The sequence below is a fragment of the Megalopta genalis genome, unplaced genomic scaffold, assembly GCF_051020955.1.
Source record: "Megalopta genalis isolate 19385.01 unplaced genomic scaffold, iyMegGena1_principal scaffold0203, whole genome shotgun sequence".
Lineage (NCBI taxonomy): Eukaryota > Metazoa > Arthropoda > Insecta > Hymenoptera > Halictidae > Megalopta > Megalopta genalis.
Window position 1 is genome coordinate 91,984 of NW_027476272.1, and position 144,179 is coordinate 236,162.

At 36.0% G+C, this 144,179-nt stretch overlaps 4 protein-coding genes across 4 annotated transcripts; 3 read left to right on the forward strand and 1 right to left on the reverse strand.

Annotated features, from left to right (window-relative positions):
• Positions 1–30,330: 30,330 nt before the first annotated feature.
• Positions 30,331–33,623, forward strand: LOC143262723 (uncharacterized). The gene is made up of 3 exons (XM_076528253.1): positions 30,331–30,657; positions 31,470–32,026; positions 33,482–33,623. The coding sequence occupies exons 1-2, from the start codon at positions 30,346–30,348 to the stop codon at positions 32,022–32,024; spliced, it is 867 nt and encodes a 288-aa protein (XP_076384368.1). The 5' UTR covers positions 30,331–30,345; the 3' UTR covers positions 32,025–32,026; positions 33,482–33,623.
• Positions 33,624–45,361: 11,738 nt separating this feature from the next.
• Positions 45,362–51,790, forward strand: LOC143262724 (uncharacterized). Its single transcript, XM_076528254.1, has 3 exons — positions 45,362–45,476; positions 46,407–46,813; positions 51,765–51,790. The coding sequence occupies exons 1-3, from the start codon at positions 45,469–45,471 to the stop codon at positions 51,788–51,790; spliced, it is 441 nt and encodes a 146-aa protein (XP_076384369.1). The 5' UTR covers positions 45,362–45,468.
• A 5,555-nt stretch (positions 51,791–57,345) lies between these two features.
• Positions 57,346–72,385, forward strand: LOC143262726 (uncharacterized). The gene is made up of 3 exons (XM_076528255.1): positions 57,346–57,441; positions 58,549–59,241; positions 72,322–72,385. Exons 1-3 carry the CDS (start codon positions 57,434–57,436, stop codon positions 72,383–72,385), a joined length of 765 nt encoding a protein of 254 aa, XP_076384370.1. The 5' UTR covers positions 57,346–57,433.
• A 118-nt stretch (positions 72,386–72,503) lies between these two features.
• On the reverse strand, positions 72,504–90,974 carry LOC143262727 (uncharacterized). The gene is made up of 3 exons (XM_076528256.1): positions 90,879–90,974; positions 89,079–89,771; positions 72,504–72,639 (listed from the first exon to the last, which is right to left on the reverse strand). Exons 1-3 carry the CDS (start codon positions 90,884–90,886, stop codon positions 72,504–72,506), a joined length of 837 nt encoding a protein of 278 aa, XP_076384371.1. The 5' UTR covers positions 90,887–90,974.
• Positions 90,975–144,179: the final 53,205 nt, after the last annotated feature.

Consider the following 144,179-nt stretch of genomic DNA (forward strand, 5'->3'; position numbering starts at 1 on the left):
GTAGGTCTACGTTGCTACAGTATGCTTTTACGACGTTTAATTATTTTTACATTATCTAACGTTGCTTTACTTTATTTCTACGTTGTTTTACGTTGTTTTACGTTGTTTTACCTTGCTTTACGTTGTTTTACGTTGTCTCAAGATGTTGTTTAAAACAGTATTACGTTGTTCTATCATTGCTTTACGTTGTTTTATTTTGTTTTACATAGCTTTACGTTGTGTGACGTTGTTTTACTTTGTTTCGCATATATGATTTATGTTTTTCACGTCGTTCTACCTTGTTTTTCTTTTTTTCGCGTTAATGATTATCATTTTCTACATTGTTTTGCTTGTTTTTCTTTGTTTCGCTATAATGATTTACGTTGTTTTACTTTGTTTTTACGTTGTAGTACATTATTTTACCTTCCTTTACGTTTATTTACGCTTTCTCACGTTGTTGATTAAACAACCTCGATCATTACGTAAAACAAGTTAAAACAACATAAAAACGTCGTAAAAACAAAATAAAACAACGTAAAACAACATAAATTATCAATGCAAAACAAAGAAAAACTTAGTAAAACAACGTAGAGCAATGTAAAACAATATAAAATAACGTAAAAACAATGTATAGAAACGTAAAACAACCTAATACTCTTTTAAACAACTACGTGAGACAACGGGAAACAACGTAAATCAAGGTAAAACAACACAAAACAACGTAAAAACAAAGTAGTGCAACGTACAACAACGTAATGCGAAACATACGATTAAGAAACAACCCACGTGATCAAACGATCTAGTTTCAAATCTATGCGAATTAGAATATTTATCTACAAATTTACGCAGAACACGTGATTTAGCTACAAATCAATGCGAAATATATGATGTAGCTTCAAATGCATACCAGACAAACGAATTTAACTTCAAATTGATGCGAAACACGTGATTTAGATTCAAATTCATGCAAAACACATGATTTAGCTTCAAATTCATGCGAAACCTGAAGATTTATCTTCAAATCTATGGAAAGAAACGATTAAGCTACAAATCCATGCGAAATAAACGATTTATCTACAAATCCATACGGACCAAACGATTAGCTTCAAATGCATGCGAAATAGAAGATTTATCTTCAAATTCATCCGAATAAACGATTTAGCTTCAAATGCATACAATATAAATGATATAGGTTCAAATCCATGCGAAACAAACGATCTAGGGTCAAATCTATGCGACATAGATATCTTCGCTTCAAACTCAGGCGACATACACGATTTAGCTTCAAATCTATGCAAAATAGAAAATTTTGCTTCAAATCTATGCGAAATAAAAGATTTCTCTTCAAATTGATGCGACACAAACGATTTAGTTTCAAATTCATGCGGAACATACGATTTAGCTACAAATCCATGCGAAATAGAAGATTTAGCTTCCAATCCATGCGAATCAAAAGATTAAGATTCAATTCCACGCAAAACACACGATATAGTTTCAAATTCATGCGAAACATACGATTTAGCTTCAAATCCATGCGAAACACATGATTTAGCTTAAAATCCATGCGAAGTACATGATGTAGCTTCAAATGCATACCAAACAAACGATTTAACTTCAAATTGATACGAAACACGTGATTTAGATTCAAATTTGAACGAAACACATGTATGTCAAAACGACCCCGGTTGCAATTAACTCTTTGAACGCTGCATTTATATACTTTTGAAAGACGGCTGGCGAATTACATAACCCAAACGGAACCTTTAAAAATTCATAATGACCGGTGGGAGTTACGGGGGCGGTATATTTTCTGCTATTCTCATTAATGGGAACATAAAAAGATCCATTTCTGAGATCCAACGTACTAAATACTTTCGCGCCTTCTAATAAATCCTATTGATCCTCTATCAAAGGTAGGGGATATCTATCTTTTACCATTTTTTTTATTAAGCTGTGTGTAGCCAATACAAATTCTAGTTGTGCCATCCTTCTTCTTTACTAGTACAATTGGACTTGCGTAATCTGAACAAGACTCTCGAATTATTTCATCTTTCAACCATGACGTTATTTGTTTATCAACTTCAGATTTATCCCCGGGAGACAATCTTCGCGGTCTCTCGTACACTGGGATCTCGTCTTGCAGTATCAAGCTCATTTTAATCCCTACTTCTTTCGTTTTAGATGGTTTATAACTTGCAACACAATCTTCAATAAGTTTTCTATGTTCAGGAACCGCAATGTGTGATAAATTTACATTGTCAACTATAGCCTCGACATTGACATTAAATATTTCCGGCAAATCTATTTTTTTAATAAAAATTTCTCCTCCTTTCGTACTTAGTTCTACGGAATCTAAAAATTCTGTACCGATTATTAAACTATGGGACGACAAGGTATTGGGTAGAACGTGTATATTTATTCGATATGTTATCTGATCTATTGCAATAGTTGTTGAAAATTCCCCTAATGTGTGGTTGCTCTCTGCTCCGACACCACAATATTGCAAAATCTTATTATTCAATCTAGGAGCACCAATTTTAACATAATAATCCGCTCGCATCAAATTCAGTTCGCTTCCAGAATCTATTAACGCTGTCAACTTACAATTTCCAACTTGCACCTCTTTAACTCGCTTCTTTCTCGACGCTTCAGACACACTTGGGTCCTCTTTCTTTCGTCGGGCAGTTTGCAGCCGTATGGTATCGGTTTCCACACAAAAAACATCGCCGTAATTCTTGCCGTGCCACTTGCTGTGATTCACCTTGTGACGATGTTCCATGGACGGTCGTCTTCTTCTTCTCCTCAGGTCGCCTGTTTTTCGTTCTTGATTTTTCCTTCATGTCTTCGTAAATTTCGAATGTTTCTTTCAACTCACGTATATTTCTAGCACCGTACAATATCGTTTTGTTTGTTTCGAAATCCTGAACTCCGTCAATAATATACTTAATAACTGTTGAGACTTCCATGTCTGCTTGCTTCGCAATCTCCAACATTTGATAAATGTATTCTTGATACGACTCGTTCGATCTTTTAATATTACGTGACAACTCTTTATGTATCTCGTACGTATCTGCAGTTTTACCAAATTCGGACTCCAATGCTCGCTTCATCTCGACCCATTTGCGACAACATTTTTCACAGTCGACGAACAATCTCGCCGATGCACGCAATAACCGCTTCGCATAAACAACATTTTGTACTTCACTCCATTCACATAGCTCTAGCAAACTCTTCGCTAAATATACGCATGGACTCCTCAACATCCCTGAATGTTAACGCCTGCATCCGTCGCACGCATCGTCTCACATCGCTTCCTTCTTCTTCGTCTTCACTGCCATCAATATCATCTTCCTCTTCGGCATGTTCGATTTGCAACATTATGGCTGCTTTAAGCCGATCTTGTAGTTGCTTTTTATTTCCCGACGTCCTCAGCTTGCTACTCTTCAATTCTTCCTTTAAACCGGTTAACTTCATTGTTAGAATTTCCTCTAATTTGTCAGCAGATAGGCTTGCTTGTGATACTTCGACAACGGTATCGTTTCCTTCAGACATCTTAAAAGGCTTTTCAATGCACAACACAACAACTAAAGTTCAACTCTCAACTCCTACAGTCACAATATCATTGTTATCATTCAACGCTACCTTTTCCTCAAATCCCGGCTGAGCCCTCAAAATTATGTAGAAATTGTCTAATATTTAAACAATATAGAATCTGTATCGATTAGGAAAGGACTAAACGTGGTGAAGACAGAAAATATCGCGTACCGTACCTTCAACTAGGATTACAACTACTTCACTTAATTTTACAACTTGCAACACTCCTCACTCGACGACTCTCGTACACTCTCTGTCCACTCCAAACACGCTCCTCCGACACAATGCCTGCCTTTTCTAAAAACGTGCCAATCGCATCCGCCGGCTCTCCGTCGCCAAGGGATTTTTTTCATCTGACCCGGCCTTCACCAAAGTTTCTCTTCTATTGCCTACCATAAATACAAAGACTTAAAACTACGGTCTCCTATGCCTAACACTCCTCCTCGTCCTAAACGTACCCACTAAATTACGATACTACAATAGTATAGAATTGTATAAAATAGTACAGAATTCGTTAAAAATCATTAAAATATCTTACAGTATATATCATCATTTACCCGCCGGAGCGGGAGGCGGTCGAGTGCTTCGAGCTCCAGGCCCGGGGATTAGCGCTCGCCAGATGGCATGCGGAGCTTTGCTCCCATGCCTCCGAGCGCGTCCCCGGGGCTCTCCTGCCGCACTTCACCTCGTGGCGGGAGAGGCGGTTTGGCAGGCTCTCCTACCGTGCGGCGCAGGTATTCACCGGGCATGGCTGCTTCGGTGTCTACCTGTGTCGCATCGGTCGGGAAGCGACGACGGTGTGCCACCACTGTGGCGCGGAGGAGGACTCGGCGCAGCATACACTGGAGGTGTGCCCCGCCTTTTCAGTGCTGCGCCGAGTCCTAAGTAGGGAAGTTGGTCGCGACCTCGCTCTCTCCAGCTTAGTTGGGGCCATGCTGGAGAGCCCGACAAAATGGGCGGCAGCCATAGCCTTCTGCGAACAGGTAATGTTGCAGAAGGAGGCTGCCGAGCGGGGTCGCCGCGAGCGGGGGGTGCGGCGTGTGCGCCCACGCCTAGAGCCCCCCCCCGAGCAGCTGATAATAGGCGGGCGGCGGGTGTACCAGATCATGCTGGTTTAATTACCCGCCGCCCGCCAACCGAGGATGTCCTATCAGGAGTGGGGGCGACGACAACTTGTCGTCGCCCCCGACGGCCGCCGGTGCGGCCGTCGTGACGAGGCGGTGTGGGGTGCGGTCCCCCGCACCGCCGAATCAAGATGATTTATGGGGGGAGGATTAATCTCCCCCCGGGACGCGGCCGGCCACCGCCGTTCCATCCTGGTGGTCGGCCAGGCGAGGGGGAGCCGCGGTTGTGTTCTTTGAGAGTTCCCGTGGCTCCCCCGCTACTCGCCAGCGCCCTAGGCCGCCGTGGGGGTTTTAGCGGGTCGAACCCCGATCTACCCCCGCCCCGCCCTTCGGGCGGGACGGGGGTGTCTGACCAGCAGATTTCCCCCACGTTAAACAAAAAAAAAAGTATTATAAACATGAATAAATACCAATTCAAGCTACGAGATCTTTTATTACTGAGGACAATAGTAACACTATTGCAGATATGGACAAATATCGAGTGAAAATAGAAACTTCTGTGGCGGCTACCTCCAGACCCGCCAGCAGAGGGCTCTTCTTCCCGCTAGTAACCAAGCCGCCTCGATCCCTATATATACAGAGACTTCGTCCTACCCCCACGTCTAAGGCAAGGGCACGCTAGGATAGCCTTACTGATGAGTCCTCTAGCGGGCCCCGGACGAAACGTCTCCCCTCTCCTTTTCTCGATCAAACACACACAACGACCGTCGCCAAACTTCTTTATTAAATAATTTAATCATATCGCTAAAATGTCGCAAGTTAATAAATATTATAAATAATATCACATTATTATACATATTTTTAGCACACGTACTGCCGAATCAGCTACGACATTGTTACAAATATAAATAAGTAAAAATGAAAACTAGACAATTCATTATTAAACAATTAAATCAAGTGTCTACAACGTTGCAAATTAATTTGCTATTCAGCTGACGAGCTAAATGAACCAATTCGTAGGAAACGCGTCAGAAGATCGTTCCCGGATCAACGATTCCAAGAAAATTAAGTTTCAAACGAAAATGTCCGATGGATGCCGCGGTCGAGCGCGGAAATTCAAAAGCTGCCGGCGATGAGATTCGAATTCAAACCACTGGCAGAGAGCAGTTTACATATTTAATGGCGTGTGATTAAAGAAACCGCGCACAGTGAAAATAAATGCGTAAAGCTTCCGGAAACTCGACGGTTCCCGTGGGATGGCGGCTGATTAGGCGAACAGCGTTGCTCGGCACTGCGTCGGAACTCTCGTACAACGTAATGGCGGTTAATATCTCTATCGATTGGAATTGAAAACGGCGAAATTTCTGATATCCGAGATCGCCGACGAGCATTTGTATAAATTCGTTATTAAAATGAAAATACTCCGGGCCGCCGTTTCGGTTTTACGTTCTCGCTCCGCCATGACCGGGAAGGTTCAAAGGATGATATTTCAGCTGCGCGAGAAATGAACTCGCGAGCTGCGGTCTCCGTTGCATTTTTTCGACAAACTGCAAAATTTTTTTTTGAAATTTTTGACGGCAAAAGTTATGTATATACACAAAAAATTGTGTAACAATATGATTATATACAAATTATGTTTCGTTGTTAAAATATTTTATATTTTTTAAAAAGTCCGGAATGGGGATTGCGACAGGTTGCATGAATAAAAAGAAAGAAAAACATTTTTTTTTATTGTGTAAAAAATAAAAGACCGAGTAAGTAATACATAGTTACTATAAGCTCTACATTACATATTTATGTATGGTATTTAATTATAATATAAAATCCGAACCAAAAATGTCATGCTTCAAATATGATAATTTTGTCATGTTCAACTTATTATTATACGATTATAATATTGTTGCAAAGTACACAATTTCTCTCGCGTCGCGGCATTTTATTTACAATAAAGGATATTAACTATAACACAATTCGATACAATAACAATTCAGATCTTTTAGAAGTAGGATGTTGAGTTGTCCTTTCAGAATCCTTGTCGTAGACAGCGAGCGGTGCCATGGCGAACAACGCTGTCATTGTTTTTGCTCTTCTATAGAAGCACGTTCGTTAATAGAACGATCTTCCATTTAATGGGCAAAAATGTCGGATTACGGAAGCAGGTGAAGTCGTATTTTTAAGTTAAAAAGCAAACCGGTCGCCGAAGCGCGCACAAAGTTTTTGTAATCTCGTTGTTCTTCCAGCGAGAGCGAGGGGGGGGGGGAGACTTAACGCCGTGTTTTCTTTCGATCTTGATCCTGATTTATCTGAACTTTGACGCTCCCATTTGTCCTTCTTTACGCCGCCAACACGCGGTTCCGGCTTCTTAAGCCGGTGGTCGCGTTTCCGGCGTTGTCGTCCACGGTTACCATGTCGTGCGATCGATCTTCATTCAGCTGCAGTTGGTCAGGGGCTTCGGTAATTAATTCGCTGAATCCGGTCGCTACTTGCTTCCATTTCAGCAGGTCAGCTGGCTGCAATGGTAGACGATCGATCAATCCCCGGGAAAATCTATGTAATTTAGACCACGATTTGTTCTCCTTCGATTCGAGGAATCAGTCTTGCGAGCCCGTTAAATCGTGAGCGTTTCTACAACCCGACAAAGTATAATCCTCCCGGTCTCGAATATTAATTAACAAGAGCCCGGACTGATCGAATTCGGCAGCGATAAATGAAAATAGAATCTGCCCGACCTACATCCGTTCATTAACTTGCCCCGGAGAGCAACGCTCTGGGCCAGATGACATCAGCGAAAGAAATAGATCTGTTTCGTACAGTTTTGGTATGAAATCCCGAGATTTCCATTCGGATTTCACCGTTGGGCAATTTTTGTCTTTGGCTCTTTAACGACAAGAGAAAATTCAGTAGGAAATTCGTTAGGAATTTTGCTAGAAAAAATAACTTGGTTGTATTTTACGTACAAATATCTAACAATTTTAATATGTTTTAGAATCTTCGGTATTAAGTACACCAGAAAATTGACTAGGAATATCACTAGAAAAAATTATTTGTTATGTTCAGATTTATGTATTTTATGTATAATTTTCCATCGATGTTTCCGTATTTTTTAAATTTTCGATATAAAGTTCTGTAGAAAAATCATGAGAAACTAACTAGGAGATATACTAAGAAATTTACTACATATGATTACTAGGTCTATTAAGATTTATGTATTTTATGTATAAATTTCCATCAATGCTTAATCAGTTGAAAATCTTTGACGGATGATTTTTCTAGAAACTTCACTGGGAAAGTCACTAGAAAACTCGCTAGTAAATTCGCTAAGAAAAATTACATTTTTATACAGATTTTTATATGTAATTTTTATATTTAAATGTCCATTAATGTCGATATATTTTAAAATCGTAATAATACTGACGCGATAAATGTTTTTATTTAATAGTAATATCTTGAATATTAGTAATTGTATGCAAGAGAACATTTGTGTATGTTTTATGCAAATTTCAGCTGAATGCTCACACATGTTATTAGACCAACTGGACTAACTCACTAACTGGACAATTCACTAAAAGGTACCGATCGAAAAGATATAGCGATGTTTTTGGAACCTCGTGTAGCACCTAGTCTGGAGTGATTAATGGATTCAGGTTGGTTACCTCGCTAGCGGACGACGAAAATAAGAAATTCCATTAACACTTAACCTGAATCGACCAAGCAGGGCTCCTGGGTTAAAAGAACAGATTCTTATAAAAAAGAGGATCCAGTAAAAGGGTTTCTTACTGGCTTAATTTAAAATGGCCTCTAGAAAGTCATACTGATAATAATAGAAGAATCTTCTGCAGTACCAAGACTGGAGTGATTAATGATGTTATACATAACCTAAACTCATTCACTAGAAATTTAGAAATAACAAAGACATTATTTATAGAAGAAGGCTGTATACAAACTAAGATTTGTACATCTCACTAGAAGGAAAAGGTCACTAGAATGTGAGTAGAATAATCCTAATTCTAACCTAAACTCATTCAATAAAAATTTAGAAATAACGAAGAAATTATTTATAGAAGAGAGTTATATACTAAAGAACTAGATACAAATTAAGGTTTGTATATCTTACTAGAAGATAAAGGCCATTAGAAACTTAGCAGAAAGTCATATCATAGTAAATATTTGGAACCCTACAGGCATGCCAAAATTAAACTATTGAAGCCCTAGGAGAAGCAGTGTAAAATTAAAGAATAACACAATCTGAAAATTTAGCTCAACCCCATCTGGGGGTAAGATAATTTCGAAGCAACGTGTAACCTCCGTGGCCGTATTTCTGGGATTCTACGTCATCTGCTAGTTAAGTGAGTCAAAACTCAAATATTAAAGCCGTAGGGGGCTATTATAATGTGCTAGAATTAGGAAATAGCCCGAACAGAGTCGGTGGTACCGCGATCCAAATATTAAATCCTTAGTGGGACTATTGTATCGCAGAATTAGAGGATTCCGCAAGTGCAGAATTTACATGAAAAGGAAGATGATATAAAGCAATCTTTAACCTTTATGGTTATATTTCTGGGATACTACCTCGTTCGCTGGTCAGGTACCATACCCCAAATGTTAAGCCCTTGGGGAGACCATTATATCATAGAAGTAGAGTATTCCACAAGTGCAGAATTTATACTAAAAGGAAGATAATTTAAAGCAACCTTTAACCTTTACGGTTATATTTCTGGGATTCTAGATCGTTTGTGCTAGAGAGGGCTATTAAACCTGAAATATTAAATTCCCAGGGACGATATTATATCATAGAATTATTTATAGCTCAAATCGGGAGAAAATGATTTAAAGCAATCTAATCTGGATTCATAAATATAGGGAACAAAACTCTAATGTGGTAATGCAGTATCAATGGTACCAATATACGCACTGCCAAATTCTAGGATGTTAAAACCTAGAGTAATAAAATTTAGGATGACAAAGTCTATGCCCCTTAAAGCTAGTGTACCGACGCATTGAAACTAAGATCTAGGGGTGTTAAAGCTTAAGCTAGTATTCTAGAGTATTCTTTGGAAGTATATGTTTTCCTGGGGATTCACAAAAGAGAGACCCAAAATGTGGGATGTCACCTCATCTAAGGCCCCTAAATCTGGGATGCTACCATCTAGGGTCCCTAAAACTGGAATGTCACTATCCAGGATCCCTAAAAATGAGATGTTACCGTCTAGGATGCTTAAAAACTGGGATGATATCGTCTAGGGTCTTTAAAACTGAGCTACCACCATCTACGGCCCCTAGATCTATGTTACTATGATGCAATGTTCAACAATCTATGTTACTATAATCTAGTGTTCCAAAATCTATGTTGCTATGATCTACTGTTCCATAATCTATGTTACTATGATCTAGTGCTCCAAAATCTATGTTGCTATAATCTAGTGTTCTGTAATCCATGTTACTATGATCTAGTATTCCAAAATCTATGTTACTATGATCCAGTGTTCCAAAATATATGTAACTATAGTCTAGTGTTCTGTAATCCATGTTACTATGATCAAGTATTCCAAAATCTATGTTAGTATGATTCAGTGTTCCAAAATCTATGTTACTATAATCAAGTGTTCCAAAAATGTTGCTATGATCTAGTGTTCCGTAATCTATGTTATTATGATCTAGTGTTCCAAAATCTATGTTGCTATGATCTAGTGTTCCGAAATCTATGTTACCATGATCTAGTGCTCCTAAATCTATGTTATTATGATCTAGTATTCTGTAATCCATGTTACTATGATCCAGTGTTCCAAAATCTATGTTTCCTAGTTGATCGTGCTAAACGCTATTGAGGTTAGGTTAGTGGAACTTATCCGTTGTCGATGGTGATGATGTTCCGAGCTAATAAGGGGAACTTTGACTTTGGAACGACTCGATATACAATTGCGACCGTTAGTGCAACATGGCGGATGGTTGGGTTATGGTGCCAATGTCTAGTTATTTTTTGGTGATTTAACTAGTAGCGTTAGTTTTTGATTGTTCTGTTTAGAACGTTTTTGTAAATGCCTGTAGAAAATTGTATTTATGCAATTGTTTCGATGTAACATTGTTCTTTGAAATTGTTATTGCTATAGAATTGTTTGAAAAGCTGTTAAAGAACGCTTTGGAGGTTAGGTGTGTGACACTTGTCCGTTCTTGATGATTTTGTAAGTCAATAAGGGAAATTTGACTTTGGAACTATTCGATATTCAGTTTTCTGACGACTGCTGACTCAATTGGGACCGTTTGTGCAACATGGCGGACAGTTAGGTTATGGTGCCAATGTCTAGTTATTTTTTGGAGATTTAATTAGTAGTGTTTCAATATGGAATTATTTTTTAACTTTGTTGTTGCTGTAGGATTATTTAAACAATGGTTAAAGTGGAGAACTTTCTACATGAAAATAAGAAATGCTGAAATATTATTGCTTAAAGCGATTTTTCAAATAAAATTGTTTTGTAGGCAGAAATGAAATGTAAAATCTGAAAAACTTGGTTTTTGTTCGATTTAAAGGGTGCAATTTTTTCTGAGCAGATATAATGTAGGAGAATTTGCAAAAAAACAATCGAAAGGAAGGTACACCATGCGTCGAATTGGAAATTATTGGGTCTCAGCGTTCATTGATTCGAGTTTATAAATGACAAAAACGAGGAAATGCTACTTTATTTATGGAAGTCGATATTTATATTGCAGATAGGGACAGGCAGCGTAAAACGATTAATTAGCTGCGACGGAAATTGATGACTTACGTTAACAAATAACGGTACAAATGTGCGAAAGTTTCTGTGAACGACTGCTGTTCGTTTACTTTCCTCGACCAGTGCTATCAACAAATTAAAAAACCAAATTCCCAATCCTGTCCAGTTCGAGGACTGGATGCTTTCGTGATGAATATGGAGTGCCAGAAATAAGTAAATTGACAAATTAGTAAATTAAGAAGTTGAATAAACAAAATCAGGAATGATGAAATAAATAAATTAGGAAGTCAAAGATATGTGAAATAAGGGAGATAGGACATGACAGAATAAACGAAATAAGAGATGGCAAAATAAATAAATAAATGAAGAGAAACAAGAAATTGGTGGAAACCAGAATGAACAATTGAAGAAACACATAAATTAACAAATTACAAGCATTGAACAAACAAAGTCTGGAATGAGGATACAAAACAATTCAGAAATTGATGAAATGATGAATTAAATAAATTAAGAAATAATGGCAAAAAAAATTAAATGATTCACAAACTGACGAAAACAAAAATTAACCTATTAAGAAATGAAAAACTGGAGAAACGACGTGATAAATGAAGCAACGAAGAAACAAACAAATTAAGGAATACGGAAATTAACTGAAATTACTATAATACTTTCTGAAGCAACATTGAGAATGGCGTTTGAAAAATGTCGCAAAATCGATCTCGGGTGCGTGAATTTGATTCAAAAGTACCAATGCAGCGTCGGACCCTATTTTAATTACTCTTCGTTAGCATGGAGCTTGCAAGGATTTTTTCCAAAAGCGGTGCGCATCAAAGAACACGTCGAAGTACGAAAATGAAATTTTACAAACTGTCTGACACAGCGTGACCCCTTTTAATTATCGGGCACCGTTTCGAATCAACGATTGAGCAACATGGCGGAATTATTGCTTAACTCAGCGTTCGTCGTTTACTTGTTCATTTCATCAGCGTGCGCGTGCAATCGAAAAGAATGCGTTGTTATCCTCGCGAACGACCGAATTAAAAACACGTTAACACTTTTCCGGCAACCTCGCGTTGTTCCGCGTTCCCGTCAACTTTGATTCGCCATTCAGTTAAATGCGCAGACTTGCAGCAATGAATTTCTTTAGTCGTTGCGAATTCATTCGATTCAAATCTTGTTAAACAAAATATAAAAACGAAGATTTGTATATGTCTTTATATATTTATATTATATATTTTATATTTTATACTTTTTTATATTATAAATTTTATATTTTATACTTTTTTATATTATATATTTTATATTTTATACTTTTTTATATTATATATTTTATATTTTATACGTTTTTATATTATACATTTCATATTTTATACTTTTTTATATTATACGCTTTGATAATAAACGCAGGCCATTTTCTATCGAATCGAATTTCTATCAAAAGGTGAAAAATTCATTTCGACAAAGTGAAATGTTGCAGAAGAAAATTAGGGGAGGGGTGCATATATTATTTAAATTATGCATATTGACTGTGTGTGTATTGACTGTATTTTATTATACTTTATAATAATATTATCGATAAGAATTCTCGAAACATTTTTCTCAAAAATATATGTACATATACGATTTAACAAATGCAATAAAATTAATATTTTTCCTTAAACATGTATTTGCAACCAGTGCAAGTGAAATAATGTGTACGCGTGTACATACAGGGTGCTCCATATAAAAGAAACCTTAAACTTATCTCCTTCATTCTATTTTTTTACCATAATAGTATGACCATTAAAGCATCTTTAGTTATATTGTTTTTCATTAGCATGAAGCGTATATTGGATAAAATTTAATGTTCCAGAAATATTTCTTACATGGCAGCTAGGAAGGTTAATAGAATGGTCTGTTTTAGGTGCGACAATAATAATATTATTCTTGTGAATAATGAACTACATTCTTCTGAGAAATATATGTGAAATTATTAAGAATAATATTGTTAGTATTAGCAATATTGGAATATATAAATAAAGAAATAGAAACAAATACTAAAAATTGCTAATTAGAAAATGAAATTGAAAGTAACAAATAGGACAAAAAATACCGTAATTAGCATAATATTATGAAAAATAACTTATACGTGCCATTAAAATTAATAATATTAGAAAATGAAAATACCAAATGGAAACTAGACATAAATATTGCCTATTAAAAAATAAAAATGAACGTAGCAAGTGATAAACAAAAATATAAATTGCTACCTAGAAAATAGAAATGAAAAATATCAAATGATAATTAAAACAAAAGATTGTTAATTTGAAAGTAAAAATAAAAGTATGAAGCAGTAAATAAAATAAGAACAAAATAAAAAGTGACTAATTAGAAAATAAAAATGAAAGTAATAACTAGAAGCTGAAATGAAAAATTGCTGAACAGAGTATAAAAATCGAAACTGATAGTAAATACCAAATTGAAAAATTACCAAATGAAAAAATAAAAATTGGAATAACAAATACAACATAATATACAAAACTGTCTACCAGAAAATAGAAATGAAAGTTCTGAGTAAAAACTGAAATTAAAAATTGCCAAATAGATTATAGAAATTAAAACTCCGAGTGGAAGCTTACATAAAAAATTGCCAAACAGATAGCAGAAATTGAAATGCCAAATATTATAGAAAATGAAAGTAAAAATTGTCAATTAGAAAATATAAAAATGAAAGTACTGATTTGGAAACTGAAATTAAAAATTGTCAAATAGAATACAGACATTAAAACATCTAGTGGAATCTAACATGAAAAATTGCCAAATAGATACTACAAATTAAAATATCAAATAAGAAATAAAAGTAAAAATTGCCAATTAAAAAATAAAAATGGAAGTACTGGTGCGTGTGTGTGTGTAGAAACGGAAATTAAATATTGCCAAATAAAATATAAAAATGGAAACTGATAAATTACAGTAACACGAACTGAAATGAAGAAATGCCGAATGGAAAATAGAAATAAAAACTTTCGTTAGTATTTGCACAAAGTAGAGAACTGATTCTGAGAATTGTCAACTAAAAAATATAAATGAGAGCACCAAAGGTGAACAGAGAATATGACTCAAGATATGAAACGAAATAACAATTGCCAATTAGGGAGGAAAATTGAAAGTAGAGAAGGTAGGAAATAAAAATGGCGGACTTAGCATAAAATAATAATCTGTCTGTTCTGACCCACAACTTTTTTGCTATTTCATTAACATTGGATAGCGAAATCTAAACTTGTATTTTAAAAAATTGGAGTTTGAATAGTTTTCTAATTGTGGTTTAAGATGGAGACCTAACTTCCGGTTACTTTAGAATTTACCAAATCTAGCTTAAACCCTAGAAAACGCCATTTATATTTTCTAGTCGGATCTTCCTTCGGATACTTAATTTTGAAAATAAATTACAAAAGGACTGTGGAAAATGCCTCCCTCTCTTTAAGAATTATTTAAACATGTTTAAATGTTCGTAATATTGTAAAACAGTGTATCGTCGTAATCAGGAGAATCTGTAGAATTATTCTACGCAAATATCATGCGTGTGGCATTCACGGTTAAAGAAAAATGAAAAATTTTCAATTAAGAAGCTAAAAGAAGTTGTAGTCGACAGTTTGACGTTTCGTTTTAAAATGAATTTTTATAATCTAAAACAAATTTTAGATTATAATGATTTCTAAATTTGTGGTAAAATCGTAAAAATCGTTACGTACGCTCCTTGAGGAAGATTATGGTCTCCCTGACCGACTGCAGCGATTTCTTCGATATTATATCGTCGTCTGCGTCCTGTCTGCCAAGAAACATATCAGAAACTGAATTTCACAAAATTACAAAATTTTTTGATTTTTGATAGCCAAACATTACAATGACCTTTGAAAAAATATGTGTAAATATGCACAAAATAGCGATGATCTTCAATACTTGGAAGAAAATGATCTCGAAAGAAAAGAAGAACATCAATCGTAATATTCTTGGCTCTGAACTAAAGAAAGTTGGCACATATTTTTGATATCAGCAAAAATACGAAAATATTTTATTATACAGGGTAAAATAAAATAAACTAACTAAAATAACGAAATATTTAATTTCTCACTGATTTTAACCAAATAAATCGTACAACAATAAACCTAAATACATTTGACGATTTCTTTGAGTTTTATTAATTAGTCTATTTGGACATAAATACAAGTGATATTTGTTAGAATTTTATAAAATAACAAGAAATCCAGTAAAATCGAATGTAGTACTTCAGAACAGTCAATAATTTCATTCAACCGATCACAATAAATTTCATCGGGGAGCACATAATTATAAAATTCCAATGAAACTAATACAATAAATTTCATTAAAGTCCGCGTGTCCGCGATCAAATGAGGAACCCGGCGGAAGCTGAGAACCGGGTAGATCCGTGGCCATAAATAACGCAAAATAATATTCAGCCGGGTTAATTAAAAATAATATTTCATTGTGGACGCGGTGCGCGGCGCGGATCTCCATTATCCTCCGCCATTTTTAAAAACGCGATAGGACCGACCGACTCGTTTCCATTCCGAATTCCGTCAGGTAGTTTATTAAAAAGAAAAAATGAAACGCATAAAACAACGGAAAGAAATCAAAGCGTTCGGGCTAAGAAAAAACAATCAAGAGCGTGTTCGTGTCACGTTCGCTTTAACTGATTCATGCTAGCGATAATTAAACGCAAGCTCGGCCGCGTCGGCCGACTTGTTAGTCCCGAGATAATTATTGTTCGGCAGGCAATTATAATTCTTACTTTACTGTGTTGCCGGGCGTGTGATCGCCGATCTTAATGATCCTAATTGCACCGATAACCTTTCGCAGCGTGTTGATTTTGTAATTAAATCCGCGCAGATCGACGAGCTAGTCGCGAGCCATTTTTATCCGCTGATAAAACCGGAATACATTTATGAAATGTTACAGAATTATTTCTTCATTTATGAGGTTCTTGAGAATTAATTTATGAGAATTCGTGGATCGTATCGAGCAAAAATTTTAATAAAATAAATGATAGTACGTAATATGTAGTAAGAAGATTATGTTAGCAAACAAACTAATTTATTCAATAGATTTTAAACAATTTTAGATCAGTCTTCCATTTTAAACAATTTTAAATTAGCCTTTGATCACAAACAATATTAAATCAGTTTTCCATTTTAAGGAATTTTAAATTAGCCTTTGATCATAAACAATTTTAAGTCAGTCTGCGATTTTAGACAATTTTAAATCAGTCTTCAATTTTAAACGATTTTACACATTTTGTAGTCAAAATTTAATCATCCATTTTTTTTTATTTTGTACATCAATTAAGAATAAAATATTAATGGTGCTTTATTTAGAATTTGTAGTCTTTTTTGTGAAAATCATATTGTTCTAGTTAAGGGATAAAGGTGTGAAAGTGAACAATTCACGGAGTAAAAAAGTCCATTTCTGATCTAGGGACTTCGGTGATGTTCTATTTGATATATAGGAATTTTTATGATATTCTATTAAACATATAGGAACTTTGATGATGCATTGTTTGTGATCGAGTGATTTCTATTATTTTCTGTATGAGGACTAGAGACTTTGATTCTTCTTCATTTGTAATTTAGGGGCTTCCATGATATGATTACAATGTTCTATTTGACATGTAGGGACTTTGATGATGCCTTGTTTTCGGTCTAGAAATTTTTGTTATTTTCTGTTTGAGGACTTTGATTTTGCTCCATTTGTGATCTAGGGACTTTAAAGATATTCCGTTGGATGATACATAGATTTTTACGCTAATTTTCTTTAGATTTAGAGACTTTGATGATATTTCGTTTGCATACTAGAGACTTTTTTATATACCGTTTAAAAAGCATAATTATAGCTGTAATCTAGGGACTTTCATGATGTTCCCTTTGAATATGGGAAATCTTGTCTGCGATCTAGGAATTTACATTATTTTCTGTATGAGAGATCTAGACACTTTGATGATGTTCAATTTAAGGTATAGGGATTATTATAATATCTATATTTGAGATGCAATGATTTCGATGATTCTTGCTTGCAATCTAGGGATTTTCGTTATATCCCGTTTCAGGTTTACTGTTTTTCATTACACATCGATCGAGATCTAGGCACCTCGTTCCGTTTTGAAATCTAGGAACTTTTTGATTTCGTTTCAGGGTCTCGTTGCCATTCTCAAGGGTTGCACGTCACGATGATGCAGAATCTACACTATGGTACAGCGGCAAAGGACGGTCCCAGCAACCCAAATACCGCACCAACCCCTTATCAGTCAATTCCTATAATCCATATTACGGAGCCGCTCGAGGCAGAGGTGGCGCAGAAATCGGCAGGGCCTGAGGCGCCGGCGGACGCGAGGTATCCCGCGCTCTCCAGTCCTGGGACATCTATCCTGACCTGGCTCCTGCTCCAGCCTCCCCTTTTAGCAATATAAAAATGTCGAAACCACCTGTAGCGCCGTTTCAACCCCTTGACCCAGACTCCAAAAGACTATTTCAACTCCTTGGCCCAGGCTCCTATGCACCATTTCAACCCTTTGGCCCTGGCTCCAACGCACCGTTTCAACTACTTGGCACAGATTCCAGTGCACCATTTCAACCCCTTGGCCCAGGCTACAATGCACCATTTCAACCCCTTGGCCCTGGCTCCAATGCACCGTTTCAACTCCTTGATCCAGATTCCAGTGCACCATTTCAACCCCTTGGCCCAGGCTCCAAAGGACTATTTCAACTCCTTAGCCCAGGCTCCAAAGGAATATTTCAACTCCTTAGCCCTGCTCCAATGCACCATTTCAACTCCTAGGCCCAGGCTCCAAAGGACTATTTCAATCCCTTGGCCCTGGCTCCAACGCACCGTTTCAACTCCTTGGCCCAGATTCCAGTGCATCATTTCAACCTCTTGTCCCAGGCTCCAAAGGACTATTTCAATCCCTTAGCCTAGGCTCCAAAGGACTATTTCAACTCCTTGGCTCAGGCTTCAAAGGACCATTTCAACCCCTTGGCTCAGGCTCCAATGGACCGTTTCAATTCTTTGGCCCAGGCTCCAATGGACAATTTCAACCCCTTGGTCCAGGTTCCAATGGACCGTTTCAACCCCTTCGCCCAGGCTCCAATGGAATGTTTCAACCCCTTGACCCAGGCCTCAATGGACCGTTTCAACCCCTTGACCCAGGCAACAATGGACCATTTCAACCCCTTCGCTCAGGCTCCAGTGGACCATTTCAACCCCTTGACCTAGGCTCCAAGGCTCAATTGAGGAAGCTCGACCTCTTCGATCCGGCAGAGCCTAATTTCACATCGGTGAATCGTGGATTCCTCAACTATGATCTATCTGATCCATCGAAATCAATTTTCGAGGACTTTAATACGGGAACATCGATGGTCCTCCGAGCTGACAAATACGACGACGACTCCAGTGAGGAGGATCCTGTTCCTCTTTACCACTCGGACTATCCCAGAAAACAGTTTGATTCGAGGACAGACGTTTTCGATCTTAGGAGACCAGCAGTACAGTTGAATAGAACCGAGTTGATCGATCCAAGGAATCCAGGATTACCGATAGACCAAGCGAACCCAGAAAAGTCAACATCTTGGGGCTGTGTTGAGCCAGGGACTTGTCGAGTTGCTGGAAGATCAGTCTAGGGACCTCAGAGTCGGTAAACCTCAGAAAGATCAAACTCGGGACAGCAGAATGGCGCAGAGACTTAGCGTATTGCCAGGGAACCAGTCCAGGGAGTCGAGGATGGCGCAAAACCATAATCAACTTCAGGACCCTAGAATGACTCACGAGCTTGTACATGTCCAAGGGAATCAACTTAGGGACTCTAAGATGGCTGGTAGGTTCCGGCAGCATCAAGATGCTCAGCCCAAGGACTTCAAGATGGCTAACAGGTTCGGCCAAGGCGATCAGTTTAGGAACATGAGGTTGGCTGACAAATTGATGACGAGGCTAAGGAGAAGAAGGATACCGTGGATGAAAAAAATGTTCCAATGAACGCGAACGACGGGATATTCCTAAGTCATATCGATTATGATCTGCCGGAGGAAATGACCACACAAACTCTGGAGATCGATATCATGCCTGTTACTCGACAGTCCGAAGACTACAATAGAAAGAGTCTAGTGAATTATTTTCACAGAGTTGGTGGTTTTTGCTTTTAATGGGAATAATGGGGATTACTTTTAGTAATTGTTACTTTAAAATAGTGGATATTATTTTTAGTGGATTGGCAATTGTGTTTTATAGTGGATATTATTTTTATTATGTAAGTTAGTTACTTTACTAGTTACTTTCAATGTTGGGAATTATTTTTAAAGGATTGGCAACTGTTACTTTCAACATTAGGAATTATTTTGACTAGATTAGAAATTGTCTCTTTCAATATTGGGAATTATTTTGACTAGATTGGAAATTGTCGCTTTCAATATTGGGAATTATTTTTAATAGATTGGCAATTTATACTTTCAATACTGGGAATTATTTTTAATAGATTGGCAACTGTTATTTTCAATAGTGAAGATTACATTTAATAGATTGGCAATTACTGTTTTCAATAGTGGGGATTATTTTGACTAGATTGGCAATTATCACTTTCAATATTGGGAATTATTTTTAATACTTTGGCAATTGTCACTTTCAATAATGGGGATTATATTTAACAGATTGGCAATTTCAATTCTTAGTAGTCGGGATTAGATTCATTAGTTTGGCAATTGTCACTTTCAATAATGAGAATTATTTTTCACCGGTGAAATAATGATGGCTGCTTTTTGTAATATGAAATTTGGAGGCTAAAAACGTATCGATGACAATTCTTGTGCATTTAGCTTCGAATTTAAGAGAATTATAGTTCTTAATTAATTTGTTATAAATTGTTAATCAGTTGATTGTTAAATTGTTAAATTGTTAATGATTAAATTGTTAATCAGCATGACCAGTTTTTATTGTATTGTACAAAGACCTTAATAATAGAAACGATTATTTCTAGCAGAAATCCCTAAAAAATCATTTTATTAATGGGGAATCGAACGACGTGCAATCGACAAAAGGTCACTCATTAGGCTTTCAATTTCGTAGAGCCATAGCCTTCTTTAGTGCTGTTTATTCACGTTTTCCCGATAAGATCGAACAGTGAACTGTTAGATCTACGGAGGTCGTAAGTCTCCGATTCAATCGTGTATGACACCGAGTCTGCGCGATTCCCTATGACTCTTTCGAGTGATACGGATAGTAGATTGATAAAGAATGGTTTTAACACTGACTGATATCAATAACACTATGTTTTAACATAACATAACAATTTTTAACGCTAGGGTGACTAACTGTACTTGGCTTAGAATGAATTGAGTTGATGGTGAGACTATCGATGTAATCTTGACCGAAGTCTTTACGCGTTGATGTCTGGTTATTATCTGTCCGTTCGTTGTCTGTTTTGTTTTTTAAGAAGAATCGTTAGCGGTGTGAAGTTTTTAATGAGACACTCGGATTCAATGTTTTTTCAAGTTATCCGGATCTAGAATGATCGGTTAAAAAATTGTGAACAAGGGAAAAAGTGACCACCCCGAACTAATAGTCACTTGCAGGTATGAATCGTACGTGCGAGTGAATCTCGCAAAGAATCCGCCTGTCTCGAAGGTTGATCGTCGTAGGTAATAAGACTGGGGAAAAAGATATTGCCTTGGGTAATCGGAGTTGTGGAGAAGGTAACGGGAATACGTGACGGTGAGAGAATTTTGGCGACCAGATGTAGGCAGCGTTGAAGGAAATATTACAGGCAGGAAATAACGGCTTTTCGGTATAATTAGATACTATTATTACGGTCGCTTATTTGTTTGTGGAAAGACGCTTGCAGTACAGATAGAGTCGTTTGGTAATTTTCGGAATCTATTGTATGGTAGGGACGGTGTTGGGTCGAGCGGTCGAGCCACGTATGCTTTATTACTATAGGTAGCTTCTATATACTTTTAACGCGGAACAAAAAGTCTTAGTGGACATGAGGCGAAAAAAGATAGAATTACAATTGGCTTATGTGCAAATGCGTTAGGCACACATAAGATTATGCCTACTGTAATTTATAAATATAAAAACCTAAGAGCTTTGAAACATGTACTTTCATTACCTTACAGGCAGGAAATAACGGCTTTTCGGATAATTAGATACTATCGTTACGGTCGCTTATTTGTGTGTGGAAAGACGCTTGCAGTACAGATGGTGTCGTTTGGTAATTTTCGGAATCTTTTGTATGCTTATGCCCCGACGGTATTGGGTCAAGCGGTCGAGCCGCGTATGCTTTATTAATATAGATAGCTTCTATAATACTTTTAACGCGGAACAATTGCAGTTTCTAAGTTTATGATTTTTTCGAGCCGTCTTCTTTCCGGCAATAAAGTCATTTCTGCATTTTCGAGTAAAGCACGCCTCATCGGCAGCATTTTTTATAACAGGGTCGTTAGCACGCACCGCTTCGGTCGCCCGTCCAGTGTTTCTTGCTACCTGCGGCACTGCGTGCTACGTCACTTTTACATCCCCTTTCATCGCGTCACTGGTCAATCAATTTCTAGTCTTCTGTCCACGAAACGGTATAAAAGCTCGAAACCGATTCTTCTCTTTGTCATTGGTCATGAATTATGAGTCATTGTGTCATTAGTCATCGGCCATTGGTGTCTTGTGTCTTGTTCGCTCAGTAAGTGTCAGTTAAAATAAAACAGCTGTTCATCTTTAATTAGACGAACAGCGATACTAATTAATTCCGTCGCTCAGCGTAATTGGCCTTACAACCCGAGAGATTTTGTAATCGCGGAGTTTTAGTATTGGGTATACTCGACGTGCACCCTACAAACAATGATAACTATTTTTACTAACATCATATTTAAAGGTTAATAATGTATAGCTGGTAATCCTGATATATTAAAATTTGAATTTAAAAGAATTACAACAGAATAATGAATTCTTATCTACTTTAAATAGAATAGTAATTACTGTTTCCATGTATTTTTATCGTCAGTTATGAATACTGTAATAGTCGTTAAATTTGATTAAATATTATTGTTATTATGCAAATAGAATACAGATTCATTTACAATAACTGTTATCGTATACGAATTAATTTTATATGCTTTTAGAGATTACTGATTATTGAAACATTAGACAAGTCCAATTAATAATATTACAATTAGAGCGATTGAAAGTGACACAAAATTTAATGTAAATAAAATCAAAATAATTTTTCTAATAATGCGGGACTTGAAAAAATAGTTGTGCCCTGTTATGATTTATGCAACAAACTGTTACAAAATTGACACAATTGAGAACAAAATAATTTATTCCAATAATGTAGAAGTTGCAATGTTTAAAAATATCTACAAAATTAAAGAAACTACAAAAAACTTATTGAAACAGGAAATGACTCTTGCAACAATGTTGACGTTAAAACAAGGACTGTGTTCCACTATAATTTATGCAACAAACTAGTCTACGTCAAAATGAAAAACCAGAAACATTAAAAAACACCGTAAAAGTTTAAATTTGGTACAAGTTAAAACAAAATAATTCTTGCAACTATTAATCAACGAAGTGAAAAACAACGAAAAAGGTTGACACGATTAAGAACAATGCGATTTGTTTTTCAAATATCATAAATATTAAAAATCCACTCAAAATAAAAAAACTCGCATTTTGTAAAGACAAAATAATTGTTCCAGCAATGTCGAAGTTAAAATATGAGCTCTGTCTCGCTACGGTTTATGCAATAAATTAATCTACTTCGAAGTAAAGAACGGCAAGAAAACTAGACATGATTAGGAACAATGCGATTTAATTTAAAAAAATCGTGAATATTAAAAATCTGCTTAATAATAGGAAAACTCACACAAATAAAGACAAGACAACAATATCGATGTTAAAAAATGAGCTGTGTCTCGCTACGGTTTACGCAACAAATTAAACTACTCTGAAATTAAAAACAACGAAAAAATTGACATGATTGAGAACAATGCGATTTGTTCTGTAAAAATCATAAATATTAAAAATCTGTTGAAAAATAAAAAAGACTCACACGAGTAAATGCGAGATCGTTTTCCCAACAATATGAACGGCGAAAATGTAGCTGTTCCTTTTGGATAGACAACTGGATAAGTCCCCTTAATAGAAACGATCTGACACGTGCTACGTCGCAGCTGTTCTCTCCGTTCCGACGGCGTAGTTCCAATCAAAACCCGGCGGAGATAAGAAAAGTTCATGGTTTCCGATGAAAGGAAGAACCCGAGATTGAGACTTAGTTTTACAGACACACAGAGGGTGGAGAAAGTATCCGTACGTTGCGGATGAAAGAAATAATCCCTGCGCGGAATCGCAGAACAGCTTAAGGTGAACGGAAACGACCGACGAAACCAACTTCTGCCCGGTCAGCTGTGGCTCGATCTACGGTGTATTGAAATCTCTCAACAGTTTGTTGATCAAACGAACACCGTCCTCGCTTCTCCAGATCCAAGAATCAATTTTTTTTCCGCGTCCGAACGCTGAACGTCGACGTTGAAAAATGTTTAATTGGTGTTTTTGATCAATTTCTTGTTCTAATAATTGTAACGTCGACGCGGCAAAACCGACAACCATAATGGCGTACGACATTGTTTAAAAGTCTATTTTATTTGGATAATTATTTTGTACAGTAGAACTTCGGTTATGCGAATTAATTATAACAACGTGGACGTTTGCATAATGGAACAATTACTTAGTATTAGTTATACAAGCAGTATAATTAGTATTACTTATACAGCAGATTTTGGGGTACCCTGTAGTGTTCAGCAGCATCGTTATTGTATTTTTCAGATATAGTAATCAGTGTTTATTGATTTGTGTAATAAATAAGATTATATTCAGTATTAATAATAATAACAATAATAATAATAATTTTATTTCAATCCATACTTTCGCATTGAAGTTTCGAGTGTTTTTACAGTTACTTAAATTTTTTTATTACACTGTTTTGTATTCAATAATACAGATATAGTATATAATTATACTACATCTGTACTATTGAACACAATAGTATGTCGTATAAAGCTTGATTTAGACTGTGACACCAGTTCGTATAATAAAGGCTGCCAATAACAGTTAATTTTTTAAATTTAATGTCGTTAAAAAAATTGTAGCATATTTAATTTCCTAATCAATGTTTCGTTAAATATTTTATCTGGACGAATGTCTTAAAATATTTCCTAAAACAGGCCTGTTATATAATATTGCATAAATACCTGCTCACGATCTAATTTCCAATTGCAATGACTCGAACAGTATTCCATTGATACCATTCTTTTAATGTTAACCGTTTAATTTCATTAATCTCTCATTTCTGTTCCCACGTGACTGAATAAAACACTTAATAATACATTACATAATTACAATATTCATGGAAATTCTCGTCCTCGTACATCATATTACAAAAATTAAAATTGGAGAATTTCCTTTATCATCGAAAAGATTTTTCATTATAAAAATAAAATAAAAACGCTGTTAATCCTTTGTTAATTTATATGTTTTCTTGAATTTAGGAACCAGCACTAATAATAAATGAGTAACTAAATGAATAATAAGTAAATCTGTCGAATTTTATAATTAGACATATCTAATTAGATATGTTTTATAATTGTAATGTTATTATAATACGATTAGACTAAATAATTATATTATAATGTTATAATAGAATTGTTTACGAATGATATTCTATAAATACGACGATTATCAAATATATAATTTTGTATATAAAATTTTTTATGATTTTTGTGAAATGCGTTTATAATTTTGGTAAGATGTTTTTATAATCTTTATTAAATGTTTTGTTAGGGATATCTTCGTATCCCTTAGTGCCTCATCCTGGCCGCCCCGAGGTCGTCGCCGACGCGTCACCGGCGCGTCCACCGCGTACCACTCTGCTTGTTTCTTATGGTCACAGTCTGTGGGACCCATGTGCACGCTAGCCACGTTTTGTACTAATGTTTATTAAACCACGTTGTGTTAAGTAATTAACCTGTGTCTCTCACTTCCATACCTCTTATCATGTTTCTATCATTTTTAGAAAATGTTTCCTCGATTAATAAAATGTAGTTATAATTCTTACAAAATGTAGTTGTAATTCTTACAAAATGTAGTTATAATTCTTAGAAAATGTTTCTATAATTCTTATAAAATGTTTAAATAACTTTTATAAAATGAATGATGAGAAGTTTGATACAAAATTTGCAAGCTTTCCGTGAGATTAGGGTTATCCAGAAGTTCTGGAAAAATATTAATCCTTCGCTCCTGCGTTGTCATATTTTCGTTTCGTTATCGGATATAAATGATTCAGCTAGAGCCGATAATCGAATGCTTTTTTCGAATACAAAAGTGAGTTTGGTTTTTATTTCCTGTGGATTGAGATTCTCTTCGCTCTGCGTGAATACATTGGCATGCATATCATACTAACTGTTGTTGCTGCAGACTGCATTGATTTTAATCGCGCAAATTTTCTCATATATTACCATCGAAATCTAACATGAGTATTTCAACGAGATTTAATGTGCAGTAATATTAGATTAAAAATTACAAAATTTAAATTTGTTGCATTCAATTCATTTATTTTGTGTATAATAATCTAGTTTTATTTTGAGTTTATTCAATATTTATAGTTTATATACATAATTATTTATAGTTCATTTAGAACTCTTTTTACATGTACACAATTATTTATATCTTTTATACGATTTATTCTATATACACATACGTAATTATTTATATTTTATTCAGGGTATATTTTATACGATATATTTTATACAATTATTCATATTTTATTTCTAATTTACTCTATATGTACATAATTATTAATGTCTTCTCGAAAATATACATATCTACATGTAATTTTAGTGACGCCTTATTTCAAATTCATTTTGTATAAACATAATTGTTTATGCTTTATTTATTTGTTCTATATACGCATCATTACATATGCTTTAATTAAATGCTGTCTTAATTGTTATACTTTAAAATTGATTTTATGCGTAACTATTCAAATTTGACTTAAATTTTTCGACAAGATATATTAACGCAACAAACATTCCAAAAATAAAATTGACATTCGCGTAAACGATTCTTGAAAGTATTTCTATTTTAATAAATCAAATACTTGCTCGCCTCGAAATGCAATCAGCCATTTTGCATACAAACATTTGAGCGGAACACTGAATTGACATCCGCAAACTTAGAACTTCGAGTAACAAAACAACGGCTCCATTTCTTGATAAAAATCAAATTTCCCTTTCCAGCTTTATCCATTTCTTTTACCGTACTGTTTTAGAATTTTTCATATATTCCACGCCGGGGAACCGCTACACTCCAGCAGATTAACAATCTTTTTGTTTCTCCTCTCGTTCGGAGAACAAAGCAGGTTGATTTTATGGCCGCCATGCAATCTTTCGAGAGCGCGTTGCAAGAAGCAGTATAATTTCCGACAGAACCATTCCTCTGGCGTGGAAAGAATTTTACAGACTATTCCGGCTTCAGCTAATCTGTCCACAAAGTTTTAAGTCCATGATCTTATTACTCTCGTTTCGAAAAATGACCGAAGATCAATTTCTGTTTTGGTTGTTCCGATTTTTAGAAAAACACTTCTATATAAAAGAATATTCGTACGTTCGTATAATTTTTCCTAAATAAACAGCGAGAATGGGATACTTTTAGATCATTTAAAAGTTATTCATTAATAATATTATTAATATTAATATTATTCATATATTAACAATTTTATTATTAATACTAAAACATTTCAAAATTTCATATATTTGATTAATCATTTAATTGATTAATCAATTAAATTAAACTTGCAAAGCAAAGTAATATGACATCGATTACTATTTCAACATTCTTATCTATTGCAAATCTTAATAGAATTAAGAAACTTTTATGGATGAGCATAGAAATTAGATTTTAAATAATTTTGTCACTCGCATACAGGTGACGTAGTCAAAGTGTTAATGATGCAATTAATATAATTTAATAGTTTCACTTAAGTTGGATACGTTAGAATTAACAGTTAATTTTTGTATAAATAATTTCGAAAATGAATATCTTATCGGTGTTTGGGTCAAAATAATTGGTACAAGTAGCTTTTTCAAGTGTCGGTAATTGGGACATCTGCATTATTTTTATTCTTCATTAATTTCACATCAAATTTATGCTTTCTACAAGTATTTATATATATGCAACAGATGAACAAAAAATCATGCTTAATGTGTCGGTAATTGGGACCCTTACCCTACAGTGCACGTTACAGTGCATTCTTCTAGAGCACATTGAGCGTTACAAAATAATGTACATCCTCGTCCAAAAGTATTGGGACTATATTTATTTAGCATAAATTATAATATTAAAAATAAACAAACATGGAAAATAAAGAAGAAATAAAGAAGAAGTAAATTTAAGAATAAGTTAAAATATTTCAGGCAATTTCCTATCGAATTTTCTGCAAGCCTTCTGATACTTTTGTAGGGGGGTGTACGAAGCACCCGGACACCGAGCGACTGCGATCTCTTTAAAAATCGAACGAGAATCAACGTTCTTGGAGAAAAAGCGCTCGTTTACGATTTGGTCCAGCAATTAATAATTAGTTTATTGGGTTGTTGGCGGTGAAACGTGCTCGACGTGCGGAACGCTTTAATTGAAATTGGAGCAGAAGCGGCTCCGTGGTCAATATTCCATGAATATTTTGCACTTGCGAAAGAACTCCATGAATGCCACCTCCTCTGCCGGCATTATTAAATCGCCGGCGTCTACCGTAATGTATTGTGCGTTACGTATTGTCGGTGTATGAAAACAAGCGCGAACGGCGCCGCGCCGCGCCGGGATAAAGGGAACGCAACCATAATATGCTGACGATAATGAAAGTGTGTTGCCGGCAAGAACGGTCAAAAGTGCCCTAAATTCGGCTCGCCGCGATGTCGAAATACGATGAAGCTACAAATAACTTGTGCCAGCAGAAACCACCGCCTGCCGAAATATGGCTTTGCAATCGTTATTTGCAACGTTGTTTGTTAAATACGGGCCTTGAAACGCGACGCGGGCGACCTTTACCGCGATTCCGTGCCAATTCCCGTGATTCCGTATTTAATTGTTGAGAAAATATTATTAGCAACGTTATAAGCAATTATTATTATTTTTATTATTTAAATTGGTTTCTTTCATGAATTCGGACGTATTTTGAACGAAGACTTTGTGGAAATTGTGGAAGCTTTCATTGGACGGATGTTTTTTTAAACATTGTTTATACCGGCCTTTATTGGCAAATTTTTGACAATGGATTCGTTGATAAATTTTGTCAGTATCTGATTTATTATACTTGTTTCTTATTTTTGGAATTGTAACTCAATTGTGATTATAAATGTTAATTGAAAATTCGATATTATTTCACTTTATATATAAGTACGATTGTAATATTCAATCTTACTAACTTGGGCACACTTACAATGAAAATCATATAAAAGACTATGACTTTTCTTTTTGGCTTCTTTAATATTATAACTTTTAACAGCAACTTTCATTGTAAGTTAATTGTGATTTAATATCATTGATATTTCAATCAATTAATTTCAATCAGAACTTTGATTTCAATTATCGATATTTATTAAAAATTTGCGGTAACCTCAATGTTATTATTACTGTAATTTTCAAGTTACTTTGGGCACGATTTCAATAAAAATTGTGTAGGAACTGTATTTGAATGATCTTAATTCTTTTCCTTCATTTGATGTTGCAACTTTTAATAGCACATTTAATTGTATCTCTTATAATTTACTACCATTATCTTCAGAACAAAAATTGTAATTTAATTATGATTTACAATAAATACAAGTATCCAATACATTCGAATATACTGTAATTCGAATATACCGTGTCGAATATACTGAATATACTGTAATTATCAGACTGCAGACTTTTATGCATTTATGGCAAAAATGTGTCACACTGTTTTCGACTTATCAAAACTATTCCAAGAAACAATTTATTTTTACACAATGTAGATATTTCTTACAACCGTGTTGGAAAATTGATATTTTGCATAAAGATCCGCAGTTTAATAATTACAATTATATGAAAACTCGATAAAAATTATAATAACTCCTTGACAAGATAATTTAAGAGGCTTGTCTTAAATAGAACACCCTGTATAACTAGCGTTGACATTTCCAAAATATCACCGTAAACATTAACATGTTCAACTTTCTGAACAAACCCTCCTCAGGCCGTCGTAAAGAAGCAAGCTAACAATAAGTAAATAAAACCGCAGCGTTCATTCGACAGAAAAGTGTACTTTGCAAGTGCAGGGACGTACTCCTTGGAAAAAAGATCACACTCCCCGACGTTTGAGCTTGACACACAATGTAAAATTACCTTGTTCAACTTTCTCCTATTTACTACAGAAACAGCGGCTCTCTCGAAATACCATCGTTCCGACTATTGTACATACAATTTCATTCTCAGCCTCAGTCTAAGTCTCAGTCTAAGTCTCAGTCTCATTCTTAGCCCCATTCTCAGACTCACTCCCATTCACAGTCTTACACTCAGTCTTAATCTGAGTCCCATTCTCGGTTTCAGACCCATTCTCAGACCCATTCTCAGACCTATTCTCAATCCCATTCTCAGCCTCATTTTCAGCCCCATTCTCAGTCCCATTTTCAGTCTCATTCTCAGATTCATTCTTATTCTTATTCTCGCCCTCATCCTCATTTCCCGAAGCCAGTCCCCGCCCGTGCTGCTCTACGTCGGAATTCAGCACGCTCAGCACTATTGCGTTCCGGAAAAAAGTGCGTGAGCGGTGTCGTCACACCGAAAAATCGGTTTAAAAGCCAGCCAAATCGTCCAAGCATTCAGTTCGCTACGATTGTTCAACCGATTCTACATCGATGAATTCGTTAACAGCATGTCTGTGCGGTTTGTTGGTAGCTGCGATGGCAGTGCAAGCAATGCCAGCTGGCAAACTGGAGACCAAGATGGCCGAATCCTCGGCGATCAGTCCCAAGGATTTCCATTTGGAGGATGCGGGTGCTGAGAAGGACAGGCTGAAGAAGCAGGCGTCCTTCTGCGTGGAGATCCGTCCAGGTGCTCAAAATGGACAGCAGGTGTCTCAGGATGGGTCGCAGATGAAAATGCAGGGCCTGAGCGTGGTGCAACAATCGCAGGTGGCGCCAAAGATGCAGAGTTACAGCTTCCAGCAGGCCCCGCAGCCTGTGCAGTCTCTGGGAGTCTTCCAGGCTCCTCAGGTAGCAATTGCGTCGTGCTTTCTAATTTACCATGCTTCTCTCGACGCATAAATTCACTATGATCTGCATGTATCTTGATTTTGTGTTATTTCTTGAGAATCGTGAGAGATTTAAAGTTTTCGACAAAAGTTGTTCGTTTTTCGTAAGAGCTCTCATTTAGTAAATAATTCATCGATTGTTAATTTCGATCGATGATAATGTACACGTAATTCTCCATTTTGTGTCATAAGTCTTTGTAATTATTTGTATAATTTAAAGGGAGAACTTATGCGTTCGAAGTTTTTTTTATCGCTTATGGTTACAGTAACACTTAATTTCTCGGTGATTCGAAGAATTTATTCGAAAAATTGATTCAAAGGATGTCTTCGAAACGTTATTCGAGAATTTATTCGAATCATTATTTGAATGTAACATAATTCGAATAAAACTTTACTCGAATCATTATTTGAAAGAAACTTTATTCGCGAATCATTATTTGAATAAAACTTTATTCAAATCATTATTTGAATTCGTTATTTGAATAAAGTTATATTTGAATAATTTATTCGAAAGATTAGTCGAATAAAATTTTATCCGTAAAATTTATTTTCAAACTGTACGAAAAAATATTCATAAAATTTATTCGAATTGTTCAAATGAAATTCTACTTGTATAATGTCCAACTCTGCTATTCCGCCATATCGTTGATTTCATCGCCACTGTGAATTCTGTTGGCGTAGTACCGATCTCCAAACTTCAACGCTAATTGATAGTTCTTAAAAATTCGTACCGACGGAGCTTGTGTGTGTTATGAAATAGTTTTCCATCCTCAGGCATACGTGGTGCCCCAGCAGTCGTTCGTGGTTCCCCAGCAGGTGGTGCCCCAACAGGTGGTTCCCCAGCAGATGATGCACCAGCAGGTGGTCCCTTCGGTGCAGACTCTGCAGATCATCCAGCCATCTCAACCTTGCCCTCAGGAGTCGAAGGTGCAGATCGTAGAAAGGAGAGTCGAGGTCCCAGCACCGACTCCAGTCCCCGAAGTGGTCACTGTAAAGCCCCAGCCCCAGCCCGAGAGGATCGTGGAACCGCAGACTCAGGTGATCGAGACCATTAAGCTGGTCCCAGTGCCCCCAGTTTGCAAGGATAAACTGGTTGTCGTGCCCTCCAAGCCCATGGTGGTCGTTCCTGAGCCAACTATCGTCAAGGTGCCTCATTGCACTCATCAAAGCGAAGGGATGACCTGCAACTGCAATCAACAGGCGATAAGGGCTGCCGCCGTAGGACCTGTTGATCACATGCATCACATGCACATGAGGGCTCATACTCATCCCATGCACCTTGGCAAGATGATGACTGACTTTCGTTTCCTCAAGGACCCAAAAGCTTAGAGGTAGGTGAGGAAATGTGTTAAATGAGCATTATTTAGGGACTTCGGAGTGTTAACCAACGCGGGGGTGCTATTGAAATATGAATTCAGGCAATTTTATGAATCTAGGGAATTTCGGTTTCATGAATCGGTGGCTATCTTTCGGGGATTCACAGTAAAACAGATTAGGGAAGTTTTTGTTTATTTGTTAACCTGGTTTTACGAGATTCACAATGTTGAATTCTGGGGGAAATTCTGTTTTATAATTGCATCAATGCAGAACAGAATTATTTGGAACTTAATTCAAATGGACGGGTTGACTTTTTTAGATCCAAGTTCAGGAAATGTGTGGTTATGTTTGTCAGTTTCCGGCACTCTGCATCGAGATTCCTTCAAGTTAGATGCTTGAGTAAATTGATAGTTCGTAGGGTTGAGAAGGAAAAATTTTCAATTCTGAGTCTAGCAGTTTGGGGAATTCTTGTTTTATGAATTGGTGGCTATCCACAGGGATTCGCAAAGTGGCAAACTAGAGAATTATTGGATTATAAATTCATAACAGTGCAGGTTACTTACGATATTAAATTCTAGGGGATTTTTTACTATGTAGAGCAGAATTGTTTGGACCCATATTCAAATGAAAAGTTGATTTCCTTTTTAGCTTCAGGTGTAAAAAATGTGAGGTTATGTTTAACAGTTTCAGACATTATAATATTGGGATTCCTTCGTGACAGAAGCTTAAGTAAATTAATGGTTTTTCAGCTTGAGATTTTTCAGTTTTTCAGTCCAGGAAATTTTGTGTTTCATAAATTGCTGGCTTGTCTCTGGATATTCAGTGTGTGGCAAGCTATAGATTTGATTTATAAATAGAATGTTTGGGGACAGAGTGGTGGTCTAGTGAAAATGTTATTTTTATAAGTCCATCTATACAGTAAATATCTATTTTAATCTTTATTCAAACGAAAAGTTGATTTTTTAGCTCTGAATCTAGTAAATGTGAGGTTACGTTTGGATACTTTTGCAGCACGACGTATTTCTTACACTACAAAATTAAAATTTCTTCTCTTCTTCTATAAGATGTTTAATTAAACGCATGATTCATGGGGCTCGAGCAAAATCAAAAAATATTAAACGACCTTTCACGAATCCGTGGCAGTTTAAGGCTAGGGAATTATTGGTTTATGTGCTGGCAACAGCGCCTAGGGGATTCAAAATGTGGACTTTTAGCAATTCATGTGAAACAAAATAATTCAAAACTTTATTTCATTAATCCTGAGTGATTTTTATTGAAGTTTCTGGGATTATTAAATAATAATTATTAAGGATATTAAATAGACGGGGACATTAAAAGAGGGAATTAAATTAACATTGCAAAAATTCGTTATCCGATGCGAGAATAATAATTCCAACAATGTGTAGATTTATTTCAGCGAGCCTGGTGAAACTGCGAAATTTAATTTCGGCACATTCTCTGTATCGCAGATGAGCAATACACGTTGGATTTTCTGATGACTCTACAGCGAACGCGATGACGATCGATCTGTAGGACTCTAAAAGTAGATTCCGATGTAATGCTTCTGTACGCTCTGCGAGATCAAATAAAATGAAAAATTTGATGATACAATCACGTTGTTCAGCCGGCTAATTAGCCAACAACTCCCTGTAATAAATTTCCTACGAGCTAATTTAATTCCCCATCGGAAGTTTCCTCACCAATATTTAAATCTTCGGTCCCTCTATTTATTTTAAATTACGCTTTTCGGTTCGGCGGCTTTTCACGTGAAATAATTACACGCCGTTTAATTTATCTCATTACGTTCATACTTGCTACCATTACGTCATTGATTAAACAACGAACAGCCGTACTTTTAATAATGACTCGAACATTTGATACGATTTTAACACACTTCCCGGCCATTAATTCTTTTCAGTTTCTATTCTCATCGTTGTTTAAATAATTTATTAAATGGAAGGTATCGCTATTACGAAATATTTAAACAATTTCGCAAAATTAAGCTAAAAAAGGTAGTAGGCTCCTATATATTTTGTGACTTTTATATAAATTAATTTCGAGCGATGGATAAGCATATAATTTTATAAATTTGGCATACTTTGGGCAGACTTGGCATACTTTTACACTGTCCGACACGATTTTTGGGTTCCTATAGCCACTATGAAATTCTTGTAGAGCTTCACTCCCTGAACAAGAATCCGTAAACCGAATTACTCCATCACCCTCAGTTTTTTAAATAAACGAACTTTTGTAAAAACCCAAAATTTTCGACAAAAATGAGGTATTGCAAGAGAAAAGTAAAAACGTTAGAAAGTTCTAATTGGTGTTGAAAGATAGAGGAGTTACCAACTCCAAATACTCTGGTGTGATTTTTTGTGTGAAATATAACACAGTTTGGTGATTATTATCCACAGAAATATGTAAAAAAAAACAGAACATTGAAGTACTAAACAAAGTTCAAATATTATTTACGAAAAGTGGATGCCCCATTGGATCTCTCCATCGGTGTCGATTACGCGTAGTTTCGGCCCTGTCAGACAGAGAGAAGCGAGCAGCGAAGCTCATGGCGGCAAAACGTCGTGTACATGTTGCCGTCGAACATTTTCTCGATCTACTCGAAATGTATATCGTTCCGACGCTTTTACCGGGCCGTTTCTTCTTCAGAAATGTCTACAGAATCCGATCCTGGGTAGAGTTTTCGTGCCGAACAAAAAACTTTTCGTAAAAATACAAAAATATTGCGCAGAAACTGCTCACGTCGACACTTTTTTAAATTTTCACATTAATTTATTGTTATTTAGGACCAAAAACAATTAATAAATTGCATGCCATTATATTCGGGAAACTCTCCTCTATCTTTTAACACTAATTAGAACTTTCTAACGTTTTTACTTTTCATGCAATACCTCATTTTCGTCGAAAATTTTGGGTTCTTACAAAAGTTCGTTTATTTAAAAAACTGAGGGTGATGGAGCAATTCGGTTTTCGGATTCTTGTTCAGGGAGTGTCACAATCTTGTCGGACAGTGTAATTAGTGATATATAAATTGTGACAATTAATATCGTTTTTTAAAATCGTTTTACACTCTAAATTACATACACATAGCTTTACTATTAATATTATGGCATCGACATAAAAATATACGTCATTAAACGTGCAGCAACGCTTTTACGCTTTGAAAGATCTTCGAGAAACAGGTCTGTCAATTAAAAATATTGGAAAAAATTATGGCATTGGCATTAGAACAATTCAACGCATTCACATGATGCTACAAAAATGAATGCGCTTGGAAACAAAAATAAACGCGAACTTCAGCGAAGAAAAATAGTAAAGCTACATTATTACGATATACTAAATAAAAAATTATTATCATGGTTCGTACAAAGAGGGATACTAGGAGACCGTATAACCGATGCTCTTATATTAGACAAGGTGGCGGAATTAAGAGAAAATTTTCCGTCATATTCGGGATTTAAAGCGAGTCATGGGTGGTTAACAAGATTAAGAGACAACATGGCATACGCTTATCAAACATAGACAGGGAGAAAGCTAGTGTTGATCAGGATGCATCAAATGCTATTATAATCGATTTTGAAAAGATGGTAGAGGAAGAAAATATAAGTTTGGAAAATGTTTACAATATGGACGAAGGTGGACTTGTATGGAAAGCACTTCCAACAAGAATACTGGCTAGAGAAGAACGTTCCCGGCGAGGTCGAACAGTGAACTGTTAGATCTACGGAGGTCGTAAGTCTCCGATTAAATCGTGTATGACACCGAGTCTGCGCGATTTCCTATGACTCTTTCGAGTGATACGGATGGTAAGTTGATAAAGAATGGTTTTAACATTGGCTGATATCAATAACACTATATTTTAACATAACATAACAATTTTTAACGCTAGGGTGACTAACTGTACTTGGCTTAGAATGAATTGAGTTGATGGTGAGACCATCGACGGAGTCTTAACCAAATTTTTTACGCGTTGATGTCTGGTTAGTATTTATCCGTTCGTTGTCTGTTTTGTTTTTTAAGAAGATTCGTTAGGGGCGTGAAGTTTTCAATGAGACACTCGGATTCAATGTTTTTTCAAGTTTTCCGGATCTAGAAAGAGAGGCAGTCGTTTTGATATATTTATATTATATATTTATATATTTATCACCTAATACAGTATCTGATCTGGAACCAATGGATCAAGGGATCATAGGAAAAACAAAAAGGTGACCGCCCCGAAGTAACAGTCACTTGCAGGTATGAATCGTACCTGCGAGTGAATCTCACGAAGAATCCGCGCGTCTCGAAGGTTGACCGTGGCGCAGGTAATAAGACTGGGGAAAAAGTGGGTAATTGGGTAATTGGTGTTGTGCAGAAGGTAAGGGGAATACGTGACGGTGAGAGAATTTTGGCGACCAGATGTAGGCAGCGTTGAAGGAAATATTACAGGCAGGAAATAACGGCTTTTCGGTATAATTAGATACTATTATTACGGTCGCTTATTTGTTTGTGGAAAGACGCTTGCAGTACAGATGGAGTCGTTTGATAATTTTCGGAATCTATTGTATGGTAGGGACGGTGTTGGGTCGAGCGTTCGAGCCGCGTATGCTTTATTACTATCGATAGCTTCTATATACTTTTAACGCGGAACAACAAGTCTTAATGGACATGAGGCGAAAAAAGATAGAATTACAATTGGCTTATGTGCAAATGCGTTAGGCACACATAAGATTATGCCTATTGTAATTTATAAATATAAAAACCTAAGAGCTTTGAAACATGTACTTTCATTACCTTACAGGCAGGAAATAACGGCTTTTCGGATAATTAGATACTATTGTTAATTTTACTATTGGTAATTTTCGGAATCTATTGTATGCTTATGTCCCGACGGTGTTGGGTCGATCGGTCGAGTCGCGTATGCTTTATTAATATAGATAGCTTCTGTAATACTTTTAACGCGGAACAATTGTAGTTTCTAAGTTGATGATTTTTTCGAGCCGTCTTCTTTCCGGCAATAAAGTCATTTCTGCATTTTCGAGTAATGCACGCCTCATCGGCAGCATTTTTTATAATAGGGTCATTAGCACGCACCGCTTCGGTCGCCCGTCCAGGCTTTCTTGCTACCTGCGGCACTGCGTGCTACGTCACTTTTACATCCCCTTTCATCGCGTCACTGATCAATCAATTTCTATTCTTCGTTTCTTGTGTCATTGTGTCATTCAACAAAAAGTCTTAGTGGACATGGGGCGAAGAAAGATAGAATTACAATTGGCGTATGTGCAAATGCGTTAGGCACACATAGCATTATGCCTATTGTAATTTATAAATATAAAAAGCTAAGAGCTTTGAAACATGTACTTTCATTACCTGTAATTTTTAAATCGCAGTCAAATGCACGGATGGGTAGAACGTTATTTTCAGATTGATTTGAAAACCATTTCAAACCATCAGTAAAACAATATCAGGAGGAAAAACAAATATCGGAGAAAGTAAAATGATGTTAAATGATTGCGAAGCCTACAAAATTTCGCTACAAGAAGAGGAAGATTTTAAAATTATATATTTACCATCTAATACAGCATTTGTCCTGGAACCAATGGATCAAGGGATCATAGGAAAAATAAAAAGAATTTTCCGGCACAAGCTTTTGCGACTTGTTTTAACATATGATCAAGGAATAAATGAATTTTATGACGATTACACATTAAAAACCTGTATTGACATTTTATCGGATTCGTGGTTCAAAGTTACAACAAAGAACATAAAAAATGCATGGAATAAACTGCTACATAATAATAATCCTGCTGGCCCTTCAATTCAATCACACATGGGAGAGTTTGAACCTGATTGGCCAGAGATAATGAGTGCAATTACAGGAGAGCAATGCACCCTGATACATGCCACACAATTTTTATTAGACTGTGAGGAGGAAGAAAGAAGGAACGAAAACGAAAAAACAGAACTGCAAAATGAACCAAACAACCACAATAAATTACATGCGGCCCTTAAGTTATTGACATCTTACAGTAAAAGAGAACCACCTTACATACAACACCTTATGGAGGCATTAAAATTATATCTTTTGAGCAAGGATAAATTAAATAAGTAAGTACATACGTATTCATATACAATGGTAAAAATTTGCAGCCAATTTGAATATGAATTATTTACAAATTAATGTTTTTTTTTTACATTATTTGTTATTAGAAAATAGAGGAAAAACACCACCTTGTTATAACGACGTATTTTATTTATTACGTAATTTACTAAAATAAAATGAATTACAGATTAAGTATCAAGTAAATAAATGTTGTTCAGTCTCATTGCAAGGCTGGAAATCTGTTTCGGTTTCCTTCCGTATTCAGGAAGAAGATCCGAAAGAACGAAATTATTTTATTGTGAAAAGGTGAAAGTTTTAGTATTTTAGGTGTACCCGGTGACTACGCGACGCATCCCGATTGCCATAGCCAGGGTGGTACCAGCGATCGCGAACTCTCTGACCACCCTTCGTACCTGCGAAAACTGTGACAGCAGCGCACCAATTTGCATCTGATCGATTGTACCAAACCATCGGAAAATAGCATTTAAAGCGACAAATTTGAATTTTTTGGGAGAATCAAATAAACATCATTGCCTAAACTTTTCACCATCGCACACCACGTGCATCTTGGCAGCGCATTACGCGCAACGTCTATCGTCTTTGATTCTATTGGCAACAGAAATATCTGTCCAAACTATATCACGTTTGGTCTCATTTGAATCAGAAATCCATCAGCAATATGTTAAAAAAAAATCAGTATTAAAATGTTAAAATTAAAAAAAATCTATGTCATTGTATTATGAGCTGTCTTCCGGGAATTCGAGTCAAAGGAGCCGGGGCGCGTGCCGCAGCACACGTGTTCACCGACTCGCATAGCGAGAAAATCGATAAATTACAGGGTCGCGCAATATCTCGGTGTCAGAAGTGGCATACTTAAGTCGCGCCAGGAAGAGAGACACTACTATACATGTATATACGGTCTAAGGACGTAACGCCCACGCGACACAATCTCTCAATAAGAGCGCGGTCCCTAGATCGAGATGTTCGATCTCAATCCATAAAACCGCGGTGTCACCAGTCTGGCTCATAACGCGTCACGGCTGTCTGGCCTCGGAAAGCGAGGGAGAGGCTCTTCGGAATCGAGCAGATAGCACCGTAGGACCGCTGTCAGCCGGCAAAGACCGAGCACCCGGCGATCTATCATCCGCGATCCTCTCCCGGGAACGATTGTTAAAGAGTTTCGAATGACGGCCGGCCATTTGCGATCGATGGCCCATCCACGCGCGAGCGCGATATCGGTTTTTCCACCTAGAATTAGTATCTGGCTACGTTCAACCCCCCGTTTGACTCGGCAGCCGTTCCTCCCCCCCTCTCCATAAGAGACGAGAAGAATCCCGGGGGTTATAGGAAGAGGATTCTCGAGGTTCTAATCTCCTGATGGTCGGTCAGCTTAGCTTTTTACGGGGGCCGTATGAAAAATCTATCAGGGTTAAAGCGTCGCTGAATCATTGATCGCTTATGCACACCGGCGCGGCTTTATCGGATGGATTCTCCTGTGAGGAACCGTTTCCGAGCGGCGCGCCGATTTGAAAAATTCAGCCGCGTACCGGGCACTAATAGAGGACTTTTTGCAAGTTGACGAGCCATCCGAACCGGGTGCGCCCGTTAATTATTTTATGACGCGACGTCCACGGGATTCGCGGCGATGCTGGGGGAGGACTTAGGCTGTCTTCCCACTTGGAACCGTTTTATAGCCAATTTCAATCGACCGATTTCAATGAAATTTTCAGCGTGTACAGGGTGTTCCACGTAACCTTTGCCACGATTTTTTCCAGCATCTCCGGCGGTCTAACAAATAAACGTTTCGAACAAATGTTACTCGGTTTTTAGCCGGCTACGGATTGCGATATAAAAAGCTTCGGAAAGAAATATTTTACGTAAAGAAATCAAGGTCACTTTCATTTTTTTTTAAGTTGCACAAGACGAATTCGATGACCTGTTATACCACGACCTTCGGATGACCTTGACGTAACACAGTTTTCAATGACAACATATCACTTCGTTGATCGCATTTTTTGTGCGTCAAGGTTGTCCGTAGGACATGATGTAACATATCGTTGGATTCGTCTTGGCACAAGCTACAATGATATGAAGTAAAAGATATAAGATGCAATTTAAGAAAATGAAGGTGACCTTAATTTTTTGGAATAAAACACTTATTTCTGAAACTTTTTATACCGCATTATTCCGACTATTTTTTATTCAAATTAACATTAGATTTACGGAACCCGTTAAAATGGCGTGTCACCAATTTTTTAATTTACGATTACGGCAAATGTTACAATAACACTTGTTGAGAATCAGAATAAACGTCTTATTGTTACTTTTATAAACTCATTTAAAACAGCTGTTTTTTGTCTAAAAATCTAGTATTAAATAAATATTCCAAAATGTATAATCTTATCTACAAACATCAATTCATCGAACAGTAGTATAAATATTCAACAATAACATTTTTAATCGTCGTAAAATCGATGATAATATTATACCCTCTGAAAAGCGTTCCGTAATAGGTACAGTAAATTCTCCTTAATTGATGCTCAGCTTAGAAACAAAAATGGACAATTTGGGAAGAAGAGATACAATTATTCGAGCTTTGCGGCTCGTTTTTATAGTTAACGATCGTCACCAGCTATAAAAGCGAGCCGCAAGGACACGAAAGCATTCTTTTTGGAAGAAAATTGCTGCTATATTTTTAGACATAATCATTTCAAATTCATATTTATTTATATGTAAAATAAAATTTGTATTCTAAAGATTTCTATGGAATTTTCAATGAAATAATCATCAATTATTAATGAATTGAAAATGAAATAAAAATTGAGACCATCTTCAACGAAAAATTTTAATTCTGACCAACGATGCCCCAAAATATTGGTAGCGGTACGGTAAATTTTGTTGGCGCCTCGGAGTCGCCATTCGAGTGCAAAGGGTTAGTTTTTATAATCAATCGTACGTCAGCGGTGTCTGGCATTCTTCGAGCGTCATTTAAAAATGTTTATTGCTCCATGATATAGTAAAAAAATATACGGTTACGATCGCGAGAGTCTACAGAATCGTTCTACGAAAAATTCGTGCCTCTAGCGTCACAAGTTACACCGGGAAAAATTCTCAAACGCGATAATTTGTCTGCTGAAAAAGAAACTCATCTCCCAGCAATTCGAGTTTCAAACTGAAATCTTCGAAGAACCGACAACGAGATCGAGAAAAGATCGTCTCGCGACGTGTAAATGAAATCGGAATCTACGAGATAAAATTCATCGTCGGTTATCATCACGGCCGGAAGCGTGACCGCGGCCTAATAAGTGTCCTCGAGCGGGTGGTTTCGCTCACCTCTTGGAGCTCTGCGCGCCCATCGCGGCGATCACGGCCGATTGGCGGGAAATTCGAACGGGGTTCCAGCGCGTCCGCGGTGCGGCAACAGCAATCAACCGAATAATTTAAGGGTCCATCGAGATAACGGTAGGTTACGACGCGGGTCGCGTCTGTATTTCCGGCATCGATGCGAACCTATTCGCTTAACGACGAGATTTCCCACGATGCGCAGCACGCACGCGTGCACAAATCGAGAGGACCGTTCGATACAGTCTTTTGTCCCACTGTCGCTGTTAAAATAACGTGATTCCGCGAAAGACACCGGGACAGGAGCGTAATAGAAACACTGATACCGAACCGGCCGCGGCCGGCCGATCGTCACCGATTTTACGATTTCCCGCTAGCTCCCATGGACCCCCGTGGACCCCCATGAAACCAATATGGCCGCCGGGAAATAATGGGACAGTAGGGCAGCTCTCTCGCGATACCCTGTGCGCATTTTATGCGAAATCAACTTTAAATTCATCGCGCCCCGCCAGCCGAGAATCATTCTCCCCGACGTGAAACAATTCGCTCGATTCCATTCGAAACGAGATTAGTTTTTTGGTTGATGCGCGCACCGGGACGAACATGAATTCTTCTGGAAATTTGGCGGTACGTCATGCGGCCAGAATATGCCGTGAAATATGATCGCCACGTATCTTTCTTTTAGAAAATTTTAACGTTTTCGTAGAATTTTTAGTCCGTTCTTCGATTTCCCAGGTTTTATTCGTCGATTGTTGTTTATGTATTTAATGTTGTTTTTATGTTGTATGGTTTTTAGTACGGTTTTTTGATGCAGCAATGGCTCGACGAGCATCACGGGTGATCAATTTTATAATTGTATGAAGTGATTGTTTAAACAATTTTTTATCTGGAGCGAGCGTATTTTTACGTTTGCAAGAAAATATTAATATTTCTTGTCCACGACAACATTGAGCTTAATACTAATTTTTAAGCAATTTTTAAGAATTTTTTGGAAAAAAACACGAGACTCTGACCTTTTTTTATAGAAAAATTTTTCGAGTTGGAGTAACTTACTAAAAATTGTTCCGGGTATTCAATTTTATAATCATTAATATCTGATGTTTGTTTAAACTGTTTAATTCTAGGAAAATACGTAGCAAAATATATTTAATGATAATAACAACCTTGAGGAAAACACTAATTTTTTAAAAATTTTCGAAACAACATGAGAAGTTGACGATTTTTTAAATTAGCAACTAAAGCATTCGAATAATTTTCTTTAATTAAATGATTTAATTTTCAATAATAATAATAATTATATAACTATAAACAATTTTCGTTAATTTAATTCAATAATTTTGTTAAATACAATTTAATTTTGTCCAATAAGTGTTAATAAATTATTTAAAAAATGGCATTTTAGAAATCGTTTTCGGTAAAATTATTATATTATTATATTTCATTTTATTATAAATTCCATTTTATTATTATAATTAACTTAACGTCCGACTTTGTTTCACGGGCCTGTCAAAGGGGAAATTTAGAAAATTTTTAAGATTTTGTGAAATATGTTCGAAGTCGCTAGAAGCTACAACGTAGTCACATTTAAACAAAATCCGAAACAGTACTCCGAACGGTGTCCGTTTTCGCGTGAGTAGACCCGAATTTATGGTTGCGTCTGATCGTTACATCGAAAATATCTGCGGATGCCAAGGATTAACCGTAGCAGGTAATAAATCAGAAAAGCGTTTTGTCTCGTAGGAAGCAGAAAGAAATGAGGGACTCGACGAAAACTCGCCACCGACTCTACTTTTGGCAAACGACTGCGGGCGATATATAATACTGTAAAATACTAAAATGTATAAGGGAGAATAACGTTTTCACGAAAATACTGCTTCCCACGGATAGATCGATATTGTCTACAATTCATCATCGAGAGGACAAGCGCAATACAAATTGAATCATTCGGAAATCTTAATCGTTTCTCAATGGTTAATTTTGAAAATAGTGTTTTTTTTATTTTGAAAAATTTAATTTATTATTTATATAACATTAATAATTATAATTATACATTTATTATTTAGATAATGATAAGTAATGTACATGTTAAAAATTTCACTGAAATCGGTTGACCTTCGTACGAGCTGTAAATAATTAATGATCGCAAAAATCGCAGTTTTGTTCCGACCTTTTACACTTTTGATCAATAAGTATGAGAAATTTGCAATTTTTACAATCTTTTAACGCTTGTAACTTACCATTGCGTTAAACGATTTCAATGAAATTTTCAGCATGCGTATAACTTACCGAGATCTACAAGACGCATTTTTTACATTTTCGTTAGATTTCATAATATAAACATCCTTTTTTATTATTAAATAATTAAATTTCATATTTCAAAAGAATTATTCGAAATTTATAGATTTTGTCATTATTAATAAATATAATTAACTAATGATATATATTGAAATTATTAATAAATATTTTATTAAACAATCATTAATTAAATATCTCGAAGTTCGAAAAATCGGCAAAATTAGCCCAAAAGTGATCAAAAATAGCTTCCTCAGATAAGAAAGTTAAACAACGAGAGTTTTTTACTTCGTTTTGTCATTCCAAGTATGTAATAGCAAAATTGTAACATTATCTATTATACAGGTCCCTCTATGATCTAAAAAAAAATTCAAATCGTCTACTCTAATTTTAAAAAAGTTAAAATAGCACCTTGAAAAGTGTTCGAATATCAGTGGGAGTCACTGTATACATATAGCTGATGGCCGGCCTCGGCGACCAAGGGTTGTATTCGCGAGGCATTTTCATGCCCGGCATCTTTTTCGCCGGCATTGTTCGTCCTTGACGAATACGAGGTTCTCTGTTCTTCAGCAAGGGCGAAATGAACAGTCCTCTGAAGCATTGGCGGATTAATGCGTACTGGTGCCCGAGGCGCGATACAAAATTGAGATCCCCAATACGCTATGACACGCTATGACAAATAGAGCGATTATTAAAAAAAGTTTTATTTGAAAATAAAAACTTTATTTATGGCATTGAGAAATTAATTTCAATAACAGCTTTTCGGGACTTTTGCTAGTGCACAGTCGAATGCATGTGTAGATTTCAGCTAGCGACTTGCGTTCATTTGTCGCATATGCATTGCATTTATATCATTTTACCACATGAAATAATATCACGTCGTTCGTTTCAACAGACAGCTGTTATATTATGTACAAAAAAAACAAAATACTACTAATTTATCAATATGTAATTTAATCAAAATAATACATGTTTGCTGGCTTTAAATGGACTTACATCATTTTCATAATTAGTCAATTGTAATAATCATTTAATTTCAGTTATGAAATTTTAAATATCATTTGAAATATATTTTCTATTAATCCATATAATTTTGTTTATTAATAATAACAATAAATAAAATAGGAGTCTCGTTTCTTATTTTGAACGTCAAACATATTTATACATTGTTAAACTTAAAATAAGATATTGTTTTATTTATTTACCGTAAATAACCAGACCCTGTTTAGTCCCGGTAGGTTCTGCTTTCCCTTGCAAATCATAATTTTCATCAAGGCTCGGTGCGAGCCTGTTTACAATGGTTCCTTCATTGACTCATTTGCACTGGCTCGGCCTAATCCGCCGCTTCTCTTTTTTTTTTTAATTTAACCGAACGAGCCAATCCTTGCAAAATCCGTATGACACGACCGGTCATCGCAGGTACATGTGCTTACCTGATAGCCGGCAGCGGTGGCTAATGGTTTTCCACGGGAGACGTTTTCATACCTGGCGCATCTTTTCCGGTAGTATCCTTTTGTCATTGTTCGTCCTTGCTGATTAGGACGTTCTGTCCTTTAGCAAGGACAGTATAAATAGCCTGCCGATGTCAACGGAAACACTCATTCTGTGATCAGTGCAGCAACAATCAGCAATCAGCAAACAGCAGTGATCAGTGCGAAGACTTCGGCGAATTTTCTCAGTTAATTTTCCCAGTGAAGCATAGTGACAATTTCTTAGTGAACTAAAATGGCATGGTACGTACATTTTTGCTATATTTTTCCGCGAACATTCTTCAGTCACTTGTTTTGACTAATGTTTTCCGTGTGTCGGGTATAAGAAAGACAATTTATTTTTACGAATTTAAATATTTATAAATAAAATATATTTTTCATCGAGACACGAATCAACCTCTAGTTTGGCCGGATACGGAGAATTCTCCCTAATTGATGCTCGGATAGTGCACGAAGATGGACAAGTCGGGAAGAGGAGATACGATTATTCAAATTTTTGTAAATTGAAATCTTGAAAATTATAACATTTAAATACTAGATAATTTAAAAAATGTACATTTAGAAATCGAAGAACTTAAAAATCGTGAATTTGTAAATCAAAGAATTTAGAGATTGAAATCTTAAAAATTAGATCATATAGAAATCAGCTAACTTCGAAATTGTAAATTTATAAATCAGAGAATTTAAAAATCGTCAATTTGAAAATCGGACGATTCAGACATTGGAATCTTAAAAATCAGAAAGTACAGAAACCAGATAATTTCGAAATTATGAATTTAGAAGTATGCGCATTGAAACATCGTGCCATTCGAAACGGTTGGATCGAGAAATTGCAAGTTTCTCGGAACGGAAAAATGTGTTTAATCCTGGCGTATAAATATTTCCAATTTATTCGCTTATAAAAACGAGTCGTCTACAAAGTTGTCGATTCACCGATAACTATAAAAACGAGCCGCGAGGCTCGAGTAATCGTGTCTCCTCTTCCGAGATTGTCCATTTCTGTGCGTAATCCGAGCGTCAGTTAGGGAGACATTACTGTATCTCCAAACGTTTCTGCAAACTTGATTCGATTAAAGCTTCCGTCGTTTAATATACCGTTTAATATTACTATACCACACGCCATCAGAAGCTGCAAGATACGTGCATACTAATTAATAGTTTCTTTTCGTTCAGTTCCAGAACTACAACTGAATCCTGCATTCAGTGGGGCTCCATAAATGGTGGAGAAATCGAGTTCGAGTCTCTGACGGAGAATACTTTGGAGGGAGCATTAGAAGTAATAAGGAAAAGCTTTTTCCCCAACGAGAGCATCTGCAAAGGCATAAATCTGTTATCGGATCCTTGTAGCGTCAAAGCGCTCGAGGAGGTGTGTTTGGCAGTTACTAGAGACGGTGTCAGCCTTGTCGCAATCGAAGTCAAGACTCAGAAAGTTGTTGGTGTCGTTCTCAATAAAATTAAGAAAATAAAAAGAGATGAAATTGACCCGCGGTGGTTGTGGGGGCAACCACCGTACGATCGACTTCCCCCGATCATCAGGCATCCTCCTGAAATGACTTGGCTTGAGAGCTTCAGAGAAGATTGTGAACATCACACGGCCAATGCCTACCTAGATTTGATGATTGCTATAAACGACCAGATAAATTTATTCGAATATTATGATGTTGATTGTATTATGGAGTGTATGTTCCTGGCTACGCTGCCGGAGATGCAGCAGCAAAATATTGGCGAGAGCTTAGTGTGCTTGTCCGTGGATGTTGCCAATGCGCTGGGTAGTGGAGAAGATGTGAAAGTACCATTAGCCGATACTGGAGGTGATAGTATAATCCGTCATTACCTGGGCGTACCGAAGTTAGTGACTGCCGTCATGACTTGCAATTACGCGCAGATCATCGCGAGGAGGTGCCGCTTTAAGGTCTTTAAAAGGATCAATTACAGGAACTTTGGCTGGGATAACGTACCGTTCCGCGAGAGAATCGGGGATGAGCATCGTGACTTCACTGTAGTAGTCAAGAAAATAAAGAACTTGTACGATTCTTAAAGAAGATATCGCGATATCAAGAAAATTATATTTTATTTAGTATTTACGTGTGTTTAGCACGATTACGATAATATAATTTTGACCGAAGTTGTCAATTATTATCCTCGAAATTATCTTTGGAATTATTAATTTTGAACTTATCATCTTCGAAATTGTTATCTTCGACATTGTGATCATCTTCGACATTATTATCTTCGAAATTATTATCTTCGAAGTGATCCTAGAAATAATTATCTTTGAAATTGTTATCCTAGAAATTATTATCTTTGAAATTGTTATTCTATAAAGTGTTATCTCCGAAATTGTTATCTTTGGAAATATAGATCTCGAAATTATTATCCTTGAAATTATTATCCTTGAAATTATTATCCTTCAAATTATTATCTTTAGAATTATCATCGAAATGATTAAAATAACACCAATTGACCAAAATATATTCGCTATGCATTGCTATTGGAATCTCGTCGATTTATCAATCGACTTATCAATGAAAAGTGTAGAAATAAAACAATGAAATTTATACTTTTCTGCCTGGTTACTCGTCGTTTAAGCCACTTCATGAAGGAACGGAGATCAGGCACTCGCGCATTTGCATCAACATTTGCATTGTTGCGGCGCAACGCCGACGTAAAATAAATAAAGCAAATCGCCGAGAATTCCGGAATTCATAAAGTTCGCACGGAATCGCAGTTATTCTTTTCTGATTATTATTCATGGTCGTGATGAATAAGTCGCGTCCGTTCCTTCGGAACCAACATCTTTTTCTGTGAAATATCAGCGGAACGATGCCGCCGTAGAAACAAATTGGAAATATTTATACGCCGGGATTAAACACATTCTTCCTTTCCGAGAAACTTGCAGTTTCTCGATCCAGCCGTTTTGAAAGGTACGATGTTTCAATGCGCATACTTCTAAATTCACAATTTCGAAATTATCTGGTTTCTGTAGTTTCCGATTTTTAAGATTTCAATTTCTGAATTGTCCGATTTATAAATTCACGATTTTTAAGTCTTCTGATATCTAAATTAACAACTTTGAAATCATTTGGTTTCTAAATTTCCTGATTTTTAAGATTTCAATTTATAAATTCTTCGATTTTTATGTTATTTGATTTTTAAAATTGCAATTTATAAATTCTTTGATTTTTAAATTCACGATTTTTATGTCATTTGATTTTTAAATTTAGAATTTTGAAGTCATCTGATTCCTAAATGTTTTAATTTTTGAGATTCCGATTTCTAAATTCTTCGATTTTCGAATTTGTAATTTTTAATTTTTCAGATTATGGTACCTAAATGTTTCGATTTTTGAAATGCGATATCTTGATTGTTATTTCGGAACAGTTTGTATTCCAATCGGCGATCTATGGATTATTGTAGAGTGGTTTAAACGACGCCGTTATTAACACTGTCCGGAGGTTTGTCGTTTTCACGTTCGAACTAGCCAGCGGTTAATCGAACCTTGGTAATGTCCCGCGTACACGCGGAATTAGAAACGTATAATTCCAATCCAATTCGCCTGCCACGTTGAATTTCATTTACACCGGCGCGACGGCGGTTTTGGTGCGTCCGATTTGATTAGCAGTAACAATTCGGTTGACTGCAGTTTGTTTAGACGATTTAGATTCAATGGATTCAATCCGCGAAGCCGCTCCAAAGGGAAACCGAACGGTTCGCACGATTAGCACTTTTCTTTTCGTTATTAGCTATTGTTATTATCTTGTGTTATTATCCACAGCTTGGTTGTGTTAAATACAAATTGTCTACGTCGATCGCGACATACAAATACAATACTCTATAATATGACCGAATTTGGCTTCCGATGATTCCACCATTTTGCATTTGAATAATGATGTTTCGTCATAAATTTATAAAATTCTATTGCCATTATTAACAATTGATCTTACTTTTCGTAGATTATTATTAAAAGAACAGGATTTGGAACGACTTTATCGCCTAATAAATGCTCTGTGACGAAAGCTAACCCAAAATCGACAATTACTGTTTAGCAACGTACGCTTTCAAAATATGCAAATATCATAATTATACAAAGTTCTCGCTATTAATAATTGTGGCTTGTTAACAATTGTTGTTGTGATAAAATTGTTCGTAATTCATTGTAAATATATTGTCAACAATTGTTGCTGTAATAAAATTGTTCATAATTCATTGTAAATATAATGTTAATAATTTGTATCATTTGTCGTAGACAAATGTATACAAATTCTTGAGCAATTAATAAATTCTCAGTCTGCTTCATTGATAACAAATTTTGCAGTATGTTTTCAATTTCTTTAAAAATAAATATTGACGCAACGATAAAGAAATGTTCAGAATTTTATGAATATAATACGATGATAAATAAAAAGGGAAGTTTGTAAATACGGATATGTAGTTACAATAGAGGAATAATCAAAGTGGTGCACACATCCGATTGACTGCTGCGTTCTCACTGTAATTTCCGATCCGCGTCGCGATCTAGTGGATTAACAGAAGCTTGCGGTCTCGTGTTAAAACGGATATTAACAGACTGCAACTAAAATAATCAATTAAACCCCTTTAACAGAATTGCATGCAGACGTGAATCCTATTAGCGGCTTTGCTCAGCCTCTAATACATTCGTTATGTAACAGAGTTGCAATCATTGTAGAGAGGATAGCGAATTACATGTTTTTGAAAATCCATTGCTTGAATTTTGAATAATTTCCGTACACAGAAAATGGCATCAAATGGTATAAAATAGCATAAAATTGCCTAAAATTGCATAAAATGGGATAAAGTAGCATAAAATGGTGTAAAATGGCAGAAAATGGCAAGGAAAGCTAGTAGATCACTGTTTTTGGTCCCAATGGAAAGAGGAGACTTCATTCTATCAGATCATAGTCATTTCAATCGCTATGAAAAGTTTAAATTATGAGAGAAATGTGAATTTGAAAATAACCAAAAAATTACCATCTCTACTTAGAATGGGGGGTCTTAAAGATACAAAGGCACTAATACTGAATAATCCAAACGGCGCGAAAGCTAAGATTTCACCCTTTGAAATGTATCTAAGGACACCATTTTATAGTTTTTTTTGTTAACAAAGTTACGATATTTTGAATTTCAGGATTTCATTCGGAAGAGAATCCAAGGTGCTATACGATGGCAAACAAAAATCATAGATCAATATTTTCGGGCTCATTCGAAAGGGGAGACTTCGTTCGTTAAAATAATTGTGAACTAAACAATTTTTTGAACCACTCAGACGTATGCGAATATGAGAAATCGACAAGACGGAAACATTTGTATTTACAGTGCAGGGTATTAACGAAATAAAATTTATTAAACAGAAGAATTAAGATGCTACGAAACTGGAAACTTGGACTTTTAAAATGAGTCGAAGAACACCACCCTAAAAAATGTTCGCCTAGAATTCCACGACCTCAGAAATCACACTAACCTTGGACACTTTTTTTCAAAACTGCCATGAATTGGCAACAAAATATCGCAGATCAATGTTCTTGGACTCGTTGGAAAGGGAATACTTCGTTTCACAGAATCACGGTGATTTCGTACGCCGGAGAAACGTTTCGAACATATTAGAAGCACGCGAATTTGAAAAACGACCAACAATGTTCCATTTTCGCTTATCGCTCGAGTTCCATCGAACCATTTTTCGTTCCGTGCGATTTATGGTGTAGTGCCGGCAGTGCACAGAGCCAAAAATATTCGCGCCGAATCGGAAATGTGATTATCATGTTCGCGCGACCCCCAGCCGCCGAAATTCAATTGGTCCAGCAAGTTTCGGTTGATCCAGCAAATTAGAACTTGGTGAAATATCGTTGGCGCACTTGTAACAATGACACGGAGTCACTAGAGCTTCAGATGATCGCGATTAGGGCAAATTTCGCGGGAGTTAGACGATTACGCTAGTTCTGGCTCGTCGTCGACGGATAATAAGACGGATAATAAGAGCACGCTTCGCGACGGATAATTTACGATTTTTCGATGATTTTTAGCGGTGGTTGACGAGAATCGCCGGTACGAATGTCGGACAATTTTATTTCATACTTTTAATTGCTCCTGAACAAAATTTTCATCTCCTTTTTATTTTCTGCACAGTGAAACTGCCCCTTTAACAACGACATCCTGATGTTATTCCATTTTCTTGTATATTCAGCAAATTTATCAAATATTAAAATAATGTGTATAATAAAATTTGTACTTTTTATCCCCTTTTCCTATTTTTTTTTAGAGCGGAATAGCCCGTTTTTAATTGCGATATGTATATTTTACTCTATTTCTTTATGTGTTTTCAAAATTGTTTTGACATTAAAAAAATGTTTATAACAAAAATTAAATTTTTCACGCCATTCTTACCTTTTTCAGGGTGAAACTACCCCCTTAATAACGATGTCTAGACATTACCATATCTCCATGTTTATTTCTGAAATTTAACCGTATATTAACAAAATATTTGCAGTGAAAATTAAATGTTTTTATTTTTCGTAGTACGAAACTACCTCCTGAATAAATAAGGTATCTTGTAGGTGTTTCCCTCTCTGCATAAATATTTCTACAATTTTATTGGATATTAAGAAATTACTTCCAGCGAAAATTAGATTTTGCACCCCTTTTTATTTTCTTTGAGATAGAACTTCCATATTTTTAAAATTGCACCAGATATTAAAAAAATTTAAGATAAAAATTTAAAGATATTAAAAAATTAAATTTCTTTCCTTCGTTTATATTTTTAAGGGTGAAACTATCCCCTCCTTGCTCGAATGATATATATTCGATATGTACTAAATGTTCAAAAATATGTTACAATAAAAATTGAATATGTTGTCATTTAAAACAATGCAGTCATATAATGTAACAAATATAAATTTTCTGTCTCGTGTAGAGTATGCTAATCAACATGACAATGAAAGAAATCGTATTGTAAGGGGTTAATTACGTCGGAGAATCTGTAAAATTTTTTCTCCGAGAAATTTATAAATAGCCCGAGGCTATAGGAAAATTAAAAACTTTATAATGAAGGGATCGAAATAGTTAAATTTTGTGGAAGGGTAATTATTCCTCAGTCGAAGTTTGGTTGTTGACAGGAACAGTGATTCTTCGAACGAAATTTCAATTCTTCACGAACTTTTGAATATCCTGTATGTTTTCTAATGTGCAACAACCATTAGAATCACAGTGTTTACATAGATACATATATCGATTTTCCAGTGAAATTCGTGATATTTAAAATAAGAATTGAAATATCATAAGCATTTTTAGAGTTGTTAATTATATTGTTCAATATTGTTGATAATCATATTTTATCGATTTATAATAGTAAATAATATAAATTATAGCAGTAGTAAATTCTAGCCAGACTACATAACATATGTTAATTTTATAGCAATTACAATTTGAATGCCACCAGTTAATGTTAGATTAATACGAATTTTGATTTCAGCAATGCTAATGCGAAAATTTACAGCAATTTGAATTTCGGTGATATTAAATAATATGTTACTAAGGAATTTTCAAAAAATGCAAAATGTCGAAGAAATTTCAGAATTGTTGTGTACTGTTGATAATCAAATTTCATCAATTTATATTGTCAATTGATTCTACAAAAAATTAAAATATACACGCGAATATTTACGCTAATTTCACGCACAAAATTCTCGACATATGTAAATAACAATTTCAATCGCCTCTCACTTCTCATGCAGCATCCGATCATTGAATACATTGATTTTCACTGCTCACGCATCATTCGATTCCGCAGTTATACCAATTATACAATTTTAATAAAAATAACCCCGAAAATATTAAATAACTAATTAAAAATTATTTCAATTACTTTTTTCATTCTTGATACATTAAATACATAACTTTCTTATTATTAAATAAATGAATTTCCTTATATATCAAGTATGGAATTGTTATGTGTACAGTAAATTTTCCCTAATTGATGCTCAGCTTAGAAACAAAAATGGACAATTTGGGAAGAGGAGATACAATTATTCGAGCTTTGCGGCTCGTTTTTATAGTTAACGATCGTCAACAACTACAAAAACGAGCCGCAAGGCCACGAAAGCATTCTTTTTGATAGGAAATTGCTGCTATATTTTTAGACATAATCATTTCAAATTTATATTTATTTATATGTAAAATAAAATTGGTATTCCAAAGATTTCTATGGAATTTCCATTGAAATAATCATCAATTATTAATAAATTGAAAATGAAATAAAATTTGAGACCATCTTCAACGAAAAATTTTAATTCTGACCAACGATGCCCTAAAATATTGGTAGCAAAATATATTTCCTAATATTAGCCATAATTTTTATTTATTTGCATTTAAAAAAAAGCAGCTTCAGTAACGTAAAAATTACTTGAAATTATAGTGCGGTAAATTTTGTTGGCACCTCAGAGTCGCCATTAGAGTGCAAAGGGTTAGCTTTTAAAATCAATCGGACGGCGGTCCCCATTAAAAAGGTACGTCAGCGGTGTCTGGCATTTTTCGAGCGTCATTTAAAAATGTTTATTGCTCCATGATATAGTAAAAAAATATACGGTTACGATCGCGAGAGTCTACAGAATCGTTCTACGAAAAATTCGTGCGAAAAATTCGTCACAAGTTACACCGGGAAAAATTCTCAAACGCGATAATTTGTCTGCTGAGAAAGAAACTCATCTCCCACCAATTCGAGTTTCAAACTGAAATCTTCGAAGAACCGACAACGAGATCGAGAAAAGATCGTCTCGCGACGTGTAAATGAGATCGGAATCTACGAGATAAAATTCGTCGTCGGTTATCATCACGGCCGGAAGCGTGACCGCGGCCTAATAAGTGTCCTCGAGCGGGTGGTTTCGCTCACCTCTTGGAGCTCTGCGCGCCCATCGCGGCGATCACGGCCGATTGGCGGGAAATTCGAACGGGGTTCCAGCGCGTCCGCGGTGCGGCAACAGCAATCAACCGAATAATTTAAGGGTCCATCGAGATAACGGTAGGTTACGACGCGGATCGCGACTATATTTCCGTCATCGACGCGAACCTATCCGCTTAACGACCAGATTTCCCACGATGCGCAGCACGCACGCGTGCACAAATCGAGAGGACCGTTCGATACAGTCTTTTGTTCCACTGTCGCTATTAAAATAACGTGATTCCGCGAACGGCACCGAGACAGGAGCGTAATAGAAACACCGATACCGAACCGGCCGCGGCCGGCCGATCGTCACCGATTTTTCGATTTCCCCCTAGCTCCCGTGGACCCCCGTGGACCCCCATGAAACCAATATGGCTGCCGCGAAATAATGGGACTGTAGCCGAGATACGGGCGGCTCTCGCGATACCCTGTACGCGTTTTATGCGAAATCAACTTTAAATTCGTCGCGCCCTGCCAGCCGAGAATCATTCTCCCCGACGTGAAACAATTCGCTCGATTCCATTCGAAACGAGATTAGTTTTTTGGTTGATGCGCGCACCGGGACGAACATGAATTCTTCTGGAAATTTGGCGGTACGTCATGCGGCCAGAATATGCCGTGAAATATGATCGCCACGTATCTTTCTTTTGGTAAATTCTAACGTTTTCGTAGAATTTTTAGTCCGTTCTTTTCTATTTACCAGGTTTTATTCGTCGATTGTTATTTATGTATTTAACGTTGTTTTTATGTTGTATGGATTTTAGTACGGTTATTTGATGCAGCAATGGCTCGAATGATTCTCAAAGCTAATTTAATAAATAATAATCGTGTTAAAGGACGTGAGGGATATGTTTGTCAGAGAAATATGAAGAATATTATCAATAAGATACTCACCCATTTAGTTGTAAAATCCACTTTATGCACGGAAATGTGTGGGGGATAGTGCATTGACCACATTTACGTACTTTGTTAATCTTCACTGTACACCACATGTTTAAAAATTTCATACGTTACAGACAAGGTGTCATGCACACTAGAAAATTAAAACGGCCGTCACGGTTAAATTACTTACTATTTCGGGTCCGAAAAATTAGTAAATATTCTTCAGACGTTCTAAAGTAAAGGTGAACAGCGTTTTTCATAAAAATATCACTGTAAAAAAAAATCCGGAAAGTTCTCGCTTCGTGATTTGTTCAATACTTCGAACGCGGCTCGAGTCCGTCCCGACCATCTGTCAAAGCCTCTTTCTGCGGGCTCTCGAACTTCGCGCCGTCACCTCCCATTGGTCAGTGATTTCCGTTAATAAATCGTAAACAAAGACGCAGATTGCATTTTCGCAAAGGAAAAAGTTACTTCAAATGACCTCAGCTACCCCTCATTTTCGGCTGTTAGAATAATTTGTGGAACACCCTGTATATTTAAATCATTTATATATATTTTATTGAACATTTATTAGTTAGATATCTCGAAGTTCGAAAAATCGGCAAAATTAGCCCAAAAGTGATCAAAAGTAGCTCCCTCAGATAAGAAAGTTAAACAACGAAAGTTTTTTACTTCGTTTTGTCATTCCAAGTATGTAATAGCAAAATTGTAACATTATCTATTATACAGGTCCCTCTATGATCTAAAAAAAAATTCAAATCGTCTACTCTAATTTTAAAAAAGTTAAAATAGCACCTTGAAAAGTGTTCGAATATCAGTGGGAGTCACTGTATACATATAGCTGATGGCCGGTCTCGGCGACCAAGGGTTGTATTCGCGAGGCATTTTCACGCCCGGCATCTTTTTCGCCGGCATTGTTCGTCCTTGACGAATACGAGTTCTCTGTTCTTCAGCAAGGGCGAAATAAAGAGCCCTCCCAAGCATTGGCGGATTAATGCGTACTGGTGCCCGAGGCGCGATACAAAATTGAAATCCCTAATACGCTATGACACGCTATGACAAATAGAGCGATTATTAAAAAAAGTTTTATTTGAAAATAAAAACTTTATTTATGGCATTGAGAAATTAATTTCAATAACAGCTTTTCTGGACTTTTGCTAGTGCACAGTCGAATGCATGTGTAGATTTCAGCTAGCGACTTGCGTTCATTTGTCGCATATGCATTGCATTTATATCATTTTACTACATGAAATAATATCACGTTGTTCGTTTCAACAGACAGCTGTTAAATTATGTATAAAAAAATAAAATACTACTAATTTATCAATATGTAATTTAATCAAAGTAATACATGTTTGCTGGCTTTAAATGGACTTACATCATTTTCATAATTAATCAATTGTAATAATCATTTAATTTCAATTATGAAATTTTAAATATCATTCGAAATATATTTTCTATTAATCCATATAATTTTGTTTATTAATAATTACAATAAATAAAATAGGAGTCTCGTTTCTTATTTTGAACGTTAAATATATTTATATATTGTTAAACTTAAAATAAGATATTGTTATTATTTATTTACTCTCTTTATGTGGCGGTGTTTTGAAATAGTCATGATGCACAGGCGTTACATAATGTAATAACTGTTTCATATCCTTATATTTTTCGTATGTAACAGATCTCTCGGCATCGCTATACAAAGATGACATTTGAAAACATTAATTCCACTTGGATATCTCCCGCATCACTATACCTGCAGGAAAATTCTTCATACCATCGAATGCCCCCTTTCATGCTAAACAACTTTTGTAGGAACATGTTTTCGATAACTTCACCCTGTAAATATATCCAATAACAAAGGTACTGTAAATAACCAGGCCCTAATTAGTCCCCGTAGGTTCTGCTTTCCCTTGCAAATCATAATTTTCATCAAGGCTCGGTGCGAGCCTGTTTACGATGGTTCCTTCAATTGACTCATTTCCACTAGCTCGGCCTAATCCGCCGCTGTTCTTTTTCTTTTAATTTAACCGAACGAACCGATCCTTGTAAAATCCGTATGACACGACCGGTCATCGCAGGTACACGTGCTTACCTGATAGCCGGCCGCGGTGGCTAATGATTTTCCACGGGAGACGTTTTCATACCTGGCGCATTTTTTTTCGGGTAGTATCCTTTTGTCATTGTTCGTCTTTGCTGATTAGGACGTTCTGTCCTTTAGCAAGGACAGTATAAATACCCTGCCGATGTCAACGGAAACACTCATTCTGTGATCAGTGCAGCAGTGATCAGTGCGAAGACCTCGGCGAATTTTCTCAGTTAATTTTCCCAGTGAAGTATAGTGAGAATTTCTTAGTGAACTAAAATGGAATGGTACGTACATTTTTGCTATATTCTTCCGCGAACATTCTTCAGTCACTTGTTTTGACTAATGTTTTCCGTGTGTCGGGTATAAGAAAGACAATTTATTTTTACGAATTTAAATATTTATAAATAAAATATATTTTTCATCGAGATATGAGTCAACCTCTATTTTGGCCGGATACGGAGAATTCTCCCTAATTGACGCTCGGATAGTGCACGAAGATGGACTAGTTGGGAAGAGGAGATACGATTATTCAAATTTGTAAATTGAAATCTTGAAAATTAGAAAATTTAAATACTAGATAATTTAAAAAATGTACATTTATATATATAGAAATCGGAGAACTTAAAAATCGTGAATTTGTAAATCAAAGAATTTAGAAATTAAAATGATAAGATTTAGAAAATTTGGGAAGCAGATGATTTAAAAATTTGTAAATTTAAGAGTCGGAAATCTTAAAAAGCGTAAATGCAGAAATCAAACAATTCAGAAATTGAAACGGTAAGAACTAGAACATTTAGAAACCAGTTGATAACAATTAAAATTTCAGAAAACTGAAAAATCGTGAATTTATAAATCAAAGAATTTAGAAATTGAAATCTTAAAAATTTGATCATATAGAAATCAGCTGACTTCGAAATTGTAAATTTATAAATCAGAGAATTTAAAAACCGTCAATTTGATTTGAATTGGAATTGGAATCTTAAAAATCAGAAACTACAGAAACCAGATAATTTCGAAATTATGAATTTAGAAGTATGCGCATTGAAACATCGTACCATTCGAAACGGATGGATCGAGAAATTGCAAGTTTTTCGGCACGGAAAAATGTGTTTAATCCTGGCGTATAGATATTTCCAATCTATTCGCTTATAAAAACGAGTCGTCTACAAAGTTGTCGATTCACCGATAACTATAAAAACGAGCCGCGAGGCTCGAGTAATCGTGTCTCCTCTTCCCAGATTGTCCATTTCTGTGCGTAATCCGAGCTTCAGTTAGGAAGACATTACTGTATCACCAAACGTTTCTGGAAACTTGATTCGATTAAAGCTTCCGTCGTTTAATATACCGTTTAATATTACGTGCATACTAATTAATTGTTTCTTTTCGTTCAGTTCCAGAACTAATACTGAATCCTGCATTGAGTGGGGCTCCATAGAAGGTGGAGAAATCGAGTTCGAGTCTCTGACGGAGGATACTTTGGAGGGAGCATTACAAGTAATAAGGAAAAGCTTTTTCCCCAACGAGAGCATCTGCAAAGCCGTAAATCTGATATCGGCGCCTTGTAGCGTCAGAGCGCTCGAGGAGCTCTGTGTGGAAATTGCTAAAGACGGTGTCAGCATTGTTGCAGTCGACGTCAAGACTGGGGAAGTTGTTGGTGTTGTTCTCAATAAAATTAAGATATTGAGAGATCATCCGATGCCGAGAGATCCTGTAACTAACCCGCGACGTCCGTGTGGGCGCCCACCGTTTCGTCGACATCGCCCGGTCCTCTGGCGACCTTGCCAAAAGAGTTGGCTTGAAAGATTCAAGGATAATTGCGTACATCACCGGGCCAGGGGCTACGTAGATTTTCTGATTGCTATACACAGCAAGATAAATTTATTCAAATATTATAATATTGATTGTATTATGGAGTTGATGTTCCTGGCTACGCTGCCGGAGATGCAGCAGCGAAAAATTGGCGAGGGCTTAGTGTCCGTGTCCGTGGAGGTTGCCAATGCGCTGAATAATGGACAGCAAGTGAAAGTACCGATATCTGACACTGGAATTAATAGCGTGATCCATAATTTTCTGAGCATACCGAAGTTAGTGACTGCAATCATGACTTCCAATTACGCGCAGATCATCGCGAGGAGGTGCCGCTTAAAGGTCTTGGAAAGGATTAATTACAGGGGCTTTCGTTATAGTGACGTATCGTTCCGCAAGAGAATAGGGAAGGAGCATCGTGACTTCACTGTTGTAGCCAAGAAAATAAAGAACTAATCGACGGTTCAGAAGATATCGCAATGTCAAGAAAATTATATTTTATTTAGTATTTGCTTGTATTTAACAGGATTTCTATAATTTCGACCGAAATTGTCAATTATTATCTTCGAAATTATCATCTTTGAAATTATTAATTCTGAAATTATCATTTTCGAAATTGTTATCTTCAAAATTGTTATCTTCGACATTGATATCTTCGAAATCATTATCTTCGAAATTACTATCTTCGAAATTATTACCTTCGAAATTATCCCAGAAATTATTCTAGAAATTATTATTTTTGAAATTGTTATCCTAGAAATTACTATCTTTGTAATTGTTATTCTAGAAAGTGTTGTCTCCGAAATTGTTGTCTTTGGAAATATAATTCTCGAAATTATTATCTTTGAAATTATTATCCTTGAAATTATTGTCATTAAAATTATCATCGAAATGATTGAAATAACACCAATTGGCTAAAATATATTCGCTATGCAATCTCGTCGATGTAACACTTATCAATGAAAAGTGTAGAAACAAAACAATGAAATTTATACTTTTCTGCCAGGTTTCTCGTCGTTTCAGCCACTTCATGAAGGAACGGAGATCAGGCACTCGCGATCGGGCACTAATACTAAATAATCCAAACGGCGCGAAAGCGAAGATTTCACCCTTTGAAATGTATCTAAGAACACCATTCTACAGTTTTTTTTGTTAACAAAGTTACGGTATTTTGAATTTCAGAATTTCATTCGGAAGAGAATCCAAGGTGCTATACGATGGCAAACAAAAATCATAGATCAATACTTTCGGGCTCATTCGAAAGGGGAGACTTCGTTCGTTAAAATAATTGTGATTGCGTTTGCCAAACAATTTTTTGAACCACTCAGATCTATGCGAATATGAGAAATCGACAGGACGGAACCATTTTTATTTACAGTGCAGGGTATTAACGAAATAAAATTTATAAAACAGGAGAATTAAGATGCTACGAAACTGGGAAATTGGACTTCTAAAATGAGTAGAAAAACACCACCCTACGATATTTTTTAACGAAGTTATGGTATTCTGAATTTCGAAAAATGTTCGCCTAGAATTCCACGACCTCAGAAATCACATTAATCTTGTATACTTTTTTTCAAAACTGCTATAAATTTGCAACAAAGTATCGCAGATCAACGTTCTTGGATTCGTTGGAAAGGGAATACTTCGTTCCACAGAATCACGGTGATTTCATACGCCGGAGAAACGTTTCGAACTTATCAGAAGCACGCGAATTTGAAAAATGACCAACAAAGTTTCATTTTCGCTTATCGCTCGAGTTCCATCGAACCATTTTTCGTTTCGTGCGATTTATGGTATAGTGCCGGCCGTGCGTAGAGCCAAAAATATTCGCGCTGAGTCGGAAATGTGATTATCATGTTCGCGCGACCTTTACGAAGGCGGCTGGCCACCCCCGGCCGCCGAAATTCAATTGGTCCAGCAAGTTTCGGTTGATCCAGCGAATCAGAATTTGGTGAAATATCGTTGGCGCACTTGTAACAATGACACGGAGTCACTACAGCTTCAGATGATCGCGATTAGGGCAAATTTCGCAGGAGTTAAACGATTACGCTGATTCTGGCTCGTGAGCACGCGTCGCGACGGATAATTTACGATTTTTCGATGATTTTTATGTCGAAATTATGAATGTCGGACAATTTTATTTCATAATTTTAATTGCTCCTGAACAAAAAATTTTCATCCCCTTTTTATTTTATGCACGGTGAAACTGCCCCTTTAACAACGACATCCTGATGTTACCCCTTTTTCTTGTATATTTTGCAAATTTATCAGGTATTAAAATAATGCGTATAATAAAATTTGAACTTTTTATCCCCTTTACCTATTTTCTTTTAGAGCGGAACAGCCCCTTTTTAATTGCGATATGTAGATGTTACCCTATTTTTGTATATGTTATCAAAATTCTCATGACATTAAAAAGCTGTTTATAACATAAATTAAATTTTTCATGCCTTCCTTACTTTCTTCAGGGTGAAACTACCGCCTTAATAACGATGTCTAGATATTACCTATCTCCATGTTTATTTCTAAAATTTTACCGTATATTAATAAAATATTTGCAGTGAAAATTAAATGTTTCATCCCTTTTTATTTTTCGTAGTACGAAACTACCCCCTGAATGAATGTGGTATCTTGTAGATGTTTCCCTCTCTGCATAATTATTTCTACAATTTTATTGGATATTAAGAAATTACTTCCAGCGAAAATTAGATTTTGCACCCCTTTTTATTTTCTTTGAGATAGAACTTCCATATTTTTAAAATTGCACCAGATATTAAAAAAATTTAAGATAAAAATTTAAAGATATTAAAAAATTGAATTTCTTTCCTTCGTTTATATTTTTAAGGGTAAAACTATCCCCTCCTTGCTCGAATGATATATATTCGATATGTACTAAATATTCAAAAATATGTTACAATAAAAATTGAATATGTTGTCATTTAAAACAATGCAGTCATATAATGTAACAAATATAAATTTTCTGTCTCGTGTAGAATTTATTAACGACAGAGTATGCTAATCAACATGACAATGAAAGAAATCGTATTTCAAGGGGTTAATTACGTCGGAGAATCTGTAAAATTTTTTCTCCGAGGAATTTATAAATAGCCCGAGGCTATACGAATATTAAAAACTTTATAATGAAGGGATCGGAATAGTTGAATTTTGTGGAAGGGTAATTATTCCTCAGACGAAGTTTGGTTGTTGACAGGAACAGCGATTCTTCGAACGAAATTTAAAATAAAAATTGAAATATCATAAGAATTTTATATTGTTCAACATTGTTGATAATCATATTTTATCAATTTATAATGGTAAATAATATAAATTATAACAATAGTAAGTTCTAGCCAGACCACATAGCTTATGTTAATTTTATAGCAATTACAATTTGAACGACACCAGTTAATGTTAGATTAATACGAATTTTAATTTCAGCAATGCTAATGCGAAAATTTACAGCAATTTGAATTTCGATGATATTAAATGATATGTTATTAAGGAATTTCAATAAAAGCAAAATGTCGAAGAATTTTCAGAGTTGTTGTATACTGTTGATAATCAAATTTCATCAATTTATATTGTCAATTGATTGTACAAAAAATTAAAATATACACGCGAATATTTACGCTAATTTCACGCACTATATTCTCGACATATGTAAATAACAATCTCAATCGCCTCTCACTTCTCAATCATCAGCCGATCATTGAATACATTGATTTTCACTTCTCTCGCATCATTCGATTCCGCAGTTATATCAATTATACAATTTTAATAAAAATAATCCCGAAAATATTATATAACTAATTAAAAATTGTTTCAATTATTGTTTTCATTCGTGATACACTAAATACGTAGCTTTCTCGTTATTAAATAAATGAATTTCCTTGTATATCAATTATGGAATTTATATACATCCATATTTCGGTTTCGTGAAATACTAAATAGAATTGATTCTCATATTATACAATAATTGAATTTTCGAACGTGATAATTATGGCATGGAACTCTTCGGAATTATAGCTGTGTTTGATTATTGAAGCACATTAGCGAGCCGAGAGATGACCAAGCAATATTAATTATGATTTCGAAAGTTTTCTTTTCGAAAGAAAATTACTGCTATATTTTTAGACACAATTTTTTTAACTTTATATTTATGTATATATGTACAAGAAAACTTTAATTCTGAAGATTTCTACTTAATTACCAATGAAATAATTATCAATTATGAATGATTTGAAAATTAAATAAACATTGAGACAATCTTTAACAAAAATGTACGTGTACATATCCATTTATTACTAATGATTTTATTCTCCACGATCTTCATGAAACTTCTTTGAAAATAGGTTTTAATAATTATTTCATATAAGTTCGTAACTAAAATAAATATTATAATTAAAATAAATATATTTATTTATGGAAAATGTTTTCTGTTCTTGATTTTCACGTAACTTCAACCAATGTAATATTTAATTATCATTACACATAAATTCAATTTAAATGAATGTTGAAATAATCGTAAGAATAATACGCGGTTGTATTTGTTTATAGAAGGTGATTTTCTCTCGTTAATTTTCATCGAACTGCAGAGGAAATAATAATAATAATAATAATTATTATGAACAAATTTCATTAAAATGGTTCCCAATTATTAAAAGGAGAATACGTTCGATAATGAATTTCTCCTGACGAATTGCACAGAGATTATTACAACAACAAATGTATATTTTATATAGACATGTAAAATCAGTGGCCTAATCGAAGCTTATCAAACATTCACGAAACCAGTACGAAATAATCCTTGCGCTGATAGCTGGCTCATTATCAATCCATCAAATCCATAATCCCCTATGCAACAAATACGACGTGAACTCGAAAGTCGATCATTCTCTTTCTCGTCGATCAATACCGTTGAGAGTTTCGCAAAATTTTCCGCGAAAATCTCGCATCAAACATAATTCCGCTATTCGAGTTTAGTTAAATGTGAATTCGAGCCGAATGATTTCGCACGATCCATCAAATGATAAATGTCGTCGACTGTAGAAATACTATACATTAAAAAATCACAGCAGAAGCTCAATGATTGTAAGAATCGTTGTAATACATGGCAGAATTCCGATACATGCAAAATACAATTAAGAAGAAAATGATAGAAATATTAGAAACTTGACGAAATACAATAATCAAATATAAAGATAGTAAAATGTAGAAACTATATAAATTCAGTAATCAAATGTAGATATATTCAAATATGGATACTATTTATTATATATTACTATATATATTATATTTATTATATTATTATATTATAATATAGATTATTAATATACAACAAATATAAAATTTACTGAATTTTTGAATTCATGTAGCTTCTACATTTTAGTATTTTTATATTTGGCTATATGTATAAACAATATAAATAGAGCATACGTAATAAATAAAGAAATATTAAAAATATAAAAACTGCACGAATGTAATAATCAAATATAGAAATACTAAAGCCATAGAAACCACTAAAATGCAACTGGCGAATATAGAAACACTAAAATATAGAAACTACGTAAATGGAATAGTCAAATACACAAGAACTAAAAATTTAAAAATTATGAAAGATGCAAAATAGGGGAAAACTATAAAAAAAGACCGGTGTAAGTTGTGATTACGAAAAATATAGAGTCTACAGAAAATGCAATAGTCAAATATACAAGTACTAGAAATTAAAAAATTGTAAGATATGTAAACTGGGGGAAAACTATAAAAAATACCCGCTGTAAATCGTGGTAGTACTAATATAAATGACAAATAAAATTAATAACTAATTACCAATGATCAAATATAGAAATACCAAAAATTTTAGAAAGTGTAGAAGATATAAAATAGGCGGGGAATATAACAAACAATATTATAAATGATAAAATTATCGTTATCATCATTTTACACTTTTAAACATTACACGAAGCAAAATTGTGTAACTTAACAAAAAAAAAATTATTGTGTGTGTATTATACTATTTTCTATATTTAATATACATATAATTGGGTTGATGGTTTTAATCAATCATCTTCTCCTAATAGCATGTAATTACAGTCGCATTACAATATTCATCATACTCCAATCACAATCACAAATGGCGAGTTCTAATTACATTACAGCCAATATCGTATAATATTATATGTACATAGTCACCTTGTCACCGTCCACTCACCACAAACCACATCCAGTCTCTCACGAAATCAATATTAGCTTATAAGAAATTTATATTTCGACAACAGGAAACAATAATACCTCTCATCATATTAGTTTATGTCAATTTAACAGCAATTTGAATTTTAACGACACTAATTAATGTTAGGATAATATGAATTTTAAGTTCGAGAATATAATATTTTAATATATATAATAACATATATAATAATAATTTAATAATATTTTTTGTACAGAACTTCAACTCTCATGCTATTAAATAATATTTTTTGTTCAGGTATTAAAGCTCCAATAATATTGAACGGAATTATAATAACATCGATACGAATTTTATATTAAATTTATGGGATATATGATGCTCAATGTTATATTTTCATATGATATTGTTTAAAATTGTCTCATATTGTTCTTTTTAACAATGTTTGTTATATGACGTACAATGATTATTTATTGATATCACATTTATGAGGAATTTAGATATCAATAATTACTATCGCATAAATAACGATAACTAGATTGTTGCATCATTAAAATATTTGAATAATACAACGAGGAACTCAAATTTCCATGATTTTAAATAATGTTTAATTTATTAGGAATTCCAGGATCAATAACATTATACACAATGTAATCGTACTAAACCATTCTTATTAGGTTAATGCATAATTTAATACGGTAATAATGTATTAAATGCTGCAGCAATAAAAAAATATAAAAAATGTAAATTTGATAATATTATTAATTATATATATTTTATATATAAATATATATATATATAATTAATAAAATATTATTAAATTAACATTTTTTATATTTTATAATATATAATTATAATTATGTATATATATATATATATATATATATATATATATATATATATATATATATATATATATAATTATACTATATAATATACAATATAATAATTTAGTATAATATACAGTATAATATATATATGGTATATAAATATATATATATATTATACTGTATATTATACTAAATTATTATATCGTGTATTATATAGTATAATTAAATACATTTATACTGTATATCATACTAAAAACTGTACATTATATATAATATAATGTAATACATTAAATACTATTTCTAGTATTTTACATAATTGCCGAAAGCTGAGTAATTAAATTATGTTACGTTCGCTATCAGCATAGTTATATTTATTGTATTTATTGCATTAAATACATTGTATCATCTTACGCGACATGATGAAAATGCCGCCAAAGTGAAGGCATCAATTCTCTAAATATCATGCTATGTGCTATAATTTTAAATAATTATATTCAGAACATTAATATGACGTTCTTTATGCTGCGGGCGAACGTGTTAAGCAATGATCCAAACGCCACGGGTTGAAATGACCTCGACGGTCCATAAACCAAAAATAATATTCTTCCTAATTGATCGCATTTTTTAATTCGAATCTTAACCGTTAGAAGCGATACGCAATTTCAATGCGTTCCTTTTAACGCTGCCAAAAACCTGTTCCCAGTCACGTCCCACCAAAATTGATATTCCCCGCCGTCGCCACAAATTTCCAATAAACTCGCCGCACCAACAGCGCCGCCGAAACCGAAGAAGGAAAACTCGATCGACACTCGCGTGTTTCCCGGTAACGAATCGTCGCTTTCGCCACTCCAACCACGAGTGCAAACACTACGTGGCTGCATCACCGACACCTTTAGGTGCTGGATCGGGGTGGGGTGGGGGGTCGTCGTTGGTGTTCGCTAAAGGTTGCCTCTGTGTTGTAAATAAACGGCGCGACCCGATCGTACTGAAGATAGAAGCCAATCATCCAGCAGGATTTCTGGTTTCCTTTAGTTCCGTCCCCCTCCACCGCTTTCTTCCGTACCTTATGGAGCATAGCAGTACTATCCCCCCCCCCCAAAAAAAAAATTTGCCGGAAAGCGATATTCGGAGTACGTATAGACTAACGGTCGTAAGACGTTGCCCGCGACCATCGAAACCGTCTTCCGACGGTTAATCCGATACATGGAGTTGCGAAATTTCAGCGACACGGTTGTTTTTATGTTTCTGGTCTCCTGACTTCTGCGAACGGCGGATTACGATCGCCGGATATCCATCTCGGTGGACGTAGAATAAAGCAGACCCGATTTTCTGAAGCTTCGCAGATTATGGTATTCGGAAATAAAAGAATTTCGTAGCTTGCTTTCAAGAGCCTTTTAGAGTGTAACGTACGGAGGATCTTCCCACGAATTTTTTATATTCCCTCCTGAAGGCATACGCCAGGCTGGCGCCAGCCAGCCGGGGATTCATTTGTATATCGCGAGTCGAGTACCTCCGAGAGAGTACGACGACGAACATTTCTGGAGTCGGACCACATAGGATCATCCCCACTACCATTTTTCCACAGAAAAACTGACTATATAAAGGGCCCAAACGCGACCGGGAATTGGGCTAGTTTCGAGTCATTCGTCGACGCGGAAACATTAGTAACATCGAGTTTCAATTCTTCTTCCGCGAAAACTTACTTACAGTTGTAAAACCCAACGCGTAATAATTTAGTTTTTACCAGTTTTCTTTGGTTTCAAGTTTAATCATTTCCACCTCCTGTTTCAAACCAGTAGTTGGTATAACCCACCAAGATATATCTTAACCGCTCGAGGTATATCTTTATTTCTTTTCTAACCCTAATATCAATTTCTCCAAACACCTTATCCTAATTTTAAAGGTAGCTACCCGTGTCGAAATAAACATCGGCTGGTCTACGCACCTCATCCAAAAATTCCAATTACATGCAACCTCCGGCCACCCAAACTGCCTGGCCCTCGGCTCGTAACAAGAGCATGATAAGACGAGTAGTATTGTGGTCATTTAATCCTGAGATAGTAGCGTCTGAAAGCAGAGGAACTTAAATATTTTTGATAAATTATTTTCGTTTAATTTTAAATAGAATCGTACGTGTTTTGATGAAGGGCGAAGAAACGAATCCAACAAGTATAATGATTGAATACTTTCGATTGTTTAACCTCGATATGTTTGCGTTTGAAAGTTGATTACTTAATGTTTCGGACACGATATTGTTACAAGAATTATATCTCTTTTTTAATGTTTATGATAATATTGTTACGGCGACTTGTCCAAATCAAGTGGCTGTAATGTGAAACAGCCCTGTTGTGAACACCTCCTTAAAGAATAATAGAAGAGAGGGGTTGCCACGGAGGTGTGTTATCAACGGACAATCGAAGAGTCGGGATCGGACCGTCGAGCGGTCCAAAGATCTCAAACATAATTGAATTGAGTTGTATTATAGTTTATGTACTTTATTGTAAATAAAATGCCGCGACGCGAAAGAAATGCAGTAATTCGCAACAATATTATTGAATCAATTGTTTTCTCATATAATAAAGCACTCCTTAAAGTAAGTAGAAACATAAATTTTGTTTATTTATTGCACATGTCCTTTTGTATAATAAGCGATAAACAAGATAGTGACGAAATTTAACGTCACAAAAATAATCGGACAGTCCGTAGGTATAGGTGAACTAGTTTTTATCGATGGTATTATGGATAAAATGAAATATTTGGACATTTTTTAAAGAAAATTTAATTACAAGTGTTATAAATATGGGTGTACGTACAGTTTTAAGTTTTATTAGGACAGTGATCCTAAACACAAGGTCAGAATTGTACAGGAATATTTGTTAAACAATTGTCCAAAAGTACTGCATCCTTCTCCTCAATCGCCTGATTTAAATCCAATTAAAAATTTATGGGATCAACTGGACCACAAAATTCGTACAATACTTACAAAGACAACAACAAAGATAAAACAACGTTTGTTAGACGAATGGAAACGAATTTCGTCGGATTATTTAAATAAAGTCATCTGTAACATGCCCAAGCGATTACATGAAGTAATAAAACAAAAGGGTCAACCGACAAAATATTAATATTATGATAACGTGATTAAAAAGATTTTCATTTTATATAAAATTAATGTAATTCATTCACTGTCCGAATATTTTTGTGACGTTAAATTTCCTCACAATCTTGTTCATCGCTTATTATACAAAAGAACATGTGCAATAAATAAACAAAATTTATGTTTCTACTTACTTTGTATGAGAAAACAATTGATTCAATAATACTATCATAAACAATAAAAAGGAGCAATTGTTCTTGTATCAATATCGTGTCCGAATATTAATGCGAGTCACTGTATATATTCATTATACTCGTTGCATTTGTCTTTCGATGCTCTACAAGAATATCGGTAACAATATACAGAGTGTTGTATAAAAGTGTGCTGGAAACAGGAGTAGTCCTCAGGAGTAGTATCTTTTTTTCAGATACAAATATCAAGCGGATTACGAAAAAAAACCGAAAAAATGGACGTCGGATCTGTTGTACATACGAAAACCACACAATGGAGCGATAGAAAAAGACATATCCCTAGTTAACAATACATATGTAACAATAATTTAAACAATATTTATAATTGATTATGTTTTTCTTATTACATTGTCTATAATCATATTGTTCATAACTGATAATATTCTTTATTACTACTTTAGACAATATATTTGTACTACGTGACCTATAATATTATTTAAAAAAAATTGGTTAAGTAAACATTTTTATCACAATTAAATACAAAAATTACTTAACACGAAGATCGTCGTATGAAATTTTATATTCCAATCATATAATTGTAGTCAAAAATCGTAGGCAAATATTGTAGCTAAAATAGAAAAATATTGACATCCACAAAAAATAAGTACTTGGTCAATGAAAATATATAAAGTAAAATGTACAACTAAAATGTTTAGAATAAAATGTTCAAACAAACTGTTCGATAAACATGCTTAAAATAAAATGTTCAACTAAAATGTGTAAAATAAAGTATTCACAACCAATATGTTTAAAATGAAGTGTTCAAAATAAAATGTTCAACTAAAATTAACATCTACGAAAAATAAGTTCGAAACAATGCTTGTGTACGTCGATAGCGTCTGGTGTCGCATTTCGTATCGACAGCGCATTCAAATTCAGGAAACCTCGAAAACATGAAAACACCGATTTTCATAAAAGTCGCACGAAGTTGTGGATTGTGGCCAACTCTTTGAGCGAAAAGTGCGACGTGTGGCGTCGGGTGTCATCTGTCGAAGGAACGTGCAAACGTCGGAATACAAAAATTCTCCCCTCCACACTCTCGCCGATCCCATCGCACACTCTAACCGCCATTTCTGGCGCGGCTCCTATCGGGTCCCTTATTTCGTCGACGAAAAAATGGGGAGGTGGGTGAACTGGAAGAATGCAGTCTCAAGCCTCCGCGACCTAACCCAGTGAAATGAATTGGAGGATCGTGCCCCGACCGTGAAAATCGACGCCAGAAAAATATTTTCCTGGCCTTCGTGCTCCGGGCAACGAACGATGCCGATCTTTTGCGTAAGCCGCTTCCAGATATCTCGCAGAGTCGCTGAGATCGCTCGGTCCCCGAAAAATTCCGTTGGAAAAGTCGTTCGCCCATCGATAGCAAAGATTTCTCGCAGACGGAAGTGGTCACGATTTTTTTTCTTGCGGATTTTAGGGTCGAAGGTTTAGGTTAGGTGGACGGGTTTTTATGGAGCTTGGTGGATGGCGTATGAAATGGAGGGTTCGGGGTGTAGTGAAAAAAAAAGATTGCAAATTGAATTGATATTTTATATTGCTAGTAATAATAAAATTTTTTATTTCATTAAAAAATCATTCAAATAATTCGACAAATTATTTATTTATTATTGCAAATGATAAAAAAAATATTTATTATGCAAATAAAATGTTATTTTTCATTTGGGTTTTAGAGAGGGACGAAAAGATTTAGAATACTATTTGCGCTGATATACATATGTATACTTAGTGAATAAATTTAGGATAATGTAAATTAAAGGGTTGGAACTTGAGTTCCAATATATCAATTACTAAAGAATTGAATTTGTATTACAAAGTTTCAATTATTTAAATCTCAAAATTTTAATTTTTTTAATTTTAATTTAAATATTAAGTTACACTTCTGCTTATGTCTACATGCTCCTATGTATTCAATAAATAGATTTTGGCTAGATTTTCTTTCTAATGTAAATTAAGGGTTGTTGACCAAGGTGATAATTACTGAAGGGGTGAATTCGGAGTGCATAGTTAATATTTAAAATAATTTCGAAATATTGATGAGTATTGATTTATTTTTGTCAATAGATTTAAGCTAGAACTCCATTTCCTTATAAATTTAAAGGTCCAGGGTTAATGACTGACGTGTATTAGTTACTGCTGAAGTAAATTTGGGGTGTAAGGTGAGTATTTTAAATTACTGTGAAATATTCACGAATGCTGATTTCAGTCAATAAAGGTCCGGCTTCCCTTTTCGATGTGAATGGAATGGTCGAGGGTTAATGACCGATTGATCGTGGGCAAAGTGAACATTTACAATCATTCCGGAATATTTCTGCATGCCGACGTATTTTTATAAAATCGACTTAGACCAGGTTTGCTAATACATTTCTATTAAATACGTTAAATAAATTTAAGTTAGCTTTCCTTTATTTTCTGAATCAGGGCGCCGAGGCTTGATGATAAAGATATCAACTATTGAAAGGGTGATTTTGAGGTGCAAAATTGACAGTTAAGATTATTCTAAGACACTCCCTGCGCTCTGATAATATTTTCTTGTCTACACGTATTCTGTAAGCAAGGGTTCGAGGTTCCCCTCTTGTACACAAGTTACCCAAAGGGGTGAGTTTGGGGTGCAAAGTTGGCAGTTTGTATTATTTTGGAAAGTTTGTTGATACTAATATTATTTATGTCATGTAAATTTCGGCTGGGTTCTCCTCTTTTTAATGTAAATCAGCTGGTTGCGGGGCGGTGTTGTACATCTAATTTACAGTAGGGACGAATTTTGGGGTGGAAAATTCACATAATTTTCGGAAGCTCGCAGATACTTACATATCTTTATTATGTAAGTTCATGTTGTACTTCCCTTTTAATATAAATCGGGGGATTGAGGGTTGAAGCTTCAAATGTTGATTGCCGAAAGGGTGAATTAGGGGTAGAAAGACTACGGTCTAAACTATTCCAAGATATTTCTTCGTTCTTAGAAAAATTAATTGACTAAATGTGTCGTAAATTAGCTTCCCAATATGCGTGCAAGGGTTGAGTGCGGTATGTTTAAGGCATCAGTTACTAGAAGGGTGAATTTAGGGTGCGAGGGTTTACGTAGTTTCCGAGGAGGTCGTAGACTCTATTTTTATGCGGGTACGTTTATGTGGTAGCCAGTAATTTTCATGACGTTGTAATGACCAGAACTATAATTCTAGGCAATCATAGGTCTGTTGAAGCTGGTGATACTTCTGATTCTAACCGCATTCCTGTTCTCTCTCGCTGCCGTAACACGGTTGATGGAGCTGACTGTCATCGTAATGTATCCGGTGCCCATTTTCGTGCTCAGACTATTTTCGAGAGTAGTCGTGAGTACATGTATAAAGGCAAATCTTACTTTCTGAAACATTCGCTCTTCCCATAAATCATCTTAATATTATGCTAATTTCTTAACATAACATTGGCTATTAACTTTTTAGTTTATCTAACAAGTAACTTACGTGGTCAGCATTAGTAAAATTAAGAAATTATTAATCACTGTCTCGAAACCATTTTTATGCAAAATAATCGAATATTCTTGGTAGTTGATTGTGATAATTTTTCAGCATTTTGCTAGTGGTTTTTCGGTTGATTTAGTAACTTCTGCGGTCGTCGTTAAAAAATTTAATATAAATTATATTATTCATAATCACTAAACCATTTTTATGCAAACTTCTGGTCAAAATATTTTAAAAGTTGATGGACAATTTTGTCGTGCCTCGCTAGTGACTTTTCAGTTTACCTAGTAACTTCTGTGATCGACGTTAATAAAGTAAATAATAAAATGAATTGCACACTACGAACGTGGTCCAAAAGTATCAATAACGTCGGGGTAATTATACATACTCGATCAGCAACAAGCGGTCCGAAAGCGTTCGTTGCTCGCTTTTTATTTAAACATTCGCGCTGGTGTCGACCCCGTGTATTTTCTCGCGGCATAAGCGCCCAGGAGAATGGAAAACTGTCATCGTGACTGAGGGAAGTCTGGTGAAATATTAGGTTATTACGCGATTTGGTAATCCCATATCGTCCCAGAATCCGTCGCGCGAGTAATTCGGTGAAATTAGATCAGCCATTATGCCGATCCGCAAAATTCCATCTTAAGAGAGATATTTCGGGCATTCGAAGGGATCATTAAACTCTCTAATTGTAAGTCGGCTTCATCAAAAACATCACTGACTTCTAATTTTTCTGAAATTTTAATTTCTATAATATTTTCAGACGCGTTTATAAATTCATTTCAAAAGGACATTCTATTTAAGCGTTTCAAATAAAATGTTTCACTAAAATGTTTAACTAAAATGATCATCTAAAATAATCACACACACACACACACACACACACACACACAACTAAAATGTTTACAATTAAATGTTTGAAATGAATCATTCGTCTAAAATGTTTGAAATGTCTTTCTACCCCTAATTCACCCTTTCGGCAATCAACATTTGAAGCTTCAACCCTCAATCCCCCGATTTATATTAAAAGGGAAGTACAACATGAACTTACATAATAAAGATATGTAAGTATCTGCGAGCTTCCGAAAATTATGTGAATTTTCCACCCCAAAATTCGTCCCTACTGTAAATTAGATGTACAACACCGCCCCGCAACCAGCTGATTTACATTAAAAAGAGGAGAACCCAGCCGAAATTTACATGACATAAATAATATTAGTATCAACAAACTTTCCAAAATAATACAAACTGCCAACTTTGCACCCCAAACTCACCCCTTTGGGTAACTTGTGTACAAGAGGGGAACCTCGAACCCTTGCTTACAGAATACGTGTAGACAAGAAAATATTATCAGAGCGCAGGGAGTGTCTTAGAATAATCTTAACTGTCAATTTTGCACCTCAAAATCACCCTTTCAATAGTTGATATCTTTATCATCAAGCCTCGGCGCCCTGATTCAGAAAATAAAGGAAAGCTAACTTAAATTTATTTAACGTATTTAATAGAAATGTATTAGCAAACCTGGTCTAAGTCGATTTTATAAAAATACGTCGGCATGCAGAAATATTCCGGAATGATTGTAAATGTTCACTTTGCCCACGATCAATCGGTCATTAACCCTCGACCATTCCATTCACATCGAAAAGGGAAGCCGGACCTTTATTGACTGAAATCAGCATTCGTGAATATTTCACAGTAATTTAAAATACTCACCTTACACCCCAAATTTACTTCAGCAGTAACTAATACACGTCAGTCATTAACCCTGGACCTTTAAATTTATAAGGAAATGGAGTTCTAGCTTAAATCTATTGACAAAAATAAATCAATACTCATCAATATTTCGAAATTATTTTAAATATTAACTATGCACTCCGAATTCACCCCTTCAGTAATTATCACCTTGGTCAACAACCCTTAATTTACATTAGAAAGAAAATCTAGCCAAAATCTATTTATTGAATACATAGGAGCATGTAGACATAAGCAGAAGTGTAACTTAATATTTAAATTAAAATTAAAAAAAAAAATTAAAATTTTGAGATTTAAATAATTGAAACTTTGTAATACAAATTCAATTCTTTAGTAATTGATATATTGGAACTCAAGTTCCAACCCTTTAATTTACATTATCCTAAATTTATTCACTAAGTATACATATGTATAAGGTCGCGCCGGAGGAAATGGCCGGTGTAGTCAAATGGCTCCGGGGCAAGAATACTGCCCCGGGGCCGGACGGTATCCCCGGCCGGGTCTGGCTGCTTGCCATGGGCGTCCTGGGCGAGAGGCTCAGAAGCCTCTTCTCCGGGCTCCTGAGGTCCGGGGTGTTCCCGGACCTCTGGAGGAGAAGTCGGATGGTCCTCTTAAGGAAGGATGGGAGGCCTGCGGATTCTCCCTCCGCGTACCGGCCCATTTGCCTCCTGGACGAGGTGGGCAAGATCTTTGAAAAGATCATTGCTGCCCGCCTCGCCAGGCACCTGTCCCGCGTTGGCCCCGATCTGGCGGACTGCCAGTTCGGCTTCCGGGAGGGGCGATCGACGGTCGATGCAATCGACCGTCTAAAGTCCCTCTCGGACAATGCCGTGGCACGGGGCGGGGTGTGCTTGGCGGTGTCGATAGACATCGTCAATGCGTTTAACACCCTGCCCTGGTCCGCCATTAGGGAGGCCCTGGTTGAACACCAGGTGCCTCCCTATCTGAGGCGGGTAATCGGGGCCTACCTGCGGGGCAGGTGGGTGGAATACCCGGGCCGGTACGGGACGATACGGAGGGAAGTGGACTGCGGGGTCCCACAGGGGTCCGTGTTAGGACCACTCCTGTGGGACCTGGGATATAACGCAGTCCTGAAGGCCTCCCTACCCGACGGTGCCACCCTCATCTGCTATGCAGATGACACATTGGTGGTCGCCGTTGGGGACACCTTCGAGAGGACCATCCGACGAGCGGAAGTTGCGGTGGCAGCCGTCGTCGCGAGGATCCACGGTCTGGGGCTGAAGGTGGCCCCGGAGAAGGCCGAGGCCGTCTGGTTTGGACGGCCTTGGTCTCGGCCACGGGCCAGATCGTGGATCTGGGTTGGAGGAGCCTGCGTCGAGGTGAAGTCCGAGATCAAGTATCTCGGACTGATCCTCGACAGCCACTGGAGGTTCGGAGCACATTTCGGCCGCCTCGTCCCCCGAGTTGAGAGGGCGGCGGCCGCGTTAGGCCGCCTGTTGCCCAATATCGGGGGACCGGGCGATATGGTGCGCCGCCTATACCTAGGCGTGGTGCGGTCAATGGTATTATACGGCGCCCCGATTTGGGCGCCGTCCGTGAGGGCAAGCCGGCGCAGCACATTGTTGTTGCGCCGGCTTCAGAGGCAAATGGCCCTTCGCCTCATACGGGGGTACCGCACCACGTCTACCGTGGCGGCGCTTGCTCTGGCGGGAGAAATTCCCTTCGAGCTGCAGGCGGCGATGCGCGCCTATGTCTATAGGCGCATATGCATCGCTGGCCGGGCTCGGGGGGACCCGCCGGAGCAAGAGGCGGTCGAGGGCTTCGAGCTCCAGGCCCGGGGACTAGCGCTCGCCAGGTGGCATGCGGAGCTTTGTTCCCATGCCGCCGAGCGCGTCCCCGGGGCTCTCCTGCCGCACTTCACCACGTGGCGGGAGAGGCGGTTTGGCAGGCTCTCCTACCGTGCGACGCAGGTATTCACCGGGCATGGCTGCTTCGGTGTCTACCTGTGTCGCATCGGTCGGGAAGCGACGACGGTGTGCCACCACTGTGGCGCGGAGGAGGACTCGGCGCAGCATACACTGGAGGTGTGCCCCGCCTTTTCAGTGCTGCGCCGAGTCCTAACTAGGGAAGTTGGTGGCGACCTCGCTCTCTCCAGCTTAGTTGGGGCCATGCTGGAGAGCCCGACAAAATGGGCGGCAGCCATAGCCTTCTGCGAACAGGTAATGTTGCAGAAGGAGGCTGCCGAGCGGGGTCGCCGTGAGCGGGGGGTGCGGCGTGTGCGCCCACGCCTAGAGCCCCCCCCCGAGTAGCTGATACTAGGCGGGCGGCGGGTGTACCGGACCATGCCGGTTTAATTGCCCGCCGCCCGCCAACCGAGGATGCCCTATTTTAAAGTGGGGGCGACAAAACCGTCGCCCCCGACGGCCGCTGGTGCGGCCGTCGTGAAGAGGCGGTGTGGGGTGCGGTCCCCCGCACCGCCGAATCAAGATGATTCATGGGGGGGAGGATTAATCTCCCCCCGGGACGCGGCCGGCCACCGCTCCATCCTGGTGGCCGGCCAGGCGAGGGGGAGCTGCGGTCGTGTTCTTGAAGAGTTCCCGTGGCTCCCCCGTTAATCGCCAGCGCCCTAGGCCGCCGTGGGGGTTTTAGCGGGTCGAACCCCGCACTACCCCCCCTCCGCCCTTCGGGCGGAGCGGGGGTGTCTGGCCTGCAGATTTCCCCCACGTTAAAAAAAAAAAAAAAAAAAAAAAAAAAAAAGTATACATATGTATATCAGCGCAAATAGTATTCTAAATCTTTTCGTCCCTCTCTAAAACCCAAATGAAAAATAACATTTTATTTGCATAATAAATATTTTTTTTATCATTTGCAATAATAAATAAATAATTTGTCGAATTATTTGAATGATTTTTTAATGAAATAAAAAATTTTATTATTACTAGCAATATAAAATATCAATTCAATTTGCAATCTTTTTTTTTCACTACACCCCGAACCCTCCATTTCATACGCCATCCACCAAGCTCCATAAAAACCCGTCCACCTAACCTAAACCTTCGACCCTAAAATCCGCAAGAAAAAAAATCGTGACCACTTCCGTCTGCGAGAAATCTTTGCTATCGATGGGCGAACGACTTTTCCAACGGAATTTTTCGGGGACCGAGCGATCTCAGCGACTCTGCGAGATATCTGGAAGCGGCTTACGCAAAAGATCGGCATCGTTCGTTGCCCGGAGCACGAAGGCCAGGAAAATATTTTTCTGGCGTCGATTTTCACGGTCGGGGCACGATCCTCCAATTCATTTCACTGGGTTAGGTCGCGGAGGCTTGAGACTGCATTCTTCCAGTTCACCCACCTCCCCATTTTTTCGTCGACGAAATAAGGGACCCGATAGGAGCCGCGCCAGAAATGGCGGTTAGAGTGTGCGATGGGATCGGCGAGAGTGTGGAGGGGAGAATTTTTGTATTCCGACGTTTGCACGTTCCTTCGACAGATGACACCCGACGCCACACGTCGCACTTTTCGCTCAAAGAGTTGGCCACAATCCACAACTTCGTGCGACTTTTATGAAAATCGGTGTTTTCATGTTTTCGAGGTTTCCTGAATTTGAATGCGCTGTCGATACGAAATGCGACACCAGACGCTATCGACGTACACAAGCATTGTTTCGAACTTATTTTTCGTAGATGTTAATTTTAGTTGAACATTTTATTTTGAACACTTCATTTTAAACATATTGGTTGTGAATACTTTATTTTACACATTTTAGTTGAACATTTTATTTTAAGCATGTTTATCGAACAGTTTGTTTGAACATTTTATTCTAAACATTTTAGTTGTACATTTTACTTTATATATTTTCATTGACCAAGTACTTATTTTTTGTGGATGTCAATATTTTTCTATTTTAGCTACAATATTTGCCTACGATTTTTTACTACAATTATATGATTGGAATATAAAATTTCATACGACGATCTTCGTGTTAAGTAATTTTTGTATTTAATTGTGATAAAAATGTTTACTTAACCAATTTTTTTTAAATAATATTATAGGTCACGTAGTACAAATATATTGTCTAAAGTAGTAATAAAGAATATTATCAGTTATGAACAATATGATTATAGACAATGTAATAAGAAAAACATAATCAATTATAAATATTGTTTAAATTATTGTTACATATGTATTGTTAACTAGGGATATGTCTTTTTCTATCGCTCCATTGTGTGGTTTTCGTATGTACAACAGATCCGACGTCCATTTTTTCGGTTTTTTTTCGTAATCCGCTTGATATTTGTATCTGAAAAAAAGATACTACTCCTGAGGACTACTCCTGTTTCCAGCACACTTTTATACAACACTCTGTATATTGTTACCGATATTCTTGTAGAGCATCGAAAGACAAATGCAACGAGTATAATGAATATATACAGTGACTCGCATTAATATTCGGACACGATATTGATACAAGAACAATTGCTCCTTTTTATTGTTTATGATAGTATTATTGAATCAATTGTTTTCTCATACAAAGTAAGTAGAAACATAAATTTTGTTTATTTATTGCACATGTTCTTTTGTATAATAAGCGATGAACAAGATTGTGAGGAAATTTAACGTCACAAAAATATTCGGACAGTGAATGAATTACATTAATTTTATATAAAATGAAAATCTTTTTAATCACGTTATCATAATATTAATATTTTGTCGGTTGACCCTTTTGTTTTATTACTTCATGTAATCGCTTGGGCATGTTACAGATGACTTTATTTAAATAATCCGACGAAATTCGTTTCCATTCGTCTAACAAACGTTGTTTTATCTTTGTTGTTGTCTTTGTAAGTATTGTACGAATTTTGTGGTCCAGTTGATCCCATAAATTTTTAATTGGATTTAACTCAGGCGATTGAGGAGAAGGATGCAGTACTTTTGGACAATTGTTTAACAAATATTCCTGTACAATTCTGACCTTGTGTTTAGGATCACTGTCCTAATAAAACTTAAAACTGTACGTACACCCATATTTATAACACTTGTAATTAAATTTTCTTTAAAAAATGTCCAAATATTTCATTTTATCCATAATACCATCGATAAAAACTAGTTCACCTATACCTACGGACTGTCCGATTATTTTTGTGACGTTAAATTTCGTCACTATCTTGTTTATCGCTTATTATACAAAAGGACATGTGCAATAAATAAACAAAATTTATGTTTCTACTTACTTTAAGGAGTGCTTTATTATATGAGAAAACAATTGATTCAATAATATTGTTGCGAATTACTGCATTTCTTTCGCGTCGCGGCATTTTATTTACAATAAAGTACATAAACTATAATACAACTCAATTCAATTATGTTTGAGATCTTTGGACCGCTCGACGGTCCGATCCCGACTCTTCGATTGTCCGTTGATAACACACCTCCGTGGCAACCCCTCTCTTCTATTATTCTTTAAGGAGGTGTTCACAACAGGGCTGTTTCACATTACAGCCACTTGATTTGGACAAGTCGCCGTAACAATATTATCATAAACATTAAAAAAGAGATATAATTCTTGTAACAATATCGTGTCCGAAACATTAAGTAATCAACTTTCAAACGCAAACATATCGAGGTTAAACAATCGAAAGTATTCAATCATTATACTTGTTGGATTCGTTTCTTCGCCCTTCATCAAAACACGTACAATTCTATTTAAAATTAAACGAAAATAATTTATCAAAAATATTTAAGTTCCTCTGCTTTCAGACGCTACTATCTCAGGATTAAATGACCACAATACTACTCGTCTTATCATGCTCTTGTTACGAGCCGAGGGCCAGGCAGTTTGGGTGGCCGGAGGTTGCATGTAATTGGAATTTTTGGATGAGGTGCGTAGACCAGCCGATGTTTATTTCGACACGGGTAGCTACCTTTAAAATTAGGATAAGGTGTTTGGAGAAATTGATATTAGGGTTAGAAAAGAAATAAAGATATACCTCGAGCGGTTAAGATATATCTTGGTGGGTTATACCAACTACTGGTTTGAAACAGGAGGTGGAAATGATTAAACTTGAAACCAAAGAAAACTGGTAAAAACTAAATTATTACGCGTTGGGTTTTACAACTGTAAGTAAGTTTTCGCGGAAGAAGAATTGAAACTCGATGTTACTAATGTTTCCGCGTCGACGAATGACTCGAAACTAGCCCAATTCCCGGTCGCGTTTGGGCCCTTTATATAGTCAGTTTTTCTGTGGAAAAATGGTAGTGGGGATGATCCTATGTGGTCCGACTCCAGAAATGTTCGTCGTCGTACTCTCTCGGAGGTACTCGACTCGCGATATACAAATGAATCCCCGGCTGGCTGGCGCCAGCCTGGCGTATGCCTTCAGGAGGGAATATAAAAAATTCGTGGGAAGATCCTCCGTACGTTACACTCTAAAAGGCTCTTGAAAGCAAGCTACGAAATTCTTTTATTTCCGAATACCATAATCTGCGAAGCTTCAGAAAATCGGGTCTGCTTTATTCTACGTCCACCGAGATGGATATCCGGCGATCGTAATCCGCCGTTCGCAGAAGTCAGGAGACCAGAAACATAAAAACAACCGTGTCGCTGAAATTTCGCAACTCCATGTATCGGATTAACCGTCGGAAGACGGTTTCGATGGTCGCGGGCAACGTCTTACGACCGTTAGTCTATACGTACTCCGAATATCGCTTTCCGGCAAATTTTTTTTTTTGGGGGGGGGGATAGTACTGCTATGCTCCATAAGGTACGGAAGAAAGCGGTGGAGGGGGACGGAACTAAAGGAAACCAGAAATCCTGCTGGATGATTGGCTTCTATCTTCAGTACGATCGGGTCGCGCCGTTTATTTACAACACAGAGGCAACCTTTAGCGAACACCAACGACGACCCCCCACCCCACCCCGATCCAGCACCTAAAGGTGTCGGTGATGCAGCCACGTAGTGTTTGCACTCGTGGTTGGAGTGGCGAAAGCGACGATTCGTTACCGGGAAACACGCGAGTGTCGATCGAGTTTTCCTTCTTCGGTTTCGGCGGCGCTGTTGGTGCGGCGAGTTTATTGGAAATTTGTGGCGACGGCGGGGAATATCAATTTTGGTGGGACGTGACTGGGAACAGGTTTTTGGCAGCGTTAAAAGGAACGCATTGAAATTGCGTATCGCTTCTAACGGTTAAGATTCGAATTAAAAAATGCGATCAATTAGGAAGAATATTATTTTTGGTTTATGGACCGTCGAGGTCATTTCAACCCGTGGCGTTTGGATCATTGCTTAACACGTTCGCCCGCAGCATAAAGAACGTCATATTAATGTTCTGAATATAATTATTTAAAATTATAGCACATAGCATGATATTTAGAGAATTGATGCCTTCACTTTGGCGGCATTTTCATCATGTCGCGTAAGATGATACAATGTATTTAATGCAATAAATACAATAAATATAACTATGCTGATAGCGAACGTAACATAATTTAATTACTCAGCTTTCGGCAATTATGTAAAATACTAGAAATAGTATTTAATGTATTACATTATATTATATATAATGTACAGTTTTTAGTATGATATACAGTATAAATGTATTTAATTATACTATATAATACACGATATAATAATTTAGTATAATATACAGTATAATATATATATATATTTATATACCATATATATATTATACTGTATATTATACTAAATTATTATATTGTATATTATATAGTATAATTATATATATATATATATATATATATATATATATATATATATATATATATATATATATATATATATATACATAATTATAATTATATATTATAAAATATAAAAAATGTTAATTTAATAATATTTTATTAATTATATATATATATATTTATATATAAAATATATATAATTAATAATATTATCAAATTTACATTTTTTATATTTTTTTATTGCTGCAGCATTTAATACATTATCACCGTATTAAATTATGCATTAACCTAATAAGAATGGTTTAGTACGATTACATTGTGTATAATGTTATTGATCCTGGAATTCCTAATAAATTAAACATTATTTAAAATCATGGAAATTTGAGTTCCTCGTTGTATTATTCAAATATTTTAATGATGCAACAATCTAGTTATCGTTATTTATGCGATAGTAATTATTGATATCTAAATTCCTCATAAATGTGATATCAATAAATAATCATTGTACGTCATATAACAAACATTGTTAAAAAGAACAATATGAGACAATTTTAAACAATATCATATGAAAATATAACATTGAGCATCATATATCCCATAAATTTAATATAAAATTCGTATCGATGTTATTATAATTCCGTTCAATATTATTGGAGCTTTAATACCTGAACAAAAAATATTATTTAATAGCATGAGAGTTGAAGTTCTGTACAAAAAATATTATTAAATTATTATTATATATGTTATTATATATATTAAAATATTATATTCTCGAACTTAAAATTCATATTATCCTAACATTAATTAGTGTCGTTAAAATTCAAATTGCTGTTAAATTGACATAAACTAATATGATGAGAGGTATTATTGTTTCCTGTTGTCGAAATATAAATTTCTTATAAGCTAATATTGATTTCGTGAGAGACTGGATGTGGTTTGTGGTGAGTGGACGGTGACAAGGTGACTATGTACATATAATATTATACGATATTGGCTGTAATGTAATTAGAACTCGCCATTTGTGATTGTGATTGGAGTATGATGAATATTGTAATGCGACTGTAATTACATGCTATTAGGAGAAGATGATTGATTAAAACCATCAACCCAATTATATGTATATTAAATATAGAAAATAGTATAATACACACACAATAATTTTTTTTTTGTTAAGTTACACAATTTTGCTTCGTGTAATGTTTAAAAGTGTAAAATGATGATAACGATAATTTTATCATTTATAATATTGTTTGTTATATTCCCCGCCTATTTTATATCTTCTACACTTTCTAAAATTTTTGGTATTTCTATATTTGATCATTGGTAATTAGTTATTAATTTTATTTGTCATTTATATTAGTACTACCACGATTTACAGCGGGTATTTTTTATAGTTTTCCCCCAGTTTACATATCTTACAATTTTTAAATTTCTAGTACTTGTATATTTGACTATTGCATTTTCTGTAGACTCTATATTTTTCGTAATCACAACTTACACCGGTCTTTTTTTATAGTTTTCCCCTATTTTGCATCTTTCATAATTTTTAAATTTTTAGTTCTTGTGTATTTGACTATTCCATTTACGTAGTTTCTATATTTTAGTGTTTCTATATTCGCCAGTTGCATTTTAGTGGTTTCTATGGCTTTAGTATTTCTATATTTGATTATTACATTCGTGCAGTTTTTATATTTTTAATATTTCTTTATTTATTACGTATGCTCTATTTATATTGTTTATACATATAGCCAAATATAAAAATACTAAAATGTAGAAGCTACATGAATTCAAAAATTCAGTAAATTTTATATTTGTTGTATATTAATAATCTATATTATAATATAATAATATAATAAATATAATATATATAGTAATATATAATAAATAGTATCCATATTTGAATATATCTACATTTGATTACTGAATTTATATAGTTTCTACATTTTACTATCTTTATATTTGATTATTGTATTTCGTCAAGTTTCTAATATTTCTATCATTTTCTTCTTAATTGTATTTTGCATGTATCGGAATTCTGCCATGTATTACAACGATTCTTACAATCATTGAGCTTCTGCTGTGATTTTTTAATGTATAGTATTTCTACAGTCGACGACATTTATCATTTGATGGATCGTGCGAAATCATTCGGCTCGAATTCACATTTAACTAAACTCGAATAGCGGAATTATGTTTGATGCGAGATTTTCGCGGAAAATTTTGCGAAACTCTCAACGGTATTGATCGACGAGAAAGAGAATGATCGACTTTCGAGTTCACGTCGTATTTGTTGCATAGGGGATTATGGATTTGATGGATTGATAATGAGCCAGCTATCAGCGCAAGGATTATTTCGTACTGGTTTCGTGAATGTTTGATAAGCTTCGATTAGGCCACTGATTTTACATGTCTATATAAAATATACATTTGTTGTTGTAATAATCTCTGTGCAATTCGTCAGGAGAAATTCATTATCGAACGTATTCTCCTTTTAATAATTGGGAACCATTTTAATGAAATTTGTTCATAATAATTATTATTATTATTATTATTTCCTCTGCAGTTCGATGAAAATTAACGAGAGAAAATCACCTTCTATAAACAAATACAACCGCGTATTATTCTTACGATTATTTCAACATTCATTTAAATTGAATTTATGTGTAATGATAATTAAATATTACATTGGTTGAAGTTACGTGAAAATCAAGAACAGAAAACATTTTCCATAAATAAATATATTTATTTTAATTATAATATTTATTTTAGTTACGAACTTATATGAAATAATTATTAAAACCTATTTTCAAAGAAGTTTCATGAAGATCGTGGAGAATAAAATCATTAGTAATAAATGGATATGTACACGTACATTTTTGTTAAAGATTGTCTCAATGTTTATTTAATTTTCAAATCATTCATAATTGATAATTATTTCATTGGTAATTAAGTAGAAATCTTCAGAATTAAAGTTTTCTTGTACATATATACATAAATATAAAGTTAAAAAAATTGTGTCTAAAAATATAGCAGTAATTTTCTTTCGAAAAGAAAACTTTCGAAATTATAATTAATATTGCTTGGTCATCTCTCGGCTCGCTAATGTGCTTCAATAATCAAACACAGCTATAATTCCCAAGAGTTCCATGCCATAATTATCACGTTCGAAAATTCAATTATTGTATAATATGAGAATCAATTCTATTTAGTATTTCACGAAACCGAAATATGGATGTATATAAATTCCATAATTGATATACAAGGAAATTCATTTATTTAATAACGAGAAAGCTACGTATTTAGTGTATCACGAATGAAAACAATAATTGAAACAATTTTTAATTAGTTATATAATATTTTCGGGATTATTTTTATTAAAATTGTATAATTGATATAACTGCGGAATCGAATGATGCGAGAGAAGTGAAAATCAATGTATTCAATGATCGGCTGATGATTGAGAAGTGAGAGGCGATTGAGATTGTTATTTACATATGTCGAGAATATAGTGCGTGAAATTAGCGTAAATATTCGCGTGTATATTTTAATTTTTTGTACAATCAATTGACAATATAAATTGATGAAATTTGATTATCAACAGTATACAACAACTCTGAAAATTCTTCGACATTTTGCTTTTATTGAAATTCCTTAATAACATATCATTTAATATCATCGAAATTCAAATTGCTGTAAATTTTCGCATTAGCATTGCTGAAATTAAAATTCGTATTAATCTAACATTAACTGGTGTCGTTCAAATTGTAATTGCTATAAAATTAACATAAGCTATGTGGTCTGGCTAGAACTTACTATTGTTATAATTTATATTATTTACCATTATAAATTGATAAAATATGATTATCAACAATGTTGAACAATATAAAATTTTTATGATATTTCAATTTTTATTTTAAATTTCGTTCGAAGAATCGCTGTTCCTGTCAACAACCAAACTTCGTCTGAGGAATAATTACCCTTCCACAAAATTCAACTATTCCGATCCCTTCATTATAAAGTTTTTAATATTCGTATAGCCTCGGGCTATTTATAAATTCCTCGGAGAAAAAATTTTACAGATTCTCCGACGTAATTAACCCCTTGAAATACGATTTCTTTCATTGTCATGTTGATTAGCATACTCTGTCGTTAATAAATTCTACACGAGACAGAAAATTTATATTTGTTACATTATATGACTGCATTGTTTTAAATGACAACATATTCAATTTTTATTGTAACATATTTTTGAATATTTAGTACATATCGAATATATATCATTCGAGCAAGGAGGGGATAGTTTTACCCTTAAAAATATAAACGAAGGAAAGAAATTCAATTTTTTAATATCTTTAAATTTTTATCTTAAATTTTTTTAATATCTGGTGCAATTTTAAAAATATGGAAGTTCTATCTCAAAGAAAATAAAAAGGGGTGCAAAATCTAATTTTCGCTGGAAGTAATTTCTTAATATCCAATAAAATTGTAGAAATAATTATGCAGAGAGGGAAACATCTACAAGATACCACATTCATTCAGGGGGTAGTTTCGTACTACGAAAAATAAAAAGGGATGAAACATTTAATTTTCACTGCAAATATTTTATTAATATACGGTAAAATTTTAGAAATAAACATGGAGATAGGTAATATCTAGACATCGTTATTAAGGCGGTAGTTTCACCCTGAAGAAAGTAAGGAAGGCATGAAAAATTTAATTTATGTTATAAACAGCTTTTTAATGTCATGAGAATTTTGATAACATATACAAAAATAGGGTAACATCTACATATCGCAATTAAAAAGGGGCTGTTCCGCTCTAAAAGAAAATAGGTAAAGGGGATAAAAAGTTCAAATTTTATTATACGCATTATTTTAATACCTGATAAATTTGCAAAATATACAAGAAAAAGGGGTAACATCAGGATGTCGTTGTTAAAGGGGCAGTTTCACCGTGCAGAAAATAAAAAGGGGATGAAAATTTTTTGTTCAGGAGCAATTAAAATTATGAAATAAAATTGTCCGACATTCATAATTTCGACATAAAAATCATCGAAAAATCGTAAATTATCCGTCGCGACGCGTGCTCACGAGCCAGAATCAGCGTAATCGTTTAACTCCTGCGAAATTTGCCCTAATCGCGATCATCTGAAGCTGTAGTGACTCCGTGTCATTGTTACAAGTGCGCCAACGATATTTCACCAAATTCTGATTCGCTGGATCAACCGAAACTTGCTGGACCAATTGAATTTCGGCGGCCGGGGGTGGCCAGCCGCCTTCGTAAAGGTCGCGCGAACATGATAATCACATTTCCGACTCAGCGCGAATATTTTTGGCTCTACGCACGGCCGGCACTATACCATAAATCGCACGAAACGAAAAATGGTTCGATGGAACTCGAGCGATAAGCGAAAATGAAACTTTGTTGGTCATTTTTCAAATTCGCGTGCTTCTGATAAGTTCGAAACGTTTCTCCGGCGTATGAAATCACCGTGATTCTGTGGAACGAAGTATTCCCTTTCCAACGAATCCAAGAACGTTGATCTGCGATACTTTGTTGCAAATTTATAGCAGTTTTGAAAAAAAGTATACAAGATTAATGTGATTTCTGAGGTCGTGGAATTCTAGGCGAACATTTTTCGAAATTCAGAATACCATAACTTCGTTAAAAAATATCGTAGGGTGGTGTTTTTCTACTCATTTTAGAAGTCCAATTTCCCAGTTTCGTAGCATCTTAATTCTCCTGTTTTATAAATTTTATTTCGTTAATACCCTGCACTGTAAATAAAAATGGTTCCGTCCTGTCGATTTCTCATATTCGCATAGATCTGAGTGGTTCAAAAAATTGTTTGGCAAACGCAATCACAATTATTTTAACGAACGAAGTCTCCCCTTTCGAATGAGCCCGAAAGTATTGATCTATGATTTTTGTTTGCCATCGTATAGCACCTTGGATTCTCTTCCGAATGAAATTCTGAAATTCAAAATACCGTAACTTTGTTAACAAAAAAAACTGTAGAATGGTGTTCTTAGATACATTTCAAAGGGTGAAATCTTCGCTTTCGCGCCGTTTGGATTATTTAGTATTAGTGCCCGATCGCGAGTGCCTGATCTCCGTTCCTTCATGAAGTGGCTGAAACGACGAGAAACCTGGCAGAAAAGTATAAATTTCATTGTTTTGTTTCTACACTTTTCATTGATAAGTGTTACATCGACGAGATTGCATAGCGAATATATTTTGGCCAATTGGTGTTATTTCAATCATTTCGATGATAATTTTAATGACAATAATTTCAAGGATAATAATTTCAAAGATAATAATTTCGAGAATTATATTTCCAAAGACAACAATTTCGGAGACAACACTTTCTAGAATAACAATTACAAAGATAGTAATTTCTAGGATAACAATTTCAAAAATAATAATTTCTAGAATAATTTCTGGGATAATTTCGAAGGTAATAATTTCGAAGATAGTAATTTCGAAGATAATGATTTCGAAGATATCAATGTCGAAGATAACAATTTTGAAGATAACAATTTCGAAAATGATAATTTCAGAATTAATAATTTCAAAGATGATAATTTCGAAGATAATAATTGACAATTTCGGTCGAAATTATAGAAATCCTGTTAAATACAAGCAAATACTAAATAAAATATAATTTTCTTGACATTGCGATATCTTCTGAACCGTCGATTAGTTCTTTATTTTCTTGGCTACAACAGTGAAGTCACGATGCTCCTTCCCTATTCTCTTGCGGAACGATACGTCACTATAACGAAAGCCCCTGTAATTAATCCTTTCCAAGACCTTTAAGCGGCACCTCCTCGCGATGATCTGCGCGTAATTGGAAGTCATGATTGCAGTCACTAACTTCGGTATGCTCAGAAAATTATGGATCACGCTATTAATTCCAGTGTCAGATATCGGTACTTTCACTTGCTGTCCATTATTCAGCGCATTGGCAACCTCCACGGACACGGACACTAAGCCCTCGCCAATTTTTCGCTGCTGCATCTCCGGCAGCGTAGCCAGGAACATCAACTCCATAATACAATCAATATTATAATATTTGAATAAATTTATCTTGCTGTGTATAGCAATCAGAAAATCTACGTAGCCCCTGGCCCGGTGATGTACGCAATTATCCTTGAATCTTTCAAGCCAACTCTTTTGGCAAGGTCGCCAGAGGACCGGGCGATGTCGACGAAACGGTGGGCGCCCACACGGACGTCGCGGGTTAGTTACAGGATCTCTCGGCATCGGATGATCTCTCAATATCTTAATTTTATTGAGAACAACACCAACAACTTCCCCAGTCTTGACGTCGACTGCAACAATGCTGACACCGTCTTTAGCAATTTCCACACAGAGCTCCTCGAGCGCTCTGACGCTACAAGGCGCCGATATCAGATTTACGGCTTTGCAGATGCTCTCGTTGGGGAAAAAGCTTTTCCTTATTACTTGTAATGCTCCCTCCAAAGTATCCTCCGTCAGAGACTCGAACTCGATTTCTCCACCTTCTATGGAGCCCCACTCAATGCAGGATTCAGTATTAGTTCTGGAACTGAACGAAAAGAAACAATTAATTAGTATGCATGTAATATTAAACGGTATATTAAACGACGGAAGCTTTAATCGAATCAAGTTTCCAGAAACGTTTGGAGATACAGTAATGTCTTCCTAACTGACGCTCGGATTACGCACAGAAATGGACAATCTGGGAAGAGGAGACACGATTACTCGAGCCTCGCGGCTCGTTTTTATAGTTATCGGTGAATCGACAACTTTGTAGACGACTCGTTTTTATAAGCGAATAGATTGGAAATATCTATACGCCAGGATTAAACACATTTTTCCGTTCCGAAAAACTTGCAATTTCTCGATCCATCCGTTTCGAATGGCACGATGTTTCAATGCGCATACTTCTAAATTCATAATTTCGAAATTATCTGGTTTCTGTAGTTTCTGATTTTTAAGATTCCAATTCCAATTCAAATCAAATTGACGGTTTTTAAATTCTCTGATTTATAAATTTACAATTTCGAAGTCAGCTGATTTCTATATGATCAAATTTTTAAGATTTCAATTTCTAAATTCTTTGATTTATAAATTCACGATTTTTCAGTTTTCTGAAATTTTAATTGTTATCAACTGGTTTCTAAATGTTCTAGTTCTTACCGTTTCGATTTCTGAATTGTTTGATTTCTGCATTTACGCTTTTTAAGATTTCCGACTCTTAAATTTACAAATTTTTAAATCATCTGCTTCCCAAATTTTCTAAATCTTATCATTTTAATTTCTAAATTCTTTGATTTACAAATTCACGATTTTTAAGTTCTCCGATTTCTATATATATAAATGTACATTTTTTAAATTATCTAGTATTTAAATTTTCTAATTTTCAAGATTTCAATTTACAAATTTGAATAATCGTATCTCCTCTTCCCGACTTGTCCATCTTCGTGCACTATCCGAGCGTCAATTAGGGAGAATTCTCCGTATCCGGCCAAAATAGAGGTTGACTCATATCTCGATGAAAAATATATTTTATTTATAAATATTTAAATTCGTAAAAATAAATTGTCTTTCTTATACCCGACACACGGAAAACATTAGTCAAAACAAGTGACTGAAGAATGTTCGCGGAAGAATATAGCAAAAATGTACGTACCATTCCATTTTAGTTCACTAAGAAATTCTCACTATACTTCACTGGGAAAATTAACTGAGAAAATTCGCCGAGGTCTTCGCACTGATCACTGCTGCACTGATCACAGAATGAGTGTTTCCGTTGACATCGGCAGGGTATTTATACTGTCCTTGCTAAAGGACAGAACGTCCTAATCAGCAAAGACGAACAATGACAAAAGGATACTACCCGAAAAAAAATGCGCCAGGTATGAAAACGTCTCCCGTGGAAAATCATTAGCCACCGCGGCCGGCTATCAGGTAAGCACGTGTACCTGCGATGACCGGTCGTGTCATACGGATTTTACAAGGATCGGTTCGTTCGGTTAAATTAAAAGAAAAAGAACAGCGGCGGATTAGGCCGAGCTAGTGGAAATGAGTCAATTGAAGGAACCATCGTAAACAGGCTCGCACCGAGCCTTGATGAAAATTATGATTTGCAAGGGAAAGCAGAACCTACGGGGACTAATTAGGGCCTGGTTATTTACAGTACCTTTGTTATTGGATATATTTACAGGGTGAAGTTATCGAAAACATGTTCCTACAAAAGTTGTTTAGCATGAAAGGGGGCATTCGATGGTATGAAGAATTTTCCTGCAGGTATAGTGATGCGGGAGATATCCAAGTGGAATTAATGTTTTCAAATGTCATCTTTGTATAGCGATGCCGAGAGATCTGTTACATACGAAAAATATAAGGATATGAAACAGTTATTACATTATGTAACGCCTGTGCATCATGACTATTTCAAAACACCGCCACATAAAGAGAGTAAATAAATAATAACAATATCTTATTTTAAGTTTAACAATATATAAATATATTTAACGTTCAAAATAAGAAACGAGACTCCTATTTTATTTATTGTAATTATTAATAAACAAAATTATATGGATTAATAGAAAATATATTTCGAATGATATTTAAAATTTCATAATTGAAATTAAATGATTATTACAATTGACTAATTATGAAAATGATGTAAGTCCATTTAAAGCCAGCAAACATGTATTACTTTGGTTAAATTTGATAAATTAGTAGTATTTTATTTTTTTATACATAATATAACAGCTGTCTGTTGAAACGAACAACGTGATATTATTTCATGTAGTAAAATGATATAAATGCAATGCATATGCGACAAATGAACGCAAGTCGCTAGCTGAAATCTACACATGCATTCGACTGTGCACTAGCAAAAGTCCAGAAAAGCTGTTATTGAAATTAATTTCTCAATGCCATAAATAAAGTTTTTATTTTCAAATAAAACTTTTTTTAATAATCGCTCTATTTGTCATAGCGTGTCATAGCGTATTAGGGATTTCAATTTTGTATCGCGCCTCGGGCACCAGTACGCATTAATCCGCCAATGCTTGGGAGGGCTCTTTATTTCGCCCTTGCTGAAGAACAGAGAACTCGTATTCGTCAAACAATGCCGGCGAAAAAGATGCCGGGCGTGAAAATGCCTCGCGAATACAACCCTTGGTCGCCGAGACCGGCCATCAGCTATATGTATACAGTGAGTCCCACTGACATTCGAACACTTCTCAAGGCGCAATTTTAACTTTTTTAAAATTAGAGTAGACGATTTGAATTTTTTTTTAGATCATAGAGGGACCTGTATAATAGACAATGTTACAATTTTGCTATTACATGCTTGGAATGACAAAACAAAGTAAAAGTCTCTCGTTGTTTAACTTTCTTATCTGAAGAAGCTATTTTTGATCACTTTTAGGCTAATTTTGCCGATTTTGCCGATTTTTCGAACTTCGAGATATTTAACTAATGAATGTTTAATAAAATATTTATAAATAATTTCAATATATATCATTAGTTAATTATATTTATTAATAATGATAAAATCTATAAATTTCGAATACTTCTTTTGAAATATGAAGGTTAATTATTTAAAAATAAAAAAGGATGTTTATATTATGAAATCTAACGAAAATGTAAAAAATGCGTCTTGTTGATCTCGGTAAGTTATACGCATGCTGAAAATTTCATTGAAATCGTTTAACGCAATGGTAAGTTACAAACGTTAAAAGATTGTAAAAATTGCAAATTTCTCACACTTCTTGATAAAAAGTGCGATTTTTGCGATCATTAATTATTTACAGCTCGTACGAAGGTCAACCGATTTCAGTGAAATTTTTAGAATGTACATAACTTATCGTTATCTAAATAATAAATGTATAATTATAATTATTAATATTATACAAATAATAAATTAAATTTTTTAAAATAAAAAAAACACCATTTTCAAAATAAACCAATGAGAAACGATTAAGATTTCCGAATGATTCAATTTGTATTGCGCTTGTCCTCCCGATGATGAATTGTAGACAATATCGATCTATCCGTGGGAAGCAGTATTTTCGTGAAAACGTTACTCTCCCTTATACATTTTAGTATTTTACAGTATTATATATCGTCCGCATCTGTTCACCAAAAGTCGAGTCGCAGGCGAGTTTTCGTCGAGTCCCTCATTTCAAGAAATATATTTCGCTACCAATATTTTAGGGCATCGTTGGTCAGAATTAAAATTTTTCGTTGAAGATTGTCTCAATTTTTGTTTCATTATCTATTAATTAATAATTGATGATTATTTCATTGGAAATTCTATAGAAATCTTTAGAATACAAATTTTATTTTACATATAAATAAATATAAATTTGAAATGATTATGTCTAAAAATATAGCAGCAATTTTCTTTCAAAAAGAATGCTTTCGTTGCCTCGCGGCTCGTTTTTATAGTTGGTGGCAATCGTTAACTATAAAAACGAACCGCAAAGCTCGAATAATTGTATCTCCTCTTCCCAAATTGTCCATTTTTGTTTCTAAGGCTGAGCATCAATTAGGGAGAATTTACTGTACACATAACAATTCCATACTTGATATATAAGGAAATTCATTTATTTAATAATAAGAAAGATATGTATTTAATGTATCAAGAATGAAAAAAATAATTGAAATAATTTTTAATTATTTATTTAATATTTTCGGGGTTATTTTTATTAAAATTGTATAATTGGTATAACTGCGGAATCGAATGATGCGTGAGCAGTGAAAATCAATGTATTCGATGATCGGATGATGAATGAGAAGTGAGAGGCGATTGAAATTGTTATTTACATATATAGAATTTTGAGCGTGAAATTAGCGTAAATATTCGCGTGTATATTTTAATCTTTTGTATAATCAATTGACAATATAAATTTATCAAATTTGATTATCAACAGTATACAACAATTCTGAAATTTCTTCGACATTTTGTTTTTATTGAAAATTCCTTAATAACATATTATTTAATATCATCGAAATTGAAATTGCTGTCAATTTTCGCATTAGCATTGCTGAAATTAACATTCGTATTAATTACTATAAAATTAACACATAAGCTATGTAGTCCGGCTAGAATTTACTATTGTTATAATTTATAGTATTTACTATTATAAATCGATAAAATATGATTATCAACAATATTGAACAATTATAATTAACAACACCGAAAGTTTTTCGACGGCTCGATTTTTATTTCGAACATCATGAATTTCACTGGTAAATCGATATATGTATAGCTGTGTAAACAGAATTCGTGCACAATCTGAGCGTCAATTAGGGTGGATTTACTGCACCGTACGGTAAATTGCACGGGAGACCGAGCGGCCGGGCACGGTCATTAGCCAAGAAAACGTAGATTGTTGCGTACATTGTTTTCTTGTTCATTTACAAGAATGCGTACAGTCCGCGGACCTTCCAGCGGATTGGGCAGAGGAAACGTTCACCCCTTAAGGTACCGTTACGGCCATTCACGATCGAAGAGAATACAAATAAGAATTTCTTGGTTAATCTCCCCCACCATTATTCACCCGTAATCAATAGACTAGAATGCCGTGCTGATGATGGGCAGAACATTGTCCGATGGGGGAAGGGGCAAGCAGAAATTAAAATCAGAAATTCTAGCATACCCAAATACGTGACATGAACGGTCGGTTCTTAGGACCGGTTGTAAAATTATAAGGACTTTCAAGGGGCCAGACCCAGGATCTCGACTTTGATACTTTTACGACCGGTCCTCGAGTTTATGGCACGCATTATATTATTATATATATATTTAATGATAAAAGTTCTTTCTTTTTCACTTAAAAATCGATGTAAATATCGACATTAAGATGCGATCCTTTGCGATCATCGAGAACGAATCTTTAACCCAGGCACGGTTGTTCTAGTCGACGACTTTTCGAATTGTATTGTAAAAGTGTTTACATACCTCACTGATTAATATCTATACGATGGAACTTGAAAAATCGATGATTATATCGAGAAATAACGAATAGTATAAACAAATAGTTTTGTTGAATAGCATGTACAAAGCATCGAATCTGATCATCGATATCTTATAATATTCGTTTTAAAACATTGTTCGTATCACCTATATTTTTTAGATATTTCCACGTTTCCATATACATTCATAGTACATTGTATATTAAATTCTTCCCAATTTTCTTTCGGCTTCTAAAGAAAAATGGGCAATTTGGAAATAGGAGATACGGTTATTCGAGCCTTGCAGCTCCTTTTTATAGATACCGATTGTCAGCAACTATAAAAACCAGTTCCAAGGCTCGATTAATCGTATCTTCTCTTCCCAAATTATCCATTTTTGTTTCTAAGCTGAGCATCAATTAGGGAGAATTTACTGTACACATAACAATTCCATACCTGATATATAAGGAAATTCATTTATTTAATAATAAGAAAGCTATGTATTGAGTGTGTTAAGAATGAAAAAAATAATTGAAATAATTTTTAATTATTTATTTAATATTTTCGGGATTATTTTTATTAAAATTGTATAATTAGTATAAATGCGGAAACGAATGATGCGTGATCAATGTATTCAATGATCGGATGATGAATGAGAAGTGAGAGGCGATTGAGATTGTTATTTACATATGTCGAGAATTTTGTGCGTAAAATTAGCGTAAATATTCGCTTGTATATTTCAAGTTTTTGTATAATCAATTGACAAAATAAATTGATGAAATTTGATTATCAACAGTATTGAACAACTCTGAAAATTCTTCGACATTTTGCTTTTATTGAAAATTCCTTAATAACATATAATTTAATATCATTTTTTTTAAACATATAAAAAAATAAGGTAACATCTACATATCGCAATTAAAAAAGGGCTGTTCCGCTCTAAAAGAAAATAGGAAAAGGGGATAAAGAGTTCACGTTTTATTATACACATTATTTCAATATCTGATAAATTTGATGAATATACAAGAAAATAGAATAACATCAGGATGTCGTTGTTAAAGTGGCAGTTTCACAGTGCAGAAAATAAAAAGGAGAATATTTTGTCCAGGAGCAATTAAAATTATGAAATAAAATTGTCCGACATTCGTACCGGCGATTCTTGTCAACCAGCGCTAAAAATCATCGAAAAATCGTAAATTATCCGTCGCGACGCGTGCTCTTATTATCCGTTTTATTATCCGTCGACGACAAGCCAGAACTAGCGTAATCGTCTAACTCCTGCGAAATTTGCCCTAATCGCTATCATCTGAAGCTCTAGTGACTCCGTGTCATTGTTACAAGTGCGCCAACGATATTTCACCAAGTTCTGATTTGCTGGATCAACCGAAACTTGCTGGACCAATTGAATTTCGGCGGCTGGGGGTCGCGCGAACATGATAATCACATTTCCGATTCGGCGCGAATATTTTTGGCTCTGTGCACTGCCGGCACTACACCATAAATCGCACGAAACGAAAAATGGTTCGATGGAACTCGAGCGATAAGCGAAAATGGAACATTGTTGGTCGTTTTTCGAATTCGCGTGCTTCTAATATGTTCGAAACGTTTCTCCGGCGTACGAAATCACCGTGATTCTGTGGAACGAAGTATTCCCTTTCCAACGAGTCCAAGAACATTGATCTGCGATATTTTGTTGCCAATTCATGGCAGTTTTGAAAAAAAGTGTCCAAGGTTAGTGTGATTTCTGTGGTCGTGGAATTCTAGGCGAACATTTTTTAGGGTGGTGTTCTTCGACTCATTTTAAAAGTCCAAGTTTCCAGTTTCGTAGCATCTTAATTCTTCTGTTTAATAAATTTTATTTCGTTAATACCCTGCACTGTAAATACAAATGTTTCCGTCTTGTCGATTTCTCATATTCGCATACGTCTGAGTGGTTCAAAAAATTGTTTAGTTCACAATTATTTTAACGAACGAAGTCTCCCCTTTCGAATGAGCCCGAAAATATTGATCTATGATTTTTGTTTGCCATCGTATAGCACCTTGGATTCTCTTCCGAATGAAATCCTGAAATTCAAAATATCGTAACTTTGTTAACAAAAAAAACTATAAAATGGTGTCCTTAGATACATTTCAAAGGGTGAAATCTTAGCTTCCGCGCCGTTTGGATTATTCAGTATTAGTGCCTTTGTATCTTTAAGACCCCCCAGTCTAAGTAGAGATGGTAATTTTTTGGTTATTTTCAAATTCACATTTCTCTCATAATTTAAACTTTTCATAGCGATTGAAATGACTATGATCTGATAGAATGAAGTCTCCTCTTTCCATTGGGACCAAAAACAGTGATCTACTAGCTTTCCTTGCCATTTTCTGCCATTTTACACCATTTTATGCTACTTTATCCCATTTTATGCAATTTTAGGCAATTTTATGCTATTTTATACCATTTGATGCCATTTTCTGTGTACGGAAATTATTCAAAATTCAAGCAATGGATTTTCAAAAACATGTAATTCGCTATCCTCTCTACAATGATTGCAACTCTGTTACATAACGAATGTATTAGAGGCTGAGCAAAGCCGCTAATAGGATTCACGTCTGCATGCAATTCTGTTAAAGGGGTTTAATTGATTATTTTAGTTGCAGTCTGTTAATATCCGTTTTAACACGAGACCGCAAGCTTCTGTTAATCCATTAGATCGCGACGCGGATCGGAAATTACAGTGAGAACGCAGCAGTCAATCGGATGTGTGCACCACTTTGATTATTCCTCTATTGTAACTACATATCCGTATTTACAAACTTCCCTTTTTATTTATCATCGTATTATATTCATAAAATTCTGAACATTTCTTTATCGTTGCGTCAATATTTATTTTTAAAGAAATTGAAAACATACTGCAAAATTTGTTATCAATGAAGCAGACTGAGAATTTATTAATTGCTCAAGAATTTGTATACATTTGTCTACGACAAATGATACAAATTATTAACATTATATTTACAATGAATTATGAACAATTTTATTACAGCAACAATTGTTGACAATATATTTACAATGAATTACGAACAATTTTATCACAACAACAATTGTTAACAAGCCACAATTATTAATAGCGAGAACTTTGTATAATTATGATATTTGCATATTTTGAAAGCGTACGTTGCTAAAAAGTAATTGTCGATTTTGGGTTAGCTTTCGTCATAGAGCATTTATTAGGCGATAAAGTCGTTCCAAATCTTGTTCTTTTAATAATAATCTACGAAAAGTAAGATCAATTGTTAATAATGGCAATAGAATTTTATAAATTTATGACGAAACATCATTATTCAAATGCAAAATGGTGGAATCATCGGAAGCCAAATTCGGTCATATTATAGAGTTTGTATTTGTATGTCGCGATCGACGTAGACAATTTGTATTTAACACAACCAAGCTGTGGATAATAACACAAGATAATCACAATAGCTAATAACGAAAAGAAAAGTGCTAATCGTGCGAACCGTTCGGTTTCCCTTTGGAGCGGCTTCGCGGATTGAATCCATTGAATCTAAATCGTCTAAACAAACTGCAGTCAACCGAATTGTTACTGCTAATCAAATCGGACGCACCAAAACCGCCGTCGCGCCGGTGTAAATGAAATTCAACGTGGCAGGCGAATTGGATTGGAATTATACGTTTCTAATTCCGCGTGTACGCGGGACATTACCAAGGTTCGATTAACCGCTGGCTAGTTCGAACGTGAAAACGACAAACCTCCGGACAGTGTTAATAACGGCGTCGTTTAAACCACTCTACAATAATCCATAGATCGCCGATTGGAATACAAACTGTTCCGAAATAACAATCAAGATATCGCATTTCAAAAATCGAAACATTTAGGTACCATAATCTGAAAAATTAAAAATTACAAATTCGAAAATCGAAGAATTTAGAAATCGGAATCTCAAAAATTAAAACATTTAGGAATCAGATGATTTCAAAATTCTAAATTTAAAAATCAAATGACATAAAAATCGTGAATTTAAAAATCAAAGAATTTATAAATTGCAATCTTAAAAATCAAATAACATAAAAATCGAAGAATTTATAAATTGAAATCTTAAAAATCAGGAAATTTAGAAACCAAATGATTTCAAAGTTGTTAATTTAGATATCAGAAGACTTAAAAATCGTGAATTTATAAATCGGACAATTCAGAAATTGAAATCTTAAAAATCGGAAACTACAGAAACCAGATAATTTCGAAATTGTGAATTTAGAAGTATGCGCATTGAAACATCGTACCTTTCAAAACGGCTGGATCGAGAAACTGCAAGTTTCTCGGAAAGGAAGAATGTGTTTAATCCCGGCGTATAAATATTTCCAATTTGTTTCTACGGCGGCATCGTTCCGCTGATATTTCACAGAAAAAGATGTTGGTTCCGAAGGAACGGACGCGACTTATTCATCACGACCATGAATAATAATCAGAAAAGAATAACTGCGATTCCGTGCGAACTTTATGAATTCCGGAATTCTCGGCGATTTGCTTTATTTATTTTACGTCGGCGTTGCGCCGCAACAATGCAAATGTTGATGCAAATGCGCGAGTGCCTGATCTCCGTTCCTTCATGAAGTGGCTTAAACGACGAGTAACCAGGCAGAAAAGTATAAATTTCATTGTTTTATTTCTACACTTTTCATTGATAAGTCGATTGCTAAATCGACGAGATTCCAATAGCAATGCATAGCGAATATATTTTGGTCAATTGGTGTTATTTTAATCATTTCGATGATAATTCTAAAGATAATAATTTGAAGGATAATAATTTCAAGGATAATAATTTCAAGGATAATAATTTCAAGGATAATAATTTCGAGATCTATATTTCCAAAGATAACAATTTCGGAGATAACACTTTATAGAATAACAATTTCAAAGATAATAATTTCTAGGATAACAATTTCAAAGATAATTATTTCTAGGATCACTTCGAAGATAATAATTTCGAAGATAATAATTTCGAAGATGATCACAATGTCGAAGATAACAATTTCGAAGATGATAAGTTCAAAATTAATAATTCCAAAGATAATTTCGAGGATAATAATTGACAACTTCGGTCAAAATTATATTATCGTAATCGTGCTAAACACACGTAAATACTAAATAAAATATAATTTTCTTGATATCGCGATATCTTCTTTAAGAATCGTACAAGTTCTTTATTTTCTTGACTACTACAGTGAAGTCACGATGCTCATCCCCGATTCTCTCGCGGAACGGTACGTTATCCCAGCCAAAGTTCCTGTAATTGATCCTTTTAAAGACCTTAAAGCGGCACCTCCTCGCGATGATCTGCGCGTAATTGCAAGTCATGACGGCAGTCACTAACTTCGGTACGCCCAGGTAATGACGGATTATACTATCACCTCCAGTATCGGCTAATGGTACTTTCACATCTTCTCCACTACCCAGCGCATTGGCAACATCCACGGACAAGCACACTAAGCTCTCGCCAATATTTTGCTGCTGCATCTCCGGCAGCGTAGCCAGGAACATACACTCCATAATACAATCAACATCATAATATTCGAATAAATTTATCTGGTCGTTTATAGCAATCATCAAATCTAGGTAGGCATTGGCCGTGTGATGTTCACAATCTTCTCTGAAGCTCTCAAGCCAAGTCATTTCAGGAGGATGCCTGATGATCGGGGGAAGTCGATCGTACGGTGGTTGCCCCCACAACCACCGCGGGTCAATTTCATCTCTTTTTATTTTCTTAATTTTATTGAGAACGACACCAACAACTTTCTGAGTCTTGACTTCGATTGCGACAAGGCTGACACCGTCTCTAGTAACTGCCAAACACACCTCCTCGAGCGCTTTGACGCTACAAGGATCCGATAACAGATTTATGCCTTTGCAGATGCTCTCGTTGGGGAAAAAGCTTTTCCTTATTACTTCTAATGCTCCCTCCAAAGTATTCTCCGTCAGAGACTCGAACTCGATTTCTCCACCATTTATGGAGCCCCACTGAATGCAGGATTCAGTTGTAGTTCTGGAACTGAACGAAAAGAAACAATTAATTAGTATGCACGTATCTTGCAGCTTCTGATGGCGTGTGGTATAGTAATATTAAACGGTATATTAAACGACGGAAGCTTTAATCGAATCAAGTTTGCAGAAACGTTTGGAGATACAGTAATGTCTCCCTAACTGACGCTCGGATTACGCACAGAAATGGACAATCTGGGAAGAGGAGACACGATTACTCGAGCCTCGCGGCTCGTTTTTATAGTTATCGGTGAATCGACAACTTTGTAGACGACTCGTTTTTATAAGCGAATAAATTGGAAATATTTATACGCCAGGATTAAACACATTTTTCCGTTCCGAGAAACTTGCAATTTCTCGATCCAACCGTTTCGAATGGCACGGTGTTTCAATGCGCATACTTCTAAATTCATAATTTCGAAATTATCTGGTTTCTGTAGTTTCTGATTTTTAAGATTCCAATGTCTGAATCGTCCGATTTTCAAATTGACGGTTTTTAAATTCTCTGATTTATAAATTTACAATTTCGAAGTTAGCTGATTTCTATATGATCTAATCTTTAAGATTTCAATCTCTAAATTCTTTGATTTACAAATTCACGATTTTTAAGTTCTCCGATTTCTATATATATAAATGTACATTTTTTAAATTATCTAGTATTTAAATGTTATAATTTTCAAGATTTCAATTTACAAAAATTTGAATAATCGTATCTCCTCTTCCCGACTTGTCCATCTTCGTGCACTATCCGAGCATCAATTAGGGAGAATTCTCCGTATCCGGCCAAACTAGAGGTTGATTCGTGTCTCGATGAAAAATATATTTTATTTATAAATATTTAAATTCGTAAAAATAAATTGTTCTTTCTTATACCCGACACACGGAAAACATTAGTCAAAACAAGTGACTGAAGAATGTTCGCGGAAAAATATAGCAAAAATGTACGTACCATGCCATTTTAGTTCACTAAGAAATTGTCACTATACTTCACTGGGAAAATTAACTGAGAAAATTCGCCGAAGTCTTCGCACTGATCACTGCTGTTTGCTGATTGCTGGTTGTTGCTGCACTGATCGCAGAATAAGTGTTTCCGTTGACATCGGCAGGCTATTTATACTGTCTTTGCTAAAGGACAGAACGTCCTAATCAGCAAGGACGAACAATGACAAAAGGATACTACCGGAAAAGATGCGCCAGGTATAAAAACGTCTCCCGTGGAAAACCATTAGCCACCGCTGCCGGCTATCGGGTAAGCACATGTACCTGCGATGACCGGTCGTGTCATACGGATTTTGCAAGGATTGGCTCGTTCAGTTAAATTAAAAAAAAAAAAGAGAAGCGGCGGATTAGGCCGAGCCAGTGCAAATGAGTCAATTGAAGGAACCATTGTAAACAGGCTCGCACCGAGCCTTGATGAAAATTATGATTTGCAAGGGAAAGCAGAACCTACCGGGAGTAAACAGGGTCTGGTTATTTACGGTAAATAAATAATAACAATATCTTATTTTAAGTTTAACAATATATAAATATATTTGACGTTCAAAATAAGAAACGAGACTCCTATTTTATTTATTGTTATTATTAATAAACAAAATTATATGGATTAATAGAAAATATATTTCAAATGATATTTAAAATTTCATAACTGAAATTAAATGATTATTACAATTGACTAATTATGAAAATGATGTAAGTCCATTTAAAGCCAGCAAACATGTATTATTTTGATTAAATTACATATTGATAAATTAGTAGTATTTTATTTTTTTTGTACATAATATAACAGCTGTCTGTTGAAACGAACGACGTGATATTATTTCATGTAGTAAAATGATATAAATGCAATGCATATGCGACTAATGAACGCAAGTTGCTAGCTGAAATCTACACATGCATTCGACTGTGCACTAGCAAAAGTCCCGAAAAGCTGTTATTGAAATTAATTTCTCAATGCCATAAATAAAGTTTTTATTTTCAAATAAAACATTTTTTAATAATCGCTTTATTTGTCATAGCGTGTCATAGCGTATTGGGGATCTCAATTTTGTATCGCGCCTCGGGCACCAGTACGCATTAATCCGCCAATGCTTCGGAGGACTGTTCATTTCGCCCTTGCTGAAGAACAGAGAACCTCGTATTCGTCAAGGACGAACAATGCCGGCGAAAAAGATGCCGGGCATGAAAATGCCTCGCGAATACAACCCTTGGTCGCCGAGGCCGGCCATCAGCTATATGTATACAGTGACTCCCACTGACATTCGAACACTTCTCAAGGCGCAATTTTAACTTTTTTAAAATTAGAGTAGACGATTTGAATTTTTTTTAGATCATAGAGGGACCTGTATAATAGATAATGTTACAATTTTGCTATTACATACTTGGAATGACAAAACGAAGTAAAAAACTCTCGTTGTTTAACTTTCTTATCTGAGGAAGCTACTTTTGATCACTTTTGGGCTAATTTTGCCGATTTTTCGAACTTCGAGATATTTAACTAATAAATGTTCAATAAAATATATATAAATGATTTATATATACAGGGTGTTCCACAAATTATTCTAACAGCCGAAAATGAGGGGTAGCTGAGGTCATTTGAAGTAACTTTTTCCTTTGCGAAAATGCAATCTGCGTCTTTGTTTACGAGTTATTAACGGAAATCACTGACCAATGGGAGGTGACGGCGCGAAGTTCGAAAGCCCGCAGAAAGAGACTTTGACAGATGGTCGGGACGGACTCGAGCCGCGTTCGAAGTATTGAACAAATCACGAAGCGAGAACTTTCCGGATTTTTTTTACAGTGATATTTTTAAGAAAAACGCTGTTCACCTTTACTTTAGAACGTCTGAAGAATATTTACTAATTTTTCGGACCCGAAATAGTAAGTAATTTAACCGTGACGGCCGTTTTAATTTTCTAGTGTGCATGACACCTTGTGTGTAACGTATGAAATTTTTAAACATGCGGTGTACAGTGAAGATTAACAAAGTACGTAAATGTGGTCAATGCACTATCCCCCACACATTTCCGTGCATAAAGTGGATTTTACAACTAAATGGGTGAGTATCTTATTGATAATATTCTTCATATTTCTCTAACAAACATATCCCTCACGTCCTTTAACACGATTATTATTTATTAAATTAGCTTTGAGAATCATTCGAGCCATTGCTGCATCAAATAACCGTACTAAAAACCATACAACATAAAAACAACGTTAAATACATAAATAACAATCGACGAATAAAACCTGGGAAATAGAAAAGAACGGACTAAAAATTCTACGAAAACGTTAAAATTTTCCAAAAGAAAGATACGTGGCGATCATATTTCACGGCATATTCTGGCCGCATGACGTACCGCCAAATTTCCAGAAGAATTCATGTTCGTCCCGATGTGCGCATCAACCAAAAAACTAATCTCGTTTCGAATGGAATCGAGCGAATTGTTTCACGTCGGGGAGAATGATTCTCGGCTGGCAGGGCGCGATGAATTTAAAGTTGATTTGTCTATTGTCTATACTGTCCCATTATTTCACGGCAGCCATATTGGTTTCATGGGGGTCCACGGGGGTCCACGGGAGCTAGCGGGAAATCGAAAAATCGGTGACGATCGGCCGGCCGCGGCCGGTTCGGTATCGGTGTTTCTATTACGCTCCTGTCCCGGTGCCGTTCGCGGAATCACGTTATTTTAATAGCGACAGTGGAACAAAAGACTGTATCGAACGGTCCTCTCGATTTGTACACGCGTGCGTGCTGCGCATCGTGGGAAATCTGGTCGTTAAGCGGATAGGTTCGCGTCGATGACGGAAATATAGTCGCGATCCGCGTCGTAACCTACCGTTACCTACCGTGGACCCTTAAATTATTCGGTTGATTGCTGTTGCCGCACCGCGGACGCGCTGGAACCCCGTTCGAATTTCCCGCCAATCGGCCGTGATCGCCGCGATGGGCGCGCAGAGCTCCAAAAGGTGAGCGAAACCACCCGCTCGAGGACACTTATTAGGCCGCGGTCACGCTTCCGGCCGTGATGATAACCGACGATGAATTTTATCTCGTAAATTCCGATCTCATTTACACATCGCGAGACGATCTTTTCTCGATCTCTTTGTCGGTTCTTCGAAGATTTCAGTTTGAAACTCGAATTGCTGGGAGATGAGTTTCTTTTTCAGCAGACAAATTATCGCGTTTGAGAATTTTTCCCGGTGTAACTTGTGACGCTAGAGACACGAATTTTTCGTAGAACGATTCTGTAGACTCTCGCGATCGTAACCGTATATTTTTTTACTATATCATGGAGCAATAAACATTTTTAAATGACGCTCGAAGAATGCCAGACACCGCTGACGTACGATTGATTTTAAAACCTAACCCTTTGCACTCGAATGGCGACTCCGAGGCGCCAACAAAATTTACCGTACCGCTACCAATATTTTAGGGCATCGTTGGTCACAATTAAAATTTTTCGTTGAAGATGGTCTCAATTTTTATTTCATTTTCAATTCATTAATAATTGATGATTATTTCATTGAAAATTCAATAGAAATCTTTAGAATACAAATTTCTTTTTACATATAAATAAATATAAATTTGAAATGATTATGTCTAAAAATATAGCAGCAATTTTCTTCCAAAAAGAATGCTTTCGTGGCCTTGAGGCTCGCTTTTATAGTTGGTGACGATCGTTAACTATAAAAACGAGCCGCAAAGCTCGAATAATTGTATCTCTTCTTCCCAAATTGTCTATTTTTGTTTCTAAGCTGAGCATCAATTAGGGAGAATTTACTGTACCTATTACGGAACGCTTTTCAGAGGGTATAATATTATCATCGATTTTACGACGATTAAAAATGTTATTGTTGAATATTTATACTACTGTTCGATGAATTGATGTTTGTAGATAAGATTATACATTTTGGAATATTTATTTAATACTAGATTTCTAGACAAAAAACAGCTGTTTTAAATGAGTTTATAAAAGTAACAATAAGACGTTTATTCTGATTCTCAACAAGTGTTGTTGTAACATTTGCCGTAATTGTAAATTAAAAAATTGGTGACACGCCATTTTAACGGGTTCCGTAAATCTAATGTTAATATGAATAAAAAATAGTCGGAATAATGCGGTATAAAAAGTTTCAGAAATAAGTGTTTTATTCCAAAAAATTAAGGTCATCTTCATTTTCTTAAATTGCATCTTATATTTTTTACTTCATATCATTGTAGCTTGTGCCTAGACGAATCCAACGATATGTTACACCATATCCTACGGACAACCTTGACGCACAAAAAATGCGATCAACGAAGTGATATGTTGTCATTGAAAACTGTGTTACGTCAAGGTCATCCGAAGGTCGTGGTATAACAGGTCATCGAATTCGTCTTGTGCAACTTAAAAAAAAATGAAAGTGACCTTGATTTCTTCACGTAAATTATTTCTTTCTGAAGCTTTTTATATCGCAATCCGTAGCCGGCTAAAAACCGAGTAACATTTGTTCGAAACGTTTATTTGTTAGACCGCCGGAGATGCTGGAAAAAATCGTGGCAACGGTTACGTGGAACACCCTGTACACGCTGAAAATTTCATTGAAATCGGTCGATTGAAATTGGTTATAAAACTGTTCCAAGTGGGAAGACAGCCTAAGTCCTCCCCCAGCATCGCCGCGAATCCCGTGGACGACGCGTCATAAAATAATTAACGGGCGCGCCCGGTTCGGATGGCTCATCAACTTGCAAAAAGTCCTCTATTAGTGCCCGGTACGCGGCTGAATTTTTCAAAGCAGCGCGCCGCTCGGAAACGGTTCCTCACAGGAGAATCCATCCAATAAAGCCGCGCCGGTGTGCATAAGCGACGCTTTAACCCTGATAGATTTTTCATACGGCCCCCGTAAAAAGCTAAGCTGACCGATCATCAGGAGATTCGAACCTCGAGAATCCTCTTCCTATAACCCCCGGGATTCTTCTCGTCTCTTATGGAGAGGGGCGGGGAGGAACGGCTGCCGAGTCAAACGGGGGGTTGAACGTAGCCAGATACTAATTCTAGGTGGAAAAACCGATATCGCGCTCGCGCGTGGATGGGCCATCGATCGCAAATGGCCGGCCGCCATTCGAAACTCTTTAACAATCGTTCCCGGGAGAGGATCGCGGATGATAGATCGCCGGGTGCTCGGTCTTTGCCGGCTGACAGCGGTCCTACGGTGCTATCTGCTCGATTCCGAAGAGCCTCTCCGTCGCTTTCCGAGGCCAGACAGCCGTGACGCATTATGAGCCAGACTGGTGGCACCGCGGTTTTATGGATTGAGATCGAACGTCTCGATCTAGGGACCGCGCTCTTATTGAGAGATTGTGTCGCGTGGGCGTTACGTCCTTAGACCGTATATACATGTATAGTAGTGTCTCTCTTCCTGGCGCGACTTAAGTATGCCACTTCTGACACCGAGATATTGCGCGACCCTGTAATTTATCGATTTTCTCGCTATGCGAGTCGGTGAACACGTGTGCTGCGGCACGCGCCCCGGCTCCTTTGACTCGAATTCCCGGAAGACAACTCATAATACAATGACATAGATTTTTTTTAATTTTAACATTTTAATACTGATTTTTTTTTAACATATTGCTGATGGATTTCTGATTCAAATGAGACCAAACGTGATATAGTTTGGACAGATATTTGTGTTGCCAATAGAATCAAAGACGATAGACGTTGTGCGTAATGCGCTGCCAAGATGCACGTGGTGTGCGATGGTGAAAAGTTTAGGCAATGATGTTTATTTGATTCTCCCAAAAGATTCAAATTTGTAGCCTTAAATGCTATTTTCCGATGGTTTGGTACAATCGATCAGATGCAAATTAGTGCGCTGCTGTCACAGTTTTCGCAGGTACGAAGGGTGGTCAGAGAGTTCGCGATCGCTGGTACCACCCTGGCTATGGCAATCGGGATGCGTCGCATAGTCACCGGGTACACCTTAAATACTAAAACTTTCACCTTTTCACAATAAAATAATTTCGTTCTTTCGGATCTTCTTCCTGGATACGGAAAGAAACCGAAACAGATTTCCAGCCTTGCAATGAGACTGAACAACATTTATTTACTTGATAATTAATCTGTAATTCATTTTATTTTAGCAAATTACGTAATAAATAAAATACGTCGTTATAACAAGGTGGTGTTTTTCCTCTATTTTCTCATAACAAATAATGTAAAAAAAAACATTAATTTGTAAATAATTCATATTCAAATTGGCTGCAAATTTTTACCATTGTATATGAATACGTATGATGTTTACTGTAAGATGTCAATAACTTAAGGGCCGCATGTAATTTATTGTGGTTGTTTGGTTCATTTTGCAGTTCTGTATTTTCGTTTTCGTTCCTTCTTTCTTCCTCCTCACAGTCTAATAAAAATTGTGTGGCATGTATCAGGGTGCATTGCTCTCCTGTAATTGCACTCATTATCTCTGGCCAATCAGGTTCAAACTCTCCCATGTGTGATTGAATTGGAGGGCCAGCAGGATTACTATTATGTAGCAGTTTATTCCATGCATTTTTTATGTTCTTTGTTGTAACTTTGAACCACGAATCCGATAAAATGTCAATACAGGTTTTTAATGTGTAATCGTCATAAAATTCATTTATTCCTTGATCATATGTTAAAACAATTTGCAAAAGCTTGTGCCGGAAAATTCTTTTTGTTTTTCCCATGATCCCTTGATCCATTGGTTCCAGAACAAATGCTGTATTAGGTGGTAAATATATAATTTTAAAATGTTCCTCTTCTTGTAGCGAAATTTTGTAGGCTTCGCAATCATTTAACATCATTTTACTTTCTCCGATATTTGTTTTCCTCCTGATATTGTTTTACTGATGGTTCGAAATGGTTTTCAAATCAATCTGAAAATAACGTTCTACTCATCCGTGCATTTGACTGCGATTTAAAAATTACAGGTAATGAAAGTACATGTTTCAAAGCTCTTAGGTTTTTATATTTATAAATTACAATAGGCATAATCCTATGTGTGCCTAACGCATTTGCACATAAGCCAATTGTAATTCTATCTTTCTTCGCCCCATGTCCACTAAGACTTTTTGTTCAATGACACAATGACACAAGAAACGAAGAATAGAAATTGATTGACCAGTGACGCGATGAAAGGGGATGTAAAAGTGACGTAGCACGCAGTGCCGCAGGTAGCAAGAAACCCTGGACGGGCGACCGAAGCGGTGCGTGCTAATGACCCTATTATAAAAAATGCTGCCGATGAGGCGTGCATTACTCGAAAATGCAGAAATGACTTTATTGCCGGAAAGAAGACGGCTCGAAAAAACCATCAACTTAGAAACTGCAATTGTTCCGCGTTAAAAGTATTATAGAAGCTATCTATTATTTAATAAAGCATACGCGGCTCGACCGCTCGACCCAACACCGTCGGGGCATAAGCATACAATAGATTCCGAAAATTACCAATAGTAAAATTAACAATAGTATCTAATTATCCGAAAAGCCGTTATTTCCTGCCTGTAAGGTAATGAAAGTACATGTTTCAAAGCTCTTAGGTTTTTATATTTATAAATTACAATAGGCATAATCTTATGTGTGCCTAACGCATTTGCACATAATCCAATTGTAATTCTATCTTTTTTCGCCTCATGCCCACTAAGACTTGTTGTTCCGCGTTAAAAGTATATAGAAGCTATCTAAAGTAATAAAGCATACGTGGCTCGACCGCTCGATCCAACACCGTCCCTACCATACAATAGATTCCGAAAATTACCAAACGACTCTATCTGTACTGCAAGCGTCTTTCCACAAACAAATAAGCGACCGTAATAATAGTATCTAATTATACCGAAAAGCCGTTATTTCCTGCCTGTAATATTTCCTTCAACGCTGCCTACATCTGGTCGCCAAAATTCTCTCACCGTCACGTATTCCCCTTACCTTCTGCACAACACCAATTACCCAATTACCCACTTTTTCCCCAGTCTTATTACCTGCGCCACGGTTAACGGTTTGACTACAAAATGTGTAAAATCGTTTAAAATTGAAGACTGATTTAAAATTGTCTAAAATCGCAGACTGACTTAAAATTGTTTATGATCAAAGGCTAATTTAAAATTCCTTAAAATGGAAAACTGATTTAATATTGTTTGTGATCAAAGGCTAATTTAAAATTGTTTAAAATGGAAGACTGATCTAAAATTGTTTAAAATCTATTGAATAAATTAGTTTGTTTGCTAACATAATCTTCTTACTACATATTACGTACTATCATTTATTTTATTAAAATTTTTGCTCGATACGATCCACGAATTCTCATAAATTAATTCTCAAGAACCTCATAAATGAAGAAATAATTCTGTAACATTTCATAAATGTATTCCGGTTTTATCAGCGGATAAAAATGGCTCGCGACTAGCTCGTCGATCTGCGCGGATTTAATTACAAAATCAACGCGCTGCGAAAGGTTATAGGTGCAATTAGGATCATTAAGATCGGCGATCACACGCCCGGCAACACAGTAAAGTAAGAATTATAATTGCCTGCCGAACAATAATTATCTCGGGACTAACAAGTCGGCCGACGCGGCCGAGCTTGCGTTTAATTATCGCTAGCATGAATCAGTTAAAGCGAACGTGACACGAACACGCTCTTGATTGTTTTTTCTTAGCCCGAACGCTTTGATTTCTTTCCGTTGTTTTATGCGTTTCATTTTTTCTTTTTAATAAACTACCTGACGGAATTCGGAATGGAAACGAGTCGGTCGGTCCTATCGCGTTTTTAAAAATGGCGGAGGATAATGGAGATCCGCGCCGCGCACCGCGTCCACAATGAAATATTATTTTTAATTAACCCGGCTGAATATTATTTTGCGTTATTTATGGCCACGGATCTACCCGGTTCTCAGCTTCCGCCGGGTTCCTCATTTGATCGCGGACACGCGGACTTTAATGAAATTTATTGTATTAGTTTCATTGGAATTTTATAATTATGTGCTCCCCGATGAAATTTATTGTGATCGGTTGAATGAAATTATTGACTGTTCTGAAGTACTACATTCGATTTTACTGGATTTCTTGTTATTTTATAAAATTCTAACAAATATCACTTGTATTTATGTCCAAATAGACTAATTAATAAAACTCAAAGAAATCGTCAAATGTATTTAGGTTTATTGTTGTACGATTTATTTGGTTAAAATCAGTGAGAAATTAAATATTTCGTTATTTTAGTTAGTTTATTTTATTTTACCCTGTATAATAAAATATTTTCGTATTTTTGCTGATATCAAAAATATGTGCCAACTTTCTTTAGTTCAGAGCTAAGAATATTACGATTGATGTTCTTCTTTTCTTTCGAGATCATTTTCTTCCAAGTATTGAAGATCATCGCTATTTTGTGCATATTTACACATATTTTTTCAAAGGTCATTGTAATGTTTGGCTATCAAAAATCAAAAAATTTTGTAATTTTGTGAAATTCAGTTTCTGATATGTTTCTTGGCAGACAGGACGCAGACGACGATATAATATCGAAGAAATCGCTGCAGTCGGTCAGGGAGACCATAATCTTCCTCAAGGAGCGTACGTAACGATTTTTACGATTTTACCACAAATTTAGAAATCATTATAATCTAAAATTTGTTTTAGATTATAAAAATTCATTTTAAAACGAAACGTCAAACTGTCGACTACAACTTCTTTTAGCTTCTTAATTGAAAATTTTTCATTTTTCTTTAACCGTGAATGCCACACGCATGATATTTGCGTAGAATAATTCTACAGATTCTCCTGATTACGACGATACACTGTTTTACAATATTACGAACATTTAAACATGTTTAAATAATTCTTAAAGAGAGGGAGGCATTTTCCACAGTCCTTTTGTAATTTATTTTCAAAATTAAGTATCCGAAGGAAGATCCGACTAGAAAATATAAATGGCGTTTTCTAGGGTTTAAGCTAGATTTGGTAAATTCTAAAGTAACCGGAAGTTAGGTCTCCATCTTAAACCACAATTAGAAAACTATTCAAACTCCAATTTTTTAAAATAGAAGTTTAGATTTCGCTATCCAATGTTAATGAAATAGCAAAAAAGTTGTGGGTCAGAACAGACAGATTATTATTTTATGCTAAGTCCGCCATTTTTATTTCCTACCTTCTCTACTTTCAATTTTCCTCCCTAATTGGCAATTGTTATTTCGTTTCATATCTTGAGTCATATTCTCTGTTCACCTTTGGTGCTCTCATTTATATTTTTTAGTTGACAATTCTCAGAATCAGTTCTCTACTTTGTGCAAATACTAACGAAAGTTTTTATTTCTATTTTCCATTCGGCATTTTTTCATTTCAGTTCGTGTTACTGTAATTTATCAGTTTCCATTTTTATATTTTATTTGGCAATATTTAATTTCCGTTTCTACACACACACGCACCAGTACTTCCATTTTTATTTTTTAATTGGCAATTTTTACTTTTATTTCTTATTTGATATTTTAATTTGTAGTATCTATTTGGCAATTTTTCATGTTAGATTCCACTAGATGTTTTAATGTCTGTATTCTATTTGACAATTTTTAATTTCAGTTTCCAAATCAGTACTTTCATTTTTATATTTTCTAATTGACAATTTTTACTTTCATTTTCTATAATATTTGGCATTTCAATTTCTGCTATCTGTTTGGCAATTTTTTATGTAAGCTTCCACTCGGAGTTTTAATTTCTATAATCTATTTGGCAATTTTTAATTTCAGTTTTTACTCAGAACTTTCATTTCTATTTTCTGGTAGACAGTTTTGTATATTATGTTGTATTTGTTATTCCAATTTTTATTTTTTCATTTGGTAATTTTTCAATTTGGTATTTACTATTAGTTTCGATTTTTATACTCTGTTCAGCAATTTTTCATTTCAGCTTCTAGTTATTACTTTCATTTTTATTTTCTAATTAGTCACTTTTTATTTTGTTCTTATTTTATTTACTGCTTCATACTTTTATTTTTACTTTCAAATTGACAATCTTTTGTTTTAATTATCATTTGATATTTTTCATTTCTATTTTCTAGGTAGCAATTTATATTTTTGTTTACCACTTGCTACGTTCATTTTTATTTTTTAATAGGCAATATTTATGTCTAGTTTCCATTTGGTATTTTCATTTTCTAATATTATTAATTTTAATGGCACGTATAAGTTATTTTTCATAATATTATGCTAATTACGGTATTTTTTGTCCTATTTGTTACTTTCAATTTCATTTTCTAATTAGCAATTTTTAGTATTTGTTTCTATTTCTTTATTTCTATATTCCAATATTGCTAATACTAACAATATTATTCTTAATAATTTCACATATATTTCTCAGAAGAATGTAGTTCATTATTCACAAGAATAATATTATTATTGTCGCACCTAAAACAGACCATTCTATTAACCTTCCTAGCTGCCATGTAAGAAATATTTCTGGAACATTAAATTTTATCCAATATACGCTTCATGCTAATGAAAAACAATATAACTAAAGATGCTTTAATGGTCATACTATTATGGTAAAAAAATAGAATGAAGGAGATAAGTTTAAGGTTTCTTTTATATGGAGCACCCTGTATGTACACGCGTACACATTATTTCACTTGCACTGGTTGCAAATACATGTTTAAGGAAAAATATTAATTTTATTGCATTTGTTAAATCGTATATGTACATATATTTTTGAGAAAAATGTTTCGAGAATTCTTATCGATAATATTATTATAAAGTATAATAAAATACAGTCAATACACACACAGTCAATATGCATAATTTAAATAATATATGCACCCCTCCCCTAATTTTCTTCTGCAACATTTCACTTTGTCGAAATGAATTTTTCACCTTTTGATAGAAATTCGATTCGATAGAAAATGGCCTGCGTTTATTATCAAAGCGTATAATATAAAAAAGTATAAAATATGAAATGTATAATATAAAAACGTATAAAATATAAAATATATAATATAAAAAAGTATAAAATATAAAATATATAATATAAAAAAGTATAAAATATAAAATATATAATATAAAAAAGTATAAAATATAAAATATATAATATAAATATATAAAGACATATACAAATCTTCGTTTTTATATTTTGTTTAACAAGATTTGAATCGAATGAATTCGCAACGACTAAAGAAATTCATTGCTGCAAGTCTGCGCATTTAACTGAATGGCGAATCAAAGTTGACGGGAACGCGGAACAACGCGAGGTTGCCGGAAAAGTGTTAACGTGTTTTTAATTCGGTCGTTCGCGAGGATAACAACGCATTCTTTTCGATTGCACGCGCACGCTGATGAAATGAACAAGTAAACGACGAACGCTGAGTTAAGCAATAATTCCGCCATGTTGCTCAATCGTTGATTCGAAACGGTGCCCGATAATTAAAAGGGGTCACGCTGTGTCAGACAGTTTGTAAAATTTCATTTTCGTACTTCGACGTGTTCTTTGATGCGCACCGCTTTTGGAAAAAATCCTTGCAAGCTCCATGCTAACGAAGAGTAATTAAAATAGGGTCCGACGCTGCATTGGTACTTTTGAATCAAATTCACGCACCCGAGATCGATTTTGCGACATTTTTCAAACGCCATTCTCAATGTTGCTTCAGAAAGTATTATAGTAATTTCAGTTAATTTCCGTATTCCTTAATTTGTTTGTTTCTTCGTTGCTTCATTTATCACGTCGTTTCTCCAGTTTTTCATTTCTTAATAGGTCAATTTTTGTTTTCGTCAGTTTGTGAATCATTTAATTTTTTTTGCCATTATTTCTTAATTTATTTAATTCATCATTTCATCAATTTCTGAATTGTTTTGTATCCTCATTCCAGACTTTGTTTATTCAATGCTTGTAATTTGTTAATTTATGTGTTTCTTCAATTGTTCATTCTGGTTTCCACCAATTTCTTGTTTCTCTTCATTTATTTATTTATTTTGCCATCTCTTATTTCGTTTATTCTGTCATGTCCTATCTCCCTTATTTCACATATCTTTGACTTCCTAATTTATTTATTTCATCATTCCTGATTTTGTTTATTCAACTTCTTAATTTACTAATTTGTCAATTTACTTATTTCTGGCACTCCATATTCATCACGAAAGCATCCAGTCCTCGAACTGGACAGGATTGGGAATTTGGTTTTTTAATTTGTTGATAGCACTGGTCGAGGAAAGTAAACGAACAGCAGTCGTTCACAGAAACTTTCGCACATTTGTACCGTTATTTGTTAACGTAAGTCATCAATTTCCGTCGCAGCTAATTAATCGTTTTACGCTGCCTGTCCCTATCTGCAATATAAATATCGACTTCCATAAATAAAGTAGCATTTCCTCGTTTTTGTCATTTATAAACTCGAATCAATGAACGCTGAGACCCAATAATTTCCAATTCGACGCATGGTGTACCTTCCTTTCGATTGTTTTTTTGCAAATTCTCCTACATTATATCTGCTCAGAAAAAATTGCACCCTTTAAATCGAACAAAAACCAAGTTTTTCAGATTTTACATTTCATTTCTGCCTACAAAACAATTTTATTTGAAAAATCGCTTTAAGCAATAATATTTCAGCATTTCTTATTTTCATGTAGAAAGTTCTCCACTTTAACCATTGTTTAAATAATCCTACAGCAACAACAAAGTTAAAAAATAATTCCATATTGAAACACTACTAATTAAATCTCCAAAAAATAACTAGACATTGGCACCATAACCTAACTGTCCGCCATGTTGCACAAACGGTCCCAATTGAGTCAGCAGTCGTCAGAAAACTGAATATCGAATAGTTCCAAAGTCAAATTTCCCTTATTGACTTACAAAATCATCAAGAACGGACAAGTGTCACACACCTAACCTCCAAAGCGTTCTTTAACAGCTTTTCAAACAATTCTATAGCAATAACAATTTCAAAGAACAATGTTACATCGAAACAATTGCATAAATACAATTTTCTACAGGCATTTACAAAAACGTTCTAAACAGAACAATCAAAAACTAACGCTACTAGTTAAATCACCAAAAAATAACTAGACATTGGCACCATAACCCAACCATCCGCCATGTTGCACTAACGGTCGCAATTGTATATCGAGTCGTTCCAAAGTCAAAGTTCCCCTTATTAGCTCGGAACATCATCACCATCGACAACGGATAAGTTCCACTAACCTAACCTCAATAGCGTTTAGCACGATCAACTAGGAAAGTAGCGCACGCAGCGCAGGCCAATGGTTACCATAAATCCGACGCCATCCGTCCCCGCACGACTATAACTACCGGCGGGGGGCCAAGAATCGTAAGAGCGGTGATTAAATGGTAATTTCGCATCGACCAGCTGTCAATCCGGGGGTGACCGCCGATGTGATTGTGAGGGACGCCCTGGGCTTAATACGGCAGGACGTCGGCGGCCGTCACGGAGAGCTGCTGGGCAAGCTTCTTGATTTACCAAGACATCCCCGACCGAGAGATCGGAACTACGCGGTTCGCTGCTTCCGATAGCGCTGCTCTGTCTTTTTCACTTTAACGGTAAGCCCCGGGACTTAACCTCACCCATTCCTGTTCTATGACCGCGAAGCTTAAACGTTCCCCTATCCGACTATCTGCCTTTGACACAACCCGAAATTCCCCCCGACTGTCTCACTCTTCAATCCTGGACTAATCCTGTGCGGGAATAGATCGTTTTCGCGCCACGTTGTTTAAGAATGATGGATTTTGGTACCTCAGACTTCACAATCGCAGGTTTTGATGTTGCAGATCACGGTGTGATAGATTCTGGGACACTAGACCACAGTAACGTTGATTTAGGGAGCCTAAATCATGGTAACATAGATTTTGGAACACTGGATCATAGTAACATGGATACAGAATACTAGATCATAATAACATAGATTTAGGAGCACTAGATCATGGTAACATAGATTACGGAACACTAGATCATAGCAACATAGATTTTGGAACACTAGATCATAATAACATAGATTACGGAACACTAGATCATAGCAACATTTTTGGAACACTTGATTATAGTAACATAGATTTTGGAACACTGAATCATACTAACATAGATTTTGGAATACTTGATCATAGTAACATGGATTACAGAACACTAGACTATAGTTACATATATTTTGGAACACTGGATCATAGTAACATAGATTTTGGAATACTAGATCATAGTAACATGGATTACAGAACACTAGATTATAGCAACATAGATTTTGGAGCACTAGATCATAGTAACATAGATTATGGAACAGTAGATCATAGCAACATAGATTTTGGAACACTAGATTATAGTAACATAGATTGTTGAACATTGCATCATAGTAACATAGATTTAGGGGCCGTAGATGGTGGTAGCTCAGTTTTAAAGACCCTAGACGATATCATCCCAGTTTTTAAGCATCCTAGACGGTAACATCTCATTTTTAGGGATCCTGGATAGTGACATTCCAGTTTTAGGGACCCTAGATGGTAGCATCCCAGATTTAGGGGCCTTAGATGAGGTGACATCCCACATTTTGGGTCTCTCTTTTGTGAATCCCCAGGAAAACATATACTTCCAAAGAATACTCTAGAATACTAGCTTAAGCTTTAACACCCCTAGATCTTAGTTTCAATGCGTCGGTACACTAGCTTTAAGGGGCATAGACTTTGTCATCCTAAATTTTATTACTCTAGGTTTTAACATCCTAGAATTTGGCAGTGCGTATATTGGTACCATTGATACTGCATTACCACATTAGAGTTTTGTTCCCTATATTTATGAATCCAGATTAGATTGCTTTAAATCATTTTCTCCCGATTTGAGCTATAAATAATTCTATGATATAATATCGTCCCTGGGAATTTAATATTTCAGGTTTAATAGCCCTCTCTAGCACAAACGATCTAGAATCCCAGAAATATAACCGTAAAGGTTAAAGGTTGCTTTAAATTATCTTCCTTTTAGTATAAATTCTGCACTTGTGGAATACTCTACTTCTATGATATAATGGTCTCCCCAAGGGCTTAACATTTGGGGTATGGTACCTGACCAGCGAACGAGGTAGAATCCCAGAAATATAACCATAAAGGTTAAAGATTGCTTTATATCATCTTCCTTTTCATGTAAATTCTGCACTTGCGGAATCCTCTAATTCTGCGATACAATAGTCCCACTAAGGATTTAATATTTGGATCGCGATACCACCGACTCTGTTCGGGCTATTTCCTAATTCTAGCACATTATAATAGCCCCCTACGGCTTTAATATTTGAGTTTTGACTCACTTAACTAGCAGATGACGTAGAATCCCAGAAATACGGCCACGGAGGTTACACGTTGCTTCGAAATTATCTTACCCCCAGATGGGGTTGAGCTAAATTTTCAGATTGTGTTATTCTTTAATTTTACACTGCTTCTCCTAGGGCTTCAATAGTTTAATTTTGGCATGCCTGTAGGGTTCCAAATATTTACTATGATATGACTTTCTGCTAAGTTTCTAATGGCCTTTATCTTCTAGTAAGATATACAAACCTTAATTTGTATCTAGTTCTTTAGTATATAACTCTCTTCTATAAATAATTTCTTCGTTATTTCTAAATTTTTATTGAATGAGTTTAGGTTAGAATTAGGATTATTCTACTCACATTCTAGTGACCTTTTCCTTCTAGTGAGATGTACAAATCTTAGTTTAGCCTTCTTCTATAAATAATGTCTTTGTTATTTCTAAATTTCTAGTGAATGAGTTTAGGTTATGTATAACATCATTAATCACTCCAGTCTTGGTACTGCAGAAGATTCTTCTATTATTATCAGTATGACTTTCTAGAGGCCATTTTAAATTAAGCCAGTAAGAAACCCTTTTACTGGATCCTCTTTTTTATAAGAATCTGTTCTTTTAACCCAGGAGCCCTGCTTGGTCGATTCAGGTTAAGTGTTAATGGAATTTCTTATTTTCGTCGTCCGCTAGCGAGGTAACCAACCTGAATCCATTAATCACTCCAGACTAGGTGCTACACGAGGTTCCAAAAACATCGCTATATCTTTTCGATCGGTACCTTTTAGTGAATTGTCCAGTTAGTGAATTAGTCCAGTTGGTCTAATAACATGTGTAAGCATTCAGCTGAAATTTGCATAAAACATACACAAATGTTCTCTTGCATACAATTACTAATATTCAAGATATTACTATTATATAAAAACATTTATCGCGTCAGTATTATTACGATTTTAAAATTTATCGACATTAATGGACATTTAAATATAAAAATTACATATAAAAATCTGTATAAAAATGTAATTTTTCTTAGCGAATTTACTAGCGAGTTTTCTAGTGACTTTCCCAGTGAAGTTTCTAGAAAAATCATCCGTCAAAGATTTTCAACTGATTAAACATTGATGGAAATTTATACATAAAATACATAAATCTTAATAGACCTAGTAATCATATGTAGTAAATTTCTTAGTATATCTCCTAGTTAGTTTCTCATGATTTTTCTACAGAACTTTATATCGAAAATTTAAAAAATACGGAAACATCGATGGAAAATTATACATAAAATACATAAATCTGAACATAACAAATAATTTTTTCTAGTGATATTCCTAGTCAATTTTCTGGTGTACTTAATACCGAAGATTCTAAAACATATTAAAATTGTTAGATATTTGTACGTAAAATACAACCAAGTTATTTTTTCTAGTAAAATTCCTAACGAATTTCCTACTGAATTTCCTCTTGTCGTTAAAGAGCCAAAGACAAAAATTGCCCAACGGTGAAATCCGAATGGAAATCTCGGGATTTCATACCAAAACTGTTCGAAACAGATCTATTTCTTTCGCTGATGTCATCTGGCCCAGAGCGTTGCTCTCCGGGGCAAGTTAATGAACGGATGTAGGTCGGGCAGATTCTATTTTTATTTATCGCTGCCGAATTCGATCAGTCCGGGCTCTTGTTAATTAATATTCGAGACCGGGAGGATTATACTTTGTCGGGTTGTAGAAACGCTCACGATTTAACGGGCTCGCAAGACTGATTCCTCGAATCGAAGGAGAACAAATCGTGGTCTAAATTACATAGATTTTCCCGGGGATTGATCGATCGTCTACCATTGCAGCCAGCTGACCTGCTGAAATGGAAGCAAGTAGCGACCAGATTCAGCGAATTAATTACCGAAGCCCCTGACCAACTGCAGCTGAATGAAGATCGATCGCACGACATGGTAACCGTGGACGACAACGCCGGAAATGCGACCACCGGCTTAAGAAGCCGGAACCGCGTGTTGGCGGCGTAAAGAAGGACAAATGGGAGCGTCAAAGTTCAGATAAATCAGGATCAAGATCGAAAGAAAGCACGGCGTTAAGTCTCCCCCCCCCCTCGCTCTCGCTGGAAGAACAACGAGATTACAAAAACTTTGTGCGCGCTTCGGCGACCGGTTTGCTTTTTAACTTAAAAATACGACTTCACCTGCTTCCGTAATCCGACATTTTTGCCCATTAAATGGAAGATCGTTCTATTAACGAACGTGCTTATATAGAAGAGCAAAAACAATGACAGCGTTGTTCGCCATGGCACCGCTCGCTGTCTACGACAAGGATTCTGAAAGGACAACTCAACATCCTACTTCTAAAAGACCTGAATTGTTATTGTATCGAATTGTGTTATAGTTAATATCCTTTATTGTAAATAAAATGCCGCGACGCGAGAGAAATTGTGTACTTCGCAACAATATTATAATCGTATAATAATAAGTTGAACATGACAAAATTATCATATTTGAAGCATGACATTTTTGGTTCGGATTTTATATTATAATTAAATACCATACATAAATATGTAATGTAGAGCTTATAGTAACTATGTATTACTTACTCGGTCTTTTGTTTTTTACACAATAAAAAAAAATGTTTTTCTTTCTTTGTATTCATGCAACCTGTCGCAATCCCCTTTTCGGACTTTTTAAAAAATATAAAATATTTTAACAACGAAACATAATTTGTATATAATCATATTGTTACACAATTTTTTGTGTATATACATAACTTTTGCCGTCAAAAATTTCAAAAAAAAATTTTGCAGTTGGTCGAAAAAATGCAACGGAGACCGCAGCTCGCGAGTTCATTTCTCGCGCAGCTGAAATATCATCCTTTGAACCTTCCCGGTCATGGCGGAGCGAGAACGTAAAACCGAAACGGCGGCCCGGAGTATTTTCATTTTAATAACGAATTTATACAAATGCTCGTCGGCGATCTCGGATATCAGGAATTTCGCCGTTTTCAATTCCAATCGATAGAGATATTAACCGCCATTACGTTGTACGAGAGTTCCGACGCAGTGCCAAGCAACGCTGTTCGCCTAATCAGCCGCCATCCCACGGGAACCGTCGAGTTTCCGGAAGCTTTACGCATTTATTTTCACTGTGCGCGGTTTCTTTAATCACACGCCATTAAATATGTAAACTGCTCTCTGCCAGTGGTTTGAATTCGATTCTCATCGCCGGCAGCTTTTGAATTTCCCGCGCTCGATCGCGGCATCCATCGGACATTTTCGTTTGAAACTTAATTTTCTTGGAATCGTTGATCCAGGAACGATCTTCTGACGCGTTTCCTACGAATTGGTTCATTTAGCTCGTCAGCTGAATAGCAAATTAATTTGCAACGTTGTAGACACTTGATTTAATTGTTTAATAAAGAATTGTCTAGTTTTCATTTTTACTTATTTATATTTGTAACAATGTCGTAGCTGATTCGGCAGTACGTGTGCTAAAAATATGTATAATAATGTGATGTTATTTATAATATTTATTAACTTGCGACATTTTAGCGATATGATTAAATTATTTAATAAAGAAGTTTGGCGACGGTCGTTGTGTGTGTTTGGTCGAGAAAAGGAGAGGGGAGACGTTTCGTCCGGGGCCCGCTAGAGGACTCATCAGTAAGGCTATCCTAGCGTGCCCTTGCCTTAGACGTGGGGGTAGGACGAAGTCTCTGTATATATAGGGATCGAGGCGGCTTGGTTACTAGCGGGAAGAAGAGCCCTCTGCTGGCGGGTCTGGAGGTAGCCGCCACAGAAGTTTCTATTTTCAATCGATATTTGTCCATATCTGCAATAGTGTTAATATTGTCCTCAGTAATAAAAGATCTCGTAGCTTGAATTTGTATTTATTCATGTTTATAATACTGTTAATATTGTTTCTAATATTGTTAATCTGCAACATTCTATATATCTAATTAAATTATCAAATAAATAATTTCTTAGTTTTGGTTATTACTTATTTATATCGATAATAATGTTAATATTGCATTTAAATGTTGTGATCAATTTTTCCATATTTACATACTTAGAATTTTGATTAAAATTATTATTAATTTAATAACATCAGTAGAAAAATTTATTTCTAAAATTCTTAAATTATCGAAAATCGATGAAATTTATATTTAAAGTAGCTTCACCTATTTGTTCAACATTAATTACCAGTATATCAATCGAATTCAGTCAAATTCCATTTTATTTAATTGCAGAAGTATCAGAAATAGTTTCTGGACGTATTAGAAGATTATTTGGATGAATTTTTCTAGGTGCATATTTAACAATTATTTCTGTCTTCGATAGTTATTATATTTTTTTAAAATCCTATTACTAAATAAGTTTGAAAACCGAGATTTCTAATACATTAAAAAAAAGATGTCGTCTGTTAAGTGCTGTTTCTAAAGGAATTCTTTCAATTTTATCGAAATAATTTTTATCGAAATAATTTTCTTCGTTTTTGAGACTCGAATTAAATCACAGAGAGCACGCGGCATTCCAGTGGATGGTAATTAATTAGGCTTTTATTCTGCAGCAAGTACACAGCATTTAAAAGCCTCGAGAAAATTTCGTTATTGCGGACACACGGACGGAGGAGGGTAGTAACAGAGGCGCCGGTGCGCTCGAAACGTGTTTGAAACTAATTTGCTACACTTCAGCTCATTAAAATAATTATTCGACGTAACGGTAATTATGCAACCGTTACAGCTTGATGCTTGCGCTTTTCCCGTGCTGTCGACGCTATCAATCTTCCAATGAAACAAACGTGTCCAATCTTTCTCCGGTTTCAATCAAGTATAAAATTTCATAAAACAAATTTTCATCAGGCAATTAAGTTTTTAAAGCATTCGAAACTTGTTTTCGAATATACCTGTAAATAAGTTCCCAAATAGATGGGGAACATTTCTGTACATAATTTCTAAAATAAATGACGAAAATAGTTTTCTACAATTGTCGAAAAAAATGGAGAAAATAATTTTGCACAATTTACAAAATAAATGTAGAAAATAGTTTTGAATAATTGTCAAAATAAATGAAGAAAATGATGATATATACTTTTTTTTTTTTTTTATTTATCGTGGGGGAAATCTGCTGGTCAGACACCCCCGTCCCGCCCGAAGGGCGGGGCGGGGGTAGTGCGGGGTTCGACCCGCTAAAACCCCCACGGAGGCCTAGGGCGCTGGCGATTAGCGGGGGAGCCACGGGAACTCTCAAGAACACGACCGCGGCTCCCCCTCGCCTGGCCGGCCACCAGGATGGAGCGGTGGCTGGCCGCATCCCGGGGGGAGATTAATCCTCCCCCCATGAATCATCTTGATTCGGCGGAGCGGGGGACCGCACTCCACACCGCCTCGTCATGACGGCCGCACCGGCGGCCGTCGGGGGCGACGACTTTTCGTCGCCCCCACTTCTAAAAGGACATCCTCGGTTGGCGGGCGGCGGGCAATTGAACCAGAGATCTGGTACACCCGCCGCCCGCCTATTCTCAGCTGCTCGGCGACCCCGCTCGGCAGCCTCCTTCTGCAACATTACCTGTTCGCAGAAGGCTATGGCTGCCGCCCATTTTGTCGGGCTCTCCAGCATGGCCCCAACTAAGCTGGAGAGAGCGAGGTCGCGACCAACTTCCCTTCTTAGGACTCGGCGCAGCACTGAAAAGGCGGGGCATACCTCCAGTGTATGCTGCGCCGAGTCCTCCTCCGCGCCACAGTGGTGGCACCCCTTCGTCGCTTCCCGACCGATGCGACACAGGTAAACACCGAAGCAGCCATGCCCGGTGAACACCTGCGTTGCACGGTAGGAGAGCCTGCCAAACCGCCTCTCCCGCAACGAGGTGAAGTGTGGCAGGAGAGCCCCAGGGACGCGCTCGCCGGCATGGGAGCAAAGCTCCGCATGCCATCTGGCGAGCGCTAATCCCCGGGCCTGGAGCTCGAAGCACTCGACCGCCTCCCGCTCCGGCGGGTAAATGATGATATATACTGTAAGATATTTTAATGATTTTTAACGAATTCTGTACTATTTTATACAATTCTATACTATTGTAGTATCGTAATTTAGTGGGTACGTTTAGGACGAGGAGGAGTGTTAGGCTTAGGGGACCGTAGTTTTAAGTCTTTGTAATTATGGTAGGCAATAGAAGAGAAACTTTGGCGAAGGCCGGGTCAGATGAAAAAAATCCCTTGGCGACGGAGTGCCGGCGGATGCGATTGGCACGTTTTTAGAAAAGGCAGGCATTGTGTCGGAGGAGCGTGTTTGGAGTGGACAGAGAGTGTACGAGAGTCGTCGAGTGAGGAGTGTTGCAAGTTGTAAAATTAAGTGAAGTAGTTGTAATCCTAGTTGAAGGTACGGTACGCGATATTTTCTGTCTTCACCACGTTTTGTCCTTTCCTAATCGATACAGATTCTATACTGTTTAAATATTAGACAATTTCTACATAATTTTGAGGGCTCAGCCGGGATTTGAGGAAAAGGTAGCGTTGAATGATAACAATGATATTGTGACTGTAGGAGTTGAGAGTTGAACTTTAGTTGTTGTGTTGTGCATTGAAAAACCTTTCAAGATGTCTGAAGGAAACGATATCGTTGTCGAAGTATCACAAGCAAGCCTATCTGCTGACAAATTAGAGGAAATTCTAACAATGAAGTTAACCGGTTTAAAGGAAGAATTGAAGAGCCGCAAGCTGAGGACGTCGGGAAATAAAAAGCAACTACAAGATCGGCTTAAAGCAGCCATAATGTTGCAAATCGAACATGCCGAAGAAGAAGATGATATTGATGGCAGTGAAGATGAAGAAGAAGGAAGCGATGTGAGACGATGCGTGCGTCGGATGCAGGCGTTAACATTCAGGGATGTTGAGGAGTCCATGCGTACATTTAGCGGAGACGATAAAGCAAACATTCGTTGTTGGCTCGAAGAGTTTGAAGACATGGCGGAGCTATGTGAATGGAGTGAAGTACAAAAAGTTATTTATGCGAAGCGGTTATTGCGTGCAACGGCGAGATTGTCCGTCGACTGTGAAAAATGTTGTCGCAAATGGGTCGAGATGAAGCGAGCATTGGAGTCCGAATTTGGTAAAACTGCAGATACGTACAAGATACATAAAGAGTTGTCACGTAAAATTAAAAGATCGAACGAGTCGTATCAAGAATACATTTATCAAATGTTGGAGATTGCGAAGCAAGCAGACGTGGAAGTCTCAACAGTTATTAAGTATATTATTGACGGAGTTCAGGATTTCGAGACAAACAAACCGATATTGTACGGTGCTAGAAATATACGTGAGTTGAAAGAAACATTCAAAATTTACGAAGACATGAAGGAAAAATCAAGAACGAAAAACAGGCGACCTGAGGAGAAGAAGAAGACGACCGTCCATGGAACCTCGTCACAAGGTGAATCACAGCAAGTGGCACGGCAAGAATTAAGGCGATATTTTTTGTGTGGAAACCGATACCATACGGCTGCAAACTGCCCGACGAAAGAAAGAGGACCCAAGTGTTTTAAGTGTCAAGGCTATGGGCATGTTGCGTCAAGCTGTAACGGTGCGAATGGGCCAGCAAGGGTTGTGAGTAGTGTGTCTGAAGCGTCGAGAAAGAAGCGAGTTAAAGAGGTGCAAGTCGAAAATTGTAAGTTGACAGCGTTAATAGATTCTGGAAGCGATCTGAATTTGATGCGAGCGGATTATTATGTTAAAATTGGTGCTCCTTGATTGAATAATAAGATTTTGCAATTTCGTGGTGTCGGAGCAGAGAACAACCACACATTAGGGGAATTTTCAACAACTATTGCAATAAATCAGATAACATATCCAATAAATATACACGTTCTACCCAATACTTGTCGTCCCATAGTTTAATAATCAGTACAGAATTTTTACATTCCGTAGAACTAAGTATGAAAGGAGAAGAAATTTCTATTAAATAAATAGATTTGCCGGAAATTTTTAATGTCAATGTCGAGGCTATAGTTGACAATGTAGATTTATCACACGTTGCGGTTCCTGAACACAGAAATGTTATAGAAGATTGTGTTGCAAATGATAAACCATCTAAAACGAAAGAAGTAGGGATTAAAATGAGCTTGATACTGCAAGACGAGATCCCAGTGTACGAGAGACCGCGATAAATCTGAAGTTGATAAACAAATAACGTCATGGTTGAAATATGAAATAATTCGAGAGTCTTGTTCAGATTACGCAAGTCCAATTGTACTAGTAAAGAAGAAGGATGGCACAACTAGAATTTATGTTGACTACACACAGCTTAATAAAAAAAAAATGGTAAATGATAGATATCCCCTACCTTTGATAGAGGATCAATTGGATTTATTAGAAGGCGCGAAAGTATTTAGTTCGTTGGATCTCAGAAATGGATTTTTTCATGTTCCCATTAATGAGAATAGCAGAAAATATACCGCCCCCGTAACTCCCACCGGTCATTATGAATTTTTAAAGGTTCCGTTTGGGTTATGTAATTCGTCAGCCGTCTTTCAAAAGTATATAAATGCAGCCTTCAAAGAGTTAATTGCAACCGGGGTCGTTTTGACATACATGTGTTTCGTTTAAATTTGAATCTAAATCACGTGTTTCGTATCAATTTGAAGTTAAATCGTTTGTTTGGTATGCATTTGAAGCTACATCATGTACTTCGCATGGATTTTAAGCTAAATCATGTGTTCCAAATGAATTTGAATTTAAATCGTTTGTTTCGCATGAATTTGAAGCCAAGTCTTCTGTGGCGGCTACCTCCAGACCCGCCAGTAGAGGGCTCCTCTTCCCGCTAGTAGCCGATCAGCCTCGATTCCTATATATACACAGAGACTTCGTCCTACCCCTACGTCTAAGGCAAGGGCCCGCTAGGATAGCCTTACTGATGAGTCCTCTAGCGGGCCCCGGACGAAACGTGTCCCCTCTCCTTTCCACGACAACGACACTTTGAACCGCCGCCAAACTTCTATTTCTCGTAGATTTGAAGCTAGATCGTTTGTTTCGCATGGATTTGTAGCTTAATCATTTGTGTCGCATAGATTTGAAACTAAATATTCTATTTCGCATGGATAAATCGTTTGTTTCGCATGGATTTGAACCTATATCGTTTGTATCGCGTATGCATTTGAAGCTAAATCGTTTATTTCTCATGAATTTGAAGATAAATCTTCTATTTCTCATGGGTTTGAAGCTAATCATGTGTTCCGCATGAATTTGAAACTAAATCGTTTGTGTCGCATGAATTTGAAGCCAAGTCATCTATTTCGCAAAGATTTGAAGGTAGATCGTTTGTTTCGCTTGGATTTGCAGCTAAATCGTCTATTTCGCATGGATTTGAATCTAAACCTTCCATTTGGCATGGATTTTGAGCTAAATCATGTGTTTTGCATGAATTTGAAGAGAAATCATGTGTTTCGCTTAAATGTGAATCTAAATCACGTGTTTCGTATCAATTTGAAGTTAAACCGTTTGTTTGGTATGCATTTGAAGCTACATCATGTATTTCGCATGGATTTTAAGCTATATCATGTGTTTCGCATGGATTTGAAGCTAAATCGTATGTTTCGCATGAATTTGAAACTATATCGTGTGTTTTGCGTGGAATTGAATCTTAATCTTTTGATTCGCATGGATTGGAAGCTAAATCTTCTATTTCGCATGGATTTGTAGCTAAATCGTATGTTCCGCATGAATTTGAAACTAAATCGTTTGTGTCGCATCAATTTGAAGAGAAATCTTTTATTTCGCATAGATTTGAAGCAAAATTTTCTATTTTGCATAGATTTGAAGCTAAATCGTGTATGTCGCCTGAGTTTGAAGCGAAGATATCTATGTCGCATAGATTTGACCCTAGATCGTTTGTTTCGCATGGATTTGAACCTATATCATTTATATTGTATGCATTTGAAGCTAAATCGTTTATTCGGATGAATTTAAAGATAAATCTTCTATTTCGCATGCATTTGAAGCTAATCGTTTGGTCCGTATGGATTTGTAGATAAATCGTTTATTTCGCATGGATTTGTAGCTTAATCGTTTCTTTCCATAGATTTGAAGATAAATCTTCAGGTTTCGCATGAATTTGAAGCTAAATCATGTGTTTTGCATGAATTTGAATCTAAATCACGTGTTTCGCATCAATTTGAAGTTAAATTCGTTTGTCTGGTATGCATTTGAAGCTACATCATATATTTCGCATTGATTTGTAGCTAAATCACGTGTTCTGCGTAAATTTGTAGATAAATATTCTAATTCGCATAGCTTTGAAACTAGATCGTTTGATCACGTGGGTTGTTTCTTAATCGTATGTTTCGCATTACGTTGTTGTACGTTGCACTACTTTGTTTTTACGTTGTTTTGTGTTGTTTTACCTTGATTTACGTTGTTTCCCGTTGTCTCACGTAGTTGTTTAAAAGAGTATTAGGTTGTTTTACGTTTCTATACATTGTTTTTACGTTATTTTATATTGTTTTACATTGCTTTACGTTGTGTTACGTTGATTTACTTTGTTTTGCATTGACGATTTAAAATGTTTGACGATGCTTTACGTAGTTTGCTTTGTTTCGCGTTGTGGTTTAAAACAGTATTACGTTGCTGTACATTGTTTTTACATTGTTTTATACTGTTTTACATTACTTTACGTGTTACGTTGTTTTACTTTGTTTCGCATAGATGATTTACGTTCTTTTACGTTGTTTTGCTTTGTTTTGACGTTGGTTCACGTTGTTTTACCTTGCTGTACGTTGTTTTACACTGTCTCACGTTGTTGTTCAAAACCGTATTACGTTGTTCTACGTTGTTGTACATTGTTTTTACGTTGTTTTATATTGTTTTACATTACTTTACGCTATGTTACGTTGTTTTACCTTGTCTTACGTTGTTTTACGTTGCCTCACGCTGTTGCTTAAACCAATATTACGTTGTTCTACGTTGTTATACGTTGTTTTTACAATGTTTTATAGAGTTTCACATTGCTTGTCGTTGTGTTGAGTTGTTTTACTTTGTTTCGCATAGATGATTTACATTGTTTTACGTTGTTTTATCTTGCTTTCGTTTGTTTCGCACTGATGATTTACATTAATTCACGTTGTTTTACTTTGTTTTCCTGTTGTTTTATGTTGTTTTACCTTCTTTACGTTGTTTTACGTTGTCTCACGTTGATGTTTAAAACCGTATTACATTGAGCTACATTGTTATACATTATTCTTATGTTGTTTTATATCATTTTACATTGCTTTGCGTTGCGTTACGTTGTTTTGCTCGCCTCGCATTGATGATTTACGTTGATTTACGTTGTTTTACTTTGTTTTATCTTGTTTTAAGTTTTTTTACGTTGTCTCACGTTGTTTTTTAAAACCGTATTACGTTGTTCTACGTTGTTATACATTGTTGTTACGTTGTTTTATATTGTTTTACATTGCTCTACGTTGTTTTACTAACTTTTTCTTTGTTTTGCATTGATAATTTACGTTGTTTTACGTTGTTTTATTTTGTTTTTACGACGTTTTTATGTTATTTTAGCTTGTTTTACGTAATAATCGAGGTTGTTTAATCAACAACGTGAGAAAGCGTAAATAAACGTAAAGGAAGGTAAAATAATGTACTACAACGTAAAAACAAAGTAAAACAACGTAAATCATTATAGCGAAACAAAGAAAAACAAGCAAAACAACGTAGAAAACGATAATCATTAACGCGAAACAAAGAAAAACAAGGTAAAACGACGTGAAAAACATAAATCATATATGCGAAACAAAGTAAAACAACGTCACACAACGTAAAGCTATGTAAAACAAAATAAAACAACGTAAAGCAATGATAGAACAACGTAATACTGTTTTAAACAACATCTTGAGACAACGTAAAACAACGTAAAGCAAGGTAAAACAACGTAAAACAACGTAAAACAACGTAAAACATAGAACAACGTAAAAGCAATGTATATCAACGTAAAACACAGCAATATGGTTTTAAAAACAACGCCAAACAAAGAAAACAACGTAAATCATCGTAAAACAACGTAAATCATGAATGCGAAACAAAGTAAAAGTACGAAACACAACATAAACCAATGTAAAACAGTATAAGTCGACGTAAAAACAATGTATAACAACGTAGAACAACGTAATACTATTTAAAAAACACCGTGAGACAACTTAAAACAACGTATAGCAAGGTGAAGCAACGTAAACCAATATAAAATCAAAGTAAAATAATGTAAATCGTCAATGCGAAACAAAAAAAACAACTTGACGCAACGTACAGCAACGTAAAACAATATAAAACAACCTAAAAACAAAGCATAAGAACGCAGAAGAACATAAAACTGTAATAAATAACAACGTGAGACAAGACGAAATAACGTAAAGCAAAGTAAAACACGTAAAATAACGTAAATGATGAATGCGAAACGAAGTGAAACAACGTAAAGGTGGAGGTTGGTAAGGTGGATGGAGGTAACAGGTGGAGGTAGAGATAGAGATAGAGGCACATACGTAGCGGTAGAGGTAGAGGTACATGCGTAGAGGTAGCGTTTGAGGTACATGCATAGAGGTAGAGGTACATGCGTCGGTTTAGAGTTAGAGGTACATGCGTAGAAGTAGAGTTAGAGGTACAGGTGTATAGGTAGAGGTATAGGCATAGAGGTAGTGGTAGAGGTAGAGGTACAGCCGTAGCGGTAGAGGTAGAGTAGAGATAGACGTAGAGGTAGAGGTAGAGCTAGAGGTAGAGGTAGAGGTAGACGTACAGACGTAGAGGTAGAGGTAGAGGTACCGGGCGCAAGGGTAGAGGTAGATGTATAGGTAGTGGTACAGGCGTAGAAGTAGAGGTACAGGTACATGCATAGAGGTAGAGGTACATGCGTAGCGGTAGAGTTAGTTGTACATGCGTAGAGGTAGAGGTACTTGCGTAGAGGTAGTGGTACGTGCGTCGGGTTAGAGTTAGGGGTACATGCGTCGGGGTAGAGTAAGAGGTACATGTGTAGAGGTAGTGGTAGAGTTACATGCGTAGAGGTAGAAGTAGAGGTACATGCACAGAGCTCGAGGTAGAGGTAGAGGTAGTGGTAGACGCACATACGTAGAGGTAGAGGTAGAGGTACCAGGCGCAAGGGTAGAGATAGAGATGGAGGTAGAGGTATAGGTGTAGAGGTAGAGGTACGTGCGTCGGGGTAGAGTTAGAGGTACATGCGTCGGTAGAGGTACATGCGTACAGGTAGAGATAGAGGTTCATGTACTCTACCACTACGCCTCTACCTCTACCTCTTTGCATGTACCTCTACCTCTAACTCTACGCCTGTATCACTACCTGTACCACTACGTATGTTCCTCTATCTCTACTTCTATGCGTGTACCTCTACCTACACCTCGACTTCAGCGCATGTACCTCTACCTCTACCTCTACGCATGTACCTCTACATCTACCTCTACGCTTGTATCTCTATCTTCTCCTCTACGCATGTACATCTACCCGTCCAAGTTGAACGTAAATGGCTTTTACAGAGCCCCGACGGCACAGACGACGACGACGGAAATGTTGTACGATACTATTTTCTCTGATGCAAAGTGTCTTTACCTTATGTTCTTCCTGCTGCACGTTTATTTCTTTGCTCTCTGCTTTTTAAAGAAATCTGTTGTTTTCTGCTCGTTTACGTTTGCCTGAGTGGTCCTTACCTTAGCGACACTGTGAGTGACACGTCCCTTAAAATTCTCCCTTGAATTTTGCTCCAGTTTTCAATGGAAAACGTTGTGTTGCCCGCGACTTCCGATTTGTTTAACCATGGTGTTTCCTCCGTGCCGCAGGAATGTTACCCCGGAACTTTGTAATATTGAATGTATGCTTTATCCCGCTTCATTTTCCCCACCAGGGATTTCGCCCGACTGCATACCTTCAATTCTCACGTACTCCGTCCAGGTTTCTGTTGTTAAAAGCAAATATAGCAGGAAAGTTAAGTGATACTTGAATTCGAGAGGGTTGAAACAACCCTCTGGAATGTGCGGCGTCTCGAAAATTATCTTCGAAACTAATTAGATTCTTATGTTTAGTTGTTTTTGTAGTTGTAATGTTTCCATTTTCAATTACACAACGCTATACTTACTGAGTATACTAATCCGACCAAAAATTATATGCAAGATTTTACGAAATCTCCGTATTCGACTCTACAGCTTCCAAGAGCGATTATCGTAGACACGAGAAAGCAAAATTTTTTGGTTTATCGTTTCGATTGTTGCGTCTGACTTCTGAAACACTAACAGATAGAGGCGGTCATTCCTACGATTTACGCGTTGCGGAGATTCCAAGAATAGCGAACGTCCGGACGGTGTCACTTTAATGCCAACGGTTTCGGAAGTCCATTATTCATTTACGCCATCCTTCGATTAATTATTATCCTGATAAACGTCACCCGGTGCGCAATCCGCCGATAAATCGTTATTCCGCAAACGGGCGCAACCGATGAAACGAGCAATTGATCTCGCCAACATCACGCGAGATAATTGACCCGACGACAATTTTTTTACCGGAGATCAACGATTATACTGGATCGAGCATATTGCTACTTTGTTTGATATGCAAACCGAGCCGTTATTCGCTTACAACTATCCGAACAATTCGATTATAAATGGTTAATACATGTGAGCTTAATTGAACGAAGCGCCATTAAATAAATAGAAAAAAATATTGGCGAAAGACGCCGTTAAATGCACGCAATAAATTATCACCATATCTTCATTTGCTATTAGTTCATTAGGATTTCGCGTATTTCTGTAAACCCTCTGTTCGCTCGAATTTTGTGCACCATTATACAAGAACTGGAAACTCGAAACTAGGAAATATGAATCTCTAGATGCAAAATAATGACGAAACTACAATGTTATTTTCTCGTGTTTTTTAATAATACCGATTGCCTTTTACCATCGTATTATTAAAGCTGTTTAAAAAAGCAGCCTTAAAAATAACTCCGCGCAGAAAATTCGAAATAATTCCAAGGGAACTACGAAATTGAAAATTGTCTAAATTTTCCCAAAAATTTGCACCAACAACTATTTTCGTACATTTTTTCCACATCAGGAAATAACAGAGATAAATCGCAGAGCGCGAAAACAGAAATTTGTCAAGCGACAATGGGTATAAAATGTAATTTGTCATTTTCGTGCAAAGCTGCAAATGAAATCGTATAGAACGACTCGCAGGCCTAGTTAAAATCCGTATTCAATTGAGCAATATGAAGGGATTCTGGGAAAAATTCTATTCAGAATTTTCCACTTATTTCTCCACGTTGGTTCGCTACTGTTCTCGTATATATTGTTCATTATGGTATTTACCCGGCCCACATTCGCGGAACCGTTGTCAATACGTTTAATATATTTGTGCGAGCGGAGCTGTTATTGTTGAACCGGCTTTTAGCGCTAATAAAAATATTTTCTGCAACCGATACGTTGATAATTAATTTTGCAAATGCACGGTTTGTTTCATCGAATGTTTTTCCAGAGGTTTGCCAGAGATGAGCAGTACAAGGTGGCTCAAGCGTTTCATTTTATTGCAATATTTTAATTTTGCAATATTTTAATATTGCGTTTACTAATTCATCAATTTGTAATGTGAAATTCTTCTAAATTGTACAAGTTCAAGAATAATTTACTTTATTGTTCTTTGCCTGCTTTATATCATGGTGAACTATTAATAATAATTATATACACAAGTAACGTACTAACATATAAGTGTGGATCTGTGGCATCAACAATAATAAAAAAAGACACTCACCATCTTAGCTTGATCTCTGAAATCACGTTTTAACACTAAATCTATCAAACCCTGTTCATAGTAATAATAATCGGTTTCTCACTTTTCCTTTTAAAAACGTAGAAAATCTATTTTACTTTCGCAGAAAATAATTAACTACATTTTCTTTAGTAAGTTTAAATAAATGCAGTAATGTCATTTTTTTTAAATAACGCAGGTCAGTCACTTCGAGTGCTCTATTTAGTGTGAATAATTTCCGAACTAACATGGTTCTCGGTCATCGATCCCATAGACAGTATTCTCGCTTCGTTTTCACGAGACACCCTATATGAACAGTCGTCGTTTGTAAGACAGGATACACGTGACGTGCAGGCTCCAATGCAGCACTCGTAAAAAACATTGTAAAAGTGTGTCAAGTTGTAATGACTTTCCGGATCTGCAACCGCGGCGAGATATACCGTTTCGCAAGTGATCATCAACCGTTGCCAGGTTGACGTCGATTTTTAATGAAAAGCGTTAACGCGAATTCCGGGATCCCCGCTTTCGTCAAACACACAGACTTTTATTTGGCCACGTTTCGAGGACCGGAGCCGTCGAACTTTCGCTGACGGTTGCAGTTTCCGCGAAATTTCGGAACGTAAATCTGTTCCCGCGCGCACGCGATGGGGAGTTCCGAGACGAGATGGGAACTTCGCCGGCTGAACTTTGATGTACGAACTATGAACAGCCTAATTTCGGTGTCAGAATACACACTTTCAAATGCAAATCCCTTTCGATATACGTTTCCTCGGGTGAACATCTTGATTGTAAATTTTACGGTATCTTCGGCGAACTGAACGTGATCCCGCCACCGCCTCCAACAAAAACTGTTTGCCGGGACCAAGTAGCTGAGAAAGTCAGTCAAGAGATACGTTGTGTGTGGTTTTAGTGTAATTTAGAGCGTGCTGGGCTCGCTCGATTCGTGTTCTTGAAAACAAAAGGAACGAACCGGAATGAAAGAACGCTTCTGCGTGACGTCACTAGTTCATTTAGGTGTAGGTTAACGTACAACTTGTACAGTTACGAGCAGCAATAGTTAACTAACAAACTCACTAGAAAGTATAAACAATGATACATTGGAAACAAGGATCAATTGCAATCAAGGATCATTAATTAAATATTACACATACATGTGAAAGGAAGAACAGTAAAACAAAGGGAAATAGTATACCCTTCTTATATTAGTAAATTACAAACTTTGCTCTTATTTATCGAACGAATTAATTGATAAGTTAAATATCTTTTGTAAATTTTTCTCTTAAAAATTCTTTTTTGTACTTTAACACTTTGACTGCCGCGTCGTCTACATATGGGCGATCGAAAATGATTGAATTATCAGATTTGAAAATTGATTTTCACGCTAATCCGTCATAATTTCCTAATTTTATTAATACCCGCGAAACGTAATAATATTGGAAATGCGATTCACGAGATACAAGTTTGCTTGGCAATTCGTAATTTAATGAAATGAAATACTTTAATTTCGTGAAATTTTAGTGGTTGTCGAAGCGTGGCAGTCGATGTGTTGAAGTCAGTAATAAATGAGAAAAGGTGTTTAATGTCGAAAGAAACTGGCAGAAAGTCGAAGCCTAATACGACGTTTAATTAGTTATGGCGGAAATCGCGCGGAACCGTAAAATACGGGCTGCCACGTGCAGTCCGCACGTTTAGGATTAACCATGTCAAGTTCAAATTAACCGGGCGGAGCTTCTGATAAGGGGGATTTCATGAGATCCATTCTTTCCGGTGAATTATGTATCATATGATTACATATCGTTTTCATAATCGTCGACAACAGGCAGCTATAAAAATGATCCGCGAGGCTCGATTAAGCGTATCTCTTCCCAAATTGCCCATATTTTTTAGGTTAACTTAATTATTGACTGATCCTCGCAAGTGTACAGGACGTTGCAAAAGTGAAATGATCGCGTAAATCACGAATGAAAAGGGTCCAGCAGAATCTATTCGTACATGATCGAGTTCACGTCGACTTCGCGCAGCAAGAAAGAATTACATCCATATGACAATAACACGAGGTTCAGTCAGCGCTGGAAAGTGCTCGAAACCCCTGAGGACTTGCCCGGAAAGTTTAAGCAGAACGGATAGATGTAGGAAGAGAACTGAAAAAGAGTCCGAAAGAGGAAAAGTAACTCATCCCAGGGACGAACAGATAGGTTACGTCCGCTAATAAGTGGAGTTCGCTCTGTTCCTGGTATAACTCGGAACATTCGAAAACTTTTAGAATCCCTTTATTTTCCATTTTTTTTTCGCCGTCGTAAACATATAATCGCAGTCGTCGCGGGAATACCAAATGAAAACTAATTTCGACGGTGTTCTCAAATTTGGCTTGTCGGTTCGAATAATTGTGGAGTAAGATAGCATAAATGTACAATAGAACCAATATCTTTTATTCTATTGGGTTGGCAACTAAATAATTGCCGATTTCAGTTATAGATGTCTCTCACTCCCATTTTTATGATATCCGTAAATGTTATATTATAAAATCATTATTATTATTATTATTATGTTATTTTTTATTATCCGTGAATGTTAGCAACTCGACAAATTGAATGCAGCGGTCAAGGAAAAGCGACTAGAATTGGTCAATCGTAAAGGTGTCATTTTTCAGCAGGACAATGCTAGGCCGCACATGTCTTTGTCCACTCGGCCAAAATTGATGGATATTGGTTGGGAATTGATGTTGCACCCACCATATAGCCCTGATCTCACGCTATCGGATTACCACTTATTTCGATCCCTGAATAACTCCCTTCGTGGTAAAACTTTTAATGATGATGACGGTGTAAAATTTCACTTAACTCAGTTTTTAGCCGGAAAGCGTGGAATTTTCAAATTGTCATAGAGATGGCAAAAAGTCAGCGAACAAAATGGAAAATACATTACAGATTAAACTGCATTCCAAGTAAAAAAAAATTTTTTATTTCATGGAACAAATTGGCAATTACTTAGTTGCCAACCCAATATATTGTCTAAATACATTTCATATGAAATATTTCCATGTAAGAGATGTCATTTGAATATAAATACACGCGTTTTAGGAAGAATTATTTGTTTGAACCATTTGCAATACTATATGCAGCACAGAATTTCACAGACGACGTTTAATATTAACGTTATGAAATTACAAGTATAAAAATGCCAACAACAAATATTTCGTTCGTTTGTTCAACAATTAATTGCATTATTTTAGCAAATGAAATGTTTGTAATTACCGGTGAAATTAGAGCAACAGTTTTTATAACCACCGCATTGTTCCATCGATTGATTTTTGCAGTGCACAAAAATTGATTGACTTAACGGCATCATGTAAATTCTAATAATATAATATTATATTATAATATAAGCTTTATATTATTATATAATATATATAAATTTAAATTTTATTATATAAATGATTATATTATATCGGATATTATAATATCCGAAGCTTATATAATAATATAAGCTTCAGATATTCAATGTGTTTCTGAATTGATTCCAGTTTCGAGGAATTCCTCGCAACAGCAAATAGAGCCGGAGCAAATTCTGTTTCCAGTACCACGGATATTATTCGCAGGAGTAATAAGCCACTTCGGAGACAATATTGAAGTCCTAAAAGTCTTAAAAGACTGTGCGGAAACTTTTCCTGATTCTGTTCGTTTCCGAACAACAAGGACAAGGGAACCAGATAAAGCCCAAGCGGCAGGAAGCGCTAGAAGTGCGAAATAAAGTAGAACGAAAGGGCACCTCGGGGAAACACGTCGTACTACCAGCGAAACGTAATATTAATAAATTTTCGAACGCGATATTACAGTCTTGATTTCGTGCAATCCTTAAAGCTCACTTATTTGCGAGATTGTATTCGTGTGTCATTATATAAGAATATGAATTTATGAAAACGCAAATAAATCGAACAATTCGATTAACTCTACTTTTTACCAAAATAGTGAAAAGCACTGTGGCGGCTACCTCCAGACTCGCCAGCAGAGGGCTCCTCTTCCCGCTAGTAACCGATCCGCCTCGATCCCTATATATACAGAGACTTCGTCCTACTACCACGTGTAAGGCAAGGGCCCGCTAGGATAGCCTTACTGATGAATCCTCTAGCGGGCTCCGGACGAAACGCCTCCCCTCTCCTTTTCTCACCCAAGCACACACACTACGACCGCCGCCAAAGCACATTTAAAAATCTGAATTTTAATTTATTTTTTTACAGAAGCGTCAAAAATATCTTTCAAAGTTTTCGTTTCGCCTAATTTCTGAGAAAGGAGTCGAGAGAGGGGTCAAAATGAGATTTTAATTTAACAGTATTTCTACATAAGGGGTTAAAGACGACACTTCATCAAATTTTCGTTTAGCATTATTTCTACGGAATGGGTGAAACGACACTTTATACAACGTTAATTTAATAGTATCTCTACGAAAGGGGAGAAAAGACACCTCTCAAAATTTCCGTTTAACATTATTTCTACGAAATGGGTCAGAGGACACTTTTTAAAATTTCTATCCGAAACAATTTTCTAAGTTAAATCACTTTTCCTCAGCCGGCTTCTCAACTTTCCCTAGAACGATTAGAAAAGTGACGTGGTAAAAATAGGTATACACAGACCAAAGTATAGTGAAAGTATGATCGATGATGTTCAATCTTCGATTAACGCGAATTATCAATACCCTCTTTCCCGGCGCTGCGGAAGAGTGTTGAAACTTCAGATTCAATTTGAACTAACTACTCCGACATCAATTTGGAGAGCGGTTGGCGCGTTAAACGCGTGAAAAATTCAAGTTTGCTGGTGCAATTTCCAAGGAATATTATGTTACACGCTTGCCGGAATCTGAAGGCAAATGGTACATTACATCCTTCGGGTAAGGCACGCCACTTGGCCGTAAGCTTAATGGCTCAAACAATCGGGCGCAAAATTCTCAGGTTTGACTCGCGGTGTCGCGAAACTTCGACGTCAAATTTCCGACACATTTGTTCATAATTATCGCAGCTGCGACCGCGCTTTTCGTCGCCGAGGGACACGCAATCGCGCAACAGTTTGCGCGACAAAGAGGCGACTCCAACGCCGATGTCGCGCCAAATGCTCGCCTAAAAAACTCAAATTTCGGTAGCGACAAGAAAAAGGATACATAGATCACCGAGTTGATCGATTCATCGGCGACACAGCGTTCGCCTTATTTAGCGCGGACGAACGATAACTGCTGATCTAGGAGGAACAGCCCCAAGGACTCGGAAAAGGGGCCGAGCGGAAGAAGAATTCCACTCGTAAAACGCGGGAGGGCTAAGGAGTATGGGTGCAAAAGCAATGATCACATATTATCCGTGGACATATATCTCCCGGTTTTAGGTGCCGCGCGATTTTTTCGTCCGATCTACGGCAATATTTCGGCGACCTCACGGGTTCCCGAGGGTCACTTGCGACTCGTCCAACTGCGAGGCCGAGGGGGGCCTCGCTAATTGAACGTGTAGGACACTGGAGCCAATTACTGTGAGCTAGCCAATTACAGCGTCTTTTGTATATTTTCAAGCATAAATAACATAATCGAAAAAGATATACCAAACATTTCTACTTAAATTCAAATTAATTTCTTCTAATACTATAAAATTTGTTTGAACTTTTTTATATCGATTTCGTGAATTTTTCAGCAAAACTCGAGAAAATAGTGAACGAATTGTGTTGGTGAAACGAATTAAAATTACCGGAGAACAAAACAGTGATTATTTGTTCAAATAACCTACATAACCTGAAAATTTCAATCATCTCTGAATCATCATCAAATCGTATTTTCGAGAAGAAGAAACGTAAACAGGAAATTTTGTTGATACAGTTATCTCTATTGAGAAACTCTGTACCTTTGAGTTCTTCAAAACTGTTCATTAAATTGCTGGATTTGTTTTCAGCAGTGGGAACGCCAGGAGTCCGCTAACGAGGCACAGTAATTGGCTCATCTGACCTACAACAGCATTAGAGAGGCTCCAATTACGTCTGTATATCGTTATGCAAATTTTCTAAGCTGCGACTCCGAAAGGCGAAACGCGTGCACCGGCACGCCGTCCGGATTTTAACCGTGCGTGGAAAGCTCGATTACTTCGTTCGAATAATAAGCATGTCTTTAATCGACCAGGATACGATACACGAAATCCCAATTGAGTTTGTTGGAAAGTTCGGTGCCGGGCTCGGCGTCGCCTCCCCCCCTCGCCGCGGAAATCCGATTCGCGCGTTTCGAATGGTTCGCGAAAAGTGGATACGCGTAAAGAGAAACAGATGCAAATTGGATTGCGCGACGCGAAATAAATGTCGCGGGTGCTGCGGCATGCATTCGGCGCCGCGGTATTTAATGCGGCTGAAATTTAGTATGCGACTCTGTCGCGTTGCATTTCTGTTGTAAATCGTCTGCGACCGCTGGAAATATTGTCGCGGAATCATTCGATGGATAAATGCTTGCACGTACGAGATGGAAATGCGATAACTACGCGAGTCGAGAACAGATTTCGATGGTATTTTCAGCCGTCCGTGTTACCGGGATCTACGACAAGTATTCTCTAAATTTTCATGAGCTTTTAACCTTATTCATTATTCCAATCTTTTTCATCATTTCAATCGATTGCTAGATTTGCCCAATATTTTAAAGTTTAATGACTTTAGTAAATTGGTTAGTTTTTAAAATATTATTCCGATTTACCAAGAATGTTTTTAACCATTTGCAGTGCAGTAAATGAGTCAGTCACGAGTTGAAACAAAATTCGATTCTTCCATTATCAGTATCTAGGAATTAAAGTAAATAAAGTCAGAAGAAAAAAAATTATCTCGTTTTATAGAGAAATGATTCGAAGGAAAGATACCAAGAAAAATATCAGTTTCATAGACATTTTCAGCTTATTAACCGTGAGACATCTGTTAATAATATTTTTTCATATTAAAAAAGAAACAGAGGTATTCCAGTGCTAGTTTTGTACTGTATGGAGTACTGTCTTTAGAAAAGTATGTCGAGAGTTTCACCCAACTTGATAACGAACATAATACCCACGCAATAAAATACAAACGTTATACTTGTTATTCGTTTAGTACAGCCTGCTTAAAAAGACAAAGAAAGTAGTAATGTCTACTACATTATGTATACTTGCTATTAAATACCATGCTCTTTCATATACTTGACTGGGCAAATTATTTCACTAACGCACGTGTGTTTCTATCAATAACCAAGTCTGGTAATTCGGCTGGCAATCCGAACTGCTGCTCCACTCCGCTTTTGTGTACTTTCAGTAAAGACCGCCGCGATACCATTCGAACCGGGAAATAATAGCACAATCTGACACATGTGGGGTCTGAGCAAAGTCTTATGGACCTCGACTTCCGGGGTTTCGTGTATCGAACAGGTCTAATCGAGTATCAGGGATTTCAAGGATTTCGCAAGTTGGGGACTCCATAGAAGCTTCGAAGACCTCGGGACCATCCTGGACAGGGAATACTAGGATATCCAGAATATCCTGAAATCCCTAAGATGCTCTACGACTTCGCGCATGCGAGGTAACTCTTGAAAGTTCGCTAAAAAAAATCTGGGCACTCTAGGATCGTCATAAATAGCAGCCAGGTCGATGGTATAGAATCTACATATTCTATGCTATAGGCTATAGATTATGCAGTTCTGTGTTGGTCCGAACGAACGGTTGCGTTTGTCGGCTCCTTCTGTGTCCCCAATGAACTACACATATCGAATAACAATACCTTACCTGAATCGTATCGGATGAATGCACGGGGCTGAGAGTAAATAATATCGGATGACTCTGTAATTATATCTGTATCAAGATTCGGTGTACCATGCCCCGAACAGTCTGAATAGTACCCGGTAACTCTGATCTTAGTTAGTCGCGATCAGTTTCTGGCCCGCGATTATTTGTTTCCTTGAAGCTGTTACTTACTTTATCATTTTTTAAGTATATCGGTTCTTGATAATTCTTATAACCTAGTGGTCAAATATAGTACTTCCTTATTTGAAGGTTTACTTTTGTTATATTCTGACACAAAAATAGATTATTATCTAAGCATTTCATTCGACTTCTCTGCTAGATGATAATATATTTGAATAATATAATGATTATGTGATAAAACGTTTGGATAGCCGAATATTGCAAAAATAAATGGTCTGATAAGACAGTACGAGATATATAAATTATTAAAGAGGTAAAAATCTTTTTGGAACCTTTGTGCTCACTATTTTTATTTTCTATATATATCGTCAGTATGCTAATAAAAACCAGTAATTATTATCGTTCAAGTATGGATATCCAATGGATATTTACTTATTTTTGTAATATACTGACCCAAAAATAGTTTATGATGGAAGAATTTCATTCGAGTTCTCTGCTGTATGGTAATATATTTAAATAATACAATGATTAGATGATGAAACGTTTGGATAGCAGAATATTGCAAAAATAAGTGGTCTGATAAGACAATACAAGATGTATAAATTATAAAAGAGTAAAAAATCTATTCGGTATCTTTGTGCACACCATTTCTATTTCCTATAAATATCGTCAGTATGTCAATAAAACCAGTAATTATTATCGTTCAAGCTTGACTATACTGACGATATTTATATAATAGAAAATTAAAATGGTGTGCACAGAGATACCAAATATATATTTTACTCTTTTATAATTTATACATCTTGTATTGTCTTATCAGACCATTTATTATTCCAATATTCTGCTATCGAAACGTTTTATCATCTAATCATTGTATTATTTAAATATATTATCATCCATCAGAGAACTCAATATGAAATTCTTAGATAATAAACTATTTTTATATCAGAATATTACAAAAGTAAACCTTTTCGTCCTAAATGGACCTCTTGTCGATTTTTAGCCGAAGGAAGATACGTCGTTATGGCATTTCCCTGGCCGGAAGTCACGGCGTGAACACCAGAACGCAAAAATATTTGGCCTTTCGTTCGACCAAACGTGTCGATGAACTTTCATAGTCAGAGATACGGTATAAATCGAATGACTGTACGCGAGCAAAAGAGTCGAGCACGAAAATTTATTGAGATCGTTATTTGTACCGTGTCTGACAGTCACTGGATATTTCTACTTCCAGGGAGCATCGATCCTAGTACGTACATATTTCGTTTCACTGTTTGCTAACAGCTGAAATGAAATTTATGTGAAGAACAAAGAATGCAAGCAGTCAATAAGAGTTTACAAATTATAATTGAGCCGTTTATTTTGAAAGTGGCATAAGTCACTTTTTTTTTAATGAAAAGATACCGTTCAATTGTAATTAGTGTTGCCATTAACTCGATTTTTTTGAAAAAGTAACTTGTGCCACTTTCAAAATAAACGGCTCAATTGTAGCTGGAGCAATTATTTGTTCGTATCGAATAAAAAAAGATCAACGACAGCGCCAGTTCCGTCCAATACTTACAAATATCTTTCTTAATATCTTACCAGTTCCATAAAGTGGTCTATTTGAAGCTTCAATATGTTTCTAGGTTGACCTCGAGACATTGGACATTTCAGAAATCGCTTGGACCGATGAATTTTGTATTTTTATCAATTTTAAAAATTTTTTAAATTTCGAACTTCGTTTTCGTCTACCTCCGATGGCAGTCCTGAACGCGAATGATCCGTAAGCACCTTTATAAAAGCAATGAAACCATTTTCTGTACGAACGGAATGATCAAAGATCTACCTAAACGGCGCGAGCACAGTTTGTGCAACGACAATTGCTTTATTTCCACCGCGAAACACGTTCGCCGGAAGGTATCGGGAGCTTGTACACGTGTCACTCAACATTTTCCACAGTGCAAAAGATAAAATGCTTATCGTTCCCTTCCCTTTCCACGCCGAATGCCGCTTTTAGACTTAACTCGATCATCTCGACCTAGTTACCTTAGCGACTAACAC

Coding starts and splice junctions, on each gene's coding strand:
- LOC143262723 (XM_076528253.1), top strand. CDS start 30,346: ATGGCAGTGCAAGCAATGCCAGCTGGCAAACTGGAGACCAAGATGGCC. Junction 30,658..31,469: donor GAGTCTTCCAGGCTCCTCAG/GTAGCAATTGCG, acceptor TTCCATCCTCAG/GCATACGTGGTGCCCCAGCA.
- LOC143262724 (XM_076528254.1), top strand. Junction 46,814..51,764: donor TGAGAGCTTCAGAGAAGATT/GTGAACATCACA, acceptor TATTTTTCGTAG/TACGAAACTACCTCCTGAAT.
- LOC143262726 (XM_076528255.1), top strand. Junction 59,242..72,321: donor AATTTTCTGAGCATACCGAA/GTTAGTGACTGC, acceptor GTCGTAAATTAG/CTTCCCAATATGCGTGCAAG.
- LOC143262727 (XM_076528256.1), bottom strand. Junction 72,640..89,078: donor AATTTTCTGAGCATACCGAA/GTTAGTGACTGC, acceptor TCTCGAAAATAG/TCTGAGCACGAAAATGGGCA.